Raw genomic sequence first — 142140 nt, 5'->3', positions numbered from 1 at the left:
AAATATATTTATCCTATGTTATGCTTATAATACATAAAAGTACAAAATTATACAATACACTAGACATGAAAACTTACTGCTCTCAGGGTACGCTTAACCTTTGTGATACGATCAACACTTTCATCTGCAGCAGGAGATTGCAGAAGAGCCTCCTGGATTCCTTCAGTTCGCACACCAATCTGTTTGAAAGAATCAACTGATTGTAGACTGAAAACACTTTAAAACCATGAATCAAATTTTCTTCAAAAGGTCTTGGTTTGCCCACCTCAAGAACATCAGCAGTAGCTCCAGCCAGATAAGCACGTGCTTTAGCTACAACAGCTCTGGGCAGGATGGTGGCGGCATCATTGATCATGTAGGCACTACCAGCAGCTCCAATCATAAGAGGAGCTGCACAGGGACAGAGGTAAGAATACAATTAATGTGATTTATTATATGTGGGGATTATTTTTACATATCTTAAAGGGATAGTTCACCCAAAAATGAAAATTTGATGTTTATCTGCTTACCCCCAGAGCATCCAAGATGTAGGTGTCTTTGTTTCTTCAGTAGAACACAAATTATGATTTTTAACTCCAACCGTTGCTGTCTGTCAGTCAAATAATGCTAGTGGATGGGAACTTCTACAATAAGAGTAAATAAAACTTGCTTAGACAAGTCCAAATTAAACCCTGCAGCTCGTGACGACACATTGATGTCCTAAGACACGAAACGATCGGTTTGTGCGAGAAACGGAACAGTATTTTATATAATTTTTTACCTCTAATACACCACTATGTCCAACGGCATTCATCACTCGATTCATTTGGTCTGATCGCGCTCTGACAACGGCAGTGATGTCTTGCTCTCATTGAAGTATATGCGCGAGACATCACTGCCACTGTCAGAGCGCGATCAGACCAAACGAATCGAGTGATGAATGCCGTTGGACATAGTGGTGTATTAGAGGTAAAAAATGATATAAATACTGTTCGGTTTCTCACACAAACCGATCGTTTCGTGTCTTAAGACATCAGTGTGTCGTCACGAGCCACAGGGTTTAATTTGGATTTGTCTGTCGTGTTTTATTTACTCTTATAGTCCAGGTCCCCGCTGACTTGCATTATACCACTGACAGACGGCAGCGGTTGCAGTTAAAAATCATCATTTGTGTTCTACTGAAGAAACAAAGACACCTACATCTTGGATGCGCTGGGGGTAAGCAGCTTAACATCAAATTTTCATTTTTGGGTGAACTATCCCTTTAAGAAACACACAAAAGACCTCTCTTATGAAATTGCAAAACTCACTATGATAGAAGTCCAGCTGAAGGGCTCTGCTGAAATGGAAGCTAAGCCTGTCCAGCTTGTGGCTCATGAGCTTGATGGCAACATTAGCTGCACCAGCACTGAAATGGACAACCATGATTACCTCTGGCTTGTGCTTATTTGATGTAATAAAGTAAAATGAATTAGAAATTATTTGTTTTTCTTACACAGCTGCCATATCAGGAGCAGTGATTCTGGTCAAGGACTTGATGTGGGAATAAGCAAAGCTTGCAACATGCAAGTTAGTCTCAGTCTTCAAAGCACCAGCAAGACTTGAGACGAGGGCCACTGAGGGCTTTGTCTCAAACAACACAATACCAGCAACCATCCTCACTTCTGGGTGGAGAGCCCTGTCCAATACAAGTTGCAGGGCCACTGGCTGAACCTAAGGGAGGGAATAAGTTTAGTTTGTTATTGGAGGACAAAGTGCATAATATTTTAAAAGTTTTTTTTTTTCTTTCCTATGAAGTCTTACACTTACCAGTTTGGGCTCTTTCTTGGCAATGTTCCTCAGGGCCAAGATGGCATCAACCTGGACTCTAAGAGGCAGAGAAGTAGCTGCAGTTCTCAGTCCAGGTAGGAGCTTCATGATGGGTTTAAGACTAGCAGGGTGACCAGCATTGCCCAGAACTTTCAGAGCCAAAGTGATTTCAGGAATGTCATTCTTGGAAATGGCTTCAGCAGCAAGCTCATGGATGGGCTAATGAGTTTGAGGCACATACATTTAGATAAATATTAAAGATTAAACTCCTAACAGAAATTTTGAAGGGAACGAAGTGTTTACCCTGAGGAGCTCAGCAGGACAAGTGGGAACTGCAACGCAGTGTTTGGCAATCATGGAACCATATCCAAGCATGACGACTTCACGAAGAGCTGGGATTGTGGCGATTTTCTCATGCAAAGCCAAACTCTGATCAGCAAAATACAGAAATGATTCATTTAATTTAGGTAAGATTTGAAGAACAGCATTTTGAGTATAGTAAGATGTACTCACAGCTGTCAACTGGATGGTGTCCAAATCAGCAGTGACCATTTGCAAAGCAACCACAAGAGCCTGAATGAACTCGGGAATGGTAAGTTCACCAGCCAGGAACTTCTCCTTGATTAATTTCACAATGACTGGTGTGCCAACAGCAGGAAGAGCATCCAGAAGCCAGCGCCTAACAGATTCATTGTTTAAAATATATTCATAATAAAAAAAATGCCCTTGAATTATATTCCTATTAATTTATTGCTCCCAAATTGTACCTGTAAACTGGTTTGTCCTTGAATTGAGCCCAGATGGCTTCAGTATTCTCCAAGGTGGCAGCACGCAGGAGCTGGACGAGCTGAACAAACTTAAGTGGAGCATCATCATGGACCATGGCCACATTGTTGGCAACCAAGTGCTGTAGGACCTCAATAATCTAGAAAGAATAAAGGCAATGATCAGTTGACATCTTTATCATAGAACAAGGGCTTTGACTTGGAGATCATCAAGTTTTTAGGTAATGTATTATACCTGGGCTGGTGCATCACTGATCTTCATGAGTTGAATGGGGGTCTGAAGTAGTTCAGTTGCAAACTCATACTGCAGGGATCCACGGGCCAAATAATCAGCTTTGATTGGAACAACTGGGGTTTTCTCAATCTCAACAAAAGCCAAGGTTTGTCTAAAAAAATATATATATATATTTCTTAGTAATATTTTTAGTTCATATTTTAAGAGAAATCTCACAGAGGACTAATCATACTTTGCTTCCATCTGGGCAGCACCATGGATCTCATTGAAGGGTGAAAACTGATGCACTTCCTCAACTGTTGCTTCAGCGATCAGTACACCGGCTGCAGCTGGTTTCATGATGTAGTTGTAAGATGCAGTTTCAATCAGACTCTTCACCCGCTGTTAAAAGAAAGGTATGTGACATTTGACTCTTAATATTTTCATTATATTGAGTAAGTATTTCAATTCTTCCCAAACTTGTTCATTACCTCTGTGCATTCAGCACACTTCTCAGTGTATGCCAAGCCGATGTCCTTCATGATTCTCTCCTGGCAGTGGCTCAGATCCTTGGACTTGGTGACAATAATGTGGTTGGCCTTTGTATCCTCACTGATGACATAGTGGGTCCTGCACACTCCCTGAGCTCCAGCCTTGAAAGACAAGTAAAAAAATATATATATAGATTGCAGAACTAATTATAGAAATAGATCATAAACATACTAGGAGCACTTTTTCACCTCTTGCAGCTCATAGATGTTCTGGGTCTTCTTGAGATTGAGCTGAAGGATGTTGAGGATTCCTCTGTGCAAGTTCAGCACTGTAGGGGAGACTCCTGCAGGGGCGAATACCTTTCCAACCACACCATTAGCATACTCAAACTTGATGGGAATCTGAAGCTGAGCAGCCAGAGCTGAGGTGAGCTTAGTGGCAGGAACAAATGGATCCTTGGGCCAAATGCCAGCATACTCGTGGAGTAGAGGATCCATGAGCTGTAAGGGAACATTTTAATTTAAATGATTGTACGATTCCTTGTAATAGTAGGGGCTAGCTGGGACCTTTTTGATTTTTAATAGTCATTACCTTCATCAGGAAGGTGTTTTCTGTCACGGCAGTGAGGTGAACCTTGCTGCTGACTTTTATACCTGCTCTGGCCAGACCTTCTTGAGGAAGACCACCCAAGAGCAGAGCCTCATACTTGTACACATAGGTCTTATCAAGGGCAAACTCAGGAACTGAAAATGTACAATATTTTTGATTTGAGTCAATTGTTAGGGTCATTACCTAAGCAATAAGGCAGTCAAAATTACCAATTAAAATTAATTTGCCAAATCATATTACTTACCAAGGTTTATCTGTTGACTTGCTAAAAGAAATAGAAAAAAATATATATATATTATTTTTTAGTAGGTTTTCAAGAGGTTCTAATTTTCTAAACAAGTTTTCCTAAAGCAAAGCAAAGAAAAGAGAGAGAGAGAGAAGTAGAAAAATATATAAATATACTTTGACTTACCCACTAGGGCTACAGTCAGGGCAAGCACAACAGCTCTCATGGCTGATGGTTTGTGAAGAGCTCCTCAGAGAAACAGATCTTTTATAGTAGTTTCTTGCTGACCAAGTATTAATTATTAACTTTAACCTTAAATGAGTATCAGATTTTACAAGACTTCAGTCAACTTATTTGAACATAAATATCAGTAGAGGTTAGGTTACCCTGGCCTGTCATCATGTCATTGTTCAGGCCAATGTCCACAGCTGCTGATCATTTGTCTTTTATATTCAAAAAGGTGATTTTCATATCAATAAAATAATGCTTAAGCAACAAAATTAGAGTTTTTATATATAGATAGCTATGGAAGTAGGTATATTACAATAAACATATTCAATATTATTGTAAATGTTTATACAAATAATCATTTTAGTTATCAACCCTGGCTTGAAGGCAAAGCTTAGCTATCAGTTTTGGGTTAGGTTACCCTGGCCCTTAGTCTTTAACTTGTTAAAGTCCATATTAGTTTATTCATTTTATTGAATAAATAAAACATCTGATGAAAAAAAAACATTGTATGAACTTTGGAACTAGACGTGGAGTGATTTGTGGACAGTTTTATAATTGTTAATACAAGTAATTTTTGTTAAACACATGAAGAAAGCATATTAGCAACCAGAAAAGAAAAACTGCAAAGTATTGAATTCAACAGCAGTAGACTGCATTAAGATTGGCACCTCACATTTAAAGGCCAACAGTGATAGAACCCTGGAAAAATATGTGCAATATTATTCAAATGTAAAAGACCGTAATTATTATTTCAGAGACCGTAATTAAAATTTTCCATCTTTAGTTATCTAGTGAGATCAGTAGTGATAAACCAACTGTAGTACAGATGTTTCATCAAAAAAAGAGGTCTCCCACTTCCTGTGCTTTTTTTTTTTTCAAATTTGAAATATTGAACTCCCTTCAAGGCCAATTAGCTTTTGTCATCAAGCCTGCTTGTTACTTTATTTTCACAAGTTAAAAGTCAAAGTCTTATGCAGGCCACCAGCGTCATTGTCTTCATGTGCTGTTTGATGTTGCTAGTCAAAAGGTGCAGTCAGCTGAGGATACCTACAAATTGTCATTGCAGTATTTAAATAAATTGCAAGAGAAGTTGCCCATAGGGACATTTTCATGATATGCCAATCATAATTACAGCAAGGGATATGCCTAAAGCACGGAAATGCATGGAAATTATCTTCAAAATGAAAAGCGAATTCTACCGATTAATAGTTTATGAGTTCACACAGTAAAGGTTATGTGTGTTTGTCATGCTGTCCAAAGGACAGGGCTCTGATCTCAGAGGCCTAGTCGTTTGTCTTTGTTACTGGCTGATAAACGAAGAGCAGTATGATTTGAGACACCCACCGGGAGAGCCCGCACTACCTCCAACATGAATCCATTTTCCAAACCATGTTTTTGTCTTATCCTGATTCATTGTGGTACACTTATAATAAGAGTTTATATTCTGACTATTTCAGACCGGACTGGTAGGACCCGCCGCAGAGTATCACAGTAACTGCGTGACACGCCATAGACATACAAGGAGAAAAGTAGCTCCGGCTACAATTTTCTTCTGCAAGACGCATGCATTTCTGTTTATTAACCACTAGAGGGCCAAAAATCACAGACTACAGCTTTAATCTCAGTCAAAGGTATTAAATAGAAATGCTGCTTGACAAAACAAAGTACAACTTAGAAACAGAAGCCATTTGAGTCTACCACCCCCAACCCTTCCCATCACCATTTGGAGAAACATAACTATATTCCCATGAACTATGGCGGATCAAACCAAGAACAAACCTTGATCCCCCTTAATACGATCAGTGGAGCCAACAGAAACCTGCACATTACTGAAGCACCAACACTGGCCCTGTGCTGACATAATGGCAAGTAAGTACGTCGAAATACATTAAAAATATATTACAAATAAATAAACAAATAAAAAGAAATACATAAAATAACATAACTATGTTTCAAAAAATAAAAGGAAAAAATTTACAACCTGGCAGAAACCATAGCACACAACCCAACATGAAATAAGAAGTACAATGTGAACTGAGTTTCAATATTTGTGAAAAAAAAAAAAAATCAAGTCAAGTGAAGACTTTATAAAAGAACAATCACCTGACAAGTTAGAGCATCTCTTCTTCGATTAAAGACAGAAAATGTCCTGCTGAAGTTCACAGAGGGTTAGTAGCTGAATGGCAACTGAGAAAATGGCTCGCTTCCTCCGGAGAAAATAGCATTTTATGTTCACCCTGATTGAGAATGACCTTTAGAGTTGCAGGATAAAGGCCCCGTCCCAAATGGCACACTTCATGTGCACTTTCGGTCTTGTGGACTTACAATGGCCGCTGCATCCATTAAGTCCACAAGACCGTAGGGTGTCCCATTCGTCATTTAAGCTTAAAGAAGGGTGTTTGTGAGCGCCCCCTTTGCACCCTCGATGCACACTTCTGCTGAGCCCGCAAGACTGTGAGCTACACAGAGGACTTTACCCGGCAGTCAGAGCGGCATTACGTCACAAAAGTGCAGACTCAGAGGAAGACCGTGAGGGTTTAGGGTGCCATTTGGGACCGGGCCAAAGAAGGAAATTCTGGATGCCATCTTCCCTAATTTCCCTCCGAATTGGTACAAACACACTTCTTTTAGCAGTCATAGGAGAAAAGTCATAGGAAAAAAGGGCAGCGTTGCTCCGGCGCTTTTTTCACTGGTGCATGAAGTCTGGCAGCCCGTAGGATGTGCCGCTGTCCATGTATCGCAAAAGTTTAAAGAGAAAGACCCGTGGTTTAGCGCGATCTGTTAGTGTACACGCTAGGCCCACATGGAAAAAACCTATATAAACATATATGTTTCAATATAGGTTTTGATATAGGTTTTACATATATGTGACATATATAAAATTGGCCGTTTTCCTATATTATATGTACATATATGCACACATATATGTACACATATATGCACACATATATGTACACATATGTACACATATATGTACACACATATATATACACATATATGTACATATATGTACACATAATATAGGAAAACGGCCAATTTTATATATGTCACATATATTAAAAACCTATATCAAACCTATATTGAAACATATATGTTTATATAGGTTTTTTCCATGTGGGACCAATTTCACGTGTTCGTGTAGCGGTGTGTTTTCTGCATTGCGTCATAATCAAAGACAGACTGCGAAAAATCTTGCCATCAGGTCCTCACTTTATTCTGTATAACACAAATGGCAATATATGAGGACTTGTGCAGCATACAAACAGCATGCGGCAGCAACGCACAACGCTGAGAAAGAGAGATATTAAAAGTAACTTAAGTAAAGAAAAATAATCAACGAAACATCTGAATGTACATCACAGAGGGGTTTTGGATTACAATCATACAAATATATCATGTGAATTCAGCTGTTACATGAAACATGGCCTTAATTGAATCACCGCAAAAACTTTGTGCGACCTACCGCTGTGATGTCTCATGCAGACTGGGAAGCAGCAAAGTGCGTCAACACCCCAAGTCAGCATGGCGGCAGGAAACCCCAAATATGGTCATGGCAAGTGGAATCACAAAATAATTGTCTAAATACATAACTGCTACATTCGCACATACATAAGTTCTTGCATAATTTTTTTCGTTAATTCTTAGTTTTTGCCTTGATAATAGAAAATATGAGCTAGGCATCATGTATGACAGTCAAAAATGAGATATGAGCTACAAAATGACCAGATCCTGCCATTAGCTATATAGAAGACATATCTTGTATGTATAGGGCATATATATGGATATGAAGAAGCAATACAGGAGACCTATATTTCCTGTATATGCACATATATGCACCTCAATTTTGCCTATATGTGGCATATATACACATAAATGCAGTATATATACGCATATATGCAGCATATATATAGCATATATGCAGTATATATGCACATATATGCAGCATATATATTATCATATATGTGCATATATGCAGCATATATGTACATATACACTGCATATAGGTTTCATATATGCGCATATATCCACATATAGGTTCTTTCCATGTGGGGGGGTGTAACAGTTCACTGTAAAAAATCAAACCGTACCATTCTCCACTTACGGTTCGGCATTTGCACCGAAGTTCATTTCAATGACGACACATCTGGTTTGTTGAAAATAGCAATGTTAAGGTAATGTATGTTTCAGTCGATGATTATGCATTCTGGGTTCCCAAAACGTTACAACTTTGGTGATGAAAAAGCATGGACAAACTTGGTTCATTACGAGTGCCTTATGTTTGAATACGAGCAGTCATTTACAGCGGCATCACGTGGGTGTTGATGGCGCACGAGTGCAGGTGAGATCTGAACAGCGCACGTTTCTATCTGTATTTAAGATAAACTCATTTAAGTCTGGCTAATTTAAACGATCAAGAGCAAGACGCGAAAGAGGACTCTCAGACATCGAGCAAATACAGAATTCTCTTTCAAGTCATGCGTTTGAACAGGCAAATTCACACAAAAATTATGTCAACATGCCCGTTTTGGCAAGTATCCTAACAAACATAGTCGGCTATGTCTTGAGTGAACAGTCGAGAAAAGAGCATGTATAACAGTATCCCTCAGTTTCACAGACAAGGCTTAAGCTAGTCCTAGACTAAAATGAATGTTTGAGCTGTTTGCAACTTGCACTGACAGATCTTAAAATATGTCATTGTGCCATTGTTTTGTCTCAAGATGCACACCAGTAATGTTTTTTTCTAGTGAACGTTTATAAAAGCAACTTAAATATCCTAATTGAACTAAGGCTTAATCCTGGCTTAGGCTAAGTCCTGTCTGTGAAACCGGGCCTAAATGTACTGGATCGTGCATTATGTCTTAAAGGTAAAGAAGCCTATTCCTGCTGCCTGTGTTTTTAATGTTAATTAAACAACAAATGACAAAGAAATCACTCACTGCTCTTGACTGAATAGCTTTTGTAACTAAATAATGATTCATCTTTATTTAATTTATACAGTGAAGATAACATGCAGTTATTTTATATTTGATTATTTTATTCATTTTCTGTACCTGAAAACTACTGTTAGATACCTGAAAAGCACTGTTTATTTTATGTGAATCTTTGCTCTATTGTATTGATTTGTGCTGTTGCTTGTAGTTTGATTATTTGCTCTTATTTTCATTATTTTTATTTGACAGTGTAGTCCTTTTTTCCCTGAACATAACATATACCGAACCGTACCGAATCCGTGAGCCTAAAACCGTGCTACAAATCGAACCGTGAACAATTTGAACTGTTGCACCCCTAGTATACGCGATGTGTTCATTCCACTTCAGTCTCCCTACCTGCCAGAGAAGGGAGCCACGTCGGAAGCAATCTTTTCAAAAAAGCCCATAGGGTCGTCCTTTTCAGATCCTTCAGGCAATTCAACCAGACACAGATTGCTGCGCCTGTTGCAATCTTGTAAATCCACCACCTGTTGTTCAAGCGCGGCTAATCGCACATCATGATCTGTGACTACTTTCTTTTGTTCTCATATCTCACCTGTAAGAAGATCGAGTTTAGACCATAGAGACTGCACAACTGACATGTAAGAAGCAAATTCACTCCGTATTGCCGTCAACTCTGTTTTTAGAATGTCCTGAAAGCATGCTACTGTGTTAGCCATTTTGTCAACCGTATCACTCATGGTTGGTCAGTGTCTTGGATCTCTTCTTAATCGTAGAAGACGACGGCGACAAATCCTGCTGTTTTCTATTGTGTGCCATCTGGTAAAGTGCAAATATTGAATAAAACCTAAAACAAAAAAACGGGCAAAAAAGGGGCTAAATGTACAGAACTCTAATCATGTGCTTCAAGTCACGTAACTCACTTGCAGTTTTATTTGCAATTTTTCTGTTACCACATGGGTTAAGATACTTTTAAATTTAATCAAAATATCAATGAAATTCTAATTATTGAAGAATCTCAAAAAAGTGAAGGACAACAAGTAGTGAAGAAAGCATTTGTACACATAAGAGTACTTAGATTTTACTGTATATGTGAAATGGGGCACTCTATTCATTTACAAATGTCTATAGATGGTAATGTGTTACTAGTTTGTCACTTTACTGTATTGACAAGTGTGTTGGACTATTTTCAGATATCAGGAAAGATCTGTGTATGATAGTATATTTATAAGCTAAAATAAAAGGACAAAGACATAATAAAAAACTATAAAAAATAATAAAAAAAATGAATTTTTAGTATTTGTTTATTTTATTTTTAGGACAGTATAGAAAGTGCACAGGAATCAAAGTGGAATAGTAACTTGGGTCCCCCTTCACTGTGAATTTTTATTTATCTTTCAGAAATTGTTTGTGAACCTTACTGTGAAGTGTAAAAAAAAAAAACTTTGAATGAGTGTTACTGTAAAGTGAAAGCAGCACACAATTCTGTCACTTGCAGAGTATTTATTAACATTAGATTGCAATACATTACAGACATCACAACATTGTTAATTGTTAATGTATTCAGTTAAACTGACAAAGAAAATATATAAATTCTACATTAGTACAGCTCACATTTTCTTCTGAAATTGTAAAATGTGATTAATTACTTATTCTTCCTTGATATGTTTCTGGATCCAGGAGAGAATATCCTCATCGATATGAATTGAAAGAGTTCCATCTGGATTGATGGGAACAGCGACAGGGAGAGGAATAGCCATCCTTGACAGAGTCATCTAGAGCAGCAGAAACAAAAATAATTATTTGTATTTTTCTGAATTATGTCTCTTTGTGAGTCATAATTTAAAGGAAAATTATTTCACCTCTGGAATCCTAGCAATGACATTCAAGGATCTCTGAGTTGGCAAGGCTGCAGTCAGTTCAATCTCTTTCTCACTGTTTGTTGCTCTTTCAAGTCTAAAGCCTGCCTGGAGAGCCGCCATAGGGATGTGCTTAGACAGCCTAGTTGTGAAGGGATGTACAAAGAAGAGCAGATTAAACAAGTGCCATTTTTTACACTATTCATTTGTCACTCAGTGTTTCTGAACATTACTTTTTGGCATAGGTGGTGACGATTAGTGGCAGCCTCTCCCATTCCAGCTCTAGACGTGCAGCAGGGAATTCGCCCAGGACACCGGCTTCAGCTTTAGCAGTGACTGCATACTGTTGGCATTCTGGACCCCAAGCAACCCTGGCCTGAAAAAGGACAGTTGTGTTCAAAGGATGGTATTTATGTCAATTATTTCACCTGAGAAATTCATTTCGATAATTGTTCTAAAACCTTTTTTTTTTTTTTTAAAGATCACACAAGTCTTTTCGGTCTTACAGTGACTTTGTGTTTGCTCAGCAGGGCACCGTCAGCACAGATCTTCAGGTTGTCATTTTCAGCGATGGAGGAAATGACGAGCTGCACTCTTGCGGTTGGCTTGTCAAAGTAAGCTGCAAGTTGGTAGCCCAGCAGCTTGTGGTCAACTCTCACAGCACGGGCAATGACAGCAAAAACAGGTGGAATACCATTTCCAAGGAACTTAGCCTGAAAACATAAACCATAATAGATTCAAATTGATTTTAGTTTAAAATGTCACATTTGGTTGTTTTATGTTATGAACAAACAAATGACACAAATTGATTCACCTGTTTCCGGAGAGCCTCAAAGCTAGATGCAGCGCTTCCACTGCTTTTTGCCTTTGAGGCGCCATGGGGTGCCATGTACTGCAAGCAAAATGATATCATATACATGATGAATATTTGATGATCTAAAAGAAACAATATTTTTAACAAAAATATTTTTAGTATAGTTACCCGATCTTTGTGGAACTTCCTGAAAGGCTCCATGATGGTGGCAGTCTAAAAATTAATATTAAATTAATATTTATGAAACAAATATTGACTTCCAATCCAACATGCTACATTCCATATTCTCACCTCAGACACACGAGAGCTGGACATGGAGGAGCTTGAACTGCTGATGATGCGGCTGCTGCTGCTGCTGCTGCTTTCAGAAGAGACGGGCACATTTTTATCTTCAGTCTCCAGGATTTCCCTCAGTTTCAACAAGAAGGCCTTTCCTTCTGGAGTCTCCTCATCAATGAGGTTGATTTGCTTAAGGAGCCTCTCAGCAGCTCTCGGACCAACTTGGACTTCAAGCTCCAATCTTTCAACTGCAGGACCTTCAGCTAAAGTCAAAATGACAAACACTTAGCATATAATCTAAAAATACTTTAGTTTAATTAATTTAATATTCTCTCTAAGAATACCTCTTGACACTGCAGCACGAGCTGAGTGCTGTCCAATTACGTAGAAGAGAGGAGCATTTTTGATAAAAGCAGCGTTGTGAGAGTGCACTTCAATGCACCCCTTGATTTCAATGTATGGGACAGCAAGACAGAGAGTCTTGTGAAATGGAGCAGTAGCTCTCACAGGAGTCTCATCTGGTGTCTCGGAGGACTGGAAAGAAAATTAAGTATTATATCAAGACTTGTCATTTTAAAACTTGAAGCAAATTAATGCTTAGCATACTAACACATATCCATCATGTGTGTTCAAATTTTACCAAATAATCAGCAGGAGTCTGGGCATTTTGCATGGCCAACTCAGGTACTAAGGGAACAATCCTCTCAGCAGTGGGATCTTCAATGTTTCTGACCACAGCAAGAGTCTCAAAGCTGTAGGAACATATTTGGGTGGGTCATATTTCACTTTCATAAACCCTTTGAACTGATTCAAAATGATTGCTACACAGGACTGAGTAAGATTGCATTACCTCACAGCAGCAATGTGTTCAGGAAGCTCAACAGGCAGAGCCTCCACCTTGTAGTTGCCCTTCAGAATGTCTGCTCTTGCAGCCACTTTTCCAGGGGCAATTGTACGGATCTTTCCTCTCGCCATAACAGCAGCTTGGATCAAGGCAGTATTCACTCCCATCACAGCAAAGGTCTGGAGAGCAACACTGAAATGAGAATAAGGGAGATTGTTTGTAAAACTGTTGTTGTGTACTTCATATCCCATCTTCATGATTGTAGCTGCAAAAGCATACCTTGGTCTTGCTTCAGCTTGGAGTTGAACATCAGTCTTCTTCAGCTGCTCAAGAGTCATGGTCTCAATCTGCTCAGGGAGAGGAGGTGTAATGGTGGCCTTAACTAGAAGGGTGAACAGAACAACATCAAACTTGGAAGTGACACCCTCATATCCAAGGAACAGATAAAAAATTCTAAGAAAACAATGGTACCATTGAGGCTTGCAGCAGCAACAGCAGCAGTGTACAAACTGAGCTCCATGGGCACACCAAGTGCTGTTGGCAAGATACGCCGCACTTCAGCTGCAAGCAGGGGTCTGGCGTACTGAAAGGCAATTCCTTCCTGCAAAGCTTTAAGGGCACCCTTCAACAGTTCACGTGGTTTGGGTCCAGTGGCAATCTGGGAATAGTGTTTATGAGAATTTTAATTCTAATTGTGATAATTATTTGTGAGGCAGATCTCAAAAATATATGGTAATGAGAGAGGAGATTTAAACTACAACACAGTACCGGTATTGCTTCTTCAATGACGGTCTTGTCAATGTTTAAATAAGCCACTTCTTGTCCAAATAATTTGATGTAGGCTGAAGCCAGTGGCTGATTGGTTGGCAAGGCCTTCCAGTTTGCAAGCTTGAAGAGTTAAAACAGAGAAGTTATATATATTTAGATAAATATATTTATCCTATGTTATGCTTATAATACATAAAATTACAAAATTATACAATACACTGGACATGAAAACTTACTGCTCTCAGGGTACGCTTAACCTTTGTGATACGATCAACACTTTCATCTGCAGCAGGAGATTGCAGAAGAGCCTCCTGGATTCCTTCAGTTCTCAAACCAATCTGTTAGAAAGAATCAACTGATTGTAGACTGAAAACACTTTAAAACCATGAATCAGATTTTCTTCAAAAGGTCTTGGTTTGCCCACCTCAAGAACATCAGCAGCAGCTCCAGCCAGATAAGCACGTGCTTTAGCTACAACAGCTCTGGGCAGGATGGTGGCGGCATCATTGATCATGTAGGCACTACCAGCAGCTCCAATCATAAGAGGAGCTGCACAGGGACAGAGGTAAGAATACAATTAATGCCATTTTCATTGTCAGAAGTTTTGTTCAAATTTTTTACACACTTTAAGAAACACCCAAGACACCATTTTTAGCTCTCTTATAAAAACTTACTATGGTAGAAGTCCAGCTGAAGGGCTCTGCTGAAACGGAAGCTAAGCCTGTCCAGCTTGCGGCTCATGAGCTTGATGGCAACATTAGCTGCACCAGCACTGAAATGGACAATCATGATTACCTCTGGCTTTTGCTCATTTGATGAAATAAAGCAAAATAAATGAGAAATTATTTGTTTTTCTTACACAGCTGCCATATCAGGAGCAGTGATTCTGGTCAAGGACTTGATGTGGGAATAGGCAAAGCTTGCAACATGCATGTTAGTCTCAGTCTTCAAAGCACCAGCAAGACTGGAGACAAGGGCCACTGAGGGGCTTTGCCTCAAACAACACAATGCAAGCAACCATTCGCACTTCTGGGTGGAGAGCCCTGTCCAATACAAGCTGGAGGGCCACTGGCTGAACCTGAGGAAGGGTATACAGGGAGTGCAGAATTATTAGGCAAGTTGATTTTCTGATCATATTTTTTTTTCCCAAGCACATTTTACCAATTCCAATCCACATCAATCTTAATAACTACTATTAATATTGTTTTTAATCATTTATAAGTGATATATAATTGTTCATGAAGGCTGAAAATGAAAAATGCCTTATATTCAGGTGTGCAGAATTATTAGGCAAGTTTTCTTTTACAGGCAAAATGAGCCAAAAAAGAGATTTAACTCAGACTGAAAAGTCAAAAATTATTAAATACTCATGAGAAGGACGCAATACTAATGCAATATTAGAAATTGCAAAGTTAAAGCATGACCAAGGGACAGCAAAATGCTCATTGGGTCAGCGGGGTCAGACAAAAACAGGTGGAAAAGAAAAGACACGTTAACTGCAAAATAATTAAGAATTAAGTGTGAAACCATCAGGAACCCTTTAGTCTCCAGCGCCACCATTTTCCAGAACTGCAACCTACCTGGAGTCTCCAGAAGTGCAAGGTGTCAGGATCTCAGAGACTTAGGTTAGCTAAAGAATCCTAAAAAATGACCCGCACTTGATAAGAATCACAAGCTGAAGTGTTATAAAATACATGAAGACTGGGTTTTTATAGGCCTTATAAACAGACAGCTTGAGAGTGACTCCTGAAGGACCAGCACCACATCCTCTTGTACCACTGTTTGAAGAATTTATCTTCCAGAATCTGGCAGTAAGTTTTGGAAGATCATTTTTAGTCCATCTCTGCAAGACAGACATTTCAGGATAAGAGATGGACTAAAAGTGAACTCAAACACCTTACTGCCAGATTCTGGATAAATTCTTCAAACAGTGGTACAAGAGGATGTGGTGCTGGTCCATCAGGAGTCATTCTCAAGCTGTCTGTCTATAAGCCCTATTAAAACCCAGTCTTCATGTATTTTATAACACTTCAGCTTGTGATTCTTATCAAGTGCGGGTCATTTTTTAGGATTCTTTAGCTAACCTAAGTCTCTGAGATCCTGACACCTTGCACTTCTGGAGACTCCAGGTAGGTTGCAGTTCTGGAAAATGGTGGCGCTGGAGACTAAAGGGTTCCTGATGGTTTCACACTTAATTCTTAATTATTTTGCAGTTAACGTGTCTTTTCTTTTCCACCTGTTTTTGTCTGACCCCGCTGACCCAATGAGCATTTTGCTGTCCCTTGGTCATGCTTTAACTTTGCAATTTCTAATATTGCATTAGTATTGCGTCCTTCTCATGAGTATTTAATAATTTTTGACTTTTCAGTCTGAGTTAAATCTCTTTTTTGGCTCATTTTGCCTGTAAAAGAAAACTTGCCTAATAATTCTGCACACCTGAATATAAGGCATTTTTCATTTCCAGCCTTCATGAACAATTATATATCACTTATAAATGATTAAAAACAATATTAATAGTAGTTATTAAGATTGATGTGGATTGGAATTGGTAAAATGTGCTTGGGAAAAAAATATGATCAGAAAATCAACTTGCCTAATAATTCTGCACTCCCTGTAAGGTTTACTTATTAATGGAAGAAATAAGCACAATAATGCATAATCTTTTCTTGTTTGCATTATTTCTTTTTATTTTATTTTATTTACATTTCTACATTGTCTGACACTTACCAGTTTGGGTTCTTTCTTGGCAATGTTCCTCAGGGCCAAGATGGCATCAACCTGGACTCTAATAGGCACAGAAGCAGCTGCAGTGTTTAGTACAGGAAGGAGCTTCATGATGGGTTTAAGACTAGCAGGGTGACCAGCATTGCCCAGAACTTTCAGAGCCAAAGTAATTTCAGGAATGTCATTCTTGGAAATGGCCTCTGCAGCAAGCTCATGGATGGGCTAATGAGTTTGAGACACATACAGTTGGACAAATATTAAAATATAATAGTATGTCCATGACAGAATCCATGATCGAGGGCTTGAGGTGTTTACCCTAAGGAGCTCGGCAGAGCAAGTGGGAACTGCAGCACAGTGTTTGGCAATCATGGAACCATATCCAAGCATGACGACTTCACGAAGAGCTGGGATTGTGGCGATTTTCTCGTGCAAAGCCAAACTCTGATCAGCAAAATACAGAAATCATTCATTTGATTTAGGTAAGATTTGAAGAACAGCACTTTGAGTATAGAAAGATGTACTCACAGCTGTCAACTGGATGGTGTCCAAATCAGCAGTGACCATTTGCAAAGCAACTACAAGAGCCTGAATGAACTCGGGAATGGTAAGTTCACCAGCCAGGAACTTCTCCTTGATTAATTTTACAATGACCGGTGTGCCAACAGCAGGAAGAGCATCCAGAAGCCAGCGCCTAACAGATTAATTGTTTAAAATATATTTGTTATAAGAAACTGCATTTGAACTACATTACTATTAAAGTTTTGCTCTCATATTGTACCTGTAAACTGGTTTGTCCTTGAACTGAGCCCAGATGGCTTCAGTATTCTCCAAGGTGGCAGCACGCAGGAGCTGGACCAGCTGAACAAACTTAAGTGGAGCATCATCATGGACCATGGCCATATTGTTTGCAACAAGGTGCTGTAAGACCTCAATAATCTAGAGAGAGTAAGGGCAACACTCAGATGATGTCTTCATGGATCAAATGCTTTGACTTGGAGACTGTTAAAGTTTTTAGGTAGTGTATTATACCTGGGCTGGTGCATCACTGATCTTTGTGAGTTGAATGGGGGTCTGAAGTAGTTCAGTTGCAAACTCATACTGCAGGGATCCACGGGCCAAATAATCAGCTTTGATTGGAACGACAGGGGTCTTCTCAATCTCAACAAAAGCCAAGGTTTGTCTAAAAAAAATTATTTATTTATTAGTAATATTGTTAGTTCATATTTTAAGAGAAATCTTGCAGAGGACTAATCATACTTTGCTTCCATCTGGGCAGCACCATGGATCTCATTGAAGGGTGAAAACTGATGCACTTCCTCAACTGTTGCTTCAGCGATCAGTACACCGGCTGCAGCTGGTTTCATGATGTAGTTGTAAGATGCAGTTTCAATCAGACTCTTCACCCGCTGTTAAAAGAAAGGTATGTGACATTTGACTCTCAACATTTTCATTATATTGAGTAAGTATTTCAATTCTTCCCAAACTTGTTCATTACCTCTGTGCATTCAGCACACTTCTCAGTGTATGCCAAGCCGATGTCCTTCATGATTCTCTCCTGGCAGTGGCTCAGATCCTTGGACTTGGTGACAATAATGTGGTTGGCCTTTGTATCCTCACTGATGACATAGTGGGTCCTGCACACTCCCTGAGCTCCAGCCTTGAAGGACAAGTAAAAAAAAAAAAAAAAATAGATTGCAGAACTAATTATGGAAATAGATCATAAACATACTAAGAGCACTTTTTTACCTCTTGCAGCTCATAGATGTTCTGGGTCTTCTTGAGATTGAGCTGAAGGATGTTGAGGATTCCTCTGTGCAAGTTCAGCACTGTAGGGGAGACTCCTGCAGGGGCGAATACCTTTCCAACCACACCATTAGCATACTCAAACTTGATGGGAATCTGAAGCTGAGCAGCCAGAGCTGAGGTGAGCTTAGTGGCAGGAACAAATGGATCCTTGGGCCAAATGCCAGCATACTCGTGGAGTAGAGGATCCATGAGCTGTAAAGCAATATCTTCACTTAAAATGAGGGAATTGCATCTTTTAACAGCCAATGCTTGCTAACACATTTTTAGTTTTCTCTTAGGTTGAACATCTATAAAGTTTACAGTTCTTAATGGTCATTACCTTCATCAGGAAGGTGTTTTCTGTCACGGCACTGAGGTGAACCTTGCTGCTGACTTTTATACCTGCTCTGGCCAGACCTTCTTGAGGAAGACCACCCAAGAGCAGAGCCTCATACTTGTACACATAGGTCTTATCCAGGGCAAACTCAGGAACTAAAAGTGTACAGTATTTTTGATTTGCGTCAATTGTTAGGGTCATTACTTTTAAGCAATAATGCAGTCTAAATCAACAATTAAAAGTTATTTGCTAAATCATATTACTTACCAAGGTTGATCTGTTGACTTGCTAAAAGAAATAGAGAAAAATATATATTTAAAAAAAATTAATAGGTTTTCAAGAGGTTCTAATTTCCTAAACAAGTTTTCCTAAAGACATAAAAGGAGAGAGAAGGAGAAAAATATAGAAATATATTTTGACTTACCCACTAGGGCTACAGTCAGAGCAAGCACAACAGCTCTCATGGCTGATGGTTTGTGAAGAGCTCCTCAGAGAAACAGATCTTTTATAGTTGTTTTTTGCTGACCAAGTATTAATTCTTAAATTAACAATTGTACAATACTTCTGTCAACTTATTTGAACAAAATATCAGTAGAGGTTAGGCTACCCTGGCCTGTCATCATGTCATTGTTCAGGCCAATGTCCACAGTGAAATGCTGATCATTTGTCTTTTATATTCATTAAGGTGATTTTTCCCCAGTTCTATCGTATCAATAAAATAATGCTTAAGCAACAAAATTAGAGTTTTTATACAGTATATAGATAACTATGGAGTAGGTATATTACAGTAAACATATTATTATTAAACATATTATTGTACATTTTTATACAAATAATCATTTTAGTTAACAACCCTGGCTTGAAGGCAAACTTAGCTATCAGTTTTGGGTTAGGTTACCCTGGCCTGTCTGTCATCATATCATTCGTCAGGCCAATGTCCACAGTGAAATGCTGACCATTTTTCTTTTATTAATCTAAATCTAAAAACTACCATATGTTAAATGTCCATTAGTTAAAGTGCACAGTTTATTTATTTTCAGGGCTTTCAAAAAATAACGTTAATTTCTGTAATTAACATTTTCTGTTTAACGCTTTAAAAATATTTAACACAATCAATGCATCATCCATTTTTATCTGTCATCCTTTGACTATCATTACAATATCCACTTTATTTTGCAACGCGGAATTAAGCTATTTTCTGTGAATGTCAGAAGACAGTGTGTTAATGATTACGACAATACATAAATATATTATGATTAAAAATATCATTTTCCAATATCAAGTTGAATAACAAGCTGTCTGACATTCTTTTTAAGCTATGTTGCTAAGGTCATATTGAATATTATACTCTTTACAGTTACTTTATTGTCAGGGTTAATGAACAAAAAGATTAAGCTTTTAAAACTCTACACAACATGCATGCAACAGACATGATGTTATAAAGTCTAGCGTAGGTTCTCAGATACTGGGATTTCTCATGTCACTAAATTCACCATTAACTATTCACCTGAACAGTTTATGATGTTTTATACGGTATCATTATATTCCTTGACCATCAAAACATAGGGGTTTACATCACCTTTTCTGTGTTATCATGTTTGATTTGGAAGATATGATATAAAATACATAATTTGGTTATGACGGAAAGTAAAATGGTCACCATGGCGACCACAAGGCGTTTCTGTGATATCTGAAAATGTTCAGGGCCCCAAACTGTTCAAGTAAATTTCATGCTTTTATGAAAAAGTGAATATTTCACCTTAAATTTTGCACATATCACCTGGACTAAAAATAATATTGGTAACTTACAGTGATGGAGATGAGAGATGTGTGTCACCTTAATCTAATAATATTCACTGTGAAGTTTGTTTTTTTACATGCTGCTTTGGGTGACCCAAATTCAAATATATATATAGACAGGTACTGGTCATATAATTAGAATATCATCAAAAAGTTGATTTATTTCACTAATTCCATTCAAAAAGTGAAACTTGTATATTATATTCATTCATTACACACAGACTGATACAGTATATTTCAAATGTGTATTTCTTTTAATTTTGATGATTATAACTGACAACTAAGGAAAATCCCAAATTCAGTATCTCAGAAAATTAGAATATTACTTAAGACCAATACAAAGAAAGGATTTTTAGAAATCTTGGCCAACTGAAAAGTATGAACATGAAAAGTATGAGCATGTACAGCACTCAATACTTAGTTGGGGCTCCTTTTGCCTGAATTACTGCAGCAATGTGGCATGGCATGGAGTGGATCAGTCTGTGGCACTGCTCAGGTGTTATGAGAGTCCAGGTTGCTCTGATAGTGTCCTTCAGCTCTTCTGCATTGTTGGATCTGGCATATCGCATCTTCCTCTTCACAATACCCCATAGATTTTCTATGGGGTTAAGGTCAGGTGAGTTTGCTGGCCAATTAAGAACAGGGATACCATGGTCCTTAAACAAGGTACTGATAGCTTTGGCACTGTGTGCAGGTGCCATGTCCTGTTGGAATATGAAATATGCATCTCCATAATGTTGGTCAGCAGCAGGAAGCATGAAGTGCTCTAAAACTTTCTGGTATACGGCTGCGTTGACCTTGGACTTCAGAAAACACAGTGGAAAAACACCAGCAGATGACATGGCACCCCAAACCATCACTGACTGTGGAAACTTTACACTGGACCTCAAGCAACGTGGATTGTGTGCCTCTCCTCTCTTCCTCCAGACTCTGGGACCCTGATTTCCAAAGGAAATGCAAAATTTACTTTCATCAGAGAACATAACTTTGGACCACTCAGCAGCAGTCCAGTACTTTTTGTCTTTAGACGCTTCTGACGCTGTCTGTTGTTCAAGAGTGGCTTGACACAAGGAATGCGACAGCTGAAACCCATGTCTTGCATACGTCTGTGCGTAGTGGTTCTTGAAACGCTGACTTCAGCTGCAGTCCACTCTTTGTGAATCTCCCCCACATTTTTGAATGGGTTTTGTTTCACAATCCTCTCCAGGGTGCGGTTATCCCTATTGCTTGTACACTTTTTTCTACCACATCTTTTTCTTCCCTTCGCCTCTCTATTAATGTGCTTGGACACAGAGCTCTGTGAACAGCCAGCCTCATTTGCAATGACCTTTTGTGTCTTGCCCTCCTTGTGCAAGGTGTCAATGGTCGTCTTTTGGACAAATGTCAAGTCAGCAGTCTTCCCCATGATTGTGTAGCCTACAGAACTAGACTGAGAGACCATTTAAAGGCCTTTGCAGGTGTTTTAAGTTAATTAGCTGATTAGAGTGTGGCACCAGGTGTCTTCAATATTGAACCTTTTCACAATATTCTAATTTTCTGAGATACTGAATTTAGGATTTTTCTTAGTTGTCAGTTATAATCATCAAAATTAAAAGAAATAAACATTTGAAATATATCAGTCTGTGTGTAATGAATGAATATAATATACAAGCTTCACTTTTTGAAAAGAATTAGTGAAATAAATCAACTTTTTGATGATATTCTAATTATATGACCAGCACCTGTATATATAAAGCAATAAGGTATGAGAGGCTGTGCTGTATCGTGAATAAGTGCAACCCCTTCAGCCATGACTTATTCACGATACAGCACTAGCCTCCAGTACCTATTTCTTTTATAAAACAGTTACCACACAATATAAATATTAATGCCAAAAAGATGTATCAATGCAATCTTCATGAAGTAAACTTTCACTAAAAGCCTTCCTTTCGCCAGGACAAAAATTCCTTGACAGTGAACAGCAACAGAAGTTACATTAATACGCCATTAGTTGGCGGCAAAGACTGTCTTTTTGAGTGAGTCAGTCAGTAGCAAAGACTTGTACATTGAAAAGACTGAACTGTTGTGAACACAGAACAAGACGCAACTACCAAATGCTTTGACTAGCGCTGTCAGTGACAGGAAAACATACAGTTTACCTTACTAAGATCGGTTGCTAAGGGTGTTGTGTAGTGACACACAGAACCGTTGGGTGAAGCAGTCATTATCATGAATAAAACACAGCTATTGACCAGTCAGAATCAATGACAGGAACTAACCATTTTTATATATATATATATATATATATATATATGATAGCGATATGGCTGTATATCAGCACGGCTGTGATTTGATTTGAACTCGAAAAGAAGTAACATTGAGTTGCTTCATTGAAACTCTTTGTAATATGTGAAGTATAATGAGAGAGAGATCGCCTGAGCGAGTGCATTACCTGCATCTAGCTGATATTCTTCAGGTCAGACTTATATTCATAATCACAAAATCAGTTTATATGTCCGCTGAGGAAAATCTTTGTCTTTGTCCTTTTAACATCAGGCTGTCATCATTCCCATGAGAGTGCTAGTCAATGCATTTGTCAGTTGTGTCTTGTAAGATGTTGTTTAAAGTAAAAACAATGTCCTTGTTTCTTTGTTTCTGTACATTTCAATATAAAAGTCTTTCTAACTGACTCACTCACTCATAAAGACAGTCTTTGCCGCCATCACATGGTGTATTAATGTAACACAATGAAGTCGAAATCACTTACGGACCCTTTCTCAATACCATAAACACGGCATGTTATTTATATAAAATATTATTTATTGAACAATAATATTTAAATTAACAACAATAGCCATTATAACAGTATAAGAAGGAAAAAATATAGGAAATAAACACAAGCAAACAGTTCAGTCAATTGTATAAAAGCAGTGTTCTAGTTAGTACAGGAGGTAATTTCAATATAAATATAAAGTTATGAAACTTAATATAGCCCTTAAGCCAAATCTATTAGCTCTGGTACAAGTAATAGATTACTAAGGCCGTGTTTCCACTGTTCGGTCTAAAGCGGGCGTGCTAGTGCGTGCCAGGGCCAGTCGCGTTTCCACTGTCACTTCCGGGGCTTGATCTTGCCTCCAGGGGCGGAGCCAGGGGGTGGCCAGGGGTGGCCGTGGCCACCCTTGGCTTAAGCTTGGCCACCTCTTTGGCGACCCCGCTCACAATTGCTTTCTCTGTCTACTTTTTTTGTTGACAAGAAATTTTATTTTAATTTAATTTAATTTTATTTTGTTTTATTTAAACGCAGAACCGTCTCTTTAAGACCACAAAAAACGGGAGAGTTTTCAGACGCGCACTCCAACATCGCCTCAGCGCCAGGCGCAAGTCAAACGCGTGTGGAAACGATACAGGTGCTGAATGAGCTTCAGCAGAACAACAGTGAACGGCGAACATTATATATATATATATATCTATAGCTTACGTCAATGTTTCTCAAATGGTGGGTTGCAAGACCGCGCACTTTTCAATCACGCGCAAATATAGCGCGCTGTATATATTACTCACTATAAAAACGTTGTAGTTCTGTCGTCTATTAAGTCATGCAATAACCAAACAAGGCTATTAAAGCTGCATTAAAACTGCATGCATGTAGGCCTATATATGCGTCACATGTCTCTGGATTAAAATATTCTGCTATGTGAGATCACAATATAAGGCACTGTCAGGCACGGATTCAGTTGCAGGTAACAGAAAAGTTTATTTTTGCTCTCACTGAGCGCAGGGGGAAAAAGAAAACAAACAAAAGAGAGAGAATGTCCAAAACAAGGTCCTAGCGTCGCTTGTGACGCAGCGTGGAAGTCACTCTGCCCAGAGCGTTGACAGTGACGCAGCGTCGAAATCTCACCAATTCTCCAGGAGAGAGCGTTGAGATTGCTGAGAGGGGCTGGAGCGATACATCCAAGTCTCAACTGACACAAAGATAGTCAGGGCAGGGAGAAGAACAAAAATGTCTGGCAGAATGAGAAACAACTGATCAAAACAAAATAAATAAAACAAAGCAGCACTTGGAGTCTAAATACACGATACAGCAAGACAAGACAAACAAGAGAAGGTCAAGAGCGAAGCGTTGGCTCAAACATACAACAACGGTCTGACAAAAGACTGAGCACAAGAGGATCTAATATAGGGGAAAGCTAATGAGGGATAAGTGGCAACAGGTGTGACAGAGAACACAATAGAAGATAAGGTAACGAGTGGGAGGGGAAAAACGCCACACTGACAGCAGAGCACATGGAGAGCTGTCAAAACAACAGATCAGCATGAAGACAACAGGACACGCAGACACAGGACAAGACAACAAAACTGGGCAAATCAGACCGAAGTCATGACAGTACCCCCCCCCCCAGGAGCGCCACCAGGCGCAACCGGGAGGGGCTCACCTCGTCGCCGACGGAAGTCCTCAATCAGAGTCTGGTCCAGAATGTCCCGAGCCGGAATCCAACTCCTCTCATCAGGGCCATAGCCCTCCCAGTCCACCAGATACTGGAAACCCCGACCACGGCGTCTAACGTCCAAAAGCTTTCTCACAGTATAAACTGGGGAGCCATCCACTAGACGAGGGAGGGGGGGTTTAGGGGAAGAAACAACAGGATTAAGAGTAGACCTAAACACAGGCTTGACCCTGGACACATGAAAAACAGGGTGAACCCGACCAAGAGTGTGAGGAAGCTTGAGCTGTACTGCCACCGGACTCAGGACCTTGGTGATGCGATATGGCCCAACGAACCTGGGTGCCAGCTTCCGAGAAGGCACCCGGAGAGGCAGGTCCTTGGTGGATAGCCATACTTTCTGACCGCAAACATACTGGGGAGCCGGAGTCCGGTGACGGTCAGCCGCCTTCTTGGTCCGTCTGGAAGCCCGGGCCAAGGCCTCCTCAGCCCTTCTCCAGGTGCGTCGACACCGACGGACAAAGGCCAAGGCAGACGGGACCGCGGCTTCGGGTTCCTGTGCAGGAAAAAGGGGAGGTTGATAACCCACAGAACATTGAAAAGGAGACATACCCGTAGACGCCACCGGAAGGGAGTTGTGGGAATATTCGACCCACGGTAGCTGCTGACTCCAGGAGCTCGGACTATGTGATGCCAGGCAGCGGAGAGCTCGCTCGAGATCCTGGTTGGCTCGCTCAGCCTGCCCGTTGGTCTGGGGGTGAAAACCTGAAGACAAACTCGTTGAGGCCCCGATCTGTCTACAGAATTCTTTCCAAAACCGGGAGACAAATTGTGGTCCTCTGTCGGAGACCACATCAACCGGAAGACCATGGATCCGGAAGACATGGTCCACCACCACCTGCGCTGTCTCCTTGGCGGAAGGGAGTTTAGGTAAGGGAATAAAATGGGCCGCCTTGGAGAAACGGTCCACCACCGTCAGAATCACGGTGTTACCTCTCGACGGGGGAAGACCAGTGACGAAATCAAGGGCCAGGTGTGACCATGGACGAGAGGGAATGGGTAAAGGCTGTAACAGACCAACAGGAGACTGGTTAGACGTCTTATTTTGAGCGCACACTGAGCAAGCCAACACGAACTGCCTGACATCTTGGGCCATGGATGGCCACCAAAATCGCTGACGGATGGCAGCCAGCGACCTCCGAACCCCAGGATGACAGGCTACTCTGGACTCATGCCCCCACCGAAGGACCTCAGGGCGCAGCGCAGCCGGCACAAACAATCGACCCCCTGGACACCCCCTTGGAACTTCCTCCCTCCGCACGGCCTCCCCCACCCGCCGCTCGACATCCCAGGAAAGGGACCCCACCACCATCTCCCTCGAGAGAATGGCTTTAGGGGCCGCCTCCTCCCCAGGATCCTCGAACAAACGAGAAAGGGCATCAGGCTTGACATTTTTGGAGCCTGGCCGATACGAGAGGGAGAAGTTAAACCGGCCAAAGAAGAGTGCCCAGCGGGCCTGGCGAGCATTCAACCTCTTGGCCGAACGGACGTACTCCAAATTCTTGTGGTCCGTCCAGACCAAGAAGGGCCGCGCTGCTCCCTCCAACCAGTGGCGCCACTCCCCCAGAGCCAGCCTGACTGCCAGCAGCTCCCTGTTACCTATGTCATAATTTCGCTCGGCAGGGCTCAAACGGTGAGAAAAGAAGGCACAAGGGTGCACCTTCCCATCTCTGGGGAACCGCTGGGACAGGACCGCGCCTACCCCGACATCGGAGGCATCCACCTCAACAATGAATTGCCGTTCAGGATCTGGAAGACAAAGAACAGGAGCAGAAATGAAACGGGACTTAAGATCATCAAAGGCCTCCTGAGCCTGGGCACTCCATCTGAACGGTACCTTAGGTGAGGTGAGTGCTGTTAAGGGTGCAGCAACCAGGCTAAAGTTCCGGATGAATCGCCTATAGAAGTTGGCGAACCCCAAGAACCGCTGCAGCGCCTTCCGAGAGTCAGGGGTTGGCCACTCAGCCACGGCCCTTACCTTAGCAGGATCGGCTTTGATCCCCTCCGTTGAGATTATATGCCCCAAGAACGAAACAGACTTAGCATGGAACACGCACTTCTCCGCCTTGACGTAAAGCTGGTTCTCCAGCAGCCGTTGGAGCACCTGACGGACATGTTGAGTGTGTACCTGCAAGGAGGGAGAGAAGATGAGAATATCATCAAGGTACACAAAGACAAATCTGTTCACCATGTCTCTCAACACGTCGTTCACCAGGGCCTGGAAGACAGCTGGGGCGTTGGTGAGCCCAAAGGGTAGAACCCGGTATTCAAAGTGTCCCGTTGGGGTGTTAAATGCTGTCTTCCACTCATCCCCCTCGCGTATGCGGACCAAATGGTAGGCATTACGGAGGTCTAGCTTGGTAAAGACCCTGGCTCCCTGCAGCAATTCAAAGGCTGATGACATCAGAGGCAGAGGATACCTGTTCTTTATGGTGATGTCATTAAGACCCCGGTAGTCAATGCAGGGTCGCAGGGAGCCATCCTTCTTCTTAACGAAGAAGAACCCAGCCCCAGCGGGTGAGGAAGAGGAACGGATGAGGCCGGCATTTAAGGATTCCTGAATATACTTGTCCATGGCCTCTCTCTCAGGACCAGATAGGGAATACAGACGACCCTTGGGCGGAGAAGTGCCTGGGAGGAGATCGATGGCACAGTCATACGGTCGATGAGGAGGTAAGGATGTGGCCCGGGACCTACTGAAGACCCGACAAAGATCACGGTACTCCTCCGGGACTCCGGTGAGATCGACCTCCTCAACCTGAAAAACAGAAGACACAGAGACAGGAGACAAGGCAGCACCCAAACATGACGCAAGACAAGACTGGCTCCAAGAGAACACAGAATTACCAGACCAATCCACGTGAGGGTTGTGCTGCACCAGCCACGGGTGTCCAAGAACAACGGGAGCGCCCGGGGAATTTAGGAGGTACAGCTCGATCACCTCACGGTGATTGCCAGAAACAATAAGACTTATGGAAGGTGTGGTGTGGGTAATGGAAGAAATGAGGAGACCATTGAGGGAGCGGACAGAGATAGGAGAGGAAAGTGGAATGGCAGGAATACCCCACAATGCCGCAACAGAGACATCCAGGAAGTTGCCTTCGGCGCCCGAGTCGATCAGAGCAGAACAGGAATGGACAGTGTCTTCATACTGAACAGAGACCTTTAACAGTGTATGTGAGATGGGGGAGTCATGACAAGGAGTAGTGCCCACCAGGATCCCCCGGGTTACTGATGGGCTCCGGCTTTTAAAGGACACCGGATAGCTCGATGGCCTGGCTTCCCACAGTAGAGGCACAGGCCTCGAGTCAAACGATCCTGCTTCTCCTTAGGGGTGAGTCGAAGACGCCCCACTTGCATAGGCTCAGGGTCCACTGAAGGAGACGAGGAACAGGAAGCAGCACCGGAGACACCCTCCTCCACCATCCAGGAAGATTGAGTTGTCCACCGCTGGCGTCGACGTTGAAGACGCCCCTCCACACGAAGCGCCAGCTCCACAAGGGTGTCGAAATCATGAGGCAGGTCGTGAGTGACGATCTCATCCAGGATGTCGTCATTCAACCCCTCCCGAAACCTTGCACGTAAAGCCGCCTCGTTCCAGTCACAGGCGGCCGCAAGAGTTCTGAACTGGATTGAGTAGTCGGTAACAGAATGTCTGCCCTGACTCAACCGTGCCAACTGGGAGGCTGCCTCATCGCCCTGAGCAGAGCGGTCAAATAGCTTTATCATCTCAGCTCGGAAGTCCTTGAATGTTGCACAAAATGAAGCTTCGAGCATCCCACACAGCCGTTGCCCAGTCACGGGCCCTTCCTTTCAAGAGGGTGATAACAAATGCTACCTGGGACTCCTCTGTAACATAACGGCGAGGCTGGAGTGCGAAGACAAGAGAGCACTGGGACAAGAAGGCCCGGCAGGAGTTGGGATCCCCGTCATAGGGTGGCGGATTGTTGGCATGGGGTTCAGGCTCAGCATGAGATGGAGCATGGCCAAAAGTAGCAGCTGACCTGCTGGCCAAAGCTTCCCGCTGGAGTTCATGTATCTGTTGATTGAGATCCGCTACTTGAGCTGTCAGGCACTCAACCTCCCTTGAAGTGGCAGTTAACTGACTGGAATGCTGTCCCAGAAGAATTCCCTGTTGACTTACTGCAGTTCGGACTTGGTCTGCACCTGCTGAATCCATCTTTGGTCAGACCGTTCTGTCAGGCAATAACACGGATTCAGTTGCAGGTAACAGAAAAGTTTATTTTTGCTCTCACTGAGCGCAGGGGGAAAAAGAAAACAAACAAAAGAGAGAGAATGTCCAAAACAAGGTCCTAGCGTCGCTTGTGACGCAGCGTGGAAGTCACTCTGCCCAGAGCATTGACAGTGACGCAGCGTCGAAATCTCACCAATTCTCCAGGAGAGAGCGTTGAGATTGCTGAGAGGGGCTGGAGCGATACATCCAAGTCTCAACTGACACAAAGATAGTCAGGGCAGGGAGAAGAACAAAAATGTCTGGCAGAATGAGAAACAACTGATCAAAACAAAATAAATAAAACAAAGCAGCACTTGGAGTCTAAATACACGATACAGCAAGACAAGACAAACAAGAGAAGGTCAAGAGCGAAGCGTTGGCTCAAACATACAACAACGGTCTGACAAAAGACTGAGCACAAGAGGATCTAATATAGGGGAAAGCTAATGAGGGATAAGTGGCAACAGGTGTGACAGAGAACACAATAGAAGATAAGGTAACGAGTGGGAGGGGAAAAACGCCACACTGACAGCAGAGCACATGGAGAGCTGTCAAAACAACAGATCAGCATGAAGACAACAGGACACGCAGACACAGGACAAGACAACAAAACTGGGCAAATCAGACCGAAGTCATGACAGGCACAAGCTTATATGTAATTTTTTAATGCATAAATAAATGTGAGAACTGTGCATTTGTACTAGAAGATGCTAATTTTGCGTTAATTTATAAAGTACGAATAAAAATGTATCACATTTAAATGCGTAATTAATTTTACATTCTGGCATTTATGTACTGTTGACTTCCACATCAGCAAATGGGAATTCAAAAGAGAACACATTTTTTTTCTTTGTAGACCTACTGAGTTTAATTTTAAGTATGATAGAACTGTTGCAATTATTTATTTTGACAATACAGAAAGTTAAACATTTAGTGTTTACTTTTTTGTTTACTTTTTGAAACAGACAAACTCAGAATTGTTGAAGAGTTCATTGATTATACATAAAATGTAATGAAGGTTTAATAATCTTTGAACCACAGTATGTAGGTATCTGCATGTCTCATCCATGGAGATGCAACAATGAAGAACAAGCTATTGGGGGTTTTGAGAACCAGAACTGACTGAACAAGTTGAAATTTAGCTATAGTATGAGCCCCTTTATTAATATGCCCGCAAGTGAGGAATGATTAAAAAAAAAAGAAGAAGAAGAAAAAAAAAGGGTCAAATTCACTCAGCATTCCATGATCTCGATTACAATTAAGTAGGCTAAAAACGAACTGTATTCAGTTGTGTTGTAGGCACAGTCCAATAGCTACATTATAATCAGACTAATTTTTATGTTTAAATAATGAATATTTCTGTGCCACCCCAGACTGGTTGCTGGCCCCTGCCTGGTCACCCCTATGAAAAAATCCTGGCTCCGCCACTGCTTGCCTCGTCGGGGCTTCCTCGGGGCCAACGGCCCGGGTTTTTCTTTTTTTCTTTTTCTTTTTCCTTGGTCCAAAGAGGGCCAGCTCGGGCTTGAGGGAGTGGTTACGAACAAAGGCGGAGTTTATTTGTGTGTGGAGACGGAGGCGCCATGGATGATTACATGTAGGTTACCAGCTAACATCAGCATTAAAGACTTTTAAAATCATTTTAGGTCAAAACTCACTTTCAGACAGCAGCAAGTGATTGAAATAACTTCTGTTTGTGATCCGATGTGGATTCTGATCACCAAGACTATGCGCGCTATTACCATAGTAAACATGGTAAATACGACGGCTTGAAGAAATCAGACAAATATACGTAGGCTATCACAATCATTTATTTATTTTATCTGTCAGCACGTCTCGTCTCTCAACGGACTGATATCCATATTTAGCTCCGCATATTTCATAAAATAAAGCAACTCCATGTTTTCGGGATTGTTTCTGTCACTGGAGAGAGTGCTAAAGCTCCTCAGGTCGTATTTTTGGTGGAAAATTTGTAGAAATTATTATTCTTTGTAAATGTGATGTAAACATACTGTCCTATGACTACAAATAACAGAAACAGACGCGACTGAATAAGTAGGCTACGTGATGTCTCTTTCTTTTGTGAAATAACAGTAAATACCACTTTATTTCTGTGACTAATGTTTAATCTTGACACAAATTAATTCATTATGATTAATTTATTTGGTAAAACATCGATGCTTTGGTTTTTAAATTAAGTAAACAACAAAATGCCAACAACTCCTGCTTTTATCATGTTCACTTTACGATCTCGCTAGTTTCCAGTAATTTCTTTCTGATTATTTTTCTGATAAAACTTCCATTTGTTTGTGAAATGCTGTGTTTGTGTGACGTTGTTCAAGAGAGGCGTGTTATGGGTGGGTTTTAGTGAGGCGCTACGGAGCTTCTGACCCGATGGTGGAAATACAGCGTGATTTGGGGCTCGGTGCTACAAGTCCGGGGCTATTAGCCTAGCCTGGCCCGCTGAAAGCCCTGGCTCGCACTGGCCCGACAGTGGAAAAGCGGCTAATGATTGCTTATTTGATATACCCAAAACGAATACTCATGTTTAAACACTATCTACGTAAGAGCCAGTGGCAAATTCCCAAATTACTGGCCGAGATGAAGCTGTTCTCTGCGGGTACATGAGCACTGAATGGTCACTGACAGCCTGGAGCTTCTAAAACAAATTTTCAAATAGGCAGTATGTTTACATATAAACTGCATATCTGAGATCTAAACAACTATATTCGTGCCTAAAAAAAAATCTTAAATCTACTTTCCTTAACAAAATAACAGTAGTATCTATAAAAATATTGTGGGTTTGCTCGTCCGTCATGACACTCGCAGTGAGAATGCTGACAGCGGAGTGATTCTAAAGGTGAAACGGTTCCTGTGTCGATACTTGTACATTATTGCATGGCTGGAAAGACCTCTCAGCTTCAGATTCGAGAACCAGAAAGAACTTTTGTATAAAATAGTATAATATAGGTTAATATAATTATTTCTGATAATCCCAGGTTGCTTTGGTCATGCAGGTTTGTTTACACATTAAAGTCATGGCCACAAGAACTTCACATAGCATGACCATGATACAAGGATGTTGTTATTACCCTGACAAAATGACCTCATGACCGTGACATATTATCACGTTACCATGAATTAATCTCTCGTAGCCATGACAAAACATTGTGAACTAAAAATGTATCCTCCTGGTCACTGTGAACCTTATTGTCAAGTGTACAAAAACATTTATGAGAACCACTGACTAAGTGTTCTTGTAAAATGAAAGCAGTTCACACAATTCTGAAACTTGCAGGGTATTTATTAACATTAGATTACATTACATTACATACATCACAACATTGTTAATCTATTCAATTAAACTAAACATGAAAATGTAAAATGCAATTCATTTCTTATTCTTCATTGATATGTTTCTGGATCCAGGAGAGAATATCCTCATCGATATGAATTGAAAGAGTTCCGTCTGGATTGATGGGAACAGCGAGAGGGAGAGGAATAGCCATCCTTGACAGAGTCATCTAGAGCAGCAGAAACAAAAATAATTATTTGTATTTTCTTAATTATGTCTCTTTGTGTGTCATAATTTAAAGGAAAAATACTTCACCTCTGGAATCCTAGCAATGACATTCAAGGACCTCTGAGTTGGCAAGGCTGCAGTCAGTTCAATCTCTTTCTCACTGTTTGTTGCTCTTTCAAGTCTAAAGCCTGCCTGGAGAGCCGCCATAGGGATGTGCTTAGACAGCCTAGTTGTGAAGGGATGCACAAAGATTAAACAAGTGCCATTTTTTACACTCTTCATTTGTCATTCAGTGTTTCTGAACATTACTTTTTGGCATAGGTGGTGACGATTAGTGGCAGCCTTTCCCATTCCAGCTCTAGACGTGCAGCAGGGAATTCGCCCAGGACACCGGCTTCAGCTTTAGCAGTGACTGCATACTGTTGGCATTCTGGACCCCAAGCAACCCTGGCCTGAAAAAGGACAGTTGTGTTCAAAGGATGGTATTGATGTCAATTATTTCACCTGAGAAATTCATTTCGATAATTGTTCTTGCTGTTTTTTTTTTTTTTTTAAAGATCACACAAGTCTTTTTGGTCTTACAGTGACTTTGTGCTTGCTCAGCAGGGCACCATCAGCACAGATCTTCAGGTTGTCATTTTCAGCGATGGAGGAAATGACGAGCTGCACTCTTGCGGTTGGCTTGTCAAAGTAAGCTGCAAGTTGGTAGCCCAGCAGCTTGTGGTCAACTCTCACAGCACGGGCAATGACAGCAAAAACAGGTGGAATACCGTTTCCAAGGAACTTAGCCTGAAAACATAAACCATAATAGATTCAAGTTGATTTTATGTCACATTTGGTTGTTTTATGTTATGAACAAACAAATGACACAAATTGATTCACCTGTTTCCGGAGAGCCTCAAAACTAGATGCAGCGCTTCCACTGCTTTTTGCCTTTGAGGCGCCATGTGGTGCCATGTACTGCAAGCAAAATGATATCATATACATGATGAATATTTGATGATCTAAAAGAAACAATATTTTTAACAAAAATAATTTTGTATAGTTACCCGATCTTTGTGGAACTTCCTGAAAGGCTCCATGATGGTGGCAGTCTGAAAATCCATATAAAGTGATTCAGTGAAAAATATATTTATGACACAAATATTGGCTTCCAATCCAACATGCTACATTCCATGTCCTCACCTCAGTCATACGAGAGCTGGACATGGAGGAGCTTGAACTGCTGATGATGCGGCTGCTGCTGCTGCTGCTGCTTTCAGAAGAGACGGGCACATTTTTATCTTCAGTCTCCAGGATTTCCCTCAGTTTCAACAAGAAGGCCTTTCCTTCTGTAGTCTCCTCATCAATGAGGTTGATTTGCTTAAGGAGCCTCTCAGCAGCTCTCGGACCAACTTGGACTTCAAGCTCTAATCTTTCAACTGCAGGACCTTCAGCTAAAGCCAAAATGACAAACAATAAATTAGGATTTTATTTGAAAATACTTGATTTTAATCAATGTAATCTCTGTAAGAATACCTCTTGACACTGCAGCACGAGCTGAGTGCTGTCCAATTATGTAGAAGAGAGGAGCATTTTTGATAAAAGCAGCGTTGTGAGAGTGCACTTCAATGCACCCCTTGATTTCAATGTATGGGACAGCAAGACAGAGAGTCTTGTGAAATGGAGCAGTAGCTCTCACAGGAGTCTCATCTGGTATCTCGGAAGACTGGAAAGAAAATTAAGTATTAAATCAGTTATATCAAAAAGTACGTAAAAAAACGTCTTACCATTTTGGAGCTTGAAGCAAATATTACCATGTTTCCATATGTCCATGTCTGTATTCAAAACTTACCGAATAACCAACATATGATGTCTGGGAGTTTTGCAGAGACAGCTCAGGTACTAAGGGAACAATCCTTTCAGAAGTGGGATCTTCAATGTTTCTGACCACAGCAAGAGTCTCAAAGCTGTTGGAACAAGAAAAGTAAAAGATACTTCCAAAAAAGTGCAGTCACAAACAAACAACACTTTTGCTACATTGGCAAGACTAAGAGTTCATTACCTCACAGCAGCAATGTGTTCAGGAAGCTCAACAGGCAGAGCCTCCACCTTGTAGTTGCCCTTCAGAATGTCTGCTCTTGCAGCCACTTTTCCAGGGGCAATTGTACGGATCTTTCCTCTCGCCATAACAGCAGCTTGGATCAAGGCAGTATTCACTCCCATCACAGCAAAGGTCTGGAGAGCAACACTGAAATGAGAATAAGGGAGATTGTTTGTAAAACTGTTGTTGTGTACTTCATATCCCATCTTCATGATTGTAGCTGCAAAAGCGTACCTTGGTCTTGCTTCAGCTTGGAGTTGAACATCAGTCTTCTTCAGCTGCTCAAGAGTCATGGTCTCAATCTGCTCAGGGAGAGGAGGTGTAATGGTGGCCTTAACTAGAAGGGTGAACAGAACAACATCAAACTTGGAAGTGACACCCTCATATCCAAGGAACAGATAAAAAATTCTAAGAAAACAAAGGTACCATTGAGGCTTGCAGCAGCAACAGCAGCAGTGTACAAACTGAGCTCCATGGGCACACCAAGTGCTGTTGGCAAGATACGCCGCACTTCAGCTGCAAGCAGGGGTCTGGCGTACTGAAAGGCAATTCCTTCCTGCAAAGCTTTAAGGGCGCCCTTCAACAGTTCACGTGGTTTGGGTCCAGTAGCAAGCTGGGAATAGTGTTTATGAGAATTTTAATTCTAATTGTGATAATTATTTGTGAGGCAGATCTCAAAAAAATATGGTAATGAGAGAGATTTAAACTACAACACAGTACCGGTATTGCTTCTTCAATGATGGTCTTGTCAATGTTTAAATAAGCCACTTCTTGTCCAAATAATTTGATGTAGGCTGAAGCCAGTGGCTGATTGGTTGGCAAGGCCTTCCAATTTGCAAGCTTGAAGAGTTAAAACAGAGAAGTTATATATATATATATATATATATATATAGATAGATAAATTTATTTATCCTATGTTATGCTTATAATACATAAAAGTACAAAATTATACAATTCACTGGACATGAAAACTTACTGCTCTCAGGGTACGCTTAACCTTTGTGATACGATCAACACTTTCATCTGCAGCAGGAGATTGCAGAAGAGCCTCCTGGATTCCTTCAGTTCTCAGACCAATCTGTTTGAAAGAATCAACTGATTGTAGACTGAAAACACTTTAAAACCATGAATCAGATTTTCTTCAAAAGGTCTTGCTTTGCCCACCTCAAGAACATCAGCAGTAGCTCCAGCCAGATAAGCACGTGCTTTAGCTACAACAGCTCTGGGCAGGATGGTGGCGGCATCATTGATCATGTAGGCACTACCAGCAGCTCCAATCATAAGAGGAGCTGCACAGGGACAGAGGTAAGAATACAATTAATGTGATTTATTATATGTGGGGATTATTTTTACATATCTTAAGAAACACACAAAAGACCTCTCTTATGAAATTGCAAAACTCACTATGATAGAAGTCCAGCTGAAGGGCTCTGCTGAAACGGAAGCTAAGCCTGTCCAGCTTGCGGCTCATGAGCTTGATGGCAACATTAGCTGCACCAGCACTGAAATGGACAACCATAATTACCTCTGGCTTGTGCTTATTTGATGTGATAAATTAAAATACATGAAAAATCATTTGATTTTCTTACACAGCTGCCATATCAGGAGCAGTGATTCTGGTCAAGGACTTGATGTGGGAATAGGCAAAGCTTGCAACGTGCATGTTAGTCTCAGTCTTCAAAGCACCAGCAAGACTTGAGACGAGGGCCACTGAGGGCTTTGCCTCAAACAACACAATGCAAGCAACCATTCGCACTTCTGGGTGGAGAGCCCTGTCCAATACAAGCTGCAGGGCCACTGGCTGAACCTGTGGAAGGGAATAAGGTTTACTTATTACTGGAAGAAAATGTGAATAATCTTTTCCTTTTTACATTATTTATGTATGTATGTATTTTAACATTTCTACATTGTCTGACACTTACCAGTTTGGGCTCTTTCTTGGCAATGTTCCTCAGGGCCAAGATGGCATCAACCTGGACTCTAAGAGGCAGAGAAGTAGCTGCAGTTCTCAGTCCAGGTAGGAGCTTCATGATGGGTTTAAGACTAGCAGGGTGACCAGCATTGCCCAGAACTTTCAGAGCCAAAGTAATTTCAGGAATGTCATTCTTGGAAATGGCCTCTGCAGCAAGCTCATGGATGGGCTAATGAGTTTGAGGCGCATACAGATATTTAATACAAATATTAAAATATTATATTATGTCCATGACAGAAATGTATTGAGGGCTTGAGGGGTTTACCCTAAGGAGCTCGGCAGGGCAAGTGGGAACTGCAACGCAGTGTTTGGCAATCATGGAACCATATCCAAGCATGACGACTTCACGAAGAGCTGGGATTGTGGCAATTCTCTCGTGTGTAGCTAAGCTCTGTTCAGCAAATACAGAAATCATTAATTTGATTTAGATAAGATTTGAAGAACAGCACTTTGAGTATAGTAAGATGAACCCACAGCTGTCAACTGGATGGTGTCCAAATCAGCAGTGACCATTTGCAGAGCAACCACAAGAGCCTGAATGAACTCGGGAATGGTAAGTTCACCAGCCAGGAACTTCTCCTTGATGAATTTTACAATGGCCGGTGTGCCAACAGCAGGAAGAGCATCCAGAAGCCAGCGCCTAACAGATTCATTGTTTAAAATATATTTGTTATAAAAAACTGCATTTGAACTACATTACTATTAACGTTTTGCTCTCATATTGTACCTGTAAACTGGTTTGTCCTTGAACTGAGCCCAGATGGCTTCAATATTCTCCAAGGTGGCAGCACGCAGGAGCTGGACCAGCTGAACAAACTTAAGTGGAGCATCATCATGGACCAGGGCCACATTGTTTGCAACAAGGTGCTGTAAGACCTCAATAATCTAGAGAGAGTAAGGGCAACACTCAGATGATGTCTTCATGGATCAAATGCTTTGACTTGAAGACTGTTAAAGAATTTAAGTAATGTATTATACCTGTGCTGGTGCATCACTGATCTTTGTGAGTTGAATGGGGGTCTGAAGTAGTTCAGTTGCAAACTCATACTGCAGGGATCCACGGGCCAAATAATCAGCTTTGATTGGAACGACAGGGGTCTTCTCAATCTCAACAAAAGCCAAGGTTTGTCTAAAAAAAAATTATTTATTTCTTAGTAATATTGTAAGTTCATATTTTAAGAGAAATCTCACAGAGGACTAATCATACTTTGCTTCCATCTGGGCAGCACCATGGATCTCATTGAAGGGTGAAAACTGATGCACTTCCTCAACTGTTGCTTCAGCGATCAGTACACCGGCTGCAGCTGGTTTCATGATGTAGTTGTAAGATGCAGTTTCAATCAGACTCTTCACCCTCTGTTGAGAGAAAGGTACATGACCACTTGAGCATTTTCATTATATTGATTAAATTATATTGAGTAAATATTTCAGTTCTTCCCAGTCTTTTTCATTACCTCTGTGCATTCAGCACACTTCTCAGTGTATGCCAAGCCGATGTCCTTCATAATTCTCTCCTGGCAGTGGCTCAGATCCTTGGACTTGGTGACAATAATGTGGTTGGCCTTTGGATCCTCACTGATGACATAGTGGGTCCTGCACACTCCCTGAGCTCCAGCCTTGAAGGACAAGTAAAAAAAATAGATTGCAGAACAAATTATAGAAATAGATCATAAACATACTAGGAGTACTTTTTCACCTCTTGCAGCTCATAGATGTTCTGGGTCTTCTTGAGATTGAGCTGAAGGATGTTGAGGATTCCTCTGTGCAAGTTCAGCACTGTAGGGGAGACTCCTGCAGGGGCGAATACCTTTCCAACCACACCATTAGCATACTCAAACTTGATGGGAATCTGAAGCTGAGCAGCCAGAGCTGAGGTGAGCTTAGTGGCAGGAACAAATGGATCCTTGGGCCAAATGCCAGCATACTCGTGGAGTAGAGGATCCATGAGCTGTAAAGCAATATCTTCACTTAAAATGAGGAAATTGCATCTTTTAACAGCCAATGCTTGCTAACACATTTTTAGTTTCCTCTGAGTGTTGAACACCTATAAAATTTACAGTTCTTAATGGTCATTACCTTCATCAGGAAGGTGTTTTCTGTCACGGCAGTGAGGTGAACCTTGCTGCTGACTTTTATACCTGCTCTGGCCAGACCTTCTTGAGGAAGACCACCCAAGAGCAGAGCCTCATACTTGTATACATAGGTCTTATCAAGGGCAAACTCTGGAACTGAGAAGGGTAGAGTATTTCTCTGGTTGAGTTTAAGCAAGAATGCAACAGTTGTAAATGACCAGTTTCCAAATTACCAAATTACAATCTTTTTACTTACCAAGGTTGATCTGTTGACTTGCTGAAAGAAACAAATAAGAGAATTTGCTTTGAAAATTACTTCATTTTACTTGTTTTTAACAAGTTCTAAATTTACTTTTACTTTTAAGAGAAATCTTTTAAGGAAAAAGAAACAGGAACTTATGAATTTTAAAACATAAAACTTACCCACTAGGGCTACAGTCAGAGCAAGCACAACAGCTCTCATGGCTGATGGTTTGTGAAGAGCCTCTCAGAGAAACAGATCTTTTATAGTAGTTTCTTGCTGACCAAGTATGAATTTGTAAATTAATTATTAACAGATGTCTTTAGATATCAAAAAGCAAAAAGTACATAAGACAGGTTGGTCAACCTCTTTGAACATCAATATCAATTAGAGGTCAGGTTACCCTGGCCTGTCATGTCATCCTCCAGAGCAATGACCAACGTCAATTTTGTATTTGTCTTCATTTGAAAGTTGATCAGGATAAGTAAAAAGTAAATTTTATATATATATATATATATATATATATATATATATATATATATATATATATATATTTTTTTTTTTTTTTTTTGCTGGTTTTGTCTATACATGGGTATATGTATATATTTAGACAAAGAAAAACTATCTCTCCTAATTCTTTAGATTATTAAGATGTATATAATACATTTAATATATAATATTAATACTTTGCAATATGTTTAATATTTGAAATCCAAAACAAACTCTTCACTGACTTGACATGATAAGACTGTTAAATTATAAAGGTAATATATAGAATGGCTGAAAACATTTTTTATAAATTCTGCAATTGCTGGTATGTTTTTAATTACCTATAATACATCATTACTGATTTTTGAATGCAGCTGTATTCCCTGTGAACTCCATTGTATTTGAGATTGGCCTAATGCCTATAAATGCCAAACTTTTATAGATTTGAGTCCCTCGACCTAATCAAGCCATCTGCAGTGATCACTCAAAGTAGAGTGGATTAATTTATTAGGAGAGACAATCAGAAATTGTTTTGTTTTCGTAGGTTCACTCAAGGTAAAGGGATTCACTGTCTTGTGGGTTGTGCTGTGTAGTTCAGTTCTATTGGATAGCCCAGTCTCATTTGCACTAATGGCAATATTTCATGGGGAGTTTGCTATGCTTTTTTTTGTAGCTTTTTGCTCTCAAAGTACACAATATAGACAGATTTGGCATAAGACTATCAGTTTTAGGTTAGGTCACCCTGGCATCAAATGTCATCAAAACTTGTTTAAGTCAATATTAGATTGAGGACCATGTCACAGTTTCACTTGAAATATTTTATAATTGTTCATTTTAAAATGTATTATTCTTAATACAAGTATTTTTAGTAGCTCAGGCTGATTGCTAGTGAAATGTTTAGGACTGTGCATGTTCAGCATTGTCATGAATGACTTATCCCAGCTAACAGAATTTTGTTATAAATATTCTCTAAATATTCAGTGTTGGTTCTGGGAACATAAAAAACGTCCAATTTTATTTGATGTTACAGGAATGTTTTTATGAGGTATGATGTTCCTCAAACGTTCTTTCAACTTAATTTTGATCTAAAATTCAACATTGTAGGAACATTGATTTGTAACATTCCAAGAACATAAAATGTCCAGTTTCCTTAATGATAGTAGGTTAGTATGATGTTCCTGAAACGTTCTTTCAATCATTCAAACACCTGCTGTGAACAAGCACTGAAAGAAAGAGAAATAAAAACACAAACTAACTTTCTTCAGCAACAGCCTTAGATGAACTGAAGATAAAAGACATTAAATCTCTGAAGATCTGATTAAACAACTCCACAAACAGGATTACCAGCTTCACTTATTACTAACCAGACTGACTTTATTTCTGTCACAGGTCTACAAAAGTTCTTAATGAGAATTTACAGAAGTTTAGATGTTTTGTTTGAGGTCACCATCATGGAGATTGGTGGTTGCTTTAGTTGTGCTCTTGACCCTTGACTTTTGTTAAGTTGCTTCTTTATCAACAATTGCTGGTGTATTCAGAAAACATTTCTGCATTGATAAAGCAGATCAACATATCTGTTGTAACAGACAAACAGCTGCATTAAAATGGTTTAATCAACTGCCTTTTTGTAGTTTTCTTTACTTTTGGTATTGAAGTGTTATGTGAAAAGGAAATAAACTCAAATGTGATAGAATTATTTTTAACAGTACACTGTTTTATGTTGGATTGTCCAAAACTATTTAGAAGTTAAAAACGACACACTTGGACATCAGCACTCATCATACAAACCTCAACAATGGTGACAATAAAAATTCAGCTGCATAATTTATTCATGTCGCAATGCATGCTGGCATGAAGCAGGTCACCATTGTTTCATATGCCAAATGTGAGTGTATAAATGACACAAAACAATGTTTTAAACAGAAAGTTAACAATGACAGAATTTCACATTGAAAACACATTCTGAAAACACCTGCAATTGCTGATAAAGAAGCAACTCTACAGTAGGGTCAAGAGCTCAACTAAAGCAACCACCAATCTCCATGATGGTGACCTCAAACGAAACATCTAAACCTGTTAATTCTCAATAAGAGCTACTGTAGACGTGTGACAGAAATAAAGTCAGTCTGGTTAGTGATAAGTGAAGCTGGTAATCCTGTTTGTGGAGTTGTTTAATTAGATCTTCAGAGATTTAATGTCTTTTATCTTCAGTTCATCTAAGGCTGTGGCTGAAGAAAGTTGTAGTTTGTGTTCTTATTTATCTTTCTTTCAGTGTTTGTTCACAGCAGGTGTTTGGATGATTTCATGGATGTTTCAGGAACATCATACAAACCTTAAAATAACATTCTACTGACATTAAACATTATCCCACCCACTGAAGTAGTGTAAAAAGTAAGTTAATGAGATATTAATTGAGTGATGATTGACCATTATTGAAGACACCTGATGTTAACAAACAGAATCACCAAAGGAGAAAAATCACAATTTTAAGTCACCATCATGCAGATCAGGGTTTGCTTTAGTTGAGCTCTTGACCCTTGACTCTTTAGTATTAGGTTTAATTTGGCTGCTTAACTGAGTTATAACAGCCATACAAAGAAAGAAAATGATTAGATGATGTTGGATATATTTTCCCGTAATCATTATTTGATCTGAATCACCAAACTCATTTAAAACCCAATCTCTGAGTTATATTTACATTATTGATTACAGCAGTCTTGTGAATCTACAGCAGAAGATCAGCTTTTCCAGTAGAATCCAAAAGATTTCTTAAAAGTTGTTCTGATGTATTTTACAAAAAAAAAAAAAAAAAACTCCCATTAGGCACACGCAGACATCAAGAATCAGCATATGAATGTTACGGAGCCCCTAAAGGGACATGGTGGTAGAAAAAAAATGGGAAGGAAGGAAATTTTACGTGGTGGTGGAAAAAAAATATGGGATGGGAGGGATTTTTTTTTTTTCACATCTTTTGCGTTCCCTCGCAAAGATGTTTTGCGTTCCCTCGCAAAGTTATAATCGTTCCCCTGCTGTGAGCGCGGACAAACACTTCCTCTTTAATGTCCCGCTGGCTGGCAGTAGTGTTTTAGTTAGTAACATACGTTAATAATGCACACAAATAATGTGCGGCTCATAGAGTTTGAACTTGTTGGACTCAAAAATGAAGAAATGCAGTCAGTGCTTATGTCAAGCAGTTCAGTTGGCAATATATTCACAGATTCGAGCTTTCCGGATTAATAACTCGTGAGCTAAACGTTGTTAAAACACAAATGCAGCTACTTCCAATCATAGTAACCTAGACAACAAGCTACAACAACCCAATTTTCCTCAAAAAAATTGGTTAATTGGTCTCTATGAGCAGGCAGCGGAGATACACGCCTGAAGGGACCGTCTAAAAAGTGCAAAACCCAACACTTAGTTTGATTTAAAAAAAAAAAAAAAGCATAACGTTTATGATTATTAATTATTAAATAAAATAATATAATAAAAACTCCACTGTTATTAGTAAAAATATTAAATAAATTGTAATGCCATCAAATCCAGTAAGCAATTATCATGCAAAAGCTGTTGTAAGTATGTAAGCTGTGTACCAACATCATTTGTGTAAAGAAGGCCTTTATGTGCTGCTTGCCAAACTAAGTGTTGTAGTACCTATAACCAGCAGGAGAGCAGTGATGTATGAACTGAATTTGGTGACAGTACACTGTGTTACAGTTAAGTTATTGAGTATTTTTCGTAATATAAAATGATCAAAAGGGTTTCGGGTTTTGCACTTTTCAGACGGTCCCTTCAAGCGTGTATCTCCGCCGCCTCATAGAGACCAATTTATTATAAAACACATTGGAGGAAAATTTGGTTGTTGTAGCTTGTTGTCTAGGTTACTATGATTGGAAGTAGCCGCATTTGTGTTTTAACAACGTTTAGCTCACGAGTTATTAATACGGGAAGCTCGAATCTGTGAATATTTTTGCCAACTGAACTGCTTGACATAAGCACTGACTGCATTTTTTCATTTTTGAGTCCAACAAGTTCAAACTCTATGAGCCGCGCATTATTTGTGTGCATTATTAACGTATGTTACTAACTGAAACATTACTGCCAGCCAGCGGGACATTAAAGAGGAAGTGTTTGTCCGAGCTCACAGCAAGGGAACGATTATAACTTTGCGAGGGAATGCAAACATCTTTGCGTGGGAACGCAAAAGATTAAAAAAAAAAAAAAAAAAAAAATCCTCCCATCCCAAATTTTTTTCCACCACCACGTAAAATTTCCTCCTTTCCCATTTTTTTTTCTACCACCATGTCCTTTTAGGGGCTCTGTAGAATGTCAACGGTGACAAGCAACATATTCTGATCAACAGATCAACTCTGAACATTAGAAAACAAGCTACTAAAAAGTCACATAAAAACAGCAAAAAATAAAATAGTGAGAATAAAGAAAATTACTAAGACAATTAAGCTCATAATTTATTCATGCAGCAATGCATGATGGGAGCCATGGATGAATTTTGATCAGGCCCGGCGCCACGAGGAGACAAAAGGGGGCATTGCCCCCTCAGATCTGATTTGTGCCCCCTCAGTTTCAATTTTTCCCCTATTCACTCCCAATTTTATCCTTTAACACGTGCGATCACACCGGCTAAATTCAAACCTGCTTTCGTGCTGCTGGCGCTGAGCCAGAGATGGATGCGCTCTGCTTTTCATATTTCACAACTATTCAGTGTTTTCAACCACATAATGTTTATTTGAGGTTTCATACATTTAAAAAGACATTTAAATGAAGTACTAGGCTACATATTAAAAAAGACATTTATAGTTTGTTAAATGCAAACTCCAAACACTGATATGGAAGCTGAAATAATCCATTCGATTATAATTTGTAATTTTTTTTTATTCATATCAGATACATTGCGTATGAAACAATAAAGTTTACTCTTTTCTCTCAGTTCACCAGCCACTTACATTTATGTATTTTGGGAAAAATTGATTACGTGATGTAAATCCGACTGATCCTCTGTTTTATCAACATGATCATTATAAACATCAAAACACATTAACTTCCACATATTTGACAATCGGAATATATCATCTATATATCATGATATAGTTAACAAGTTTGTGAATATTTTAAATAAAAAAGGAAAAACGAAATAAACGCGATAGCCTACCTGTCAGTGAGGCATGATGCGTCGGCAACGGGACATTCTAAAACGCTTAACGTGAAAAACGCTTAACGTGGATTGTAGCCTAGGACAGTGATATTAATAGACCAAACTCACTAAACATCATACTAATAAATACTATGTAGGCCTACAAAAAAATCGGATGAGTCCTGAATGATCTCAACGCATTTAATAACACGTTAAGCCTTTTCCTCCCATGGAAAACCGTTATAGAAAATGCTTAAAGTGGCTTAATGTATTAAGAAAGACAGTGATATTAACAGACCAAACTCACTAAACATTATACTAATAAAGTGGCCTACAGATAAGTAATTGAGCCCAGAATTTGAACGCAACATGTTTAAATTCACAAGCATTTTCCTCATATAGAAAACTGTTTTCAACATTAATTGAGGGTGTAAAAGGGATATTGAATCAATGCGGTTAACATTGACACATTAACACTGATTTAACATTATTTCGATCATTGCTTGCTATCAGGGTAAATCCACTAAAAGAGGGAGAGCGTTTTCACATTTGGCTCCTAAACTCTGAAATAGCCTTCCTGATAATGTTCGGGGCTCAGACACGCTCACCCAGTTTAAATCTAGATTAAAGACGCATCTCTTTAGCCAAGCATTCACATAATGCATCTCATATCAGATCAATTGCACATGACATCTTTGCTTAATGTTATGAACACCAGCTAATTATTCTCTGTTTGCTTTTCTGTTTTATCTTGGGACGCCCGTCCCGAGGTGACTAGAGAGTACATCAGCTTCAGTTTGGATCCAGCCTCTTATGAAGACCTCAGATGACCAACACCTTTGAAGAGACGGCGCCAACTCCTGCGAGGACTTCAGATGACGTAACATCTGGATCAACATGCACATTCCCAAATTTCTATATATCCTAATTATTGTTAATATGTAATACATTATTTCCAGGAGCTCATTGCTTCTACCTTCAATTAAACTGCTAACAGTGATTGTAAATTAAATTGCCTAAACTATTACATTGTTAGCTAACTGCATGATTATATGTACATTTCTGAAACCACATACATTGGACAGTCACCTCCGATACCAGATTATCTAAATTGTAATGTTGACATGCATTCTCTGTGAAACGATATGTATTGTGAAAAGCGCTATACAAATAAATGTGAATTGAATTAAATTGAATTGTCATTGAAAAACCCATTGGTGTATCCTCTCTCCCTCAGTATCTATGGTGGTTACAGCAGAAGTAGACAACAGTAGGAAGTAAAGTTCCAGTTGTTAAATAAAGAAAAAATAGTCAGCAGACATATTTTGAGAAGGCTCATTCAGATTTATTGAAATTAAGGCATTCATTTACAGTAGCTTCAAAAATGTTGTATTAGGTTCTACTGAGCCAAGAATTGGGTTTAAGCACACTGCTCAGTGCAGCGACAGGCCACATGAGCATCAGTAGTCTCTCTCAAGTCTACGCTCTTCTCATAGATTCCATCAAACATGTTGAGGTTGGAGTCTGTAACACAGGATATAAAAATGTAAGTGACATATAGAAGCCAAAATGGTATATTTTCCCATTCAGACAATGTTATGTTAATCATTTTGCATATTATTTGGCCTGTGTAGTTCATGGTAACATTATTAAATGTCAGTGTTATATGAGAATTTCATATTAATCTTCAAACAAGTAATGAAATCACTTACCAGTGGACAGGCAGTGGTATCCAATAGTGACAGGGATGGTTCTGATTGGTGCACAGCCTGGCAGACAGCGCAGCACAGGCTCAACAGAGTAGCATTTAGATTCCTGTCCATTCAAAATCGCTTGCTTCTCCAACTTCACAGATTCAAGTTTCATGCGGCATTCTGTAAATATTTCTTTGTTTAAAACCTCCTTAAAACACATGATATTTTTGTAATACACAGCATTAAACAAATCTTACGGCTGGCATCACGGCAGCTCTCAACAGGAAGCACCCATGAGTGAGCAAAACTGACTGAGCTCTTGGTTAGGTATTCACTGGGTGTAGTGTACTCCTGTCCGATCTCTCCATCGGCTTTTCCACAGAGTCCACAGGTCTGTCCCTTCATCCAGTCTGCAACTTGGATCTATAAATGAGAAATTAAACTCTGGATGATGTGTTTTTGTTGTAGAAATACAGTAGCTGATAGATACTCATTAACTTGCAGTCACCTTCCAATGACCATTAGCAAAGTAGACTTCTTGAAGCCCGTGACTAGGAGCATAAAGTGACAAACCATCAGCCTTCTTCCTGATCTGGATGGAGCCTAAACCAGATTTAATTTAGATTAGCTAAACATGTTATGTGAATTCAAAGAGACCACGTGGACCTTAGACCCTACCTGAGGGATGCTGATAGGGAAGGCTGCTGACGGGAACTTCCATTTCATTAACTTTAACTTTTGCGTCAGTGCCCAAAGCATACAAGTCTACATCACTGTTAAAGACAGGTGATCAACTCAGTGCAGCGGTAATAAAACTATAATCACAGTAAATAAACCTGCAGATTAAATGGATACTAGTTCACAACAGAGTGAACTTACATGTCAGCAAGTTTAACGTTCAGGCGGTTTTCTTCAGACTCTTCATCCTTCTTCAACAGAACAACAAATTTCAGCTCAGGTGTGCAATCTTGGGCCAAGACCTGGTAGCAGGAAATGGGCATTTCATTTTTGTACCTCCTGTTGTTGAAGTTGGTGATTGTGTCCTGCATCATGCTGCACTGAGCTAAAAAAATAAAATAAAATAAAAAATCAAGCAAGTGTGTGGTTTCTAAATATATTAAATGTGAATTTGTTTTGATATGGTAATTCCTGTGTCATGTCTCTGATTTGTACCTGTGGTGTAATCATAGATATAGTTCTGGGCTCTGAACAGAATGTCCTGGTCAATATGAATGGAAAGGGTTCCATCTGGATTTATGGGAACAGTGATGGGGAGAGGAACAGCCATCCTTGACAGTGTCATCTAAAGCAGCAGAAAACAGCTACAGTAGTTACTTTTTCTTATTTTATTTCTGAGTGATTCATAGTTTAAATATTACTGGCCACTCACCTCTGGAGCCTTAACAACAACATTCAGGGTCCTCTTAGTGGGCAAGGCCACAGTCAGTTCAATCTCTTTCTCACTGTTCGTGGCTCTTTCAAACCTCATTCCTGCCTGCAATGCTGCCATAGGGATGTGTTTAGACAGCCTGTTTGAAAAGTGATACATAGGGAAAATGGATTCAAAAACATTTGTACAGTTACCACAAAACAGTTAATGACCATTGTGTTTACTTTTTGGCATAGGTGGTGACAATAACTGGAAGCCTTTCATATTCCCACTCTAGACGGACAGCAGGGAATTCTCCAAGGATTCCAGCCTCAGCTTTAGTAATGACTGCATATTGCTGACACTCTGCACCCCAAGCAACCTTGGTCTGAAGAATAAAATGTATGTACAGTTCAGACCAGCAGAACATCAAGGACAGAATTAGACAATTGTGACATTTTGGGGAATTTTGAGCTCTGATCTTACAGTGACTTTGTGCTTGCTTAGCAGGACACCATCAGCACACAACTTCCAGTTGTCATTCTCGGCAATGGAGGAAACAATGAGCTGCACTCTTGCAGTTGGCTTGTCAAAGAAAGCAGCAAGCTGGTAACCCAACAACTTGTGGTCCACTCTAACAACACGGGCAATGACAGCAACAACAGGTGGAACAGCATTCCCAAGATATTTAGCCTAAAAGAATGAACAATCATTTAAGCAATTCATTCAAGAAGTGTGATATTCCTTTTTAGGTTTTGTTTTAGACAAATCAAATCACAGAAATTAGTTCACCTGTTTCTGGATATGCTCAAAGCTAGATGCAGCGCTTCCACTGCTTACTGCCTTTGAGGCACCATGTTGTGCCATGTACTGCAAGAGAAGTTTTTGTATAGTATTAACTGTGCTGGCAGAAACTCAATCACTCCAAATAGAGATGTAATAGAATGAGTAATGATTAAAAAGTATTCCTTAGTAATTACCTGATCTTTGTGAAATTTCTTGAAGGGCTCCATGTGATTGGCAGTCTGAAAACCCATAAGAAAGAAATGAGAATTAATAAAAATAGGAGACATTGATTATACAAATGTTAACTACCAAGCCATCAAACAAGATCCCATGTCCTCACCTCAGTCATACGAGAGCTGGACATGGAGGAGCTTGAACTGCTGATTATGCGGCTGCTGCTGCTTTCAGAAGAGATGGGCACATTTTTATCTTCAGTCTCCAGGATTTCCCTCAATTTCAACAAGAAGGCCTTTCCTTCTTGAGTCTCCTCATCAATGAGGTTGATTTGCTTAAGGAGCCTCTCAGCAGCTCTAGGACCAACATGGACTTCAAGCTCCAATCTTTCAACTGTAGGACCTTCAGCTACAGCCAAAATGACAAAAGTAATTCAAATTTTATGTGAAAATACATCCTGCTAACTCAAGTAAATCTGTTTTTGAAAATACCTCTTGCCACTGCAGCACGAGCTGAGTGCTGTCCAATTATGTTGAAGAGAGGAGAATTTCTGATATAAGCAGCGTTGTGAGAGTGCACCTCAATGCACCCCTTGATTTCAATGTATGGGACAGCAAGACAGAGAGTCTTGTGAAATGGAGCAGTAGGTCTCATAGGAGCTTCAGCTCGCATGTCAGGATCAGGGATCTCAGAAGACTGAAACAGAAAATTAACAAGTACTGTAACAAGTCTTGCCACTTTGACTTTTGACATACATCATGTGTGGCTTACCCATGTCTGGGGGTTTTGCAGGGACAACTCAGGTACCAGCGGAACAATTCTCTCAGCAGTTGGATCTTCAATGTTTCTGACCACAGCAAGAGTCTCAAAACTGTCAAAACAAGAAAATATTGGAGGAACCTGTTGGTAATTTTGGGGAAATTCATTCAATATTTTTGCAACACTGGCAAGACTAAGAGTTCATTACCTCACAGCAGCAATGTGTTCAGGAACCTCAACAGGCAGAGCCTCCACCTTGTAGTTGCCCTTGAGAATGTCTGCTCTTGCAGCCACTTTTCCAGGGGCAATTAAACGGATTTCTCCCTTTGCCATAACAGCAGCTTGGATCAAAGCAGTGTTCACTCCCATCACAGCAAATTTCTGTATAGCAATACTGAAACAAGAATAAGGGAGGTTGTGTTTTTAAAGGTGCTGTTGTGTATGCTATTTCTTGGCTTCAGGTGTTTTTAAAAGTGTACCTTGGTCTTGCTTCAGCTTGGAGTTGAACATCAGTCTTCTTCAGCTGCTCAAGAGTCATGGTCTCAATCTCCTCAGGGAGAGGAGGTGTAATGGTGGCCTTAACTAGAAGGATGAACAGATGAATATAAGACTAAGAACTTACCCTCTCTTTTCCAAGGAAAGAACGCTAAAAATTCAAAGCGAGAAAAAAAAAAAACATACCATTGACACTTGCAGCACCAACAACAGCGGAGTACATACTGAGCTCCATGGGCACACCAACTGCTGTTGGGAAGATACGACGCACTTCAGCTACAAGCAGGGGTCTGGCATACTGAAAGGCAATTCCTTCCTGCAAAGCTTTAAGGGCAACCTTCAACAGTTCACGTGGTTTGGGTCCAGTGGCAAGCTGGGGATATTTATGAAAAGACAAAATAAATCTAATAAGAATTTCTATAATATCTCAAGTAATAAGTCAAATGAGAATTATGGTAATAAAATAAGATGCAGGAACTAGAACACAATACCGGTATTGCTTGTTCAATGATGTTCCTGTCAATTCTGGCAAAAGCCACTTCCTGTCCAAGCAGTTTTACATATGCTGAAGCCAAAGGCTGGTTGGTTGGCAAAGCCTTCCAGTTTATGAGCTGAAAATGTAAACAATAGAATGTTTATATATATATATATATATATATATATATAACGTCTCAAATTTATAACTTACTGCTTTCAGTGTGCGTTTAATCTTTGTGATACGGTCAACACTTTCATCTGCAGCAGGAGATTTCAGAAGAGCCTCCTGGATTCCTTCAGTTCTCACACCAATCTGTTTGAAAGAATCAACTGAAACTGAGTTAAGACTGAAAACTGAGTCAGACTTTTTTTTAAAAAAAAAAACGTCTTGGTTTGCCCACCTCAAGAACATCAGCAGCAGCTCCAGCCAGATAAGCACGTGCTTTAGCTACAACAGCTCTGGGCAGGATGGTGGCGGCATCATTGATCATGTAGGCACTACCAGCAGCTCCAATCATAAGAGGAGCTGCACAGGGACAGAGGTAAGAATACAATTAATGTGATTTATTATATGTGGGGATTATTTTTACATATCTTAAGAAACACACAAAAGACCTCTCTTATGAAATTGCAAAACTCACTATGATAGAAGTCCAGCTGAAGGGCTCTGCTGAAACAGAAGCTAAGCCTGTCCAGCTTGCGGCTCATGAGCTTGATGGCAACATTAGCTGCACCAGCACTGAAATGGACAACCATGATTACCTCTGGATTGTGCTCAAATGACATGATAAAGTAAAATATATGAAAAAATATTTGTCATTCTTACACAGCTGCCATATCAGGAGCAGTGATTCTGGTCAAGGACTTGATGTGGGAATAGGCAAAGCTTGCAACCTGCATGTTAGTCTCCATCTTCATAGCACCAGAAAGACTGGACATGAGAGCCACTGAGGGCTTTGCCTCAAACAACACAATACAAGCAACCATTCGCACTTCTGGGTGGAGAGCCCTGTCCAATACAAGCTGCAGGGCCACTGGCTGAACCTGAGGGAGGGAACGAGATTAGTATATTATTGGAAGAAAGTATTCTTAATCATCTTCTTTTACAGTTGTTCATTCCTACAATGTCTGACACTTGCCAGTTTGGGTTCTTTCTTGGCAATGTTCCTCAGGGCCAAGATGGCATCAACCTGGACTCTAATAGGCACAGAAGCAGCTGCAGTTTTTAGTACAGGAAGGAGCTTCATGATGGGTTTAAGACTAGCAGGGTGACCAGCATTGCCCAGAACTTTCAGAGCCAAAGTAATTTCAGGAATGTCATTCTTGGAAATGGCCTCTGCAGCAAGCTCATGGATGGGCTAATGAGTTTGAGACACATACATTTAGAACAATATTATAGATTAAGTTCTTGACAGAATAGTATGCTTTCTGGGCTTGAGGTGTTTACCCTGAGGAGCTCAGCAGGACAAGTGGGAACTGCAACGCAATGTTTGGCAATCATGGAACCATATCCAAGCATGAGGACTTCACGAAGAGCTGGGATTGTGGCGATTTTCTCATGCAAAGCCAAACTCTGTTCAACAAAATACAGAAATGATTCATTTGATTAAGGTAAGATTTAAAGAACAGCATTTTGAGTATAGAAAGATGTACTCACAGCTGTCAACTGGATGGTGTCCAAATCAGCAGTGACCATTTGCAGAGCAACTACAAGAGCCTGAATGAACTCGGGAATGGTAAGTTCACCAGCCAGGAACTTCTCCTTGATTAATTTCACAATGACCGGTGTGCCAACAGCTGGAAGAGCATCCAGAAGCCAGCGCCTATAACAGATTATTTGTTTTAAGTAGAACATTTTAACTATATTGCTTTTAACATTTTTACAAAATTTAACCTGTAAACTGGTTTGTCCTTGAACTGAGCCCAGATGGCCTCAATATTCTCCAAGGTGGCAGCACGCAGGAGCTGGACGAGCTGAACAAACTTAAGAGGAGCATCATCATGGACCATGGCCACATTGTTTACAACCAAGTGCTGTAGGACCTCCACAATCTGGTAAGAGTAAAGACAATATTCATGCGTCAAATCTTGACAGTTTAAAGTGGATACATTTTCTTATAACTTAAAGCTTTGATGCATTAAAGGTAAATCAATCTACGTCTTTACCTGTGCTGGTGCATCACTGATCTTCATGAGTTGAATGGGGGTCTGGAGAATCTCAGTTGCAAACTCATACTGCAGGGATCCACGGGCCAAATAATCAGCTTTGATAGGAACAACAGGGTTCTTCTGAATCTCTTCAAAAGCCAAGGTTTGTCTGTAACAATAAATATATATATATATATTTGTGCACCTTCACTATGTAATATTATGTAATATGTCACTAAATATTGTTACTTCATATTTTAAGAGAAATCTCACAGAGGACTAATCATACTTTGCTTCCATCTGGGCAGCACCATGGATCTCATTGAAGGGTGAAAACTGATGCACTTCTTCAACTCTTGCTTCAGCGATCAGTACACCGGCTGCAGCTGGTTTCATGATGTAGTTGTAAGTTGCAGTTTCAGTGAGACTCTTGATCCTCTGTTGAGAGACAGGTAAGTTTCCTTTTTTCAGTCTAGAGAATGTTTTATTTATACTTTCATGAGTGCAAGGCAAGTTATCAACATTTGTGGTCTATTTTTCTTAGAAGACAAAGACTAGCACATAGCTGCTTAAAGTTAATACACTAGCATATAGATTGCCTCAAAGCCAACAGATATGGACTAAAAAACAAACAATTTAGCATTAGCAATAGTTAGCAACATAATAGGTAGATTTCTCAATTTTATGTTGTCTTTTTCATTACCTTCGTGCATTCAGCACACCTGTCAGCATATGCCAAGCCAACATCCTTCATGATTCTCTCCTGGCAGTGACTCAGATCCTTAGCCTTGGTGACAATAAAGTGGTTGGCCTTTGGATCCTCACTGATGACATACTGAGTCTTGCACACTCCCTGAGCTCCAGCCTTGAAGAACAAGTAAAATAAATAAGATTGTAGAACTTAAAAGAGATTTAAAAAATGTACTAGGAGCACTTTTTCACCTCTTGCAGTTCATAGATGTTTTGGGTCTTCTTGAGATTGAGCTGAAGGATGTTGAGGATTCCTCTGTGCAAGTTCAGCACTGTAGGGGAGACTCCTGCAGGGGCGAACACCTTTCCAACCACACCATTAGCATACTCAAACTTGATGGGAATCTGAAGCTGAGCAGCCAGAGCTGAGGTGAGCTTAGTGGCAGGAACAAATGGATCCTTGGGCCAAATGCCAGCATATTCGTGGAGTAGAGGATCCATGAGCTGTAAGGGGACATTTTCATTTAATTGATTGTACATTTAATTTATTGTATGATTGCTTGTAATAGTAGGGGCTAGCTGGGACCTTTTTGTTTTTTAATAGTCATTACCTTCATCAGGAAGGTGTTTTCTGTCACGGCACTGAGGTGAACCTTGCTGCTGACTTTTATACCTGCTCTGGCCAGACCTTCTTGAGGAAGACCACCCAAGAGCAGAGCCTCATACTTGTACACATAGGTCTTATCCAGGGCAAACTCAGGAACTGAAACATAATTTTATATATATGTAGCCTAACCTTTTATATATATTTATATATAGTCTAAACTAAATCATAACACTTACCAAGGTTAATCTGTTGACTCGCTAAAAGAAACAATAAAGACAATGAGACAAATATCTAAAAATAAAGTTGCATCTAATAAAATTTTCCAATCAATGCATTTTCTTACCCACAAAGGCTAGAGTCAAGGCAAGCACAACAGCTCTCATGGCTGGTGGTTTGTGAAGAATTCAAGAAAAGTACAGACTTTTATAGTTTTCATTTTTTGCTGAGCAAATATTCATTCTAAAATAATGATTAACGAACGTTTCTATGTGTGCGTCTTACACTGAAAATAAGCTTTGGCTGGTTAGATTATTGATAAGAGATATCATTTAGAGGTTAGGCCACCCTGGCCTCTCATCATGACATCCTTAGGCCATTGTCCACAGTGAAACTATATATATAATATATAATAAACTATAATATATATTTCACTATTTAATCTCAAGAAAAAACATTTAGAATACTTCGCATTTTTTTGGTATTCTAAAAAAATGTTTAGAATACTTTCAAATTTACCTAAATATAACAATGCCCAATTAAAATATTTTGGTTTTATCAATTATAGAATTTAATCAATTTTGAAAGTTGAATGATTGTCAGTCACTTAAAATAAAAATAATATGAATAAAAAATGATAGTTGGCACTAGTTATATTTCTAGATAGATAGATTATCATTCATATATGCTTGCACTTATGCATTTCACATTTTGACACATTTTTCACTGTTCAATAAACTTAAAATTACATTTAGTAGTACATCAGTCAAAATAAGTCATAAATAGACACTTTCATAAAAGCAATGTCATGTCATGTGCATCATGCAATTTTGACTTGCACACAGCAAACAGATCAAGAAGTCATGGTCATTGTTTCTAATATTGATAAACATCCAAATCACATGGTTGTCATGTTTATGCATATGGCAAAATATAATTAGAATTCACAAAACATCAGCAGTATGTGGAATTTATGTAGACATAATTATTATATGATGTTCTTTGTACCTCAAATATGGGTAGATGCAGTGAAACAATGGGCAAAAAGTAATAAAAGAACAGTTGTGAGAGGATGGTAGCCATGATGCTGTGGTTACACATGTTAGTATACTGAAACAATGTACAGTTAGAGTCAAACAGATATGTACAGTTGCATAGATTTGCTTAAATAGTAATGCTTTAGAGAGAGAAATAATGTAATGTCACAAATTTGTGGTGTTATTTTATTCATTGAAGGCAATATTTAGTTACGAATGTGTGAACATTAGTTAATGTATTAGGTTTTGGAATTAACAATGAACAATATTCTTCACAGCATTTATTAATTTTGGTTAATGTTAATTATTCTTCATTGTTAGTTCATAATGTATCAACTAATGTAAATGTATAGAATTGTGTATGACTATGCATAGACTTATGTCTGATATTGTTACATCAAAAGAAATATCTAAAGACCATATTTATTAAATTATAGGGGGGAAATTTACTTATTTACCTGCCAAATTAGCAATTGTGATACATTTCAGAGCTTGCGCTGATGTGATGTAGTGATGTGATGTAGTTTTAACCCATAAATAAATTTAGTTTAGCTAGTATAATTTTTTAAAGAAAACAACAACAAACAAACAAAAAAAAAAAACGTTGCAATTTTGCTACAGTGTTAAACACACTCCTCTGTACAGTAACAGGCCACATGGGCTTCTGCAGTTTCTATCAGATCTTCAGTCTTCTCATAGTTGCTGCTCAGATTTGCAGAAAGGATTGATTTTAGATCTGAAACAAAAGCATCAAATTAAATTGTTGCTTCTAAAAAAGAAATCGATGAAATGTTGTATGAAAATTCAGTGGATGAAGGTCTTACTAGAAGGCAGGCAGTAGTATCCAACAGTGATATGACTAGTCCTAATTGGCAGACAGCCAGGCAGGCAACGCAACACGGGCTCAACAGAGTAGCATTTGGACTCTTGCCTATCTGACTTCTGCTTCTCCAGTTCCACAGTTTCAAGCTTCATTTGACACTCTGGGGTAGATGAAATACAATAAATGCATTTTATTCGAGTGAATTGTTTTAGCAGTAAAACACTTACGGTCAGCATCATGGCAGCTCTCAGCAGGAAGCACCCATGAGTGAACAAAGCTGACTGAGCTCTTGGTCAGGTATCCACTGGGTGTACGATAATTCTGTAAGATTTCTCCATCAGCCATTCCACACAGTCCACAAGTCTGTCCCTTCATCCAGTCCGCAACATAAATCTGCAAAATCGGGGAAACCTCTTTTTATCTTACAATGGACTGAACCACTGATTCAAAACAAAAGACTAGTAAAGCTTCGAAGCAGTGTTTTAAAATCGACCATCACTAGATATTGTTGAAAAGTGTTTTTTTTTTTTTTTTTTTTTTTTTTTTTTTTTTTGCCGCACAAATAGTATTTTCATTGCTTTACAATATTAAGGTAGAACCAGTGTAGTCACATGAACTGTTTTAAATATGCATTTAGTATCTTTCTGGATTTTGAGAGGTTCAGTGACATTGCTGGCAACAGAGGCCTCACTAAGCCATCGAATTTCATCAAAAATGTCTTACTTTGTGTTCTGAAGGTGAACAAAGGTTTTACGGTGTGGAACGACATGAGGGTGAGTAATAAATTACATTATTTTCATTTTTGGGTGAACTAACCCTTTAACACCTTGAGCGTATTGTTTGTAATATCAAATTAAACTGTGATACCCTAACATAGTTTAAGTTTAATTCAATGACCACATATACTGGTCTGTTAAGTTATGTTTTACCTTCCACTGATCAGTGTCACAGTAGACCTCTTGTAGACCATGGCTTGGTGCATAGAGAGCGATGCCTTGACCCTTCTTTTCAATTCGTATGGTTCCTATAAAGAAAAAAACTAAAATTTACAGGAGAACATACCAAGTCTTCCTTCCCAAGGTAGTAACCATCCCATTAAATGTTATATTTAATTGCATAAAATGCATTTCAAATACTTATTTTTCTAATTGCATTTCAAGTCTAAAAAGTGAAATGCTAATGCAAGCAACAGACTTTTATACCAAATTAATGTGGAGAGAACCTCAACCTGTTGGGTGCTGGTATGAAATATTTGTGGTTGGTACTTCAATTCCATTCATTTTAACCTTCATTGCACTGCGCTTGTGGTAAATGTTTACATCACTGTTGTGAGAAAAAAAAAAAATTAATATTGCAGTGAGGTTTCTTTGTGGAACTAGTAATATCAGTAAGCAGGACTTACATGTCTGCCACCTTAATGTTTAGGTCTTCATGCTCAAAGACATCCTCCTTTTTTATTAGTACTATGAATTTATGCTCTGAAGTGCAGTCTTGAACCAAGACTTGGTAGCAGGAAAGTGGAATTACATAGTTGTATATCCTATGGTTGAAAGTAGTCAAGGTATTTCTGACCTTACTGCATTTAGCTAAACAGTGAGACAAACAAATCATTTAGTGAAGATAAAGATAGTCACAAAAACGAAAGGCCATTAGACTTTACTAACCTGAACTAGCCTCTATATAAAGGTTTCGAATTATGTTCATGACATCTTCTTCTGGATAGGCCTGGACAGCTTCAAAAGTTAAAGCGATTGGAAGAACCAAGTTTGACTTGGACAAAGTCATCTGCAAATTCACACATTTTTAAAAAAAAAGTGCTGTCAATAAAGGCATAGTGAGTCAGTCATTAGATTGTTGCTTACCGTTGGGGTCTTAATAATGATGTCCAGGGTCCTTTCAGTTGGGACAAGTATGACCAGTTCAATCTGTCTCTCAATGTTTTTTTCATCACTAATGGCCAATCCAGTCATTTGAGCCGCACCAGGAATGTATTCAGCCAAACTTGAATAGGAAAAAAAAAAGTGTTGACACATTGACATTTATGAAGTGGAACTTTTGCGAAATGGAGAGTAACCAAACCTTTTGGCATAGGTGGTGATAATTGTGGGCACCTTCTCACACTTCACTTTGAGATACGCCATAGGACTTGGACCATGGTTGCCAGCCCCTGCGCTGATGGAAATTGCATATTGTTGGCGCTCTGCACCCCAGGCTATCCTTGCCTAGATTGAAGAACATTTTATAGGGTTATAGATAGAGTGTCCAGTTCTGCTCCTGGAGGGCCACTTTCCTGCAGAGTTTAGCTCCAATCCTTCTTAAAGAAGATAACTAGAAACTTCCATTCAAGTGTGTTTAGGCAGGCTGAAGCTAAACTGGCCATCCAGGAGCAGAATTGTACACCCCTAACATAACAAAAGTGTTATCTGAAACCTGAACCCATTTCATGAAATTTCTTACAGCAACTTCGTGCTTGCTCAGCAGGATGCCATTGGCACACATCTTCCAGTTGTCCTTCACTGCAATAGAGACCACAATGATCTGCACTCTTGAGGTGGGCCTGTCCAGGTAAGCAACAAGCTGGTACCCCAACAATTTGCGATCAACTCTCACAACTCGTGCAATGATAGCAAACACTGGAGGAAGTGAGTCCCCAAGGAATATAGCCTGCTGCATTGTAAAGACATTTACCAATTAATCTATGTAAAAAAAATAAATAAATAAAAAAAAGGTAGGGCTGGGCGATATATTGTATGCGATTGTCACACGCATTTCGTCAGTAAAGCCGGTTCCCTGATTACCGCGAAATCGCCATCACCTGCTTTCAAATGGAACGCCATTTAATAGACAGAACCGTAGTTCACTGACAAGCTACGCAATATCGCGTTCATTATCGTAGATGAATCTCCTTCGATAATGAACGCGATATTGCGTAACTTGTCAGTGAACTACGGTTCTGTCTATTAAATGCCGCTCCATTTGAAAGCAGGTGATGGCGATTTCGCGGTAATCAGGGAACCGGCTTTACTGACGAAATGCGCGTGACAATCGCATGCAATATATCGCCCAGCCCTAAAAAAAGGGTTTATCAAAGATTTGCTGATGGGAACTGTCATACCACCTCCTTAACAGGCTTGAAACGTTCACTGTTTTGTCCACTGGAAAGTTCCTAGTGATCCAGAATAAAAATAAAATAGTTTTAAAAGTAAAACACTAAAACATTGACTTTAGTAAATGATGTTTTTTCTTTCATTTATTTCCTAATGTCAGCCACATGCTGCACAATTTTAGCCCTAATTTTACATTGCCGACAGTTGATGGAGATTGCTGTCAAAAACTCAAAATCTGAGGCATTCACATGAGTGACAATTACTGTTTGAATGATCAAAGTTGTGATTTGAGAGAAGCGCCGATGTGTCGCCGATACATTAAATATCTAGACATGCCTGGTATCCAAGTCCTGTAGTGTGAATTTACCAGTGTGATAATGAAAACTCACTTTGGACAGATGAGAGTTGGAAGAGCGAACAGAACTGCTGGAACTAATGCTGTGGCTACTGGTGCTTCTAGGGTAAAACAATACATTATGGTTGAAGAACCTGGAGTTATTGTTCCTCTGTCCACCCTCTAGTATTTCCTTCAATTTCTGAAGGACAGTCTTGAACTTGGGAGTCTTTGCATCACCAATGTTTATTTCTTTAAGGAGCTTTTTAGCAGCTCTTGGACCCAGTTGGACCTCTAGCTCTAGTCCCTCAACAGCAGGACCATCAGCTGTCAATAAATAAATTATAAGATAAATAATTTTTAATTTTATAACAAACATAATTCTGACGAAACTCTGAAGATGTCATTTGTATAGTTTTTATTTCAGATACTTGCCTCGAGCTATGTTAATATGTACTCCATGCTGTCCAATCATGTTATAAAGGGTGGTGTTTTTGATGAAGTCAGCATTACAGGACATAATCTCCATGCATGCTTTGACTCCAATGTGAGGTACAACAGAACAAACAGTTCTGTGAACTGGAACACTTGTCCTCAGTTCAGGTTCCTCAGCAGGTGGCATAACAGATGCCAAATGGTTAACGTTTTCAGATGACTATGTAGGGATAAATAAAACAAATGATTAGAAATTCTCTTTTTACAACACGTATATAGCCAAACAAATCTCTTATTATAGTATCTTACCAAATCTCCAGGTGAAATCATGGAGGTATGTATTTCTTGTGAATGTTGCCCAACTACCGCCTCAGGTACAATGGGTGTAATTCTCTCTGCATTGACCTCCTTAATGTTTCTGGTTACTGACAAAGTTTCAATGCTAGTTTAGGACAAGAAGCATAAAATGCCACTTGAGTTATGAGATGGTGGCAGTGATACAGTGGTGAAATGATACAGACAGTGGTGAAGGACTACTCAAAATATTCCCTACCGTGCAGTCACAGCATACACTGGAAGTACAATAGGAAAGACCTGTATCTTGAAATTAGCATTTGGGATGTTAAACTTTGCTTCTACTTTTAAAGGAAAAAATGTACTGATCTTTCCTCTGGCCATGGAAGCAGCTTGAATAAAGCCAGTGTTTAGTCCCATTACAGCAAAGGTCTGTAAGGCAATGCTGGGTAAAATTTCAGTGGTTAACTTCACATCTGTCTTCATCAGATGAGCAACACTGATGTTTTCAGTTAGAGGTGGTGTAATAATAGCCTGGACTGGATATGATGGCAATAAGAAAGAAGTTTAAAAAACAAAAACTACAGTACATTTTCTGTGTGTCATTCTTTGTTACAAAAGAGACTAACTTCAAATTGACTAATGTGCTTTTGAGACTGTTTTACCCTTCAGATTAGCAGCAGCAACCGCAGCAGTGTACAAACTAAACTCCATGGGTACACCAGCCACTGATGGGAAGATGCGACGCACTTCAGCCACCAGCAGGGGCTTGGCATATTTGAAAGCAATGCCATTCTGCATTGCTTTAAGTGCTTCCCCTGCCAGTTCAGGTATATAGCCTCCAGTGGTAAGCTGTAGATCAAATTGGTTATACTTATTTTGATGGTCCTCTTTAAATATCCTGTTGACTATAAGTAATGTTGCACCTACAGATCAACTAACTCTCATTAGAGTATTAGTAGACTGGTAGGGTTAGGGCTAGTAGAATAAGTTGACATGAATTTGCAAAGTTACTGTGGCGAGCAGGGCGGGCGAGAGCCGCGAGGGAACGGCGCGAGGCCGGTGACGCAAGTGATAACGAGCATCACCTGCGAGGCGCACCGGCCTTGAGTCTCTCACGGAGGACCTTCGGGAGCATAAAAGGGGGAGCGACGACAGTGAAGGATGAAAGAGGACCAGGCCTGGACTTTACGTTATGTTTTATTATGTTTGTACTTTCGTTTTGTATTTGTTTATTTTGAATTAAAGTTTTGTTGAATGTTCGCCGGTTCCCGACTCCTTCTTCCCGTACATACGAACTGTTGCGGTGGTACTGGAGCCTTGTGAAAGGTGGGATGGAGACCCGGATGCCGTGCTCCTGGGACGAGGTGGGGTGGCTGCCGTCCTGGAGGGAGCGGAGGAGTGCCGTCGTCCGCCGTGGGCTGGAGCCTGCTACCGGCATGAAAGGGGAGGAGCAGGGGACGGCGGACTCGCTGCCGGCTGCCCTCAACCGGAGGAGCCATCGCCGGCTGCCAGGAGGTGGTCGAGGATCGGGCCGTCCACCGAGCACCCAGTACCATAGCATGGCACCGCGAGGAAGAGCCTCTCGGCTGGCTGAGATTTTTTTTTTTCTTTTTCCTCTCTCCCCTCTCTTGTCCTGTCGCTCCCCTTACTTCCGTCTCCTTTCTCTCGTCTCGTCTGTCCTTACCCCCAGGTGCTGCGGCTGCTGAGACAGGCCCCCGGGGGGGGGAGTGGGAGTAAGCGCAATCGCGGGAGTACCCCCCGGCCTGCGAGGGGCAATGGGCCTTGAGTCTCTCACGGAGGTGCTCCGGGAGCATAAAAGGAGGAGCAACGACAGTGAAGGACGAGAGAGGACCAGGCCTGGACTTTACGTTATGTTTTATTATGTTTGTGTGGCCGGCAGACGTCCGCGAGGGTCTGCCGGCATTACTTTCATTTTGTATTTGTTTATTTTGAATTAAAGTTTTGTTGAATGTTCACCGGTTCCCGCCTCCTTCTTCCCGTACATATGAACTGTGTTACAGTTACTTATAGTCAGTAGAATGTCTTTTGGGGACCATCAGAATAAAGTGTTAGCATTTATTAAGCAAACAGTTTACTAATACCTTGATGACTAGTAATTGACATTAGGTGCAACTGGTAGGTGCAATGTTACTTATAGTCAACAGAATGTCTAAAGGGGACCATGAAAATAAAACGTTCCCATAAAATTTGATTGTTAGCCCTATGTTGAACATTCTTCTTAAAAGTTTAGGAAAACAATGCACATTATTTTATATAACAGAGTTTTAGGGTGTGTTCACACTTGTAGTCTGGTTCTCTTGGTTCTTTTTTGTTCAGATCCCTTTTCAGGGTGCGTTTGGTGCGTACCAGGGTTTGGATGGCAGCATTCACACTTATTCAAATAAACCGCACTAACAGAGCAATTGCATCAGAGTTTGTTTTAATCAAATCAAACCTGCCAAGTGGGAACACACCCTTAGTTCATATGAAATTATATTACTACAATAGACCTGTGTTGCCTGTTCAAGAACTGCTTTGCCAACATTTGCAAAAGCGATCTCTTGTCCAAGAAGTTTCACATAGATCGAGCCCAATGGCTGCTTCTTTGGGAGGGCCTTGAATGCTTTTAACTGCAGTATAACAAATAGACAAAAAATATATATGTAGCTGTTAAGAAACACTGAATAAATTACATTTATAATATGCCACACTTACAGCCTTGAGCACTTGTTTCATCCTGGGCTGCATTTCATCTTTCAGAAATGGAGATTTCAGAAGAGCCTCCTGAATTCCATCAGTTCTGATGCCAACCTGAAAGAATTAGGTACAGTATGGGTTTTAAGAAATTAATGAGAAGAACTGAGAAGAATTGCATCTTTATAGCTACTCACCTCAATCACATCAGTGGCAGCTCCAGCAAGGTAAGCACGTGCTTTAGCTACAACAGCTCTGGGCAGGACGGTGGCAACATCATTGATGATGAAAGCACTACCAACAGCACCAACCATGAGACGAGCTAAACAATGAAACTAATCAGTACGTTTTCAGAGGAAAACATCTCCTGGCATGTAACACCATTGGAGGTCAACATAACTTTCTTACGCTCATAACCATCCAAGAAAATTGCTTTGCTGTAAAGAAAGCAAAGTTTTTCCAGTTTTGGGCTTAGTATCCTGATGGCAACATTGCAGGCCGCAGCACTGAAATACACAGGAAAAGATTGTAGATGTTGAAGATTTATACATCTGTATGTTGAAAAATATTGCAGCATTTGTTAGTGTAAACTCACATTGGAGCAAACTCAGGGGATGTGCTCCTTGTCAAGGCTTTCATGTGAGAGTACACGAGACTGGCCACCTGTAGATTTGGTTCCTTCGAAAGAGCACGTGCAAGAGTAATAACCAGACCCATGCCTGGTTTTGTCTCAAAAAGCACAATCCATGAGACCATGCGCAGCTCTGGGTGGAGATCTTTGTTCACAAAAATCTGTAGAACTACATTCTGGACCTGAAATGCAAAGAAAAGGGCATATAGTAACTCAGTGTTTCTCAACTCCAGTCTTGGAGACCCAACTCCCAAAATGTTTTAGATGTCTCATTAATTAAAACGCTTGATTCAACTTAGTTTGTTAGTGTGCTAAATAGGGAGACATTGTGTCTCAAGTCCCAGGGACTGGAGTTGATCCCATTTGACAGTATGACAAAGCATGACTCAAAATATCTGACTAACCAGTTTTGGTTCCTTTTTGGCAACAGCCTTCAGAGCCAAAATTGCACCCACTTGAACTCTCAATGGAAAATTAGGTATTTGGTTCCCAAATAATGGTAGAAACTTTGTGATGTATTTAATGCTAGCAGGGTGACCAGCATTGCCCAGTACTTTCAGAATCAATGTGATCTCTGCAATGTCAGTCTCTGCAGTCACCTCAGTAACAATCTCATGGATGGGCTAAAAGAAAAAAAGCATGTTGTCCACATATCCACACATACAATTAAGCAAATCATTTAAAACTGGGATGAGCATCTTCAGTCACTGTCCTGCAGAGTTTATCTCCAACCCTGATAAAAAAAAAAAGCTCACCTGCCTGTAGCTTTCTAGTAATCCTGAAGTCATTAATAAGCTTGTTAAGGTGTGTTTGCTTAGGGTTGAAGCTAAACACTGCAGGACAGTGGCTCTTCAGGACTGAAGTTGCCCATCCCTGATTTAGAATCTTCTTTACCTTCAAAGTCTCCACTGGGCATTCAAGAGCACCACTGCAGTACCTGTTAATCATTGTCCCATAGCCAAGCATAGCAACATCACGTAGAACTGGTGTTTCTTGAACTTTGTGACTCAAAGCCAGACCCTTTGGTGGTAACAACATTTAAGGAACAAGTTCAGACATGCTAAATAATGAGTTTAAGATTGAGTCAATCTTCAGATATGAGTGTACGCACAGAGTACATCTTAATGGTGTCCAAATTAGCAGTGACCATGTGCACAGCGGCCAGAAGGACCTGAGTGAACTCAGGGATGGAAAGCTTATCTGCCAAGATGATCTTCTTGATGAATTTTAAAGCAGCTAGGGTGCCAACTGCAGGAACAGCATCTAAGATCCATTTCCTTAGAGAAGTAAAGATGAGAGACAATTTGCGAATAGCTTTTTCAGACTTTTAAATTAATATTGATGTACCTGAAATTTGGTCTGGTTTTGAACTGAGACCAGATTCCCTCAACAGCATCTGCACTTGCAAATCGCATAAGCTGAATGAGCTGAATATATTTCAAAGGAACATCTTCATGGACTTCTTCCAGTTTTTTGGTTGCCAGGTGATTCAGAGCATCTACTATCTAAATGCATACCAGTCAAACAAAAAAGAGACAGTTAAAATACTACTATTAAGAAAAACTCAAACATATTAAATGAAAAATTACAATAATAACATGAATATGTTCTCACTTGAGCCTGTGGATTACTGATTCTCATGAGCTGAATTGGACTCCAGACAGTCTCAGTGCTAAATTCATATTGTAAAGATCCACGGGCTAAATATTCAGCACTGATTGGAATTATGGGGGATGCCATAATCTCCAGAAAGGTCAAGGTTTGTCTGAAATATTGAAAATAAAACTAGGTTAACACACACACAAAAAAATAAACACAAATATAATTCAATCAGAATGAGAGTGCATGAACAAATGTCTTGCCTAGTTTCCATCTGGGTAGCATCACCAATCTCATAATGAGGTGTAAACTGATGAATCTCTTGGACTGTTGCTTCAGTAAACACAACACCAGTTGGAGTTGGCTTCATGGTGTAGCTATAGGTTGCAACTCCAGAGAGACTCTTTTCCCTCTGTCCAATGATATATAGAAGAAACACATCTATGTTTATCATTTTCAGGTCACAAACCCCCATATCTTTATGGACCCCCAGCTGAAAACCCACAAACTAAAGTACTGATAGGAAAAATAAGTTTTTGACCTGACCTGCTGACATTCATTGCACTTTTCAATGTAAGTCAAGCCAACATCCTTCATTATCCTCTCTTGGCAAAGGGTAAGATCCCTGGACTTAGTGATGATGGTGTGGTTGTTTTCTTCATCTTCACTAATCAGATACTGGGTCTCGCAAATACCTTGAACTCCATCCTTGTCAGAAAGAATACTCAGCTCAATCTAGCTCAATATTATTGCTAATCAAACTCAATTTCAGTGAATCTAACCTCTTGAACCTCATAGATGTTCTGGGTCTTCTTGAGGTTGAGCTGAAGGATGTTCAGAATTCCTCTGTGCAGGTTGATGACGGTAGTTGGGACCACAGAAGGGGCGAATATCCTTCCAACCTTACCATTTGTGTACTCAAACTTAATAGGAATCTGAAGCTGAGCAGACACTTCTGAGGTGAGCTTAGAAGTGACAAAAGTATCTGTGGGCCAGATACCACTGTACTCAAACAGCTGAGGTTTCGAGAGCTGAAACGAATGGGGAAACTTTGAGCTTCTTTTCAATTATATGTGGGCAGTAAGAGAACAAAGCTCCATGAAGGCATTAAAGTCTGGCATAAAAGTTCTGGTACCTTAAGAAAGAATGCATTCTCAGCTGCAGTACTAATTAAAACCTTGCTGTTGATCTTAATGCCAGCCCTGGCCAGACCTTCCTGGTAAAGACCACTAAAGAGCAGAGCCTCATATTTGTACACATAGGTCTCGGTGCCTGCCAAATCAGGGACTAAAAGTGCAAAAAAAGAATTTTACATAATACACATACATACTGTAGAAAACTATCCTTTTGTTACTAGTAAAATTAGATTAACTACTTACAAAGATTCACATGTTGACTTGCTGAAATATCATAAAAAGAGTAATATTCAGTAATATTCAATGGTATGCTATGATATGCATATAAATGATGTAATTTAAAACAGCACTGCAGGTTACTTACCCACAAGGGCTATAGTCAAGGCCACTAGAACAGTTCTCATGGTCAGCGGTTGTGCAAAAACACCATGTTGGTTTTAAAGTCAAGCTTTTGCTGGCCAAATACTGATCTCAAAATGTATGATTAACCAGTTGTTTAGCAGAACCAACCGGTTGTGTTTCTACTCCTGCCAGCCACCAGCTCATTGGTCAACATGGTAATCCAGTGTGTGTTTGTATCTATACTCTCTCTCTCTCTCTCTCTCTCTCTCTCTCTCTCTATATATATATATATATATATATATATATATAGATAGATAGATAAGAAGCTGAATTTACATATAGTTATACATCAAGGTTACAACATACAATACTAAATCCAGCATAAATACAACCAGTTAAAAACATTTACACACCATTAATTCACTCTCAAGGTTACATAGTAACCTTTTAAAATTACTATAGGAAACCAATTTTTTAGCTTCATCTTAGTCTGGAGAAGATTCCAATCTGAGGTGGAGCCATATTTAAAGGGGTCATATAATGGCACTTTTACAAGATGTAAAATAAGTCTCTGATGTCCGAGTGTGTATGTGAAGTTTTAGCTCAAAATACCCCACAGATCATTTTAATAGCTTGTTAAATTTGTCACTTTTTGTGGGTGAGCAAAAACGCTCCATTTTTGTGTGTCCCTTTAAATGCAAATGAGCTGCTGCTCTCAAGAAGAGGGTGGAGTTTCAAGAGCTTGTGTTAGCTTAGCTGCTCCGATTACCTCATGCAGAAAATGTCAGAAACTATTCAGATTTTTTTTGTTCAAACCAGAGTCGGACAATGATGGAGAGACTCAGGAAGAAGTGACAACATGTTTCTGAATGGTTAGTGGATAAATTTATGTAGCTGATGTGGAGTTAACTATCTTAAAGTCATTGATTAGCATATTCTGTCATGATAATCTACAAATCGCTCATGTGGGAACTGTTGTAAGATCCTACAGAGTCAGAGAATATATGCTGCACGAAGATAGAGCAGGTATAGTTTAGTTTAATTACGTTTATAACTTATATTGCCATCTTGCTTTTATGACATGCTAATGCATTTGTGTTATGTACTGTATTGCAATAACATGGCCTCACCCCTTTGTTGCATGTTCCCGGGGGCAGAGTTTATGTAAATTTTAGGGTTTGTGATGTCACTAACCCAGAAGAAGTTGTTGTAGTCCCTACCAGCTGTTTGTTGTAGTCCTAAAACAGAGAATTCTTTAAAAGAAAATATCTCCCTTTGCTTTGAACTTTGAGCATCATAACTTTGTAGATGTTGTTTATGTTTAAACAGCAACATTACACACTAACTAGCTCAGTTCTAACAAAGGGCACACAAAGATAATATATTTATATATATATAAATAAAATTATGACTGACTGAACATTATCCCGCCTATTAGATGGCTGCTTCCCAAAAAATAAATTAATGGACATAAAATATTGATTTGAGCTCTAATTGTTTTATTATGCGATGAGAGAGAGAGTGCAAAGTGATACATGAAAAAGAAATCTATTGCTGGTGACAATATATTACATATCCCAAATGCAATAATATGATTAGCTCACTAGAGCGCAACAGTGTGCTATTTGAACATGACAGTGGCATAGTGGACAGCCTCTGTTTCTGTGGCATCTGTTTCACATAAAGCTGTAGGGATTGAAGATATATCTTTTGCTTTAAAACTAATGCTGGAATAATTAATATCTTGATTGTAGGCATCTGCTTTCTGAGTGAGGTCAGAGGATGCAGGGATATTAGTCACCGAGTCATACTGGTGGGGGAAACACAATAAGTAAAGTAAGAAATGTTAACTTTCTAAATAAATGTGGGTAAAATTAAATTTAGTGTTAGCCATTCTCACCAGCACCTCCTCCTTTTCAACCCTGTGGGGTTTAGACAAGGTACACCTTCTCCTCCTTAAAGTAACACAACCATTTATATAGTATACAGTCCAATTTTAATAAAAAATATATTACAAATTATGTTAAGATTATATTTATATATTATCAAATTGTATTAAATTATTTCACAATTTGAGTCAACATTTTTTAACAGATTTCATTTCATTTGTGACAAAATAGTGCAGAATCCTTAATATTTCTGTTCACTTTAGCTTATAATTTTCTGTTTTAGGTCTCTCAAAATCCTACAACTTAAAACAAAATTAACTGACCTATACCACAGGACTCCTATGAGTGCGAGAACCAAAAACACACACAGTACGACTGCAGTGTTTCGTAGTGCTGTGCTCTGATCTCGGTCTGTAAGCAGAAATTAATAGATCTATTGCACTCAAACAGACTGCTGCAATCATTTCACACTAGGGCTCTGTTTACAACTGGTATTAAGATGAGTTTTGGTTGATCGGATCACAAATGGATGATGCTAAATACAGGTGTAAACGGGGTCTAAATCGTTTTGAGATTGTCTACTTTTGACCACTTCCAGAGAAAGTCGAAAACTCATTTGACTGGATTGCTTTCGTAGTGTAGCCACAAAAGACTGCCTACTCTACACCAACTGACCTAATATGTGGAAGTGTGCTAGACAGATGGGATTTAAACTTTGTCGGCTGAAGACCCAAGTGTGGTTTGAAGACGAAAAATGTGCCAAGCACAATGTTTTCTCACTGCATTCGGTGTGGTCTTGCAGCTGTCAGAGCAGAAACGAAAGCTGTTGCTCCTGGTGTGTTTTTCGCATTCATATGTAAATTGCGTGAGCTTATTTCATTCATTAGATTGAAAGATCTGAAAAAGCCCATACATTTACCCAACCATAGACCCTCCCCTCATAGAAATGAGGACAGAAGTGGTTGAAAGTGGACAAAAGAGACGGATTAAAACACCAGGTGTACGGGAATGTGTTTTCCTCATCTACTCGTGATCCAATTGACCAAAAAGCATCTTAATACCAGGTGGAAACAGTGCCTAAAGCACATGTATCATGAGAGATGTGTTACCTCCTACAGCACAGGAATACTTTTTAAGCTCTTCATCACTGACTGAGTCCAGGTACAGCTTGTTGTCTTTAGTGAATCCATCCGTTACCTGCCGTCCGTTCTTGTACCAGATGTAAGTGTGTTTGTCGTTCAGAGTGCATTTAGTTGAACAGATTAATATCACTTCCTGTCCCTCTGATATAATGTCTGGACTGCTTGTCACCATCATATCTGAAAAAAAAACAGAACTGAAGTATTTCAAGCTGGTCCTAATATTGATTTTGACATGGAAAACAAAACCTCTATAAAATGTAGTCATAGTCTTAATGACAACAAATTGTCTGTAAATCTTCTAATTAAAATATCATCAAATTAATCATGATGAGTTACCTGTAACAGTAAGAATGACTCCAGGAGATCCAGAGTATTTTCCTCCTGTTGTGTCAGTGATGATCCTGAATCGATATTCTCCAGAGTCGTTCATCTTGAGCTCTTTGATTCTCAGTGTGTTCCCCACATACTCCACACGACCAGCAAACTGACGCTCCTCACGCAGATCCTTGAAGTCACCAGGTGTACCGTAATGCCAGAATGTTTTATTTACATTATAACCAGAGGGATGTGAGTATGTGCAGGAAATGTCTACTGTTGATCCCATCAAAGCACAGACTCTTCTAGAGGTGTAAGTCACATCCCAGCAGCCACTCTTAGAAATACCTGAAAGAGTCACAGATTAACATGTAAAACTCACACTTACTTTAAAACTTGTTTAAATTTACACATGGATGAACAAACAGTCCCATTATTGTGTGTATTATTTGACACTCACACAGAGAAGAGAAAAGATGTGTTTGATCAAGAGCACAGGAATAGCTGACAGCATCTCTGTTCAGTGACAGATATATGTTGCGATACACTGTACGTGTGAAATACTGTCCATCCTTCATCCAGTAATAATAATACCAATCTCCAGAGGTGCAGGAAGAATCACAGGTCAGTTTTACTGTCTCATATCTCAGGTCTGTAGTTGCAGGATTCATCCTCACCTGCAGGTCTGAATTAAAGTAAAAATGAACAAACACTTCATCACATGACAAATTAAAAACAGCTGAACTGACCAGAATCTAGACTCAGTTTCACCTGTGACTGTTAGATTGACAGTGACTGAGCCGAGAAGTTTAACTCCATCCTTCATGAACATGAGCTGATATTCTCCAGAGTCTCTCTCTCTCAGGTCTGAAATTATGAGCTCTGATCGGTAATGACTGATGAATGGCTTTACTCTTCCTGAGTAGTCTGAGTCTAAAGTCAAATCTTCAGGTTCGCTGTTTTTTCTCCAGTTTGGACTTTGTTTTTGGCTGAACCAGATCACAGTTTTGATGTTGATGTTGTAAGAGCACTTTAGTGTCACCTGAGACCCCTTCACAGCACAAATATTCCTTTGACTACAGGTCACAGGGAAGAGGTCCAATGTTACGAAGCCTGAACAAGAAAACATTTCATTATTGAGATGAAGTTTACATACAGAGGAGAGATCCTCTATTGTTTCAATCCAGACTCACCAATCTGCTGCTCACACTTGTCCAACCATTGCCAAAAAGTCAATTTTAAGTTATTTATACACCCACTCCATTTTTAATACAGAAACAGAAAACCCTGCCTCTAGAGGACATGGTTACTTACGACTTTAAAGCTGCAGTCCGCGATTTTTCCTCTTTGTCACCATCTCTTGTTTGAAACCTGCAATTGTAGTCACACGCGGAACAGTTATCTGTACACTCGTTGTGCCTCGGCACGGCTCGTCAGCGCGGATTAATCTAATGTTTGCTGTCAGTCACCGCACCGGTGTGGATACTGTACTTCAGAATCACAGATTCTACGTCTTGAAAGTATGACCAATATAAGAATTTTCACTGGAAAATATCATCTGAACAAGTAACATTTCTGCCAGTTTTGTTCTGACCAACAAGGAAAAAAGCATTAGGCCTACAATAAATTGCGCTGCCAATGATGATTAAATCTAACGATCGCTTAGCTCAGATCATTATTATTACTGTTATACTTTGTTCTCAAATTGTTAATGTTAACATCAACATTACTATGACTATGTGTATATTAGCGTTACCTGTAGATTTCAATTTCTGTAGCCACTCCACAGTCCAAAGTCTTTTGCTTTTGACTACGGATGAATCTCCAGTTGTCACTGATGATTGTCATTTGGACCTTTCTGGATTACAATCCGCCATCAAAATGATAAGTTGAATTATTTCAGCTACTGTGAGAACAGGCTATAAATGATCCGCTACGAGCTGCGTCCTCACGTGATTAAACCGACTAGCCTCTCGACGGGACTCCTTCCTTTCTGTTTACGGACATGACGTAATGATGCACAGAAGACAAACTGCTGCATGCTTGAATTTCCCGCGGAAATCCACCATGTCACTCTTATTATAAAACATTATTACAAGCTTACTGTTGTGAATCGAGACAAGATAAGGAGATAGTTTTGAACACTGGCTGGTTGTGTACTTGCTCATAAATTGATTTTGGATCATTTTTAACCAAAAAAAGTTGCGGACTGCAGCTTTAAGTTTATTGATCTTAACTGAACTGATGAATTATTTCAACTGGGTAAAAATAGATATAATGATCAACATATCAACAATCACTTTTGGAACACATGAAAGATAATTAGTGCCATATTTAAATTAAAACATGACAGAGCAGAATAAGACACATCAATGCTCAAACCTGGAATGTGCAGCAGCAGCAGGATCAGAGGAGAGAGTCTGGAGTTCATGTTCTTCACTTTCTGTAAATTTAGATATGAAATGAAAGACACAGAGCTGCTCGTCCTGAAAAAGACACTGACTGAGTTTCACTGAGACACACTTGAAGGGTCATTGCAGTCAGAATCATGAATACAGTAACACACTTCAGAAAGTCATGCTTAAAATTATGTTTTAATGTAATGTTTAAATGAAATGAAAGTTTAGATTTACCCAAATTGCATGCTGCTTTTGTTCTCTGATGTTAGGTGTCGTTTCTACTGTCTGTTTTAGAAGCTTTGCAGACAAACACTGCTGATCTTATTTCCTTCCCTTTTCTTACAAACACAGAAATAGTGAAATGAGATGTTTAGGCTTCAGAAAATGATTAGTCAAACTCAACTCAGGAAGTCAGTATTAGCCACTATGTTGCATCTGGTTAATCAGTTTAAATGAATTAAACCTTGGGTTTTGTTGTTTTCTGTTTTTAAGTAATATTAAATAAAAAAAATTAAATAGACAAAACACGTATTTATAAATATTCCAGAACCAGATATATTAAAGGCAAATATTATTTCATAATTTTTCCTGAAATAACTTAGAGAACCTCAAGTTTAAGGAAACACACACATTTGTATATTAATTTAATTTGCATTATCAAATGCCCTTTTATTTATTTTTATAGGCACAGAATTATAGGATACATTTATGCTGCATTCAATAACCAAAAGTATGAATCTTAGACGACAGAATGTCACATGATGATGATTTTCTCTGACCTACAGTAAATATAAAAAGCTAAACATTGATAAGAATGTCTTATATTTTAAGAGCAGCACAAAAACTCAAAGGTCAACAGAGATACAAAATGAAGACAGCAGGGGCCTGTACCATGAAGCCAGATTAGCTGGCCAGGTAAGTTTCACTTATTAGTTTACTCCAATCCTGGGTTTTAGGTACCATGAATGTGACTTGGCTTTTAGCTGTGTTCATCACCATAGTAACTTACGCTGCACAGCTAACCTGCTCCAGGGCAGGTTATGGTCTGGGTAAAAGATCTCAAAACGAAATTGGGCCAATCAGATGTGAGCAAAGTGACACTGACACATGCAACATAATAAAGTCACTCCCCCTCTTCCTCCAAATTAAAGGTCACTATATAGTAAAAAAAAAAAAAAAAAAAAAAAAAAAAAATTGTCTGGCTTCAGTGATAATTAGAATTATTTTATGATTTATATATGATTTATAAAATTATTATATGATTTATATTATTATTAATCAATTACACAAGCAATTTTAGTTTAACAGTTATTATTAAGCATAGTTTAAATGAATATATACAGATCATGTGTAATATAAATAAGCTGTAAATAAACTTTAAAAATTGAAAAAATATTAAAAATATTTGAATCTCTATCGCTATATATTGTCAACTATACAAACTAACTTCACAAGGTTCACTTGTGCACTGAAAGAGCAAGAACATTTATTTTATTTGTTATCTTTCATGGACAAGTATTTTCTTTAATGTAAATGCACTTAAATTCTTCATTTTCTTCGATCTCTTAATCTTCAGCAAAAGATTTTTGAGTCGCGCTGGCTTACTCGCAGAAGTGATTCACAGTTTCTCTCTGTTGCAAGGCATGTGATTGGCTGTTTGCCACTGATATGATGCATTCATGTGCACGCGCTCCACAAACTCAGGATCAAAGCCTGAGTTGACAGAGAAAGTTGATGATCAGCATCATGGTACCAACAAAGCCGGACTGGAGTGGTTTGGTTTTGTCAACTCGAAACTAATCCTATAACCCTGAGTTTGTTCAACTACCATCATGGTACAGGCCCCAGGTGTAGTTCAAAACAAAACCTTTAATGACCAAGAGCTTCATCCACTGCACCACATTCAGCTACACCTGCTGCCAAAGACACAGACCAAGATGAGAGTGACAGCCCTTTCACATCAAGAACGATTACCATAAGGTTTAAAACTTTCTAAGAGAACAGATGAGTCCACACCACAACAACAATGACTTGGAGAAAATATAGTTGTTATTACATTTTCCATCTGATGAATATAGAGAACACTGGCAACCAATTAAAATCCATCTGACTTTATAGTGTGCACTGCTATGGTCTTGTCCCAAATAGCACACTTCATGTACACTTGCGGTTTTGTGGACGATGGCTGCTGTGTGCACGTGTCGATTAAGCCCACAATTTCACTTTCCTGCAGACTTTAGTTCCAGCCCTTATAAACTCACCTGAATTAAATGAACCGTCTTCACAGTTAGGCACAGATCATGAAGGCAATGAAGTCTATAAGCTGCATTTTCCTTCATTCTCATCACCAGCTTTTGACTACTTATTAAATTATTTTCATAAGATAAAGATAAACAGAACACAAAGGCTATCCCCCATCTTTATGATGGATCAATATATATGATTTTTATAGAATAAAAAAATATTGAAAGCATTTCTTACATTTGGCAAGAGAAGGAAAGAACTGGATGGATTAACCTGTACTATTGTTTCATTTTAGTTTTGTTTGATTATGCAGATTGAGCAGTCATTGAGAAGTCACTGTATATGACATCACTGTATCACATGGTGCTGCTGACAGTTCTGACTGTTGCTAGGTGATGATCTCACAATGACATCACTCCACCAGCTCTGATGGACAGACAGCAGATGAACAGATGTGGAACATCAGAGTCTGAGACAGACAAATAGAAATATATTAAATACATTAACAACAATGTTTTTGTCATTGCATCTCTTAGAGTAGATTCTCTATAAGCATAATTTCTCACCTTCAATTTTGTTTTCTGTTTGGTTTTGAGAGTAGACACATTCTGATGAAAAACCTGTTGAATCATAATTCACATTCTTATCATCTGAATTCATTTCATTAACTGAACGTCATGCAATTGTGAATTTCCCTGGATGATTTACTCACCACATCCACAGAGCTGCTATTAGGAGAAACTGAGGTAAAAACACCAGCAGAATGACTGTATAATGGCTGAACGCTGTGCTGTCCACTGGATCTTCACAACACAAAGAAGTGAATCATGACTATCAGAGAAACCATCTGAATTCAGCGATCATTGAAGCACATGTATCATGAGAGATGTGTTACCTCCTACAGCACAGGAATACTCTTGAAGCTCCAGGTACAGCTTGTTGTCTTTAGTGAATCCATCCGTTACCTGCCGTCTGTTCTTGTACCAGATGTAAGTGTGTTTGTCGCTCAGAGTGCATTTAGTTGAACAGCTTAATATCACTTCCTGTCCCTCTGATGTAATGTTTGTGCTGCTTTTCACTATCGTATCTGAAACCAGAACTGAAGTATTTCAAGCTGGTCCTAATATTGATTTTGACATGAAAAACACAACCTATAAAATGGAGTCATAGTCTTAATGGCAGCAAATTGTCTGTAAATCTTAATGAAATCTTATCAAATTCATCATGATCAGTTACCTGTAACAGTAAGAATGACTCCAGGTGATCCAGAGTATTTTCCTCCTGTTGTATCAGAGATGATCCTGAATCGATATTCTCCAGAGTCGTTCATCTTGAGCTCTTTGATTCTCAGTGTGTTCCCCACATACTCCACACGACCAGCAAACTGACGCTCCTCACGCAGATCCTTGAAGTCACCAGACTGAACGTAATGCCACAATGTTTTATTTACAGTATAACCAGAGGGATGTGAGTATGTGCAGGAAATGTCTACTGTTGATCCCATCAAAGCACAGACTCTTCTAGAGGTGTAAGTCACATCCCAGCAGTGATCCTTAGAAATACCTGAAAGAGACACAGATTAACATGTAAAACTCACACTTACTTTAAAACTTGTTTAAATTTACACATGGATGAACAAACAGTCCCATTATTGTGTGTATTATTTGACACTCACACAGAGAAGAGGAGGAATGTGTTTGATCAAGAGCACAGGAATAGCTGACAGCATCAGTAACAGATATATGTTGCGATACACTGTACGTGTGAAATACTGTCCATCCTTCATCCAGTAATAATAATAATACAAATCTCCAGAGGTGCAGGAAGAATCACAGGTCAGTTTTACTATATCATCTCTCCGGTCTGTAGTTGCAGGATTCATCCTCACCTGCAGGTCTGAATTAAAGTAAAAATTAAGAAACACTTCATCACATGACAAATGAAAACAGCTGAACTGACCAGAATCTAGACTCAGTTTCACCTGTGACTGTTAGATTGACAGCGACTGAGCCGAGATGTTTAACTCCATCCTTCATGAACATGAGCTGATATTCTCCAGAATCTCTCTCTCTCAGGTCTGAAATTATGAGCTCTGATTGGTAATGACTGATGAATGGCTTTACTCTTCCTGAGTAGTCTGAGTCTAAAGTCAAATCTTCAGGTTCGCTGTTATTTCTCCAGTTTGGACTTTGTTTTTGGCTGAACCAGAACACAGTTTTGGTGTTGATGTAGGAGTAAGAGCACTTCAATGTCACCTGAGACCCCTTCACAGCACAAATACTCTTTTGACTACAGGTCACAGGGAAGAGGTCCAATGTTACAAAGCCTGAACAAGAAAACATTTCATTATTGAGATGAAGTTTACATACAGGAGAGATCCTCTGTTGTCACAATCACAATCTGCTGCTCACACCCGTCCAACCATGTTAATAAATTTAGTTCAAATTTAAATATTGTCAGAAAGGTCTTTTTTTTTGTATCTATACACTTACATTGGAGAACAGAGAGGAAACTTTAACTTTAGCAACATTCAGACCTACTGGACATTAAGTTACACTGATCTGATTTTAACCATTTGAAAATATAGAGCAATATTGATAAAAAAAAAAGAAGAAAACAAATCAAAACAATTACTTTTGGAAGATGTGAAAGATAATAATTAGTGCCACATTTAATTAAAACATGACAGAGCAGAATAAGACACATCAATGCTCAAACCTGGAATGTGCAGCAGCAGCAGGATCAGAGGAGAGAGTCTGGAGTTCATGTTCTTCACTTTCTGTAAATTCACATATGAAATGAAAGACACAGAGCTGCTCGTCCTGAAAAACACTGACTGAGTTTCACTGAAGGGTCCTTACAGTCAGAATCATGAACACAGTAACACACTTCAGAAAGTCATGCTTAAAATTATATTTTTTCATTAAGCATGTTGCTGTTGTTCTCTGATGTTATTTGTTGTTTCTACTACCTTATATTAGAAGCTGTGCAGACAGACACTAGTGGAAAGCTTTAACTTTGTAAATTGTGCAGTTGTGCAGGATGTCTTGTTGGAAACAAAGGAACCAAAACCAGACGGGTGAGAGACGTGTCAATACCATGCAACGAAGCATTCTTTAGAACTTCCGCAATAATATATGATAGCTCGAAAACTTCCAGTGAGATGTCATTTGCTCATTTTGCTGGTGTGTTGAGCATCAGTAGTTTATAATCAGAATATTGTCACTTAAATAGTCAGGCATAGCATTAATTTAGCTATTCAAACGTAAGAAATTATAAAAAATAATAATAATAAAGACATCCCTCATTGTTCCTCCTCGGCTAAATTCAATTCGACCATCAGTTTTCACGCTTTCGTGTGAAAAAAAGTGTAAAAAATTGTAATATTTATTGTGCACTTTAGTTAGATTGAATAAAATGTGTGTTTTGAAATCATTGATCTTGTGCTGCGCTGACTGACAGCTGCTGTAGCCTAATTCATTCACAAGAAAAGTTTAGTTTTTCATAAAATTTTGTGAGTAGCCAACTTCATATTGACCCAATGTATTTTTAAACCTAGTTATTTTATAATTGTAGCGCCCCCTACCTGTCTTTAATTAAATAAGTAGGGTAGTGCACCAGATTCAATTACTATGTGCCTACTGATGTTGAAGTTAGGTCCCTCTGGTGTCACAAATGAATTACTTCTCCTTTAGAAGGTTATATATAATGAAATCTATAATAACTTATGAATAACTTGTATATGAATAAATGCTTAGAATGAATAAAACTCTGGTGAAAGTAACAAAATGTAAATAATTTAATTAAACAATAAAACGGATTAAACTATCTCAAACTGACAAATGGTTTGGAATGTGAGCATTCGCACCAACCCCTTTCTATTAGGCTATATCACAATTAAACCAATATTACACCAATAATGCAATACTTCTGGTGAAGAAATTAATTAAAAAAAAATTTCTCTATCACAAACACACTTGAGACGAATGTACCAAATAAATTCAGAGTATCAAAAAGTAACCGAAAAAAACAACACAGTTTTAAATGTACTGAATAACACCATATAAATCAATAGAAAACGCTGTGGGCTCACACACACACACACACACACACATACACGTTGCAGGCCTGTAATCTTCCTCCGGTGCGCAGCTGCGCGCTTTCTGCAGACGGGCCACAGACTCCTCACTTGTAGTAGTCAAACTTGCTACTTTCTCGTTAACTAGGCACTATGATATCTGTGCTCAGATCAGCAAACAGCAAATAATGTGTCTCTAGATTGGAAGAATAACTTGAAAACACCGTCTTTATCAACGATTCTTCCCCAGCTAACAAAAAGGAGTTGTTAGAACGTTTTGTTAACATTCTCTTTAAGTTATGAAAACGTTATTCCGGAATGTTTTTTAAACGTTCAAAACGTCCAGTTTTTTTAATGTATCAAGAATGTTTTTTCTTGGTTTATGCTAACGTTAGAGGAACATTCCATTCTATCATTTTGGAAATGTTATGAAAACGTTATTTTGTAATATTTTCGGAATGTTCAAATTATCTGTTTTTTATGTATTAAGAACGTTTTTTCTTGGTTTATGTGAACGTTAGAGGAACATTCCATTCTATCATTTTGGAAACGTTATGAAAACGTTATTTTCTGAACGTTCAAAACACCCTGCCCCGCTAGAAATTTTACGTTCCCAGAACATTCTCAAAACATCCCCACCGGTGTTAAGGACGTTGTCTAATAATGTTCCCAGAACGTTCAGAGACAGTCACGATATGGAGTTCTTTTAAGATTTTGGGAACGTTATTTGACGGACCTTCAGAGAACCTTTCAGAAGGTTCTCTGAACATTTAGGAAACCATATTTTATTTTTATTTTTTTAGGGAACATCCCTGCTGCCCTTGTCAAAAAAGTCAATTAATAAAAATATCTGCTCAAACTAATTAACATAAAAGTCATCATGAAGTTTCATTATTGGGCAGAAATTACTCAGACAGCATCATGTAGATTCACACAGACATCAAGATTCTGCGTATGATCCTCAACAATGGTGACAAAATTATCAGATAAACACACTCTGAACATCACAAAACAAGCTAATAAAGCCACAAAAAAGATTTTTGTTTAGTGTCACCATCTTTGAGGATCGTACGCTGATTCATGATGTCTGTGTTAAAGATAGAAAAAAAAAAAAAAACACCTCAGGTTATGTATGAGACACTGCGCTAGGGGAACATCCTTCAAATGTCTGGACACACATCCGGCAGTTCCAGGGAAAAACCGGGGGCAGAACTCCAAGGCTGTCAGTGACAGCATTCCCTATGGCCAACAGCCCAAGCTGAGCCTAAAAGAGGCCTTCCGAAAAAAGCCTACCAAGGCTGCTCGAGCATCTGGAACCAACATCCCGAGAGGGGGTGGTCCCTTTAAGGGAATGTGGCCAAGGAACCTCGGCCAGTCACTCGGGGGGAAAATCCATCCCGCTGCCACCAAGGAGGCCTAACCAGATCCAGCGAAGCTAAATCTGGCCTAGCCAACCTTGTCTGATATACAGAATCTCCAAGCGCAAATTCCAAAGAGGAGAGCAGGAAAGAGCGACTGCGAAAGACAGTAAGCAACTCAAACCCACACGCAGAGATGGGCATCCTGGAGAGTGGAACTCAGCTAAACGCTATGGTCCCTCGTATGAGGGGAGTACAACCACTCATCCAAGAATCTACTCAGCCGTTAACAAGGTGCTGAGGAGGCTGTGCGCTAAAGACCCCTGACCCAGGGGAGCACAAACCAGCCTGGGGGCCGGTCTAACGGGAGACTTCATAGAAGTCTACAACCAAACCAGCTTAGGGAGCTAAGCACAATTACGCAGTTAACCCCGAAGGGAAGTACAAAGCTCAACCTAACAGACAAACCGTAAAGCGGGCACATAGTCATGGAGGCCGGGAAAAGGGCCTGCAACATAACCAGAGTTCACCAGAGAACTGAATGCAGATGGCGGTAGCCCAGGATGGCCTGTAGGGCCACACCCTATTGCATATCAAGGTGAAGCAAACACCAAGACATAACAGCTGCAAGTGCCCACGAGACAGCCCGTCCAACACAAACCAACGAGCAGTGCACTCGGTGAAGTACCTTTCTACTCTTTAAGCAAGAGGAGTACAACATACGCCATCATGCGCTAAGGAAAGGCTCCATGGGCCTATAATCCCAGCAGGCACGTGGCATCAGCTCGTGGCAGTGTTATCAGGGTTCAGGCTGAACAGACCGACTACACAGGAGGTCATAGTCAACCCGAGACCCGGCTAGCTGGCGAAACCATCCCTTTTGCTGTCGAAGGTCACCACGCTCCACAGGAGGCCTTTACGGCCTACCCGTCACACGCAACATCAGCCAGCGGCCACTAAAGTTCTAGGAGCAAAAATAGAACCCGTTAATTAGACAGGGAAAATATTTTAGCTCGACTAGAGTAAAGTCTAGTTTTACTCAGTAAAAACATCTTTTACTCTCAACGAGAGGAGTATCAAGCTAAACTCCGACATGTTAGCAAAGGAAGGCCTGAAAGCGGCCTGTAACCTTAAAAGTGTGCGGCGATAGCTAGTGAATTTATTCAATCATGGAATGATGCCCGTACACGACCAGCGTAGCTGGGCCAACAGGAAGCTATAAGAGAAGCCTGGAGAGGCCTGCTGCTTAAAGAACCATGTGGCACCGGCCCGTGGTCATGACAGGGCCCTAGCTACAAGGAAGGGCCAGTATAACCTAAAATGACAAATTTAAGGGAACTAGCTACACAACCTGAGCCTAGGCATACACATTCCAGCAGGCAATGTAAATCATGCTAAACAGCGTGAGCGTAACCAGCATCGTAGACCAACAGCACTGTATCCAAACAAGCTGCATACAGAGAGGCTAAAAACAAATAGCCAACAGTCAAACAGCAACGAACCCCAGATGCTGTGGTGCAAACGACCGGGAGAGGTCGGGTGAACAAAATTCCCTACACTCATCCTGAGTGTGCGATCCAACAGGTGATGCACTCAGTGAAACACAAACCCAAACCGGGGAGTACAACAACAACACCGTATTCATATATAGAGGCCGGATAAAGCCTGCTATCATAAAAAAACAGGTGTAACCTGTGGCAGCACAAGCACGCTCACATAACACGCCTGCATAAACATATGAAGGGGAAATATGGGCTACAAATTCCCAAACACACGGAGAAAGCAGCGCGAGCGACAGCATTAGGTGGCCGAAAAACCGGCCAACACATAACTGACAATAGCGAAAGCTAGTTCTAGCTATACACAGTATCAGCCGAGAAACTACACCAACGCTAAACAACAAAGCGGCCATAAAGGGCCTGTCTGTAACAGTCAGCCTAACATACAGTTATTTGCCCAAATAACCCCTTAAAAACATGAACAGATGACAACTATATGTACGGGAAGCTATACAGGAAAAGCAAGGTCTATATTGAGAATGAAAAATGGACCTGGCTTACCTCCTGCGGCTCGTAGAACGCAGATTCCTCCCCGATTCGTCACACGGAGGGGAAAATCCAAAGTCCCATAAGCCCAAAAGCACTTTCACTATCAAGCCAGACAGTGGGCTGTCAGGAATATATTCATCATAGGCCCACAACATCAGCCCGACTGTAAAGCCCACAGCATATAGATGTCACAAACACTACCGGGAGGCGAAGGAAGAGCGAGGGCGAGAAAAAGCCCTCGCGAGAGCGGAGATCGATTACCGGCGCTGCTGGCGCCGCTCCTCGATCACCTCCCTCAGATCTTGCTTCTTCCTTCTAGCATCTCGCCGTCTCTGCGACTTACTCCGAGGAGTAGGAGGCGCACGAGCGGCGACACTTTCCCTCTGGGCCTGCCTCTGAGCCTCGGCTCGAGACGGCCCGGGATCTCCCGGCTGTCTGGGCCTAGAGCTGGATCTGAGCGGGATGCAAGATCTAAATGCCGCGGAGTGGGTCTTCACCTCCCTGATCAAGATCCGTAAGCAGATCAGCCTGGTACGCCAGAAGCACCGTCATAGTGTGCAACGCCGCACCAGCCTGACCTGCATTCAAACGTAATGTCACCTTCAACGCTTTGGATGGCAGGGCCCTCGCCGGAGTTGCCGGGCCATGGGTAGAGAGAAAAATGATCGTCTAACCTGCTGCGAGCGGGTTCCCTCCTCACGCGCTCCCAGAGCAGCTGCAGTCTGCTCAAGGCGCGTTCCATAACCTCCAGCAACTCCAAAAAACGCCGCGCAGGGAGGCCAAGCGGGAGCCGCGGGCCTGCCCGCTTCTCCCACCTCGGCCATCTTCTGCTCTCCGGGGCTTTGGACCAAGAGAGCACTCGCTCCTGGGTCCGAGGATGTTAAAGATAAAACATCGTCGTCATCCGCCAGAAGTGCGTCCTCGTCAGTCGCTTCAGCTTGAGAAAGATTGACACCCCTCTCAAATTCTTCAGGGAGCTCCACCTGCGAGCCCCATGATTTCAATCGCCGCTGAGCCTCAGCACGAGCGGGGCCGGAACCACCAGGCAGCGGTGGTGGCACCTCTCCCCTCGAGAAGAGGGCCAAACGAGAACGGAGCGTTTTCATAGGAAAACGCTCACAGTCAGCGCAGAGTAGAAGTTCCCTTTCGAAAGGGAACCTTACTCAAAACTCTTGTCTGTATAAAGAATTAAATATAAAAAAAATTAATAAAGCTAACAGTTAAACATTCACAGTTTGAGGCTTTAGTGATAATCAATGAATCAGGACACTACATGATGATTGAACCACCAGCGTCAGAATTTCTCTTGCATTTATTGCTATAACTAGCATGTCTTGATAAGCAGTTAAAACAGCCAGTTAAATTAAATTAACACCCAAAGTGTACATGAGTCCATCTTAAAAGTAACACTGAAGCAGTGTTAAAGTTAATGAGATAATTGATTGATGATTGAGTGATGATTGACAATTAGTGGTGACACCTGATGTTAATAAGCAGAATCACTGAAGGAACAAGAGAAAAAATGTGTTAATTAATGTTTTATGGAATGTTTCATTTCAAGTCACCATGAAAGAGGTCAGCGTTTGCTTTAGTTGGGCTTTTGACTCTTTGCTTTTTGTTATTAATTTTTTATTTGATTGCTTCAACTTTATGTTTGTAAAGCACATTTATAATGGTCAGAAAAAAAAATGATGTTATTGTCATCATGTTGATCTGGTTTCTATTAGAGTCTAAATATCTGACCGTATGCTTGAAGTATAGCTTTAGTATTAGTGATTGTAGTCCTGTGATTTTGAGATCCAACAGCAGGATGACTTTTTTTTTTTTTAAGAGTAATACATTATGAACTGAAGCTTCAGTGTTTAAACACACACAGACATCAAGAGTCAGCATATGGTTCTCAAGAATGCAATGCATGATGGGAGCCATGGATGAGTTTTGATTGGTGGCTCCCATCATGCACTGCAACATGAAGCACTTTGTTTGATTGTCACCATTGTTGAGGGTCATATGCTGATTCTTGATGTCTGTGTGTGTTTAAAAAAAAAAAACCCTTCAGATTATAAAAGATCTTCTGGATTTTTAAGTGGTAACAGATTTACTAGAAAGAAATATAACATCTATATGACCCGTCAATACTGGATGTCACCAATGAATCTGACCATTTCACAAAGAGAATGTCATCATCAAAACAAAACCATTATGCCTGTGCTTCCCAAAGCATTGTAAACCTAAATTGATCAACTTTGGCTCATAACACTTTTAGGAAACACAGCTCAGATCATAGTTTCTCTGGCCATAACAAATGTGCTCTACAAACACAAAGTTGGAACAGCCAGAGATAAGTTAAAAATAAATAGAGTCAAGAGCCCAACTAAAGGAAATGCTTTTCACCATTATGGTGACTTCAAACTAAACTTTCATTAAAACATTAACATCTAAACATCTGTTAATTCTCAGTAAGAACTTTTGTTGATGTATGACTGGTTAATAATAAATGTAATAATGTTTAATAGCTGGAAGTCAGTTGTAGATGTGTCTCTCTCTCTTTTTCTCTTGTTGTTTCTTCAGTGATTCTGCTTATTAACATCAGGTGTCACCACTAATTGTCAATCATCACTCAATCATCAATCAATTATCTCATTAACTTCAACACTGCTTCAGTGCTAGTTTTTAACACCCGGCAAGATGGATTAAAGATTAAAGATTAAAACAGTTTATATGTTTCAGATAGAATGCTGCCATTTGTGTTTGACAGCATGTATAACAGGGAGAGAAAAAAAAAAAAAAAAAAGCAGAAATGTGAGACTAAAAGGAGTCTTGGTATCATACTTGTTTTGGTACACTGTTAGACCTTGCCAGGCTTTTTTTTACAATAAAATACTGGCAACACTGTTGCCAGTTATTTACTGTAACCTACAGTATGTTACCGTAAAGATACCATGTACTAAATTAAAACTCATGTTACCTCATCATCAATGTCTTTTGATCTTCTCCTGAACCTAAGCACAGGCTCTACTCTTCAGCACAATGGTGACCCTCAAAACTCAATTTTACAGTAAACTACTGGCAACAGTGTTGCCAGTATAAAACTGGCAATAATTTTGCCAGTGTATAACTGTTTTTTAACTAACAGTTTGTAGCTGTTAAAATGCATTTTGTGGGTGTGTCTTCTTATCTTACACCTTTAACCCTTTCAACCCCACAGAAACATCCTCTAGTGTCCATACTACAGAGTAAAAGTAACATTGACGCTGTGTTGCAGTGAGATAATTAAGTTAATATTTAAGTGATGATTGAGCATTAATGATGGACACCTGCTGTTAACAAGCAGAACCTCTGAAAAGAGGTACAAGAACAGAATAAATATGCGCAGAAACTACAACTGTCTTCCAGCCATTACACATTATTACACTTATTACTGACCAGTTTAACTTTATTTCTACAAAAGAAATCTGATTGAGAATTAACAGAAGTTTAGATGTTGATATTTTGGTGAAAATGTTTGGGTTGATGTTACCATTGAGGAGATCAGCATTTGCTTTAGTTGAGCTCTTTACCCTTGACCTTTCAATACGTTGTTTTTTTTTTTGTTTTTTTTGTCTGGCTGCTTTAACTATTCATATATTTAAGGTAAAAACAAATATAGAGAAAAAAAAAAGGTTGAGTGCTGATAGTTATGTGTTGGTGAAGACATAGCTATCACTTAGTCTCTTGATTCACTGAATTCATGCCGTTTTATCCATTGTTACATTAGAAACAGACTAATATTTTTTTTATTATTGCCACTGTGAAACTAAAGCAAGAGTTCTAACAACAATCAGCTAAAAAGCATTTATTTTTAAATACCATGCACTAAAAACAGCTGCAATGTTATTTAGACACACACAGATATCAAAAATCAGCACATCAATCTCAACAATGGTGGCAATAAAGCTGCAGAATTTATTCATTCTGCAGTGCATGCTGGGAGTTTTGTACTATGCTGGCATCCAGCATGCATTGCAACATTAAACTTTTGGATGTCACCATTGTTGAGATTCATATTCTGATTGTTGATGTCTCTGCTGTGCAAGTTATGCAGGAACTCAAAATATTTTATGCATTATAAGGACTTATATATATATATATATATATATATATATATATATACATATAAATATCTGAAACATTGCTGGTTCTTAAGCTGTTGAATCACAGATATTGCACAATTTAATAGCACAGCTTAAACAAATCCAACATGATTATAGCATTACCACAACAACCAAACACCTGATCAGCTTCATGTTGTCTTTATCCTGCCATAATAAATGTGTTTCATAAACACTCAGTTATAGCAGCTAGAGAAAGATAATGCTAAAGAGTCAAGAGCCCAACTAAAGCAGACACTGGTCACCACGATGGTGACTGCAAACTTCAATACATTTTTATTTTCAATAAAACATCAACATTCAAATCTGTTAATTCTCAACAAGAACTTCTGAACATTTATGAAAAAAATAATGTCAAACTGGTTTGTGAACTGAAGTCAGTTGTAGTTCTTGTGTTTCTGCTCGTGTCATTTTTCTGGTCTTGTTTCTCTGTCCTTCAGTGATTCTGCTAATCAGGTGTTCATCAGTGTCTGAATTCACTCACTTCTTTTCATTCACTCTGTCAAGTGTACTATATTAGTGAACTAATGTAGGGAATAATGAATGAGGGTATAGGGTGTGATTTGGAACACAGCCTCTGAGTGTCGACTTTGAGCGATGTTAACTCACAGTATATTCCTGTAGGCTTCTTTCTCGAAGATGACAAATATTACCCAGAATGCAGTGTTTAGACAGCCCAGGTGACGTCCATCTGGACCCCACCATGCTGGGTTAGTTGCCAGGTAAATACTGTAATTCAGTACAATTACAAAAAAAATACTGTAATACTACAAGTTCAATTTTATAATTCTGTAAAAAAAAAAATAACAACAAAATGCTGTATTCCACAACCAACAATATACTGTAAATTGATTATTTACAGCAATTAACTATTTTACAGGATTTTATTGGCAGCTTTAGTTGCCAGGTAAATACTGTAATTCAGTGCAATTACAAAAAAATACTGTGCACTGAAAAAAAAAATTTTTTTTGATGCTGTTCACTTTATTTAAACAACTTATTTTTATTCAGCACCATTGTATTAGGTTTCTGATTCAAATTAAATTGCTTCATGTTAAATTAAATTGAAACAATTACGTTTTGACTTAATTTGAGTTTTTCATATTAAAATAACAAGTTTAAATCAAATAAACCCAACCAGGACTCAATCAAACAGGATTTTCACTTCCCATCATGCTTTGCAAAGGAGCTGAACTATGAGTGTAAATGTTGAAATAAAGTGTTATTTTAAGCAGTTTTTAGGAAGATGAGAAAATGGAAAGACTTTTTAATGTTTACTGTTCTATTATGTTGGTATTCAAAAGTTTCTGTTAATTAATAGTTTTGGGGTTACCATTGTGGTGAAGTGTTGCACTTGTGCTTGTGTTGAGGACCTGCTAGCAAATTTTCAAATTACTAAAAAAGTAATCATAATGGTAGTAAAAAAAAAAAGTAATGAAAAAAAGTAATCATTATGGTTGTGCTCAGGGTTGTATGTCCCAAAAGCATTGCTACCAATGGAGTCATGATCAATTTACAATGTTATTGGGTAAGGCAATTTAAGATGAATCCAGTATCACATCTAGGTTGCCAACACAGAACATCACAAAAGGTATGTAAATCATACAATTAAACAAGAAGAATTAATTGTAAAAATCAATGTATATGAAAACAATTTATTTTATTTTGATTTTTACTTATTTTATTTTAAAATAAAACCTTTAATGTTAATAAAAACTAAGTTGGTTGTGTGGAACCACTGTCCATAATTTACTTTATCATTTTACTACAAGTTCAATTATATAATCCTGTAAAAAAAAAAAAAAAAAAAAAAAAAAAAAAAATATATATATATATATATATATATATATACTGTATTCCACAAACAACAATATACTGTAAATTGATTTACAGTATTATACTGTAATCCATTTTACAGCAATAAACAACTATTTTACAGGATTTTATTGGCAACTTTTTTGCCAGTAAATTCCTGTAAATTCAGCAGTACATTTTTTACAGTGTACTGAAGAAACAAAGTTACCTACATCTTGGATGCCCTGGGGGTAAGCAGATAAACATCACATTTTCATTTTTGGGTGAACTATCCCTTTAAATAGGATACTGTATAGTATTAAAATATTTCGAAGGACAAAAACATGAACTTTGGCGCGAGCCCCTAAGCGCTCGCACACTTGGCACAGCCCTTGTGACAGTTCTGTCATTAATTAATATGAATTAATATGATTAGCCTTTTGCCTACTACGTTATCAAACAGCTAATAATGTGTTGCTAATGTTACACACACCGTTCCTGTTCTTCATCTCAGACAGAGTCAGACAGCTGCCTTCTAACAATCAGTATCCTTACAAACGCTTTGAACAACTCAGAATGTCGGTGGAGAAAGGCATATAGTTCATCAAAACATCGTAATAGACTCGCTATATTGATAAATCTACACAATTTTTCATGTCAGCAGAAAATATACTGGGATAACTTGGCTTCTCTCTCGAGAGACTTTCCTGCTTCACATCAGTCATAGTTAATGATATGCTAAGTCTGCCGGCACGTTGTAATGATTGGTTATAAGGTAGTCTGTGACATCACAAACAACACCGATTTCAAACCGCGGGTTTTAGATTGTCTTTGATTTGCTGCAGTTTCAAACATAAAATACTCAGCAACGGTGACTTATGAATTTGCACATGGTTTGTCTTAAAGCATATTGAAAACACTACATAAACATATAAACAACATTAAAAACTTGATTTTCACCACAGGGGGTCTTTAATTACTTTTTTAGAATAACTTACCCAATTATGTTATGTTTTTTTTTTTTTTATTTAATTTTTTTTCTCTGTAAGGGTTATCAGAAAAAAAAAATTGTTTGTCAGTTTATTTAAACTGTCTGGCGCCCAATCTGAATAATGTAATTTTGGGGTAAACCACCGTTACAGCTCACAAACCTATGACTTTAGGCCAAATGAACTAGTTATAAGCAGATTTATATATTTATTTATGACCAGAAGGTGGCACTGTCTTCACAGTTAATCACAGATTGTTTTCCACAGTAACAGGCATCATTACATGTGGTTACAGTTCTTCTATTGAAATATAAAATATGAAAGTCTGTGCTAATACAAGAATAAAGAAATCATAAGATGTTTGATTATGCAGACTGAACAGTCACTGTATATGACATCACTGTATCACTGATGTTGACAGTTCTGACTGTTGCTAGGTGATGATCTCACAGTGACATCACTCCACCAGCTCTGATGGACAGACAGCAGATGAACAGATGTGGGACATCAGAGTCTGAGACAGACAAACAGAAAGACATTAAATACATAAACATATAGCCTAAGCATAATTCCTTCCTACCTTCAATTTGTTTTGTTTGTTTTTGAGAGTAGGCGAATTCTGATGAAAAACCTGTTGAATCATAATTCACATTCTTATAATCTGATTCCATTTTATTATATTCACTGTTCATCATGCAATTGTGAATTTCACTGGATGATTTACTCACCACATCCACAGAGCTGCTATTAGGAGAAACTGAGGTAAAAACACCAGCAGAATGACTGTATAATGGCTGAACGCTGTGCTGTCCACTGGATCTTCACAACACAAAGAAGTGAATCATGACTATGAGAGAAACCATCTGAATTCAGTGATCATTTCACACTGAAGCACATGTATCATGAGAGATGTGTTACCTCCTACAGCACAGGAATACTCTTGAAGCTCTTCATCGCTGACTGAGTCCAGGTACAGCTTGTTGTCTTTAGTGAATCCATCCGTTACCTGCCGTCCGTTCTTGTACCAGATGTAAGTGTGTTTGTCGTTCAGAGTGCATTTAGTTGAACAGCTTAATATCACTTCCTGTCCCTCTGATATAATGTCTGGGCTGCTTGTCACCATCGTATCTGAAACCAGAACTGTATTACTTCAAGATGGTCCTAACATTGATTTTGACTGACATGGAAAATAAAACTTTATAAATTGAAGTCACAGTCTTTGTCTGTGAACAGTTTGCTGACATCAGTGTCATTAAAATCTTATCAAATTCATCATGATCAGTTACCTGTAACAGTAAGAATGACTCCAGGTGATCCAGAGTATTTTCCTCCTGTTGTGTCAGTGATGATCCTGAATCGATATTCTCCAGAGTCGTTCATCTTGAGCTCTTTGATTCTCAGTGTGTTCCCCACATACTCCACACGACCAGCAAACTGACGCTCCTCACGCAGATCCTTGAAGTCACCAGACTGAACGTAATGCCACAATGTTTTATTTACAGTATAACCAGAGGGATGTGAGTATGTGCAGGAAATGTCTACTGTTGATCCCATCAAAGCACAGACTCTTCTAGAGGTGTAAGTCACATCCCAGCAGTGATCCTTAGAAATACCTGAAAGAGACACAGATTAACATGTAAAACTCACACTTACTTTAAAACTTGTTTAAATTTACACATGGATGAACAAACAGTCCCATTATTGTGTGTATTATCTGACACTCACACAGAGAAGAGAAACGATGTGTTTGATCAAGAGCACAGGAGAGGCTGCCAAGATCTCTGTTCAGTAACACATGTATGTTGCGAGACACTGTACGTGTGAAATACTGTCCATCCTTCATCCAGTAATAATAATACCAATCTCCAGAGGTGCAGGAAGAATCACAGGTCAGCATCACTCTCTGATCTCTTGGGTCTGTAGATGCAGGATTCATCCTCACCTGCAAGTCTTAATTAAAGTAAAAATTAAGAAACACTTCATCACGTGACAAATGAAAACAGCTGAACTGACCAGAATCTAGACTCAGTTTCACCTGTGACTGTTAGATTGACAGCGACTGAGCCGAAACGTTTAACTCCATCCTTCATGAACATGAGCTGATATTCTCCAGAGTCTCTCTCTCTCAGGTCTGAAATTATGAGCTCTGATTGGTAATGACTGATGAATGGCTTTACTCTTCCTGAGTAGTCTGAGTCTAAAGTCAAATCTTCAGGTTCGCTGTTTTTTCTCCAGTTTGGACTTTGTTTTTGGCTGAACCAGAACACAGTTTTAATGTTGATGTAGGAGTAAAAGCACTTCAATGTCACCTGAGACCCCTTCACAGCACAAATACTCTCTTGACTACAGGTCACAGGCTGGAGGTCCAGTGTCAGAGAGCCTGAACAAGAAAACATTTCATTATTGAGATGAAGTTTACATACAGAGGAGAGATCCTCTATTGTCACAATCACCAATCTTCTGCTCACACCCATCCAACCATGTTGATCAGTTTAATTCAAAGAAAAACGTTTGGAAGATGTGAAAGATAATAATTAGTGCCACATTTAATTAAAACATGACAGAGCAGAATAAGACACATCAATGCTCAAACCTGGAATGTGCAGCAGCAGCAGGATCAGAGGAGAGAGTCTGGAGTTCATGTTCTTCACTTTCTGTAAATTCACATATGAAATGAAAGACACAGAGCTGCTCGTCCTGAAAAAGACACTGACTGAGTTTCACTGAGACACACTTGAAGGGTCCTTACAGTCAGAATCATGAACACAGTAACACACTTCAGAAAATCATGCTTAAAATTATGTTTCAGTGTAATGTTTAAATGCAATGAAAGTTTAGATTCACCTACATTACATGTTGCTGTTGTTCTCTGATGTTAGTTGTCATTTCTGTCTGTTTTAGAAGCTTTGCAGACAAACACTGTAGTGGAAAGTTTTAACTTTGTAAATTGTGCAGGTGTGCAGGATGTCTTGTTTGATACAAAGGAACCAAAACCAGACGGGTGAGAGACGTGTCAAAGCACTGTATTTATCTACAGGCTTTAATGTATAGCTGTGTTTTTCAATGTTTGCTCTGTTCTTAACCTTTTAATCTTAATTATGTTTTTTTTTCGGGTGACACTTTTTAACAACTGTCCAGGGACTATGGATGAAAAATAGCCTTTTGGCTAATTCCAGTGCATTTACAGCAATGCTAATGAATGTACATTGTCCCAGTCAAATAAATAAATAAAAATAGTCTTTTTTAGGCCTAATACATATGTCCCAGATTATCAAATTTTTTTTTTTTTTTTGGCACAAAAACATTAATAGGTGTGGCATGTCTCCTTTGGGTATAATATCTGCTTTCTTTCTTCTGGTGTGGTAAGAAAACATCTTAGGGATTTCAGAAAAGCCTAATGTGTTGATCTAAAGTGTTAGATAGATATCAAAATAAATCGCAGAATCAAAATTGCAAAAAATGTCCCAGATTACCCGAATTCACCCTAACAACAAAATGAAATCTACTCACTTTCAAAATAGTTACTATTAGAATTTGGACAAAAGAAAAACTAAATATGGTAACAAAAAAAGGTGTGGTTTTGTTGATTCAGGGGTAAAAGAAAAGAGAAAAAGAGGAAGCAGAAAAGCAGAAGTGAGAGTCTGGTTATGAATTTTGAAGCAGCGTTTGGAGAAGTCAGAAGGGCAAGCGAGGCCGTTGAGTCATGAAGATGCTCTGTTGAATTATTTGTGTGTGGATAAGGTCCGAATGTCTGCGTTGTGGAATAATGGCGTGTGGACGCCAGGCCCGGCTCCAGCTTTGAGATGTAGGGTGGGCCAAGTGAAATTCCTGGTGGGCCCAGAGTTTTGACATTATTTTATTTTTTCCCCATAACTAAACTTTATTTTATAACAAAAGAGGCAGGTCTTGAAAGGGACTCCCTATATTTAAAGGGCTCAACACAAAGGAGCTTTTCTACATCTTCATTCTGGTTTAGATTTCTTATTTGCCCTGCAAAAATGATCACTGGCCCCATCACAAAAAAAAAAAAAAAAAAAAAAAGTATGTAAGAAAAAATGATGAGGACTTTGAAGATCTTGATGAAGTTTATTGCAGTGTAGCAGTGACAAAGTACACATAGCACCTTGGGATCATTGGAGTCGGAATGAACCCAGAACATCCAAATCTCAAACCTTTTATCCTGTTACAGTTTACCACTCTTCATGTAAATGTAGTTTCTCATGTTTTACCAGCTGTGGTCTGTATGTTAATAAGTTGTGACACCTCATTGTCTGAGATGGTTCTCTGTGTCCCACACCCATTCCCATTCTACAATTGATGACCATTTGATCAGGATGTGATCAACCTAAATGATAAACAATATACCAGTTGCCTTTCTTCATCTCTACTATAATTAAGCCATTTTGGGGATGAGCTCATTCTAAAATATACTTTGGAGTGGAATCTGGGTTGAGGCAGACTACAATTTATTACAAGTATTAGTATTTAAATAAATATAAAGACAAACAGACAGTAATAAAACAGGAACAAATAAACAAATTACAATGGCACAAATAAACACAATCAGGGCAGGACTTAGAGGGCTGGAGTTTATGTTTGGGCCATACTTACGCTACAAATGTATAGTTGCTGATGCACTGAAAATCTCTTTATCTAAAATGTTTTTAGAGAACTCTAATGAAATAAGTTCATAATGATAATATACTCACATTATTAGCATATAATAAATATTAGTTTGTGAATTTAAATGGCAGTTGGACAATTTGAGGCAGTCGGTTTTTGTGAATGAAAAGGAGTAACGAGTTTTAATTATAGTTCATGGTATCTTTACAGTAACTTACAGTAGATTACAGTAAATAACTGTACAATCAACAGTGTTACCAGTATTTTACTGTAAAAAAAACCTGGCAAGGTCTAACAGTGTACTGTATAGACTATACAGCAATTCTATATAAAACAATAGTGGATTTAACATTAAAATTTTACAGTGTAATGTAGCCTTCTGCCTTTAAATACTTTGGTCATTTCAAGAATAATTTATGCAATTTTATATTATTTAAAAAAAATTAAAAGAGCAGTTCATGTCTATCTTTATATTGTTCAACTGAGGTTGATATGGGATTTAGAAAGTTATTAATAAGTAATGGAATAGTTCTTAGAAAGAGTAATTAGTACAGTAATGTAATTACACTGTTGAGGATGTACTTTGTAGCTAGTAATTAATTACTTTTTTAGAGTAACTTACCCAATTATGTTATGGGTTTTTTTGTTTTGTTTTTCCATAAGGGTTATCAGAAAATAAAAATTGTTTGTCAGTTTATTTAAACTGTCTGGCGCCCAATCTGAATAATGTAATTTTGGGGTAAACCACCGTTACAGCTCACAAACCTATGACTTTAGGCCAAATGAACTAGTTATAGGGCAGATTTATATATTTATTTATGACCAGAAGGTGGCACTGTCTTCACAGTTAAGCACAGATCAATTGCTTTCCACAATAATACAATTGTTTTCCACATTAACAGGCATCATTACTGTGGTTAAAGTTCTTCTATTGAAATATAAAATATGAAATCTGTGCTAATACAAGAATAAAGAAATCATGACGGAAAAAAAAGACGGAACATAAGCACCCATTATAAAGATGGATTCATTAACAATCTTTATAGGAGGAGGAAAGGAATGGATGGCTAAAACCTGGACAGTAGTTTAACTGTAGTTTTGTTTGATTATGCAGATTGAGCAGTGATTGAAAAGTCACTGTATATGACATCACTGTATCACTGATGTTGACAGTTCTGACTGTTGCTAGGTGATGATCTCACAGTGACATCACTCCACCAGCTCTGATGGACAGACAGCAGATGAACAGATGTGGGACATCAGAGTCTGAGACAGACAAATAGAAAGACATTATATACATTTGTGTATTATTGTATGTCTTAAGCATAAACATATATAAAAATAATTCCTCACCTTCAATTTGTTTTTAGTTTGTTTTTGAGGGTAGACGAATTCTGATGAAAAACCTGTTGAATCATAATTCACATTCTTATCATCTGAATTAATTTCATTAACTGAACGTCATGCAGTTGAATTTCCCTGGATGTTTTACTCACCACATCCACAGAGCTGCTATTAGGAGAAACTGAGGTAAAAACACCAGCAGAATGACTGTATAATGGCTGAACGCTGTGCTGTCCACTGGATCTTCACAACACAAAGAAGTGAATCATGACTATGAGAGAAACCATCTGAATTCAGCGATCATTTCACACTGAATCACATGTATCATGAGAGATGTGTTACCTCCTACAGCACAGGAATACTCTTGAAGCTCTTCATCGCTGACTGAGTCCAGGTACAGCTTGTTGTCTTTAGTGAATCCATCCGTTACCTGCCGTCCGTTCTTGTACCAGATGTAAGTGTGTTTGTCGCTCAGAGTGCATTTAGTTGAACAGCTTAATATCACTTCCTGTCCCTCTGATATAATGTCTGGACTGCTTGTCACCATCGTATCTGAAACCAGAACTGTATTACTTCAAGCTGGTCCTAACATTGATTTTGACTGACATGGAAAATAAAACTTTATAAACTGAAGTCATAGTCTTTGTCTGTGAACAGTTTGCTGACATCAGTGTCATTAAAATCTTATCAAATTCATCATCATCAGTTACCTGTAACAGTAAGAATGACTCCAGGTGTTCCAGAGTATTTTCCTCTTGTTGTGTCAGTGATGATCCTGAATCGATGTTCTCCAGAGTCGCTGATCTTAAGCTCTTTGATTCTCAGTGTGTTCCCCACATACTCCACACGACCAGCAAACTGACGCTCCTCACGCAGATCCTTGAAGTCACCAGACTGAACGTAATGCCAGAATGTTTCATTTACAGTATGACCAGAGGGATGTGAGTATGTGCAGGAAATGTCTACTGTTGATCCCATCAAAGCACAGACTCTTCTAGAGGTGTAAGTCACATCCCAGCAGCGATCCTTAGAAACACCTGAAAGAGTCGGAGATTAACATGTAAAACTCACACTTACTTTAAAATTTGTGTAAATTTACACATGGATGAACAAAGTTCCATCACTGTTTGTATTATTTGACACTCACACAGAGAAGAGAAATGATGTGTTTGATCAAGAGCACAGGAGAGGCTGCCAAGATCTCTGTTCAGTGACAGATATATGTTGCGAGAGCTTGTACTTGTGAAATACTGTCCATCCTTCATCCAGTAATAATAATACCAATCTCCAGAGGTGCAGGAAGAATCACAGGTCAGTTTTACTCTCTGATCTCTCCGGTCTGTAGTTGCAGGATTCATCCTCACCTGCAGGTCTGAATTAAAGTAAAAATTAAGAAATGCTTCATCACATGACAAATAAAAACAGCTGAATTGACAGTTTCACCTGTGACTGTTAGATTGACAGCGACTGAGCCGAGACGTTTAATTCCATCCTTCATGATGAACATGAGCTGATATTCTCCAGAGTCTCTCTCTCTCAGGTCTGAAATTATGAGCTCTGAATGGTAACTACCAATGATTGGCTTTACTCTTCCTGAGTAGTCTGAGTCTAAAGTCAAATCTTCAGGTTCGCTGTTATTTCTCCAGTTTGGACTTTGTTTTTGGCTGAACCAGAACACAGTTTTGATGTTGACGTAGGAGTAAGAGCACTTCAGTGTCACCTGAGACCCCTTCACAGCACAAATACTCTCTTGGCTACAGGTCACAGGCTGGAGGTCCAGTGTCAGAGAGCCTGAACAAGAAAACTTTGCCATTATTGAGAGGTACTTCAGTCCAGAAGTTCATTTAATTTGAATATTATGAAGATAAACAGATTTGGCTTGCTAACTGAGCTATTAAATAAGTCTCATCTGGGAACAAACATTCAGAATTAAAAAAGACAAACTGGAAATGCAGTGGCTGCCACCACAACCACAAGCTTTAAAAACAGTGAGTTGAATGCGCATGAAAGAACTGTCACAGTAGTGAGGCAAGCAGTTTATATACTATTGTGTAATGATTGACGGCATTGGATGAACTAGCTCCGAACCTTTTAGAATGGGATTATGAATTTTTTTGGAATAACTTATTTTCCGTACAAGTTTACAGTAACAACAGTTTGGATGGAAAGAGTGAGGACTCAAAGGTGCAGATGATGGGCTTTTATTAAGAAATAAACAAAACACAAACCAAAACTACCCCAAGGAGGAACACATAAACAGCAAGACTTGACTTGACTTGACTAAATATCTGCAAACATATTGGGGTATTTTCATGCTTTATTAAAGTGAAAATCTTACATATTGCATCTTTAAAATGCTGCTGGATGAAGTACACAAATAAAGTACTTGAAAAAAAAAGTACAGATACCCTAATAAATTATTACTTCAAGAAGGTATTAAGTACTCCTTTTCAATTTTACTTGAGTAAAAGTACAAAAGTATTTGATTTTCAATGTACTTAAGTATTAAAAGTAAAAAGTACTGATTGATGAATGTTAATTTTTCATTTTTATATACTCCAACCTATTGCTCAAAAGATGTGGGGGGTATAATGTACTAGACACACAGTCTGACATTATGAATTATCAAGAAGCCAGCACTAATCAATAAGGAAGATTACGCACACACTTAATATGTATTCATCTGCAAGAAATAGCTTTATTTTATTACCATTTGATACACTGAACTCTACTGATCATTCTGATAAATAATGATAAAATATTATTGTGAATAAAATATTATAATGATAAAATATAGTATATAAAAATGAAGAAAAAAAGTGTGTTGACAAATATAAACATACAATATAAAAACAAAATGTGTTAACATTTTAAGAAGAACGCTATTCAAACATTGTATCATTTGAAACTGCTACTGCAGTGGGGAAGATGCACAGGCATTCATTTGCATTATTTAACATTGTTTAGTTTAAAACCTTCGCTGATCAGATGGCCATACACAAATGTGTAGATTCAAGCATTTCATACAATGAGCTTAAACAGCTCACCCTTTTACAGCATATATGACTGCAGTCCAATGACACTGCATAAAGTACAAGCATAAACAAGTAAGAAGTACTGTAATTCTCTTCCATGGAAATGTGTAGTGAAATGCTTCATGCATTTTAATTAATTTGGCAAACAACAAATCTAATCTGATTGCACACAATAATACTCTTACCTGGAAAGTGCAGCAGTATGATAAGTAAAGGTCTGAACGCCATGCTCTCAGTCTGCATAAATTTAGTACAACACAAGGCACAAAACAATATTGCTTGTCCTGGAGAACAAAGAAAAGAAAAGAAACATCTATTGGATTGTAGATTCATTAATCTGTTACTATAATCTGTAACGTTCTGAATCTTGAGTGCATAAAGTCATGTGTTAATGGAAAGTGTTGTAAATGAGACAAATTCAGAAATTATTTCCTTCCCTTTTCTCCTGAAGATGATTTGGGGAAAACCAATATATGACACATTAATAAACCCTTACAGATATTTCACCACCTCTAACTGATGTTGACCCTGATTTAACCCTGAACCTCCTGCCCACCAGAGGCAGTATTGGTGAAAGTTACTTTTAAAAATAATGTGGTACAATAAAACTTTTTTTTTACTCCCTAAAAAAGTAACTAATTGTATTAGTTACTTTTTATGGAAAGTAATATGTCACTGTACTTTTGCATTACTTTTCTCTCCTAGAATGGGCTTGCTTGTTTTTGTAAAAAAACAAAAAAAACAAAAAAAACCCCATAAGTTCTACTATTGGCAAATGTAAAGCCCCTTTCAAAAAACAAAAGTAAAGTATATAATAAGCCTCGGACTGAAGGAAATGCAAATTCACGCCTGTACAGTAGAGGGTGCAGATCAAACAAACCTTCAGCTGTGCTGCCATTCTGAATTGCAGAAGAATTTGTCTCAGAAGAAAGATCACGAGGACCAGGCCTGGATATTATTTTATGTTTTATTATGTTTGTGTGGTCGGCAGATGTCCGTGAGGGTCTGCCGGCATTACTTTCGTTTTGTTCTTTGTTTATTTTGGTATTAAAGTTTATTAAATGTTCGCCGGTTCCCGCCTCCTTCTTCCCGTATATATGAACTGTGTTACATTGGTGCCGAAACCCGGGAGGAAGGAAGGACATGCTGTCGGAGAGCCGTCCCTGCTGAGGGGGATCGCGGTGCTGCAGAGTTCGGGCAGCGCAGGAGTGTGAAGACAGCGAGAGGCTGTCCGAGGCGGTGGTGCTGGAGCATAGTGACAGGTGGGACGAAGAGCTCGGTGCCGTGCCCCTGGGACGAGGTGGGGTGGCTGCCGTCCAAGAGGGAGCGGAGGAGTCGCCGCCGTTCACCGTGGTCCGGGGCCTGCTGCCGTCCGCCATGAAGGGGAGGAGCAGGGAACGGGGGACTCGCTGCCGGCTGCCCTCAGTCGGAGGAGCCATCGCCGGCTGCCAGGGGGCGGAGGAGGATCGAGCCGTCCACGGAGCGTCCAGTACCATCACATGGCACCGCGAGGAAGAGCCTCCCGGCTGGCTGAGGACCAAGCGGCAGTGTGTCTGGGAACCGGACCAAGAATTTTTTTTCTCTCTCTCTTTTTCCTCTCTCCCCTCTCTCGTCCTGTCGCTCCTCTTGCTTCCGTCTCATTTCTCTCATCTCATCTGTCCTTACCCACATGTGCTGCGGCCGCCGAGACAGGCCCTGGGGGGGGGAGTAGAGCGCAGTCTCGGGAGTACCCCCCGGCCTGTTAGGGGCGATGGGGGTATGTGACGAGCAGGGCAGGCGAGAGCAGTGAGCGAACGGCGCGCGGCCGGTGAGGCGAGTGATAATGAGCATCACCTGCGAGGCGCACCGGCCTCGAGTCTCTCACAGAGGAGCTCCGGAGGCATAAAAGGAGGAGCGACGACAGTGAAGGACAAGAGAGGACCAGGCCTGGATATTATTTTATGTTTTATTATGTTTGTGTGGTCGGCAGACGTCTGCGAGGGTCTGCCGGCATTACTTTCGTTTTGTTCTTTGTTTATTTTGGTATTAAAGTTTGTTAAATGTTCACTGGTTCCCGCCTCCTTCTTCCCGTATATACGAACTGTTACATGTACTAATACAAGAATAAAGAAATCATAACATAAAGAGAACACAAAGTTGGCACAACTTCATTATCCTTCAAAGATGAAATGAATTAAATGCTGTATTTGTCAAATACAAAGACATTTTCATTTAATAATTTCTGTACTGCTTAATACGGTATCTGTTTATACAATTTGTTATAGAGTTCAACATTATAGTTTTGTAACTGGAATAAGTCTGTCATAGTTTAGCCACTTCATTTCCTTCCCTTTTTCTGTCATAGAAAGAAAAATCGCAACTCAAAAACAACTATCACGGTGCTCTGAGACTTGAAAGTAAGATCCAATTGCAGCTTTTATTTAGGAATAACCAGAGTAGTACAAAGCTAGGAAAAGGGTCGAAATCCATGAAAAAAACAGCCCACAAGAAACAAGAAAACAAACCAGAGCAAGTGCTTAGACGTGCAGGTAACATTAACCAAAACCTCAAAAAAACAAACAGCAACAAACCAGGTATAAATAGGCAGAAACTAATAACGTAAATCAAAACAGCTGTGTGCAATGAACAGAGAAGAGGAGTCCAGGACCAAGGGATCATGGGAAATGAAGTTCTATAAATGTAACCATGGTCCGGGGTGGAGTGACCTCTGGTGGCTAACCAGAGCACTTCAACTGGTGATCATGACAACAACTTGTAGATTTATGTGTCATAATGAATATACACTACCATTCAAAAAGTACCATGTTTTTGAAAAGATTATGTGCACCAAGCATTTATTTGAAGAAAAATAGAGCCAAAACCATAATAGTTACTATTTTCAAGAATGTTTTGATGAACAAGGTTGAAGAACAGCATATATTTATTTTAATTCAGGAGAAACACACCTATGTACACCTATTCAGTCACTTTACAAAATGTTCCATATTTGTTTAATTTCAGTAAAATTATGTTTTACACTACACAAATGACATCAATAGACATTTGACAATATGGCAGCAGACAACAACAGTTGAATTGGTCAGTAGTTTTTTTTTTTTTTTATGGCGGGTCTAAACTGAGTGTTAGCTGAACTTCACAGAGGCATAATGAACATCATCTGAGGTTGAATGCACAGCAGTAGGTGCCAAAGATGAGTCCTTTATGTGAGACTGCTTGAAATTAACAGTTGAATAATGAACGTCCTGATCCTTTACGTCCTGTTTGCAGACTGTAGATAAGGCTTCAGCATTATCATACAGTGTAACAGAACCTGACTGAGAGTTGAGGCAGAATACAAAATATCAGTGACAGAACACAAAATATATGTGTCAAATAATCAGTTTGTTCAGATGCTCTCACCTGTACATCATAATTTCTCTCCTCATGCTGCTGAGATGGATTATTCCTTCTCCTCCTGTTTAAAATTCATCATGTCAAAAAAAAAAAAATAATAATTTTTGTAAAGGACAACGGTAGCATTTGCAAAGCCCATGAGAAAGCCCAGTTGCTTATATTCAAAGATACGGAGATAATATTTCTCTTGACAAATATTACAAATGGAATTCAGGGGAAAATAGAATACATAATAATAACAAATGTTCACCTATACCACAGGACTCCTATGAGTGCAAGAACCAGAATCACGGACAGTGTGATTACGGTGTTCCGTAAAGCTGTGCTCTCCGCTTGATTTGGGGTGATCTGGATTTCTAGTATAAGACACGAGTTTCAGACACACAAAACATGAGAAATACACTTATGACATTAAAACACTAACTAAATATCAAGTACATCACCTGAATTCGGTGATCATTTCACACTGAAGCACATGTATCATGAGAGATGTGTTACCTCCTACAGCACAGGAATACTCTTGAAGCTCTTCATCACTGACTGAGTCCAGGTACAGCTTGTTGTCTTTAGTGAATCCATCCGTTACCTGCCGTCTGTTCTTGTACCAGATGTAAGTGTGTTTGTTGTTCAGAGTGCATTTAGTTGAACAGCTTAATATCACTTCCTGTCCCTCTGATATAATGTTTGGGCTGCTTGTCACCATCGTATCTGAAAACAAAAGCCTATTAAAAATTATACAGGAAACATTTTTAACTCAATTTTGAATAAGCTGTTACCTGTAACAGTAAGAATGACTCCAGGTGTTCCAGAGTATTTTCCTCCTGTTCTGTCAGAGATGATCCTGAATCGATATTCTCCAGAGTCGCTGATCTTGAGCTCTTTGATTCTCAGTGTGTTCCCCACATACTCCACACGACCAGCAAACTGATGCTTCTCACGCAGATCCTTGAAGTCACCGGGCCGACCGTAATGCCAGAATGTTTTATTTACAGTATAACCAGAGGGATGTGAGTATGTGCAGGAAATGTCTACTGTTGATCCCATCAAAGCACAGACTCTTCTAGAGGAGTAAGTCACATCCCAGCAGCCACTCTTAGAAATACCTGAAAGAGACACAGAATCCTGCTGTGAAAGTCATAATTAAGACCTAATTAGGGCCTGTTTACACCAAGATGAATGTTTGTCACAAAATAAGAAGAAACATCATGCAAACAGATGAACGGTCAAGTGCAACATCTACAAGTGTGTGTATAGGGACTGGCACCATGTCTTAAATTGCACACTTTGATTTGAACAGAAAAATTTCAAAGAATTTTCATAATGAACATTCATATGGAAAAAAAAACTTTAAACGTGTCCACATATGCTCATGTATAAACACTGATGTTATACTATTGTTCATTAAATAAACATATCAAGTGTCACTCACACACAGGAGAGGAGGAAATCTTATGGTCTGGAGTAAGAGAACAGGAGTAACTGCCAGCTTCATTGGGTACAATAATGCTTCTGTATATATTATCTCCTGAATATTGCAAATAATATTGTCCATTTTGTTTCCAGAAATAATTCTGTGGTCTGGATGGCAAATCACAGGAAGAACCACAGGTCAGTTTTACTCTCTGATCTCTCGGGTCTGTAGTTGCAGGAATCATCCTTACCTGCAAGTCTGAATTAAAGTAAAAATTAAGAAACACTTCACCACATGACAAATGAAAACAGCTGAACTGACCGGAATCTAGACTCAGTTTCACCTGTGACTGTTAGATTGACAGCGACTGAGCCGAGACATTTAACTCCATCCTTCATGATGATCATGAGTTGATATTCTCCAGAGTCTCTCTCTCTCAGGTCTGAAATTGTGAGTGTTGAATGGTGGTTTGTGACCCTCTGCTTCACCCGTCCTGAGTAGTCCGAGTCTAAAGTCAAATCTTCAGGTTCATCTTTCTTTCTCCAGTTTGAACTCTGTTTCCGGCTGAACCAGAACACAGTTTTGATGCTGATTTCAGAATAAGAACATCTCAGCTGCACAGTGTTTTCCCTCAGAGCACAAACATCTTCACAGGTCACAGAGAGAAGGTCCAATGATAGACAGCCTGATGAAAAGTTAACACTCAGACTAAAACGTTTGCACTGATGAAAGAAAGATCCTCATATGACAAACCACATGAGACACTATAACAGCAGTGAGGCAACTCTCCTTCATGTCTAAAATGTCTGTAGTATATAGAAATACATTTTGATAAGACATTGATACACTATAATCCATTAACACAACAATCTTACCTGAAATGTGTATAAGTAGGATTAGTGATATGAGTCTGAAGTCCATGCTTTAACTTTGAAAATAATTTACTTGTTTGTCCAGAATAAAAAAAAATGTAGAGAGAGGCACACATTATTTTAAAATCATCTCAATAACTCCTACATGAATTGTATTTGTTTAAAGTTATAACATGGTTAACGAAATCTTAATTTGACAATTCTTAAAACAATTACATGTATACTTACAAGTTGCAGATTTCTCCAGTTATGAAGAATTTGAGCACTGTTGCAAAAGTGTTATCAGTGTCAAAAGTTGACCAGGCAAACAGATGATCTTATTTCCTTCCCTTTTCGGAAAAAAAAAAAAACTTTTTACCCACTTGTTGTCGGTCAGCGGCAGTTAACTACCCACTAGCATCAAGTTCACTTTTAGGCTTTACTTTTACTATTGAGTCAATGACAAATCTTGTTTAAAGCACATTTCAAATTTAAAGAAAAGTATTTGTTGATTTAATCCTACCCAATACCTAAACCTAACAATTAACTATAATAAGCAGTAAATTAAGAGTTTATTGGAGGAAAAGTCATAGTTAATCATTTATATATGTGTTCTCTATACTGAAGTGTTACCAAAATAATGTAAAGTAATGTTAACCCATAAAGCTAAGTAGTTTTTTAAGTTTGATAATTAATCTGCTATGTCATGTTTATGACAGGTTATGATGTTTTGCTAATGTCAAGTTGTCATGACAAAGACACTGACAGGTTATGATGTGTTGGTTTATGTCAAGTTGTCGTAACAAAGACATCTCAAACAATGTCATCTTTGCATTAAAAATGACATAATTGAGCGAATGACATTTCATGACAGTTGTCATAAACATGCATAAAACCTCCTTCATATTCATGACATGTGTCATGTCAAGATTATGAAGGTGTCATGTCAGTCTTATGCACACTCCTTCAAGTAAAGTGTTACCCAATCCTTTGTCATAAACAGATCAAAATTTCTGATATTTAGAGATAAGTAGGTCTTTTACTAAAATCTGTTGACTTCAGCAAGCCTTGTTGCGTTATACACCAATGCTGACAGTTCAAACATGGGAAAAAGTACTTTTCATGTTTTCTTCCCCCAAAGTTTGGATGCATGTACCTCAAGAAGTATTAAATTAGTGTTGTAATTAATCACACATTTTTCTGTAATTAATATTAAAGTGTATATATATATATATATATATATATATATATATATATATATATATATAGTAATACTTCACACTGAATCTCCAATATAAACAACATAAAGAAGGTATATTTTAAATGTTTGTTTAATTGCATATTTTTACTGAGCATGAATGAAGGCCAGTATCACTGATACTAGTACTGATAATGATGTCACTATTAAATGGATTTTTTCCCCTCAATTTTAGCCATTAATTACAGCCATTCAACATTACATTATAATTGGAAGCAATCAATGTTCAGATTTTTACCTGCCCTGCTAAAATGCACAAAAAAGGTTTTGTTTTTGACTCATGTAACCTTGTAAACAGTGCTTTAAGATTAGGTCTAACTTGTAAATATACAGGAATTGAATAATCAAACACTACACAGTCTTCACTGCATACTCTCACAAAGTCATCCTCTATGCCAGCGCCAGATTCCTCAGCTCCTCCCACTCATTCCCAATCCTCGGAATATTACCCGCCTGCACCTGTCTCTGGTCATTAAGAACTCTGTACATCATCACTACGTTGTCTGGTCTCATCACATTTACAAGTATATGATTTAACTGACTCACTCACCTTCTCCCTGTGGGAATCGTCATCTTTGCCTTCTTTGGATTTCATGCCAGTCACACTTTATCCATTTCCTGTCCTGCAAAAGAGAACAAAGACTGTTAGGAGTTACCAGTTGAATCTTTTCCTTCTGTTTATTCCCAAGTATTCCTGTTGATTCTTCAATTCCAGTGTTGAATATTCCTCGTGCTCTTCTGAATGTGACACATACATTATAAATTGAATATAGATCAATCCTTATTAAAGCTACAAAAGTTATTCAGTCAAGAGCAGTGGGTGAATTTCTCATTGTCTTTTGTTCTTTGAATAACATAAATAACACAGACAGCAGCAGGTTTATTAGGCTCCTGTCACTTTAAGTTATTTTAACTCATTTAAGATTGCACTCACGAGGAAACTTTTGACATAAAATGGGAATTTTGACATCATTTTGTGTGTTATCGTCCGTTCAGTCCTTGTTTAGTCTTTAAGAGAACTCAATGCAGCGCTGTGTGTAGCAGTATTCTGTGCATGTGTTTTGGGTGTTAGTTCACAAAGAGCTGCTCCACAGACAGCACAACAGTTGTGGTTGCATGGTTTAATAGCTTGAATGAATTATAACTTGATCATATACTGCAGCCAAAAGATGACAGAAAAACAATGGATGCTGCATTAAATGCGTTAAATATTTTTAAAGGTGCCCTCGAATCAAAAATTGAATTTTCCTTAGCATAGTTGAATAACAAGAGTTCAGTACATGGAAAAGACATGCACTGAGTTTCAAACCCCATTGTTTCCTCCTTCTTATATAAACCTCATTTGTTTAAAATACATCCGGAGAACAGGCGAATCTCAACATAACACCGACTGTTACGTAACAGTCGGGGACTCCGCCCCCAATATTTGCATATGCTCATGATCCAGGCCAGGCGGAACCGCCCAGCGGAATCATCGGAAGTTCTGCAAGCAGAGTGAAGAAACAAGCCAAGCGAGGATAACAGCGAAAATGGCAGATCATGGAAATAAATGTTATGTTCCAGGCTGTGAAGGGGATGTGAAAACTTTTCATAGTCTTCCTCCAGAAAAAAACTGTCAAAAGGCATGGCTGATGTTTATCTATAACCGGATACCGGAACAATTTAACTCAAAGTTGTTAGTTTGCTCTGCCCATTTCACCACGGACAGCTTTTCTAACCTGGGACAATATCAAGCAGGCTTCGCTCAGCGTTTGACACTGAAGAAAGGGGTAATTCCAACTATATTCCCGCAAGCAGTAAGTAGTGCTTTTATCCACATCTTGGCTGTAGAAACTATTTCTGATTAAATGTAAAGTTTCTTAGTGAGCTAACAACATTAACGACCATGTACCCAGTGTTGTCTAGATCTAATGCAAGATGCTAGTACAGTAACAAATAGCAAAGTTTACGTAACTACTATTAACGGTGAGGTTAAAATTTATTACTGTCTTTGTTATATAAATCTATAACATAACCGTAGATACATATGCCAATTCTCTTTTGTCGGATATAATTATAATTTGACCTATATTTAACCAACAACACATTACACCGAAGCTAACTATGTTAGTTTATTTGCTTACAGATAGCTACAGATACTCGATCCTTCTAGCTAACTTTCTACACCGTTCAAACTGAAACGATAGTCATTTGACAAGACATTTAGTCACTTTTTTTCAAATATTTTTATTTTTGAGAACTTGTATGACTTGTATGCGTACACCTGTGGAAAAAGATATTTATAGACGATGTAAGTTTTTGTTACTAATAGCTAAATCGTAATCACACTACGGCAGCTGAGTAGTAAACATGACACTGCTTTTTTGGAATGTCTTCTATGCTTTACTTTGGTTGGCTAAATAAATCAAATTTAAAATCATATCGGTAATGTCAATATATTAGAAACAAATTTTCGTTCGTTGTTTAGAGTTGTTATTGCAAAGTGAAGAAGCTATCATTGTAAAACCATACAGCGACACATTATTACAATTATTTTTTTTTACAATGCTAAAAACAAAGTTGCAAATACTGACGTTATGAGTTATAGTGTAAAGTTAACGCTATATGCTAGTTCCATTGACGTAACAGTTACGTTTTGCAGGTGCATACTGAAAATAAAGACTAACTTACCACTCAGAAACGTCTATGGCCAATCGCAACAAAATTGGTTGTTCCTCTACATCTGCATCTTCGTCAGAAACAGGCTCAAACATATAAGGTTGAATACCAAAACTCTCCATCGTTCACGCCGTACAGTACAGATTTGTTCGCTATCAGTGTGAGCTACTGGAAGGAGCCGAACAGTGAAACAGCCAATCAGAGCGGAGCACCATATTACTATTCATGAGCCTTCCAAATAAGGCAAAAACAGACCTTTTCATTCTAGGGGCTATTTGTGGGGTTATAAATGGAGCTGTAAAACCATATCTGGACAATTTTCGGCCATAAAAAAGCCACATACCCTCTATGTAGATATCAGGGAACAATTTAAAATGTTTTTTCAAATCACTCAAGGGCACCTTTAACGCGTTAAACTGATGGGGAAAAGAAATCTCAAAATTAAAGGTCCCGTTTTTCGTGGTTTTTTGAAGCTTTGATTGTGTTTATAGTGTGCAATATAACATGTGTTCATGTTTCGCGTGTAAAAAAACACAGTATTTTTCACATAATTTACTTATCTGTATACCGCTGTTTCCACTGTCATAAAAACGGGCTGATGACTTCCTTGTTCTATGAAGTCCCTCCTTCAGAAATACGTAACGAGTTCTGATTGTGCCAGCGGTTCCTGTGTTGTGATTCGACAGCTCTGAGCGCATCTTGCCCGGAAAGGTCACGCCTCTTACCATAACGTGAAGATGCACGCGCTCAGTGTTATTGTAAACATGTCTTTAATTTTACCCAATCAATTTGAGCCGGAATCAGACCCGGTGATTGGACTGCGGGATGAAAATAACAGCGTTTCGACGACATGGCGACAAACACACTCTACAAACGCAACTCTTGTGTATTCCTGTGGGCGGAGGTTAGTCAAAAAACTGTTTTAGTGACGTCATTAAAGAAGGAAGTAGAGGGATGTAGTCCAAACTGGCCGTTCGATGTAGGCGACTTCTGTTAAATAAAATATCTCGCTTGGCATTGAACTTTGAGCTTTAAAATTTTACAGATTTTATTTATACTCTAACAACAACATTACACACTAACTAAAGTTTGAAACATGGGATCACGAAGAACGGGACCTTTAAAGCATTAATTTTAACATATTAACAAAATAAAACATTTTAGCCGAGGAAGTATCTGAAATCTGGTTAATCTGACACAGAATGACCCAGCAGTGTTACAAATGGTTTTGGTCACAACATTTGAGTTTATTACTTGCTTCTTATATACCATTTCAATTCCTAAAGTAAGCAAAACTACAGAAAAAGTAGTTATTCAAACCACTTTAATGTAGTCACTTGTCTGTTATCGAAACAGACATGTTGACCTGCTTTATGCAGAAATGTTTTCTGGAAACACCTGCAATTGCTGATAAAAAGCAACTCAATAAAAGCCAAGGGTCAAGAGCTCAACTAAAACAAACACCGATCTCCATGACGGTGACCTCAAACTAGACATTTTCAATAAGACATCAACAACTAAATTTCTGTTAAAGGTGCCCTAGATTCAAAATTTGAATTTACCTCGGCATAGTTGAATAACAAGAGTTCAGTACATGGAAAAGACATACATTGAGTTTCAAACTCCATTGCTTTCTCTTTCTTATGTAAATCTCATTTGTTTAAAAGACTTCCGGAAAACACGCGGATCTCAACATAACACCGACTGTTACGTAACAGTCGGGGTGTACCCCCCAATATTTGCATATGCCAGCCCATGTTCCCAACATTATGAAAGGCATTAGACAAGGGCAGCCAGTAACGTCTGGATCTGCACAGGTGAATCAACAGACTAGGTAAGCAAGAACAACAGTGAAAATGGCAGATGGAGCAATAATAACTGACATGATCCATGATATCATGATATTTTTAGTTATAGTTGTAAATTGTCTTTCTAAATGTTTCGTTAACATGTTGCTAATGTACTGTTAAATGAGATTAAAGTTACCATTGTTTCTTATTGAATTCACAGAGACAAGAGTCGTCGCTATTTTCATTTTTAAACACTTGCAGTCTGTATAATTCATAAACACAACTTCATTCTTTATAAATCTCTCCAACAGTGTAGCATTAGCCGTTAGCCACGGAGCACAGCCTCAAACTCATAGAGAATCAAATATAAACATCAAAATAAATACTTTACTCACATAATTCGAAGCATGCATACAGCATGCATGACGAACATCTTGTAAAGATCCATTTGAGGGTTATATTAGCTGTGTGAACTTTGTAAATGTGCTGTAATATAATCGAGAGCTCATGTGGCAGGGAGCATGCGAATTAAAGGGGCGGCGCGCTGAAAACATCAGTGCATAGTTAATGATGCCCCAAAATAGGCAGTTAAAAAAATTAATTAAAAAAAATCTATGGGGTATTTTGAGCTGAAACTTCACAGACACATTCAGGGGACACCTTAGACTTATATTACATCTTGTGAAAAAGCATTCTTGGGCACCTTTAATTATCCAGCATTCGCGTCAGTTCTGGCAGGTCACGTCAGTCAAGCTCACATCAGCTGACTCCCAGGTGAATTATGTCTACCTATAGGAATACAACGCCTATCACAGCATCTATATATAAGCTCCTCAGTATTATCAGCAGCTATTGCATTTCTCAGGAGCAAATTACCCTCCTCCATCCCCAGCTCCTCCTCTCTTCAGTCAGGATTGGCCTTATTATTCCCCTGAATCAGACTAATTCTTGAAATATGTGTACATGTTAAATTATAACATTTAATGATATCTGCATATGTTGGTCCTGTTCTGTTTACCCTAAGGGCTTTATTGCTGCTTTCCCTGCTCTTATCCATACTAGGCTGCATGGATGCGCAGGGAGTTCTTGCCCAGAACAGAACCATACCGCAAATACAAACTCTATGCATTATCAATCATATTTGACGATAGTGGTCCTGACAGAACTCAATAAGAACTGCTCTAGATGTGTGACAGAAATAAAGTGAGTCTGGTTAGTAATAAGTGAAGCTGGTAATGCTGTTTGTGAAGTTGTTTAAACAGAGATCTTCAGAGATTTAATGTCTTTTATCTTCAGTTCATCTAAGGCTGTGGCTGAAGAAAGTTGTAGTTTGTGTTCTTCTCTTTCTTTCAGTGCTTGTTCACAGCAGGTGTTTGAATGATTGAAAGAATGTTTCAGGAACATCATACTAACCTTTAAATAACATTCTACTAACATTAAGGAAACTGGACATTTTCATGTTCTTGGAATGTTACAAATCAATGTTCCTAGAATGTTGAATTTTAAATCAAAATTAAGTTGAAAGAACATTTAAGGTACATCATACCTTATAAAAACGTTCCTCTAACGTCAAGAAAACTAGACATTGTTTACGTTCCCAGAACCAACACTGAATATTTGGAGAATGTTCTTATAACAAAATTCTGTTAGCTGGGACGTCCCTGAAGTCTGGACCTTCAATGTTTCATGCCATTAACAGACATCTTAACAACAAATATTGACACCCCACAGACATCATTTTACAGTGCTTTACGTCATTACCAGCTTACCACGGACATTAAAAAGTAACTAAATAAGCAGAATAAAACCCTCACAAAACAAAATAACCACCCAAAAAACAAAAATAAAAAAGTGCTGAATGCTTACCATGGGCTTGTTTAAACTTCAGTCAATGACAAACTTCAGCACACCTACTGTAAACAACTAACAAAAGGGAAAACTAACAAAAATTCTTACCAATACCAGTAAAAACCAACATTTCCTTTTTTGTAGCAAAATAAAACATTTACGAATCCAATTCATGAATCCAATCAGTTCCGGACTCCATTTCCCATCATCCTCCCTGCCAGTCACATGCACACTCCACACTAATCACCACACCCAGCTGTAGCTCATTACCTGGACTATTTAGGACGCACACACACACCACCTCACTGTGAGGTCTTGTTAACAGTTGTTACATTTCTGAGCAAAACAACTATTCTTTTTCACTGCAACTTCAAAAGGAAGCAAGACAATTTTGTCAAAATAACTCTGGATACCTGAGGTAATTTTATGTTACACTGTTTGCTAGCTATTCACTAGCTATTCACTCGAAACATAGTATGCTGAGGACATCTGCTGGTTAAAGCCACGAAAATGCAACAAGAACAGAAAAACATGTACACACTTTAAAACTGCAGCGAATGAGCTTAGGATAAACAGACCATTATCGTATGTTGGTGTGGACGCAAATAATAGTTATCGTTATAGTTATCTTTATAGTTATCGTTCCTGGTGTGCACGGGCCTTTAAATTAAGCAGAAGCAGAAAAAAGCTAAAACCTATAATGTCTTGTATTTAATTATGCAGACTGAACAGACTTTGATAAGTGTTCAGACAAACAGAAAGATATTAAAAACATTTTGTTTTTGTCATTGCATCTCTTAGAGTAGATTCTCTATATACATAATTTCTCACCTTCAATTTTGTTTTCAGTTTGGTTTTGAGAGTAGATGCATTCTGAAGAAAAACCTGTTGAATCATAATTCACATTCTTATAATCTGAATTCATTTCATTAACTGAACGTCATGCAGTTGTGAATTTCACTGGATGTTTTACTCACCACATCCACAGAGCTGCTATTATGAGAAACTGAGGTAAAAACACCAGCAGAATGACTGTATATTGGCTGAATGCTGTGGGACTTGGAGAGATCTGGAATTCTAGCATAAGAAAAGTTCAGATACACTCAAACACAAGAAATGCACATGATATTAAAAAACACTGATTAAATATCAAGAGATCATTTCACACTGGAGCACATGTATCATGAGAGATGTGTTACCTCCTACAGAACAGGAATACTCTTGAAGCTCTTCATCGCTGACTGAGTCCAGGTACAGCTTGTTGTCTTTAGTGAATCCATCCGTTACCTGCCGTCCGTTCTTGTACCAGATGTAAGTGTGTTTGTCGTTCAGAGTGCATTTAGTTGAACAGCTTAATATCACTTCCTGTCCCTCTGATATAATGTCTGGGCTGCTTGTCACCATTGTATCTGAAAAACAGAATTCAAGTAAGATGGAGTGTTAAACTTAGCTTAACATTACAAAAACAAAATAATATGTAAAACAAAAACTTCTATATAATGGCACTGTAGTTTTTGCTAGTGAACAGTTGACCATAATTAGTGGCATTAAAATCAATAAAATCTGAATACCTGGAAATTCATGATCAAATTCATCATCATTCTTACCTGTAACAGTAAGAATGACTCCAGGTGTTCCAGAGTATGTTATTCCTGTTCTGTCAGTGATGATCCTGAATCGATATTCTCCAGAGTCGTTCATCTTGAGCTCTTTGATTCTCAGTGTGTTCCCCACATACTCCACACGACCAGCAAACTGACGCTCCTCACGCAGATCCTTGAAATCATTAGATTGGCCATAATGCCAGAATGTTTTATTTACAGTATGACCAGAGGGATGTGAGTATGTGCAGGAAATGTCTACTGTTGATCCCATCAAAGCACAGACTCTTCTAGAGGTGTAAGTCACATCCCAGCAGAGATCCTTAGAAATACCTGAAAGAGACACAGAATCCTGCCGTGAAAGTCATAATTAAGACCAAATTAGGGCCTGTTTACACCAAGATGAATGTTTGTCACAAAATAAGAAGAAACATCATGCAAACAGACAAGGGATCAAGTGCAGCGTCTACAAGTGTGGGTATTGGGACTGGCACCATGTCTTAAATGGCACACTTTGATTTGAAAAGACAAATTGCAAAGAATTTTCATAATGAACATTCATATGAAAAAACCTTTAAACGTGTCCACATATACTCATGTATGAACACTGATATTATATTATTGTTCATTAAATAAACATATCAAGTGTCACTCACACACAGGAGAGGAGGAAATCTTATGGTCTAGAGTAAGAGAACAGGAGTAACTGCCAGCTCCATTGGTTTGAAAACTAGTGCCTCTGTATATATTATCTCCTAAATATAAATATTTTCCATTTTGTTTCCAGTAGTAATTCTGCGGTCTGGACGTGAAATCACAGGAAGAATCACAGGTCACTACAGGCATCACTCTCTGATCTGTCTGGTCTGTAGTTGCAGGATTCATCCTCACCTGCAGGTCTGAATTAAAGTAAAATTAAGAAACACTTCATCACATGACAAATGAAAACAGCTGAACTGACCAGAATCTAGACTCAGTTTCACCTCTGACTGTTAGATTGACAGCGACTGAGCCGAGATGTTTAACTCCATCCTTCATGATGAACATGAGCTGATATTCTCCAGAATCTCTCTCTCTCAGGTCTGAAATTGAGAGTGTTGAATGGTCATTTGTGGCCTCCTGCTTCACCCGTCCTGAGTAGTCAAATCTTCAGGTTCATCTTTCTTTCTCCAGTTTGAACTCTGTTTCCGGCTGAACCAGAACACAGTTTTGATGTTGATTTCAGAATAAGAACATCTCAGCTGCACAGTGTTTTCCCTCAGAGCACAAACATCTTCACAGGTCACAGAGAGAAGGTCCAATGATAGACAGCCTGATGAAAAGTTAACACTCAGACTAAAACGTTTGCACTGATGAAAGAAAGATCCTCATATGACAAACCACATGAGACACTATAACAGCAGTGAGGCAACTCTCCTTCATGTCTAAAATGTCTGTAGTATATAGAAATACATTTTGATAAGATATAATCCATTAACACAACAATCTTACCTGAAATGTGTATAAGTAGGATCAGTGATATGAGTCTGAAGTCCATGCTTTAACTTTGAAAATAATTTACTTGGTTGTCCAGAATAATAATAATAATAATAAAAAATGCAGAGAAACAGGCACACATTCATTTCCAATCATTTATCTTTAACAATAGATAACTCCTACATGAATTGTATTTGTTCAAAGTTATAACATGGATAAGGAAATGTTAATTTGACCATTTTTAAAACAATTACATGTATACTTACATGTTGCAGATTTCTCCAGTTATAAAGAATTTGAGCACTGTTGCAAAAGTGCTGTCAACGTCTGAAGTTGACCGGGAAAACAGATGATCTTATTTCCTTCCTTTTATGAAGCCTTTTTTACCCACTCTTTGTCAGGGAGTGGCAGTTAACTACCCACTAGCATCAAGTTCAGTTTTAGGCTTTACTTTTCCCAGTTGAGTCAATGACAAATCTTGTTTAAAACACATTTCAAATTTAAAGAAAAGTATTTGTTGATCTCATATGGTTTACACACCATTGGAAAACCTTTACACCATTCTCAATAAAAGTTAATTTAATGATTTAATGAAACATCATGTGATAAAACTGTATTAATTTATAAACATCTTTAAGTTTTGGGGGAGTCACACCACATGACATTTTACAACCTAAAATAATCCTTTGTCATAAACAGATCAAAATTTCTGATATTTAGAGTAGGTCTTTTATTAAATTCTGTTGACTTCAGCAAGCCTTGTTGCGTTATACACCAATGGTGACAGTTCAAACATGGGTGTAGGAGTCACTAGCTTATTTAATTTTTATCAATTTGTTCATTTAAAGGAACACTCCACTAGAGTTCAACAGTTGAGTTTTACCGTTTTCGAATCCATTCAGCCGATCTCCGGGTCTGCCGGTACCACTTTTAGCATAGCTTAGCATATCATTGAATCTGATTAGACCATTAGCATCTTGCTCAAAAATGACTAAAGAGTTTTGATATTTTTCCTATTTAAAACTTGACTCTTCTGTAGTTACATTGAGTACTAAGACTGACGGAAAATGAAAAGTTGTGATTTTCTAGGCCGTTATGGCTAGGAACTATATTCTCATTCTGGAGTAATAATCAAGGAACTTTGCTGCCGTATCATGGGTGCAGCAGGCGCAATGATATTACGCAGCGTCTCTCACAAATGTCTCCATAGTTGCAAGGCACGCTCCCCGTGCAAGCAGGGGGTCACAGGCGCTGCGTAATATCATTGCACCTGCTGCACCCATGGTACGGCAGCAAAGTTCCTTGGGTGATTCTCAATATCCCTCCTCGTTTCCTCGCTCCTCTGTCCTCTATCCTATGACCTAGAAACCAATCGAACACAGCCATCTTGACATCTCAATTCTCTAACTGCACCGCGAGGAGGCGAGGAACGAGGAGTGAGGAAGCTTCCCGAGGAGTCATGAGCGTGGATACAGGTGCATCCTTTGCGGAAGTCAAAAACCCTGACACACGTATACATTATCCTCCCCCTTCATATCTGTCACAATAATTTTAATGTATACTTTACTTTTGCAGTTTAAATAAACTTTACACCTCACATATTTCAATGGGGCATCTTGCTTTATATTTATTAATTTTTTTTAAATAACCAATGTGTTGCCCTTTAAGGAATGTAACTTTTAAATATCTGCTTTATTTTTGTTGATGCATATTCTCAGGTAAAATAAGAAGTTCATAATTACTTTTCTGTTTATCTACCTTATTTGTAAAATTAATACTATTTGTTACTTGATGATGTCACTGCCTGTTTAGTCACTTCCTCTGAGTACTTCCTGGTTCTACATGAAAACATTGTACAGTCATGGTGTGCTCTCTCTAACAATCCATTGCATCCACTCTAATCCATCATAGAGGCAATGCCGTAAGTTCATCTATGTGACATTAGACATGTTTAAGATTATATATTTGTAATATATTTGTTAAAAAGATAATGTTTGATAAGTTGTTAAAAACAAGCTAACTGTGATGCTAATAACCATTATAGCTGCTACTATAGCTGTGATTGTTTGTTGCAGACATTTATAATTGTATGATTAATCAAGACATAGACATTGAATATTGTTGTATTGTTTTATTACAGTTTTCACCGCAACATGTCAGTGACTAAGAGTGACAGTAAATGATCAACCTTACTACGATTCTGTCTTCATTGGCTACGGTTTAACTTGGTGTTTAGTCAGAGTTTCAACACTGCACGAGAACACTACAGTGAAAAGGCACCGTTTGATGTTTAATGTGGTTAAGATGGCAACAAGCAGCTGTGTGCAGCGCTAGAAGTGGCAAGTCATCCACGTCGTCTGCGAGTGCAGCTCACGCCCGGGCCAGAGCTGAGGCCGCCAAAGTGTGAGCGTCACATGCTAGCAAAGAGGCTAAACTGAAAATGGAAAAGGCTGCAAGGGAAGTTCAAAATCAGCTGGAAAAAGTAATAATAGACACTGAGTTGGAAGTGTTAACGCTACATAGAGAAGCTGATGCAGCCGCAGTGGAGGCGCAAGTGCTGGAAGATGCTGAACTATCAATGTATGCTGCAGTTGAAAGAGGAAGATCTGAATCAGAGAAAGTTAAAATTGAACGTACCAGTGAATATGTCAATTCTCAAATGAACCTTCAGAGTCATTCTCCCTCTCCAATCTTATCAGCCTTACCTGTCGCTCCTCCATCCCACGCTGATTCACATAACAGCTTCATAACATGGAGTCCACCTGTGAGAGACATTTCACATGCACAGTTTATCAATAAGCCAAAGTCTGAGAAAGCTGATAGTATGCACTTACCCGCAACAAACCTACCTGATCTGTCTGCAGGTGCGATGAAGTCTGAAGTCAGAAGCCCCATCATGAACATGCATGCTAAATCATGTTCATGTATCAATGTTCCTAGATACATTCCTCCAGTTAGCACGCCACCTCAGGCAGAGCCTTTGGCACAGTATTTAGCACGACGGGACCTTTGTAATTCAGGACTGTATCAATTTGATGATAAGCCCGAGAATTATCGGTCATGGTATTCTTCGTTCACCAGTGCAGCTCATGAAGTTCACCTCACAGCAACCCAAGAATTAGACCTCATAACTAAATGGCTGGGAAAGGAATCTGGCGAACAGGTGAAACGCATCCGCTCGGTGCATGTCAGCAACCCCAATCTCGCTTTACACAAAGCATGGGAGAGACTACGTGAATGCTATGCTGCACCAGAAATTATTGAAAAGTCACTATTTCAGAGGTTGGACAGCTTTCCTAGGATTTCAGCTAAAGACCACACCAAATTACGTGAACTCTGAGATTTGCTTATGGAAATTCAAGGTGCTAAAGAAGACGGTTATCTCACAGGTCTTTCATACCTCAACACTTCACGTGGAATTGGACCAATTGTAGACAAGCTTCCATATGGGCTTCAGGACAAGTGGGTGACTTCTGGGTCATTCTACAAGGAAGAAAACCACGGTCAATTTCCTCCTTTTGAGTATTTCTGTAACTTTGTGTGCCATGAAGCGGAACAACCCTAGCTTTATGCATCAAAGCAGTGCTACAGCACCCTCAAAGCCTGACAGATCCATCGTGAAGAGTTTCCATACCAACAAACCCATCTCAGTGCACAAAACAGATGTGTGTGCAGCCAATGACGACCCTAACAAAAACTGTCCATTACACAATAAACCACACCCCTTGAAAAAATGCAGAACATTTAGAAACAAACTCCTCGATGACAGAAAGGCCTTCCTCAAGGAGAAAGGAATATGTTTCAAATGCTGTTCTTCAGTTTCTCACCTTGCCAAAGAATGCAAGTCTTCTGTGAAGTGCACTGAATGCGGCAGCACCAATCATGATGCGGCCATGCACCCTGGCCCATCGCCTCAAGCAGCTAAGGCTCCTTCACCACCACAAGAGGACGGCGGGGAGGAAGAAGATCGTTCTAACACAGCTGTTGTCAGCACAAGCTGCACAGAAGTTTGCGGTCCAGGTCAGTGGAGCCGCTCATGCTCAAAAATCTGCCTTGTGAAGGTATACCCCAAGGGTTCCAAGGACTTGGCCATCAAAGCCTACGTAATTCTGGATGACCAGAGCAATCGTTCATTAGCTAGACCAGAGTTCTTTGAGCTGTTCAATGTGGAGAGCAAACCATTCTCATATAATCTCAGAACTTGCTCTGGCATCATAGAAACATCCGGCAGGAAAGTAGAAGGTTTCCAGATTGAGTCACTGGATGGAAAAGTTCTCATCTCTCTTCCACCACTCCTTGAGTGTCATGAGATCTTGAATAATCGGTCTGAAATACCAACACCAAGTGCAGTTCTACACCAGCCTCATCTTCAACACATTGCCAACAGTGATGCGCAGGTTGATCCAAAATGTGCCTGCGGTCACCCGCGGTCACCCGTGGTTATGAGTCATCCAAAAATATTTTTAATGATATTCGGGTCGCGGTCGGTCGGGTCGTTTGAAATAAAGATGCCAATTAAACCTTTGTAATTTTCAGTTTTACTTACTAAAGGTTTCAATTTTACTTTCATGGGTATTTGTGAACATTTAATTATGGATATTGTAGCCTCAGTCTTTGGCTTAGCCTACCTGTTTTTGTTCGTCTAAAATGCGTTAATAAATACTTTATTAACATATTCTATCCCTGCATTTTGTGCTTGTGAGAGCTTCAATTAGGCATTCACGTGGCGAAATAGCCTAAGCCTACTACAAGTGAGAAATCCTTATTTACCTTTTGAATGTTGAGCGTTATTAACTTTTGAATAAAAGTTAATAACTTTTATTAGTTATTAACTTTTAATTTTACCAACACGTTGGGAAATTTTTCCCAACACGTTGAACTGAGCAATGCCATTGTACCATTTTAATAGGCTACTTTTAAACGCATATAGCTCAGTAATGTCAGTTTTATGTATTTTCTGAGAGGGGGCGGGATTTTTGTTGGGAAAGTCGGGGGAGAGACGCACACTTCGACTAGACTGGATAAACACATGCAGCATCTTAATTGTTAAGAAAATGAAACGAAATAAATGAATAAATCAAGCCTTTATTACATAACACTAGGCTATACAGCATTCAGAAAAAGAACAGTTTGCGCCCCTAAGGGCTTTCACACTTTTCCAAAAGTGGGCCTTCTCTCAGTTGACCTGCTGATTAATTCTTCAAGCAGGGTCGAAACATAAACATCGCATTCATCAATAATATGCATCTAGACAGCTGAAATGGAAAATGATGGGCTGCCTCAAGAACTGCCTGCTCTCGCCGCTGCACCTCTGAGCGCACCACGTCAGGTCCTGAAACATTTCTCTCCTCCACAAGCTGGATTAATGGATATTATTGGCCAGGGAGGCTGATGGGGGGCGTATGGGAGGGGGGCGGCCACACCCCCCTGCACCCCTAGTTCTTACGTCTATGGCCCAATGACGCTACAATGAGCATTTACTACTTTTAAAAAAATGCGGGTCAGGAAGCGGGTCGGGTACAATATTTTCCTTTTTTTTTTGCAGTCCGAGTTGCGGGCGGGTTAGTTGAAAACGTTGGTCGGGTGCGGGTTGTTTATACATTGACCCGCGCATCACTGATTGCCAAGCACATTCCAGAACTGGAACCAGAAGCAGAAATACTATTGCTACTTGGAAGAGATGTCATAAGGGCACACAAGGTCAGGCAGCAGGTCAATGGACCAAACAACGCCCCCTTTGCCCATTGTCTGGACCTGGGCTGGGTAGTAATAGGAGAGGTGTGTCTGGGTAATGTGCATAAGCCAACAGTCAACACATTCAAGACTAATGTGCTGTAAAGTGGTCGCCATTCAGTCTTTCAACCCTGCACAAGCTTTATGCAGATCAAAGAGATGCAGCAAAGCTGTAACATGTCTGGCAAGGCAACTGAGAAGACACTAGGACAGACAGTGTTTAACGGAACTGAGCATGACAACAAACCTGCTCCATCCATGGAAGATACAGCTTTCCTGAAAATAATGGACACAAATGTCTACAGAAACGATGCTAACAGCTGGGTAGCTCCTCTACCATTCAGAGAACCACGCCCGCCCCTGCCAAACAACAAAGACCAAGTAGTTAATCGATTTGCATCCCTTCAACATACCCTGAAGAGGAAACCTGAGATGCAGCAGCAGTATGTGGCATTTATGAAAAAGATCTTCGATAATGGACATGCTGAGGTAGCACCACCACTGAAAGAAGAGGATGAATGCTGGTATCTTCCAACATTCGGGGTCTACCATCCACAAAAACCCAATCAGATCAGGGTGGTCTTTGATTCCAGTGCTCGATACTCTGTCTCTCTCAATGACGTGCTCCTCATGGGCCCCGACCTCAATAACTCCCTTCTGGGCGTCCTTCTACGCTTTCGGAAAGAGAAAGTTGCAATCCTAGCGGACATTCAACAGATGTTCCACTGTTTCTTGGTGCATGAAGACCATCGCAACTTCCTACGTTTTCTATGGCACAAGGACAATGATGTCAACAAGGAAGTTGTTGAGTATCGGATGAAGGTCCATGTCTTTGGAAATGCGCCATCTCCTGCAGTGGCCATTTACGGGCTGCAAAGAGCCATCAGAGAAGGTGCACAGGAGCATGGTGCTGATACCGTCAAGTTTGTGGAAAGACATTTCTATGTTGATGATGGTTTGGTATCTGTACCGTCTGAAGCTTAGGCAATTGATTTGCTCCAACGAACACAGGCTTCACTAGCTGAGTCAAATCTCCGCTTACACAAGTTTGCTTCGAACTCTCAGACAGTAATGGAAGCTTTCCCACTGGAAGATTGTGCTCCAGTAATCAAGGACCTAGATCTGAGCAGATCCTAAACTTCACCCACACAACGGAGTTTAGGTCTGCTATGGGAGATCACAACAGACACATTTACCTACTCCGCATCGACCATTAACAAGCCATTCACCCGCCGTGGAGTCCTCTCCACTGTCAACAGTGTTTTCGATCCTCTGGGTCTACTGGCACCTGTCACGATCCAAGGAAGAGCCCTTCTCAGAGAACTTACCTCTAAACTATCAGACTGGGACACGCCCCTCCCGGAGGACAAACTAAGCAAATGGGAAGCCTGGAGAGATTCTCTCCAAAACCTAAAACAGCTTCATGTTCGACGTACACGCTACAACCTCACTCACTGAAGCAGTGCACACAGAATTGTGTGTATTCTCGGATGCGTAAACAAAGGCCATAGGTGCTGTGGCGTATCTGAAAGCACTTCAGAAAGATGGGCAAGTTGAAGTAGGTTTCGTTATGTCCAAGGCAAAGCTAGCACCCCTGTCTGAACCCACAATTCCCAAGGCTAGAGCTGTGCGCTGCTGTCTTAGCAGTAGAGATGGCAGATCTCATCCAGGATGAGCTGGATCTAGAGTTGAATGACGTAAAGTTCTTTACAGACAGCAAAGTGGTCCTTGGCTACATTTATAACGAGTCAAAATGATTCTATGTTTATGTTCACAATAGAGTCCAACGTATACGTCAGTCCTCAAGACCTGAGCAGTGGCACTATGTACGTACAGAAGAAAACCCTGCAGATCATGCATCGAGATCCTTACCTGCATCCTGCCTGGCGCAGACTTCTTGGTTCACAGGTCCCTCCTTCCTGCATCAGCCACCTGCAGAGAAAACACAAACAAATGAAACATTTAAGCTAATTGAACCTGAAAAGGACTCAGAAATCCGGCCACAAGTACAAACATGTGCTACTAACCTGGAAAAACCAGAGCTTACCTCTGACCGATTCCAACGGTTCTCCACTTTTACGTCCCTGGTAAGAGGAGTGGCATTTCTAGTTCACATGGCAAAATCCTGCAAACACACGAACCAAAACAGTAAATGCAAAGGTTGGCACCGATGTGACTTACCTCGTACTCCAGATGAGATGGACCAAGCAAGGAACATTATCCTTAAAGCAACACAAAAAGCTGCTTTTGCAAAAGAACTGTCAGCGCTCCAAGCTAACCAAGCAGTGTCCAAAAGTAGCCGCTTGCGGAAACTCAGTCCGATCATGGAGAATGATTTCATCTGTGACGGAGGACGACTAAAGCACTCTCAGTTGCAGCTGCAGAAAAGAACCCAATAATTCTGCCCAAAGATAGCCACATCTCCCTACTGCTCACTCGGCATCACCATGAGCAAGTGAAACATCAAGGCCGTCACTTGACGGAAGGAGCGATTAGGGCAGCAGGACTGTGGATCTTGGGAGGCAAGGCGCTAATCAATTCAGTACTCCACAAATGCATAATCTGTCGCAAGCTGCGTGGAAAGCTGGAAGAACAACGCATGGCGGACCTGCCATCTGAACGCCTCAAAACCTGCCCTCCCTTTACGTATGTGGGGCTAGATGTATTTGGACCCTGGTCTGTCACAACCAGATGCACTAGAGGAGGACAGGCAGAGAGTAAGCGGTGGGCCATCATGTTCTGCTGTATGAGTTCGAGAGCTGTACATGTCGAGGTCATTGAGTCTATGGACACCTCAAGCTGTATAAATGCTCTCAGGCGATTCTTTGCACTCAGAGGACCTGCAAAACAGCTCCGTTCCGATTGCGGTACCAATTTCATTGGAGCGTGCAAGGAGCTTGGAATGGACAAAATGGTGCAGAGGTACCTCAGTGAGCAAGGATGCAGCTGGGAATTCAACCCACCACACAGTTCTCACATGGGAGGCTCGTGGGAGCGTATGATTGGCATTGCCAGAAGAATCCTAGATTCAATGTTTCTGCAGCTGAACACTCGCTTAACTCATGAAGTTCTTTGCACACTAATGGCAGAAGTTACTGCTGTCATTAATGCACAACCACTCTTACCTGTCTCTGCAGACCTGGAACAACCTTTCATACTTTCACCATCAATGCTCCTTACACAGAAGACAGGAGTTCCGCCTCCTCCTGGAGACTTCTCAGACAAGGACCTGTACACAAAGCAATGGAGACAAGTTCAGGCTCTTGCAAACCAGTTCTGGACCCGCTGGAGCCGTGAATACTTACCTTGCTTTCAACACAGACAGAAGTGGACAGTACCTCGCAGAAACCTTCAAGTTGGAGATCTAGTTCTGCTCAGGGACAAGCAGGTAGCCCGCAACTGCTGGCCAATGGCCAGAATCACTGCCATATTCCCTGGAAAGGATGGACATGTAAGAAAGGTTTAGGTGACTACTAGGGCTGGGCGATATATCGCATGCGATTCTCACGCGCATTTCGTCAGTAAAGCCGGTTCCCTGATTACCTCTAAATCGCCATCACCTGCTTTAAAATGGAGCGCCTTTTAATAGACAGAGCCGTAGTTCACTGATAAGCCACGCAAAATCGGGTTCATTATCGAAGTCGATTCATCTTCGATACTGAACGCGATTTTGCGTGGCTTGTCCGTGAACTACGGCTTTGTCTATTAAAAGGCGCTCCATTTTAAAGCAGGTGATGGCGATTTAGCGGTAATCAGGGAACCGGCTTTACTGACGAAATGCGCGTGAGAATCGCATGCGATATATCGCCCAGCCCTAGTGACTACAAGTGACCAAGGCAATATAAAAACCTTTCTAAGGCCAATTGCAGAAGTTGTTCTACTTTTACCCAAAGACTGATCTAGAAGTTAAGGTTAATTTTGTTAAAAAGATAATGTTTGATAAGTTGTTAAAAACAAGCTAACTGTGATGCTAATAACCATTATAGCTGCTACTATAGCTGTGATTGTTTGTTGCAGACATTTATAATTATGATTAATCAAGACATAGACATTGAATATTGTTTTATTACAGTTTTATTACAGTTTTCACCGCAACATGTCAATGACTAAGAGTGACAGTAAATGATCAACCTTACTACGACTCTGTCTTCATTGGCTACGGTTTAACTTGGTGTTTAGTCAGAGTTTCAACACACTGCACGAGAACACTACAACCACACTTTAACAACATATGGGCAGATCCCTCGAGTGCAGCTGATGACGCTTTGAAGTGACGCTAAAGAGAGCGAGGATATCATTTCACTTAATTCAATTCCTCCGTCCTCGCTTCTTTTCCTTGGGTGCTTCTCAATTCTTATTTGTGCATCCTCGTTTCCTTTCCTCGCGTCTTCCTTTCCTCTCCACCCCTTCAGGATGTGAGGGAAGGACGCAAGGAAAAGACTCGAGGATGTAGGAATTTAATCAAGTGAAATGATATATCCTCTCTCCCTTTAGCGTCATCAACTGCGCTCGAGGGATCTGCCCACATGTTATTAAAGTTTGGTTATTTAAAAAAAAAAATATATATAATATATTAATAAAACATGCCCCGTAGAAATATGTGAGATGTAAAGTTTATTTAATCTGTAAAAGTAAAGCATACATTTAAATTATTGTGACAGATGTGAAAGGGGAGGAGAATTTATGCGTGCGTCACGTTTCTTGACGAGAAAGACTTCCGCAAAGGATGCACCTGTGTATCCTCACTCGTGACTCCTTGGGAATAGTGATGGGAAGTTCGGATCATTTTACCGACTCTGACTTTTGAGTCTCGTTCAGCAAAATGAACGAATCTTTTTTTGAGTCATTTCGTTCATTTTAGCAAAATGTAATTAAAATGTTACGTGTTACTTCCCCAACACATATACTACATATGCAAACGTTGATCACACTACAAACAATACAAAACTACAATGCTATAAGATACAGAAATTATTAATTCATTCTTTACCTGGGTCTTCAGTTTATGATAAGCTGATTAAGCTCACCTCACCTCTTGTCTGACAAGTCTGACGTGACAGGCAGCCCCATATGCTAAACCAATGCAGTCTGAGCCGCAAAGAGAATTGATCAGTTCTTTTCATGAGTCTTTCGGGTATTTGAGTCGTTCCTTAATCACGTGACAGACCCATACTCTATTTCTGACATTTCTGTCACTATGTTTTTGTTACTGTGGTGTGTTAATATTTTATAAATAAATAAAGCCCTGTTATAAATAAAATATTGATTAATTTATCTTTTTGACTGTCTATCTGTAAATAAACACTAGGCTATATAATAATATAATAATCCAAGCCTACAATACAAAGTATTTATAGCCTAGTTTGTTCATTTTTAATCCAATTTTGAGTTTGCTGGTATAATAATTGCTTTTCCTAGGCAGACTTGACATATTGGTCTATCTAATATAAGAAGATTGCTCAAAAAGGACATAATGACATAAATTAAAAGTAAATAACATTTTGAATTTGAATTATTAATGTTAGTTTAAAACATTAAGGTTATGATAACTTCAGCTTTAACAATTGTAACCCAAACTGAAATAAAACTGGAGAGTTAAAGTTATTTACATAGAAATATAATGTGCTTGGGTCACACAGCCTGACTGTATTGACTGTATTGGTTTAGCGTATGGGTCTGTCACGTGATTAAGGAACGACTCAAAAACCCAAAAGACTCACGAAAAGAACTAATCAATTCTCTTTCCGTCTCAGGCTGCATTGACTGAATCAGGTGAACTACTACTACAGTACAGAATTTCAAAATGAACGAATCGTTCAAGAACGACACATCACTACTCGGGAAGCCTCCTCACTCCTCGATCCTCACCTCCTCGTGGTGCTATTAGAGAATTGAGATGTCCTTCAAAATGGCTGAGCTTGATCGGTTTCCGGGTCATAGGATAGAGGACGGAGGAGCGAGGAAACGAGGAGGGATATTGAGAAGCACCCATTGTGTCCTTCCCTCGCATCCTGAAGGGGTGGAGCAAAGATGCGAGGAAAGAAGCGAGGAGAGGAAACGAGGATGCACAATAAAAAACTCCGGAATGAGAGTAGGCTATAGTTCCTAGACATATCAGCCTAGAAAATCACAACTTTTCATTTTCCGTCGGTCTTAGTACACAATGTAACTACAGAAGAGTCAAGTTTTAAATAGGAAAAATATCAAAACTCTTTGGTCATTTTTGAGCGAGATGCTAACAGTCTAATCAGATTCAATGAACTATGCTAAGCTGGTTAATGTGTGATCACTTATATCAATGTTATTTATATATCGTCATATCATCCAGCCCTAAAACTTGTTTGGTTTTAGTCAGTGTTTATTTAAAAACACCCAATTATGCAGAATATAAGATGGTAAATATTTAATTGATGAGTTGTCAACACAATATATAACAATACAATATATGATTTTACCCCCAAAATCCAACATTTTGGCACAAAATGATAACTGCAAAACAGGTTTCTCTGCCTGGAGAAAGTATTTGCTTCTTTTGTAGCTTTCAGCAGTCTGTAAAAATATTCCTCAGATTTTGTGTCAAAGCTATTGGTACAGTCAGTTGCAAAGCTCTTTCCCGTTTTGGATGTGTTTTGTGTGATTTTCGCGGCATTCACGCTGAAAACCAATGCTGCCGCTCAGTCTTTGCCACTCAGTGGGCGTGACCGCAGTCATAACGGTCGACGGTGATGTCACGTGCATACCCTCTATAAATAGAGTGCCTCAGAGATGACGCATTTTTGTAGGCAAAACCCGGAAGCGAGTTAGCATTTTAGGACTTCCGGTTCCAACGCCGTAAAGTCTGGGGGTTTTTTGAATGAGTTTTTGCTAAATCGCCTGAAATAAGGTCTGTGGTTAACAAAGCTTCTAAATACTTTCACGTTTTGATCTATGACATAAAACACACCAGTTATAAGCCACTTGTGATTTTTTAAACTTTTACTGTGTCTTAAAATCGGCGGTTGCTAACAAATTGCTAAAAGGGACTACTTCCTTTGGCGGGGACTTTAGACGTCATCATTAAAAACAGGACATTTGGACAGCATTTCTCATGAAAAAGTGGATAAGTATTCATAACAGCACAGATCATAATCAGCGAGCATGTTTATAAATAAAGTTGTTTTCTAAATAAAGTTTGAGAAAGCTTGGTGGTGGTGACGTTGATCCGCGACCATGGTGTGCTGTAGTCCGTTTATAGCCTACTGTTAGCCTTTTATATCTTATGACTTTATTTAGGCTTCAAAATCTATAAATATTGTGTTAACTTGTAAAGATTATCTTGATAGACAAAACATGTAAGTGTCATAACCCTTTGTTAAACACAGAGCTTATTTTCTGCGATTTTCCAAAAGTCTATGGGAAAAACGCATAGGCTTTCAATCGAGGGAACCCGTGCGCCGCTAACTTCCGGGTTGGCCCACAAAAACACGTCATCCCTGGGGTACTCCATAGGCAGAAACTAATCACGTAAATCAAAACAGCTGCAAAGAGCTTAGAAGCCAAGAGGCGACACTTTGATACTTTTTGGGTAACAGCCACTAGATGGCGCTCTGGTAGTGCGGCCGCCATTATGGGGTGAAAATACCATAGACTGTAAAAAAATATGGACGTAGTGTCCGTGACGTCACCCATAGATTTCTGAAGAGCAGTTTTGAGGCGAAAATGAGGCCGCTGCCATCTTAGCTGCGCGTCACCGCACGTCACCCGGATAACTGACAATTGGCAAAGAGGCGGGAACTGAGGTGCCATGGTTACTGAAACCACGCCCGCCTAGCTTCGACGTGACCATGTTAGCAGGCAAAGGACATACTATCTAAAATATTAATATTCTAATGATATAACTTATCTTTATTAGTTAATAAAGATAAGTCATATCACTAGAAAGTTATAAAGGTTTACTGTCAATCTACGGTGTCTTTTTTACAATATGCTCCAGCACCAGTAATAGAAATTTGTGTCGGGTTTGCACATGACAACACGAAAAATCAAATGGGACTTCATACCTTTATAATGAAATAGTGATCGCGAAATAAATCCAATCCGTTGCACTTGGGTAAAATGTCCATGAGTGTCCACTGAAAAACAAACAAAACAAAAAACAGTACTTTTTGTCCACAAAAGCGTTAAATCCATGAAATATTAATATATTATCCATTGTTTGCATCACATTCCTTCTGAATGATCTGCTCTCCATCATCGTTCTTCAAGAAATTATGCAACCTGTGCAGCGTTTATGTTGTAAAACTGTATATGATCATATATCTCACAAAAAAATGAGCCCGCGTCCAAAATGCAGCAGTTTTAGTTATAATATCCAAGCAGTGCTGTTGGAGTTTGTGGTGTCTTGAGAGGGATATTCTCCAGCCATAGTCATAGTAAATCTCACGAACAAAACTTTTAGCCACGACGATCCTTTCCTTCCGCACGCGTGCACATCTACACAGACGCACATCTGTCTCGACCATTAACGCAGCAAACCATATTATTTTATAATTGTATAAAATAATCCCGAAAAAAGCATAAACACGGCAGAGATGCCAAATTCAGCGGCTGGAATTAGCTGAGGTGACGGCTCCACAGACAACAGCGCGATCCACCTGTCACTCAAGTGACCACGCCCTTAATTATGCAGAACTTTAAAGTTTAATATAATTTAAAAGGATGAGTTATAAAAAAATTACACCCCCTCAGAGTTGTCATGAAGGGCAACATTAGCAGTATAGACCAAAACCACAATTTGTACCAGGCTGTAAACATGTTTTTTCTACTGTAAAACTGGCCATTCTAACATGGGACTCAGTGAGATTCTGCTCTCTTTCGGAGCCTGTCCCTAGCGGCCAGTCAATGAATTGCAGTTTAAGTCACTTCCGTATTGGCCTCAAGAGAAAATGGGGGAGGTTGTCGCTTGGGAAAATACTAACTGGGACCATAGAATCCTTCACAGCTTACGCACCCAAAATCGGCGAATTTCACTGCCAAATCAGAAGCGCAGTAGAACAGTTTTTTAAATTAAGTCAGCAGTAAATTGTATGGCTCCTATAGTAAATGTTGTAAGTTGTATATGTTTAATTTTACCAGTTGTGGAATCCAACCATTGAACCATCTAAAGTAGTTAGCCTACTTTATTGAGTACTTCCATTTTATGCAACTTTAAACATTTATTAATTGTAAATTAATAATTAATAAATTTAAGATCATCATGTTTAAAGTGAACAATATATTTTAGACCTAGTGGAGTAATAGTAATAATATTGAATTGAAATGGGCTAAATTGTATGTTTTAATGGATCACGCTACAGACATAATGATCTTATAATACATGATGCATTGCTGTGTCCGTTATCGCATAATTCACACTTTTGGTTTAACGGACATTAGACAACACTGCTAAATCAAGCTGTTATATTCATGTATTTATGGTCCAACATTCCCAATTTTTCTGATGCATGTCCTTAATTTAATTTCATATGTTGGAAATAATTCAGTGTTTATAAGCCTTTTAAAGAATTTTAACCCAAACTGACTGAGCAAAGGTTTTGTGAAAAAAGTTAAACACAAAGTGTGTAAAATAAACTGCAAAAAGGATTTGATGATCACTAGTGATAGTATTTTATTCTGTGTTGTCATCATTCAGGTTGGATTTCAGCTTTAATGTACTTTTTTTTTAATAAAGCAGCTGATATTGCCATAGAAACTAGTGGACTGCCAACTCGCCACAAAATGGCGGAAACGCAGGGCTGCTGCTCTATTAAAGGATTAGTCCACTTTCAAATTAAAATTTCCTGATAATTTACTCACCCCCATGTCATCCAAGATGTTTATGACTTTCTTTCTTCAGTCGAAAAGAAATTAAGGTTTTTGATGAAAACATCCCAGTTTTATTCTTCTTATAGTGGACTTCAATGAACTCCAAATGGTTGAAGGTCAAAATGACAGTTTCAGTGCAGCTTCAAAGGGCTTTAAACGATACCAGATGAGGAATAAGGGTCTTATCTAGAGAAACCATCACTCATTTTCTAAAAAAATAAATAAAAATTGTATACGTTTTAACCATAAATGCTCATCTTGAACTAGCCCTGCCATCCACAGGTCAAAGTTTAAACTAATTGTTATAAACTTGCAATTTAGTTCAAACTTTGACCTGTGGAGGGCAGTATTATTAGAAGAAGAGAGCTAGTTCAAGATGAGCATTTATTGTTAAAACCTATATAATTATTTATTTAATTTTTAGAAAATGAGCGATGGTTTCTCTAGATAAGACCCTTATTCCTCATCTGGGATTGTGTAGAACTCTTTGAAGCTGCACTGAAACTGTCATTTTGACCGTTTGGGCTCCATTGATGTCCACTATATGGAGAAAAATCCTGGAATGTTTTCATCAGAAACCTTAATTTCTTTTCGACTGAAGAAAGAAAGACATGAACATCTTGGATGACATGGGGGTGAGTAAATTATCAGGAAATTTTAATTTGAAAGTGAACTAATCCTTTTAGTGTCACTTCTTGTTAGTGTATATCAGGGATGGACAACTCCGGTCCTGGAGGGCCAGTATCCAGCAGAGTTTAGCTCCAACCCTAATCAAACACACCTGAACCAGCTAATCAAGGTCTTTAGGATTAGTAGAAAGTTATAGGCAAGTGAGTTTTTATCAGGGATGGAGATAAACTCTGCAGGACACTGGCCCTCCAGGACCGGAGTTGTCCATCCCTGGTGTATATTCTTTGACAGCTGTGTGCAATGAACAAAGAAGATGAGTCCAGGACAAAGGGGTCATGGGAAATGAAGTTCTATAAATGTAACCATCGTCCGGGGTGGAGTGACCTCTGGTGGCTAACTAGAGCACCCCAACTGGTGAACAACAACTTGTAGATTTATGTGTCATAATGAATATACACTACCATTCAAAAGTACCATGTTTTTGAAAAGATTATGTGCACCAAGGCAGCATTTATTTGAAGAAAAATACAGCCAAAACCATAATAGTTACTATTTTCAAGAATGTTTTGATAAACAAGGTTACAGAACAGCATTTATTTTAAATACAGATGTGAGATAATGTATTTTTTTTTCATCTGAAGACACCTACAGACCACAACAATTTAAGCAAATTGTATATATATATATATACACTATTAGATGGTTTAAAATTCAGGAGAAACACACCTATGTACACCTATTCAGTCACTTTACAAAATGTTCCATATTTTTGTATAATTTCAGTAAAATTATATTTTGACACTACACAAATGACATCAATAGACATTTGACAAGAGCAAAAGCTTGTTACAATATGGCAGCAGACGACAACAGTTGAATTGGTCAGTAGTTTTTTTTTTTTTATGACGGGTCTAAACTGAGTGTTAGCTGAACTTCACAGAGGCATAATGAACATCATCTGAGGTTGAATGCACAGCAGTAGGTGCCAAAGATGAGTCCTTTATGTGAGACTGCTTGAAATTAACAGTTGAATAATGAACGTCCTGATCCTTTACGTCCTGTGTGCAGACTGTAGATAAGGCTTATCATACAGTGTATCATACAGTGTAACATAACCTGACTGAGAGTTGAGCAGAATACAAAATATCAGTGACAGAACACAAAATATATGCATGTCAAATAATCAGTTTGGTTGATGCTCTCACCTGTACATCATCCTTTCTCTCCTCATGCTGCTGAGATGGATTATTCCTTCTCCTCCTGTTTAAAATGCATCATGTTAAAAGAAATCAGCTTTTGTAATGGACAACGTATACATTTTAAAAAATCTCAAATCTTCCTCTCAATCCAAACAGACCTACTGAAACTAAACTGCAAAAACAGCTTGTTTCAAAACCACGACACATTAACCATCAACACCCACAATTACACAGCAGTGACGACTTTCTGAAGCTCAGCAACTTGGCCAACACATTCATGGTAAAGCAATAAGGAGGAAGACAGATGAAGTTATTTTTATAAACTAGAGGACATAACAATAAGTAGAATAGGGAAAATCTGTCAAAACTTGTGCTGTTTCTGCTGTGTAGCACCTACTGCTCTGAAGTATCTCAATAGTTAACATGGTCCCTGATTATTTCAGTCTGACTGTAACAACTAGAGCCGGCAGCATTTGCAAAGCCCATGAGAAAGCATAGTTGCTTATATGCAAAGATACAGAGATAATATTCCTCTTGACAAATATTACAAATGGACCTCAGGGGAAAATAGAATACATAATAATAACAAATGTTCACCTATACCACAGGACTCCTATGAGTGCAAGAACCAGAATCACGGACAGTGTGATTACGGTGTTCCGTAAAGCTGTGCTCTCCGCTTGATTTGGGGTGATCTGGATTTCTAGTATAAGACACGAGTTTCAGACACACAAAACATGAGAAATACACTTATGACATTAAAACACTAATTAAATATCAAGTACATCATCTGAGTTCAGTGATCATTTCACACTGAATCACATGTATCATGAGAGATGTGTTGCCTCCTACAGCACAGGAATACTCTTGAAGCTCTTCATCACTGACTGAGTCCAGGTACAGCTTGTTGTCTTTAGTGAATCCATCCGTTACCTGCCGTCCGTTCTTGTACCAGATGTAAGTGTGTTTGTCGTTCAGAGTGCATTTAGTTGAACAGCTTAATATCACTTCCTGTCGCTCTGAAGTAATGTTTGGGCTGCTTGTCACCATTGTATCTGAAAACAAAAGCCTATTAGAAATTATATAGGAAACATTTTTAACTCAATTTTGAATAAGCAGTTACCTGTGACAGTAAGAATGACTCCAGGTGATCCAGAGTATGTTCCTCCTGTTGTGTCAGTGATGATCCTGAATCGATATTCTCCAGAGTCGTTCATCTTGAGCTCTTTGATTCTCAGTGTGTTCCCCACATACTCCACACGACCAGCAAACTGACGCTCCTCACACAGATCCTTGAAATCATTAGATTGGCCATAATGCCAGAATGTTTTATTTATAGTATGACCAGAGGGATGTGAGTATGTGCAGGAAATGTCTACTGTTGATCCCATCAAAGCACAGACTCTTCTAGAGGTGTAAGTCACACCCCAGCAGAGATCCTTAGAAATACCTGAAAGAGACACAGAATCCTGCTGTGAAAGTCATAATTAAGACCTAATTAGGGCCTGTTTACACCAAGATGAATGTTTGTCACAAAATAAGAAGAAATGTCATGCAAACAGATGAGGGGTCAAGTGCAACATCTGCAAGTATGTGTATTGGGACTGGCACCACAATCAAATTGCATGAGGAAATCACAAACAATTTTCATGAAATAAAAAAGACTTTAAACGTGTCCATATTTACTGATGTATAAACACTGATGTTATATTATTGTTCATTAAATAAACATATCAAGTGTCACTCATACACAGGAGAGGAGGAAATCTTATGGTCTGAAGTAAGAGAACAGGAGTAACTGCCAGCTCCATTGGTTTGAAAACTAGTGCCTCTGTATATATTATCTCCTAAATTTAAATATTTTCCATTTTGTTTCCAGTAGTAATTCTGTGGTCTGGATGGCAAATCACAGGAAGAATCACAGGTCACTGCAGGCATCACTCTCTGATCTGTCTGGTCTGTAGTTGCAGGAATCATCCTCACCTGCAGGTCTGAATTAAAGTAAAAATTAAGAAACACTTCATCACATGACAAATAAAAACAGCTGAACTGACCAGAATCTAGACTCAGTTTCACCTCTGACTGTTAGATTGACAGCGTCTGAACTGAGATGTTTAACTCCATCCTTCATGAACATGAGTTGATATTCTCCAGAGTCTCTCTCTCTCAGGTCTGAAATTGTGAGTGTTGAATGGTGGTTTGTGACCCTCTGCTTCACCCGTCCTGAGTAGTCCCAGTCTAAAGTCAAATCTTCAGGTTCATCTTTCTTTCTCCAGTTTGAGCTCTGTTTCCGGCTGAACCAGAACACAGTTCTGATGCTGATTTCAGAATAAGAACATCTCAGCTGCACAGTGTTTTCCCTCAGAGCACAAACATCTTCACAGGTCACAGAGAGAAGGTCCAATGATAGACAGCCTGATGAAAAGTTAACACTCAGACTAAAACGTTTGCACTGATGAAAGAAAGATCCTCATATGACAAACCACATGAGACACTATAACAGCAGTGAGGCAACTCTCCTTCATGTCTAAAATGTCTGTAGTATATAGAAATACATTTTGATAAGACATTGATACACTATAATCCATTAACACAACAATCTTACCTGAAATGTGTATAAGTAGGATCAGTGATATGAGTCTGAAGTCCATGCTTTAACTTTGAAAATAATTTACTTGTTTGTCCAGAATAATAAAAAAAAAAAATGTAGAGAGAGGCACACATTATTTTTAAATCATCTCAATAACTCCTACATGAATTGTACTTATTGAAAGTTATAACATGGTTAACGAAATGTTAATTTTACAATTTTCTTAAAACAATTACATGTATACTTACAAGTTGCAGATTTCTCCAGTTATGAAGAATTTGAGCACTGTTGCAAAAGTGCGTCAACGTCTGAAGTTGACCAGGCAAACAGATGATCTTATTTCCTTCCTTTTTATGAAGCCTTTTTTTTTTTACCCACTTGTTGTCGGTCAGCGGCAGTTAACTACCCACTAGCATCAAGTTCACTTTTAGGCTTTACTTTTCCCAGTTGAGTCAATGACAAATCTTGTTTAAAACACATTTCAAATTTAAAAAAAGTATTTGTTGATCTCATATGGTTTACACACCATTGGAAAACCTTTACACCATTCTCAATAAAAGTTAATTTAATGATTTAATGAAACATCATGTGATGAAACTGTATTAATTCATAAACATCTTTAAGTTTTGGGGGACATTAAAATAATCTTCTGTTGTCATAAACGGATCAAGATTTCTGATATTTAGAGATAAGTAAGTCTTTGAAGTATTACAATATATATATATATATATATATATGAAAAGTGGGAAAAGTGTTTTTTCCCATGTTTGAACTGTCAGCATTGGTGTATAACGCAACAAGGCTTCCTGAAGTCAACAGATTGCACTGAATCTCCAATATAAACAACATAAAGAAGGTATATTTTAAATGTTTGTTTAATTGCATATTTTTACTAAGCATGAATGAAGGCCAGTATCACTGATACTAGTACTGATACTGATGTCACTATTAAATTGATTTTTTCCCCTCAATTTTAGCCATTAATTACAGCCATTCAACATTACATTATAATTGGAAGCAATCAATGTTCAGATTTTTACTTGCCCTGCTAAAATGCACAAAAAAGGTTTTGTTTTTGACCCATGTAACCTTGTAAACAGTGCTTTAAGATTAGGTCTAACTTGTAAATATGCAGGAATTGAATAATCAAACACTACACAGTCTTCACTGCATACTCTCACAAAGTCATCCTCTATGCCAGCGCCAGATTCCTCAGCTCCTCCCACTCATTCCCAATCCCCAGAATATTACCCGCCTGCACCTGTCTCTGGTCATTAAGAACTCTGTACATCATCACTGCGTTGTCTGGTCTCATCACATTTACAAGTATATGATTTAACTGACTCACTCACCTTCTCCCTGTGGGAACTGTCATCTTTGCCTTCTTTGGATCTCATGCCAGTCACACTTTATCCATTTCCTGTCCTGCAAAAGAGAACAACGACTGTTAGGAGTTAAGTTACCAGTTGAATCTTTTCCTTCTGTTTATTCCCGAGTATTCCTGTCGATTCTTCAAGTCCAGTGGTAAATATTCCTCATGCTCTTCTGAATGTGACACATATTATAAATTGAATATAGATCAATCCTTATTAAAGCTACAAAAGTTATTCAGTCAAGAGCAGTGGGTGAATTTCTCATTGTCTTTTGTTCTTTGAATAACATAAATGACACAGACAGCAGCAGGTTTATTAGGCTCCTGTCACTTTAAGTTATTTTAACTCATTTAAGATTGTACTTTTGGTATCTTTAAGGCTCTATATGGTTAAATTCTAGAGATATGGGGATCTCAATGTGGCTCAGTGTGTAAATTGTTAATTTGTAGACATTTTCAGAGGTCAAAAACTAGATGTGGGCCACATTGCATAGTGCTGATACTTTTTTCTTTTAAAGAGGAATGTCGGGGGGAGGGGAATTATCTCTTTTCCGTCTAATGATGCTTCCATCTTTATGAAGTTATTTCCCCCCTCAGGTAATTTAGCTCCAAATCTCAGGAGAAAACTTTCACTTTGACCCCCTCCACAAAATAGTGGATAACTCCATAAATTTGCATCCATGACAAAAAACATATTAACAAAATAAAAAATGTTAGCCAGGGAAGTTCCTGAAATCTGGTTGATTTGACACAGAATGATCCAGCAGTTTTGATCATTTTAAAAAGAAATAGATTTTAAAGAAATAGCAATAAAATTCAAAAACTTCAGGTTCTCTTGTCAAGAATTTTAATTGTGCTTTTTTTATTGATTATAATATGAGGGCTTAATATCATTCAAAAAAATTAATTTTCATATTTCAGAATTAAAAACATGATCATCATAAAAAGTGAATTAAAGTCATTATAGTATAAAATGATTACTGTCACATAGTGTTGCTGGAAAGCAGACAAGGAAGACAAGTACAATCCAACACAAAGTTTTAATACAGAAGATCAAACAGACAGGTGAGCAGGCAGCAACACATACACTTAACATAGACAATACCGAATCTTAGTGATTGCACTCATGATCAGAGGCATAATAAGACCATGGCGACAGTAAAATCCCAGTTGAGGTGCATTTATTGTGCAGACAGTGCAAATCCCAAAAAAGCAAAACCAAGAAAACTATAAAAATAAATGTTAAAAAAATATATATATCTACAAGTCTTTTGTTGGAACGTAGTCACAACAGCAGTTGTATAGTTTAAATAACTTTCTTTAGTTTAAATAACTTTAATAAACTTTCTTAAACAGAAGCTTCTATTGCTTCGCTTCTCTTCACTTTCACTTTCACTTCAACTCCACACAACCATCCTGACCCTCTAGACTCAACCCATCATGTGCTAACTCCGGCAGCCATAGTCTAGGCCACACATTGGAGTGTAGCATTCTACAGGTAACTTTCTTACATACGCACTTCTTCCTTATGCAAAACAACATCTATCCATGAATAAATTACACAATATAACAATACAACAAATTAATTAACCTTGTTTTAAAGGAATATTGGAAACCCCCTATGACATCATACCCAACATGGTTTCTCCCATTCAGAAGGCACATCCACCATGTTTAAATACTCCACTTTTAAACAATACAGGTTTGACAATACAATACTATGTAACCTCATCTTAAATAAAAACTTAAAATCAGACATATGTGCACTGTGGTTATTTATACTAACAATGAATGAGCAATGTTAGCACTAACACATTGTACATATCCACTACACATAACAAACAAATGCACATCGTATCCCCACATATCTTAAACACATAAAACACTACATTCAGTATTCAGTCTGTGTATGCATGATATCAGTGTTAATAAACAGACCGTTTTAATGCTGCAACAATATATGTGTGTGTTAGATGTGGTGTATGTACATATAGTCTAAAAATGATCACGGGGTTGCTCCGTGACACTGGACAATGAACTGAACACAAGTAGGAACTTAAATAAACAGCTGTGAGGATTGTTAGTGTCCATGGTGATTGATGAGTGGCGGCAAGGTGGAACAGGGAACACGAGACATGATTGACAACAAACTAAAAGTCCTTGAACTAAACATAACAATTACATTATACAAATCAGATAGATAGGCAATTTATGTACCTTTACATAAATGTTTTGCCATTCATGCATGATGAAAGATTGACAATATCAGGGATAAAGTTGATCTGACTGTCTAAAATTCAATGGATATATGAACTGGAAATAAGTTAAATACTAGGCCTAATCTGCCTTTACATGCATTACACAAATTACACAAATACTAGGCCTAATCTGCCTTCTTAATTCGTAGGGTATATGTAGTTGCACCTTTGCAGCTATAACAGCTTCAACTCTTCTAGGAAGGCTTTCCACAATGTTTAGGAGTCTTTTTATGGACATTTTTGACCATTCTTCTAGAAGCGCATTTGTGAGGTCAGGCAGTGATGTTGGCGAGAAGGCCTGGCTCACAGTCTCCGCTCTAATTCATCCCAAAGGTGTTCTGTCGGGTTGAGGTCAGGACTCTGTGCAGGCCAGTCAAGTTCCTCCACAACAAACTCGCTCATCCATGTCTTTATGGACCTTTCTTTGTGCACTGGTGCGCAGTCATGTTGTAACAGGAAGAGGCCATTCCCAAACTGTTCCCACACAGTTGGGAGCATGAAATTGTCCAAAATGTCTTGGTATGCTGAAGCATTAAGAGTTCTTTTCACTGGAACTAAGGGGTCAAGCCCAACCCCTGAAAAACAACCCCACACCATAATCCCCCCTCCACCAAACTTAACACTCGGCACAATGCAGTCAGGCAAATACCGTTCTCCTGGCAACCGCCAAACCCAAACTCGTCCATTGGATTGCCAGACAGAGAAGCATGATTCGTCACTCCAGAGAACAGGAAGGCTTGGATGCAGCTGCTCAGCCATGGAAACCCATTCCATGAAGCTCTCTACACACTGTTCTTGAGCTAATCTTAAGGCCACACGAAGTTTGGAGGTCTGTAGCTACTGACTCCGCAGAAACTTGAAATAAAGCTAACACCTCCTACTACTACTTTACTAGTCCACAATAGATAGTGTTTGTTATATTTTGTTTACTTGACTGCTGTTACCACTGTTTCCTGTAGACCAAAGATGTTATAATGTTTCTGATTAAAGTAAATGCTTCTCTAAAGCTACAATTAGTTTAAAAGAAAAGGGGGAACTATTAAATAGTGAAGTGAATACTGAATAGTTATTGATTTGTCACTGAATTTTAAGTCTGAACATCTTAACAAATATTGGCACCCCACGGACATTATTTTACAGTGCTTTACATCATTACCACCTAATTACAGACATTAAAAAGTAGTCAAATAAACAAAATAAAACCCTCATAAACTTATTTTTGGGAAGAAACTGCATTCTGATATAAATAACCACCAATAAAAAAAGAAAAATGTGAACTTTAGTCAATGACAAACTAAGCTTAAACTGGACACAGCATTGCTTGGACCCAAAATATTAGAGCACAAATCCTGGTAAATAAACAGTTTGTTCACTTATTGAATTGTTTATTGATTGTTATGTGCATCATTACTGTGGTTACAGTTCATCCACTAAATTATAAAATATGAAATGTGCACTAAAACAGAAAAAAAGAAATCATAAGTTAAAGTTAAACAGAACACAAAGTTGGCACCATTTCATTAAAGTGGATCTTTGAAGGAGTTTTAAAGAATAAAAAAAAATCTTCTTATACTAATCATAAGCAGAAAAACTTGTACTATTGTTGTGTTTGATTATTCAGACTGAGCGGTCTTTGATATGTCACTGTCTGTGACATCACTGTATCACATGGTGCTGCTGACAGTTCTGACTGTTGCTAGGTGATGATCTGACAATGACATCACTCCGCCAGCTCTGATGGACAGACAGCAGATGAACAGATTTGAAACTGAGTCAGACTAATAGAAAGATATTAAATACATTTACAACAATGTTTTTTGTCATTGCATCACTTAGAGTAGAGCATAATTTCTCACCTTCCCTTTTGTTTTCAGTTTGGTTTTGAGATGAGATGCATTCTGATAAAAAACCTGTTGAATCATAATTCACATTTCAATTTATTATATTCACTGTTCATCATGCAATTGTGCCTGGATGTTTTACTCACCACATCCACAGAGCTGCTATTATGAGAAACTGAGGTGAAAACACCAGCAGAATGACTGTATAATGGCTGAACGCTGTGCTGTCCACTGGATCTTCACAACACAAAGAAGTGAATCATGACTATGAGAGAAACCATCTGAATTCAGCGATCATTTCACACTGAAGCACATGTATCATGAGAGATGTGTTACCTCCTACAGCACAGGAATACTCTTGAAGCTCTTCATCGCTGACTGAGTCCAGGTACAGCTTGTTGTCTTTAGTGAATCCATCCGTTTCCTGCCGTCCGTTCTTGTACCAGATGTAAGTGTGTTTGTCGTTCAGAGTGCATTTAGTTGAACAGCTTAATATCACTTCCTGTCCCTCTGATATAATGTTTGGGCTGCTTGTTACCATAGTATCTGAAAAAACAGAATTGAATTAAGAAATGTTAGGGCCTAACATTACTGTTCAAAAGGCTTTTTGAACTTTCTTCATGTGACCAATCAACATTTTCAATGTGACCATTGTAAGGGTGGTCCGCCTACAGGGGTTCAGGCTGTAGGGTTGCTGAATGACTAAAGAAATGTTATCAGCAAGATGGTAGAAAACTGTAAATTTCTTGTCTATTACCACCCACTGCAACTTATACCAAAGACAGAAATAAGCACAGTTATAATAGCAAAATATGTGGGAAAGCATAGCTATAGTGTGACAATATTATATTGCAATAGGGAGCACATTAACGTTAATACTAAATCAAAACTAGTTAGCACATCATTTGTAATAGAAAGGGTTTTAATGACAATATCTGGTTATGGTTACACTTAAAATAGTTAAAAAATAGATGTATACGAGATGATAAAATCATATACCATTAATCGTACCCAGCATGTATGTAAAAAGTTACCTGAAAGATAGAAAGAGCCCAGAAAAAGAGAGCAAGCAACAGTTACAATCTTCTTTTATCCCTTCCTTGACCATGTGAACTGAAACCCAAATGTGAGACATTCAAACTGACCAATCAGAAGATTAAAACTTCCCCCACTGTAGTAAAGGTGTGACAAGTTGTAGACCCCCGATGTACATACATCTTGGTCTATAGGGCTTGATCACTATCAGCACCTCTGAGCCTTCCAAATGATCCTTGTAGCAAGAGAGAGGGGGTTGAACCAGTAAAGCAAATGTCTTTGTTCATTTTAAAATATCTTTGGATATCTTTAACTTCACACCATCATGTGCATCACGTGCTGTCAGGAAGTGGAGCAGGTGCACTGAGCACACATACAGAACGTGAACACTCTTCATGAGTAATCCACTTCTCACATTTGTCTGCAGTATCCCAAAGTTACTGATGTAATATAGCTGTGTGTGCATATAAAAACCACAACTTTGCCTTCAGTAAAAGCTTTAATGAGATTTGAGTCTTGGGTGAATTCTTCAAATTAGATGTCATTATATATCTCTGACCAACTGTCTGCAGGGGTTTGAATACACCCAAATCAGTACTAAAATTTAAAACCTCAGTCACAATTGCAAAAAAAAAAAAAAAAAAAATCATATATAAAACAAAAACTTTTATATAATGGCACAGTTTTACTTGTGAACAGTTTGCCACAATTAGTGGCATTAAAATCATTAAAATTTGATTTTGATTCATCATGATCAGTTACCTGTAACAGTAAGAATGACTCCAGGTGTTCCAGAGTATTTTCCTCCTGTTCTGTCAGAAATGATCCTGAATCGATATTCTCCAGAGTCGCTGATCTTGAGCTCTTTGATTCTCAGTGTGTTCCCCACATACTCCACACGACCAGCAAACTGACGCTTCTCACACAGATCCTTGAAGTCACCAGGCCGATCGTAATGCCAGAATGTTTTAATTACAGTATAACCAGAGGGATGTGAGTATGTGCAGGAAATGTCTACTGTTGATCCCATCAAAGCACAGACTCTTCTAGAGGTGTAAGTCACATCCCAGCAGCCACTCTTAGAAATACCTGAAAGAGACACAGAATCCTGCTGTGAAAGTCATAATTAAGACCTAATTAGGGCCTGTTTACACCAAGATGAATGTTTGTCACAAAATAAGAAGAAACATCATGCAAACAGATGAGGGGTCAAATGCAACATCTACAAGTGTGTGTATTGGGACTGGCACCATGTCTTAAATGGCACACTTTGATTTGAAAAGACAAATTGCATGAGGAAATCACAAACAATTTTCATAATGAACATTCATATGAAAAACCTTTAAACGTGTCCACATATGCTC

The 142140-nt window shown here is 39.1% G+C and overlaps 9 protein-coding genes, 1 long non-coding RNA gene and 1 pseudogene across 20 annotated transcripts in view; all 11 read right to left on the bottom strand.

Moving 5' to 3' along the window:
* The window catches only part of LOC125252652 (vitellogenin-like), a 7676-nt gene extending 3239 nt beyond the window's left edge, over positions 1-4437 (bottom strand). Inside the window, exons 1-15 of the mRNA XM_048166129.1 lie at positions 4301-4437; positions 4133-4153; positions 3871-4022; positions 3528-3779; positions 3279-3440; positions 3041-3189; positions 2809-2959; positions 2556-2713; positions 2302-2467; positions 2092-2217; positions 1789-2007; positions 1475-1692; positions 1290-1387; positions 266-390; positions 78-179 (exon numbers count right to left, since the gene is read on the bottom strand). Coding sequence (XP_048022086.1) covers positions 78-179; positions 266-390; positions 1290-1387; positions 1475-1692; positions 1789-2007; positions 2092-2217; positions 2302-2467; positions 2556-2713; positions 2809-2959; positions 3041-3189; positions 3279-3440; positions 3528-3779; positions 3871-4022; positions 4133-4153; positions 4301-4340 — 2139 coding nt within the window. The 5' untranslated portion in view covers positions 4341-4437. The remainder of the gene's footprint in view (positions 1-77; positions 180-265; positions 391-1289; positions 1388-1474; positions 1693-1788; positions 2008-2091; positions 2218-2301; positions 2468-2555; positions 2714-2808; positions 2960-3040; positions 3190-3278; positions 3441-3527; positions 3780-3870; positions 4023-4132; positions 4154-4300) is intronic.
* Positions 4438-10764: 6327 nt separating this feature from the next.
* On the bottom strand, positions 10765-19227 carry LOC125252655 (annotated as a pseudogene).
* A 13260-nt stretch (positions 19228-32487) lies between these two features.
* On the bottom strand, positions 32488-39386 carry LOC125252644 (vitellogenin-like). Its single transcript, XM_048166115.1, has 28 exons — positions 39275-39386; positions 39108-39128; positions 38856-39007; positions 38476-38727; positions 38234-38395; positions 37987-38135; positions 37758-37908; positions 37507-37664; positions 37254-37419; positions 37045-37170; positions 36730-36948; positions 36397-36614; positions 36212-36309; positions 35972-36096; positions 35784-35885; positions 35528-35647; positions 35234-35420; positions 35042-35144; positions 34769-34954; positions 34559-34673; positions 34243-34432; positions 33910-34160; positions 33774-33818; positions 33607-33684; positions 33307-33513; positions 33034-33176; positions 32812-32950; positions 32488-32725 (listed from the first exon to the last, which is right to left on the bottom strand). Exons 1-28 carry the CDS (start codon positions 39312-39314, stop codon positions 32600-32602), a joined length of 4029 nt encoding a protein of 1342 aa, XP_048022072.1. The 5' UTR covers positions 39315-39386; the 3' UTR covers positions 32488-32599.
* A 6667-nt stretch (positions 39387-46053) lies between these two features.
* On the bottom strand, positions 46054-54378 carry vtg2 (vitellogenin 2). The gene is made up of 34 exons (XM_048166055.1): positions 54273-54378; positions 54166-54186; positions 53934-54085; positions 53575-53826; positions 53336-53497; positions 52922-53070; positions 52651-52801; positions 52379-52536; positions 52142-52307; positions 51932-52057; positions 51624-51842; positions 51311-51528; positions 51126-51223; positions 50886-51010; positions 50696-50797; positions 50499-50618; positions 50194-50380; positions 49992-50094; positions 49721-49906; positions 49525-49624; positions 49245-49449; positions 48920-49161; positions 48774-48818; positions 48586-48663; positions 48280-48486; positions 48039-48181; positions 47815-47953; positions 47598-47727; positions 47304-47487; positions 47103-47197; positions 46933-47027; positions 46682-46847; positions 46443-46604; positions 46054-46254 (listed from the first exon to the last, which is right to left on the bottom strand). The coding sequence occupies exons 1-34, from the start codon at positions 54310-54312 to the stop codon at positions 46151-46153; spliced, it is 4830 nt and encodes a 1609-aa protein (XP_048022012.1). The 5' UTR covers positions 54313-54378; the 3' UTR covers positions 46054-46150.
* A 620-nt stretch (positions 54379-54998) lies between these two features.
* On the bottom strand, positions 54999-66761 carry vtg8 (vitellogenin 8). 4 transcript variants are annotated; one of them, XM_048166068.1, is made up of 32 exons: positions 66603-66749; positions 66482-66502; positions 66238-66389; positions 65885-66133; positions 65649-65810; positions 65366-65514; positions 65118-65268; positions 64851-65008; positions 64615-64780; positions 64398-64523; positions 63908-64126; positions 63468-63685; positions 63281-63378; positions 63070-63194; positions 62894-62989; positions 62689-62808; positions 60841-61027; positions 60435-60714; positions 60191-60323; positions 59882-60101; positions 59502-59773; positions 59121-59171; positions 58463-58672; positions 58085-58227; positions 57868-58006; positions 57670-57790; positions 57408-57591; positions 57234-57328; positions 56935-57029; positions 56233-56398; positions 56007-56165; positions 54999-55918 (listed from the first exon to the last, which is right to left on the bottom strand). In XM_048166068.1, the coding sequence occupies exons 1-32, from the start codon at positions 66640-66642 to the stop codon at positions 55806-55808; spliced, it is 4818 nt and encodes a 1605-aa protein (XP_048022025.1). In that variant the 5' UTR covers positions 66643-66749; the 3' UTR covers positions 54999-55805. The 4 variants fall into 4 exon arrangements, 3 of the variants coding, with proteins under 3 accessions (XP_048022025.1, XP_048022042.1, XP_048022033.1); XM_048166085.1 differs by having other exon boundaries at positions 58463-58669; positions 59124-59171; XM_048166076.1 differs by having other exon boundaries at positions 59124-59171; positions 66603-66747.
* Positions 66762-68042: 1281 nt separating this feature from the next.
* LOC125252543 lies at positions 68043-91987 on the bottom strand. Of its 4 annotated transcripts, none has more exons than XM_048165931.1 (9): positions 91836-91987; positions 91581-91684; positions 91023-91367; positions 90713-90937; positions 69948-70274; positions 69579-69788; positions 68793-68880; positions 68481-68535; positions 68043-68390 (listed from the first exon to the last, which is right to left on the bottom strand). In XM_048165931.1, the coding sequence occupies exons 1-9, from the start codon at positions 91871-91873 to the stop codon at positions 68202-68204; spliced, it is 1581 nt and encodes a 526-aa protein (XP_048021888.1). In that variant the 5' UTR covers positions 91874-91987; the 3' UTR covers positions 68043-68201. The 4 variants fall into 4 exon arrangements, with proteins under 4 accessions (XP_048021888.1, XP_048021915.1, XP_048021896.1 ...); XM_048165958.1 differs by lacking the exons at positions 90713-90937; positions 91023-91367; positions 91581-91684; positions 91836-91987 and adding exons at positions 70387-70611; positions 70698-71039; positions 72309-72369; positions 72560-72681 and having other exon boundaries at positions 68044-68390; XM_048165939.1 differs by lacking the exons at positions 90713-90937; positions 91023-91367; positions 91581-91684; positions 91836-91987 and adding exons at positions 70387-70611; positions 70698-71039; positions 72309-72412; positions 72560-72674 and having other exon boundaries at positions 68044-68390.
* LOC125252606 lies at positions 73663-75427 on the bottom strand. The gene is made up of 3 exons (XR_007181250.1): positions 75282-75427; positions 75136-75189; positions 73663-75038 (listed from the first exon to the last, which is right to left on the bottom strand). It is a non-coding gene; the product is annotated as an uncharacterized LOC125252606 (long non-coding RNA).
* Positions 91988-94401: 2414 nt separating the features above from the next.
* LOC125252581 (sialoadhesin-like) lies at positions 94402-98407 on the bottom strand. 2 transcript variants are annotated; one of them, XR_007181247.1, is made up of 8 exons: positions 98175-98407; positions 96398-96745; positions 96102-96326; positions 95665-95991; positions 95385-95506; positions 95107-95197; positions 94964-95016; positions 94402-94876 (listed from the first exon to the last, which is right to left on the bottom strand). XR_007181247.1 is itself a non-coding variant. In XM_048166008.1 (8 exons), exons 1-7 carry the CDS (start codon positions 98320-98322, stop codon positions 94977-94979), a joined length of 1389 nt encoding a protein of 462 aa, XP_048021965.1. In that variant the 5' UTR covers positions 98323-98407; the 3' UTR covers positions 94402-94876; positions 94964-94976. The 2 variants fall into 2 exon arrangements, 1 of the variants encoding a protein (XP_048021965.1); XM_048166008.1 differs by having other exon boundaries at positions 95297-95506.
* A 1979-nt stretch (positions 98408-100386) lies between these two features.
* LOC125252559 (sialoadhesin-like) lies at positions 100387-114662 on the bottom strand. 4 transcript variants are annotated; one of them, XM_048165970.1, is made up of 10 exons: positions 105453-105512; positions 103894-103994; positions 103669-103737; positions 103137-103478; positions 102812-103051; positions 102159-102485; positions 101881-102090; positions 101633-101738; positions 101389-101443; positions 100387-101303 (listed from the first exon to the last, which is right to left on the bottom strand). In XM_048165970.1, exons 3-10 carry the CDS (start codon positions 103712-103714, stop codon positions 101112-101114), a joined length of 1518 nt encoding a protein of 505 aa, XP_048021927.1. In that variant the 5' UTR covers positions 103715-103737; positions 103894-103994; positions 105453-105512; the 3' UTR covers positions 100387-101111. The 4 variants fall into 4 exon arrangements, with proteins under 4 accessions (XP_048021927.1, XP_048021936.1, XP_048021945.1 ...); XM_048165979.1 differs by lacking the exons at positions 102812-103051; positions 103137-103478; positions 103669-103737; positions 103894-103994; positions 105453-105512 and adding exons at positions 113456-113698; positions 113783-114111; positions 114291-114359; positions 114542-114608; XM_048165988.1 differs by lacking the exons at positions 102812-103051; positions 103137-103478; positions 103669-103737; positions 103894-103994; positions 105453-105512 and adding exons at positions 113456-113698; positions 113783-114111; positions 114542-114662.
* Positions 114663-130960: 16298 nt separating this feature from the next.
* LOC125252591 (sialoadhesin-like) overlaps positions 130961-142140 on the bottom strand; it is a 12470-nt gene continuing 1290 nt past the window's right edge. The window contains exons 5-9 of the mRNA XM_048166024.1: positions 141539-141865; positions 140078-140287; positions 132278-132383; positions 131687-131741; positions 130961-131601 (exon numbers count right to left, since the gene is read on the bottom strand). Of these exons, the coding sequence (XP_048021981.1) occupies positions 131533-131601; positions 131687-131741; positions 132278-132383; positions 140078-140287; positions 141539-141865 (767 nt within the window). The 3' untranslated portion in view covers positions 130961-131532. The remainder of the gene's footprint in view (positions 131602-131686; positions 131742-132277; positions 132384-140077; positions 140288-141538; positions 141866-142140) is intronic.
* Positions 133086-134825, bottom strand: LOC125252598. Its single transcript, XM_048166037.1, has 4 exons — positions 134519-134825; positions 134286-134354; positions 133757-134095; positions 133086-133671 (listed from the first exon to the last, which is right to left on the bottom strand). Exons 2-4 carry the CDS (start codon positions 134329-134331, stop codon positions 133421-133423), a joined length of 636 nt encoding a protein of 211 aa, XP_048021994.1. The 5' UTR covers positions 134332-134354; positions 134519-134825; the 3' UTR covers positions 133086-133420.

This window comes from Megalobrama amblycephala, linkage group LG2 (assembly GCF_018812025.1).
Source record: "Megalobrama amblycephala isolate DHTTF-2021 linkage group LG2, ASM1881202v1, whole genome shotgun sequence".
Taxonomy (NCBI): domain Eukaryota; kingdom Metazoa; phylum Chordata; class Actinopteri; order Cypriniformes; family Xenocyprididae; genus Megalobrama; species Megalobrama amblycephala.
This window is presented reverse-complemented; position numbering and strand designations above follow the sequence as displayed.

Bases quoted from the DNA above. Each gene is read 5' to 3' on its own strand.
- LOC125252644 (XM_048166115.1), bottom strand. From the start codon at position 39,314: ATGAGAGCTGTTGTGCTTGCTCTGACTGTAGCCCTAGTGG. The intron at 37,420-37,506 runs GTACAATATGAG...TGAATCTGTTAG, and splicing joins AAGGACAAACCAGTTTACAG to GCGCTGGCTTCTGGATGCTC. The intron at 36,615-36,729 runs GTAAGTGTCAGA...TCCCTTCCACAG, and splicing joins CCAAGAAAGAGCCCAAACTG to GTTCAGCCAGTGGCCCTGCA.
- vtg2 (XM_048166055.1), bottom strand. From the start codon at position 54,312: ATGAGAGCTGTTGTGCTTGCCTTGACTCTAGCCTTTGTGG. The intron at 50,095-50,193 runs GTATGTTTTTTT...TCATCCTTCTAG, and splicing joins TGGTGCTGCAAGTGTCAATG to TTAAGGCCACCATTACACCT. The intron at 47,954-48,038 runs GTAAACACAATG...CTTTTCAAACAG, and splicing joins GTCACCACCTATGCCAAAAA to GCTGTCTAAACACATCCCTA.
- vtg8 (XM_048166068.1), bottom strand. From the start codon at position 66,642: ATGAGAACTGTTCTAGTGGCCTTGACTATAGCCCTTGTGG. The intron at 60,102-60,190 runs GTAAGATACTAT...ATCCCTACATAG, and splicing joins TGATTTCACCTGGAGATTTG to TCATCTGAAAACGTTAACCA. The intron at 59,774-59,881 runs GCAAGTATCTGA...ATTTATTGACAG, and splicing joins ACATATTAACATAGCTCGAG to CTGATGGTCCTGCTGTTGAG.
- LOC125252543 (XM_048165931.1), bottom strand. From the start codon at position 91,873: ATGACAACTAACATCAGAGAACAACAGCAACATGTAAT. The intron at 90,938-91,022 runs GTGAAACTGAGT...ACTTTAATTAAG, and splicing joins TGTCAATCTAACAGTCACAG to ACTTGCAGGTGAGGATGAAT. The intron at 70,275-90,712 runs GTGAGTGTCAGA...TGACTCTTTCAG, and splicing joins ACATCGTTTCTCTTCTCTGT to GTATTTCTAAGAGTGGCTGC.
- LOC125252581 (XM_048166008.1), bottom strand. From the start codon at position 98,322: ATGAATCTACAATCCAATAGATGTTTCTTTTCTTTTCTTTGTTCTCCA. The intron at 96,327-96,397 runs GTGAAACTGTCA...ACTTTAATTCAG, and splicing joins TGTCAATCTAACAGTCACAG to ACCTGCAGGTGAGGATGAAT. The intron at 95,017-95,106 runs GTGAGTAAAACA...ATGATTCAACAG, and splicing joins ATAGCAGCTCTGTGGATGTG to GTTTTTCATCAGAATTCGTC.
- LOC125252559 (XM_048165970.1), bottom strand. From the start codon at position 103,714: ATGGACTTCAGACTCATATCACTAATCCTACTTATACACATTTCAG. The intron at 102,486-102,811 runs GTGAGTGACACT...TGTCTCTTTCAG, and splicing joins GATTTCCTCCTCTCCTGTGT to GTATTTCTAAGAGTGGCTGC. The intron at 101,739-101,880 runs GTAACACATCTC...GTCTTATACTAG, and splicing joins GTATTCCTGTGCTGTAGGAG to AAATCCAGATCACCCCAAAT.
- LOC125252598 (XM_048166037.1), bottom strand. From the start codon at position 134,331: ATGGACTTCAGACTCATATCACTGATCCTACTTATACACATTTCAG. The intron at 134,096-134,285 runs GTAAGATTGTTG...ACTTTTCATCAG, and splicing joins CCTACTTATACACATTTCAG to GCTGTCTATCATTGGACCTT. The intron at 133,672-133,756 runs GTGAAACTGAGT...ACTTTAATTCAG, and splicing joins TGTCAATCTAACAGTCAGAG to ACCTGCAGGTGAGGATGATT.